General features: G+C 36.7%; 5 protein-coding genes across 6 annotated transcripts; all 5 read left to right on the forward strand.

Annotated features, from left to right (window-relative positions):
* Window positions 1-35,023: 35,023 nt before the first annotated feature.
* Window positions 35,024-39,004, forward strand: LOC130940616 (GDSL esterase/lipase At5g62930-like). The gene is made up of 6 exons (XM_057868818.1): window positions 35,024-35,447; window positions 35,555-35,632; window positions 36,334-36,474; window positions 37,174-37,250; window positions 38,090-38,254; window positions 38,651-39,004. The coding sequence occupies exons 1-6, from the start codon at window positions 35,349-35,351 to the stop codon at window positions 38,817-38,819; spliced, it is 729 nt and encodes a 242-aa protein (XP_057724801.1). The 5' UTR covers window positions 35,024-35,348; the 3' UTR covers window positions 38,820-39,004.
* A 641-nt stretch (window positions 39,005-39,645) lies between these two features.
* Window positions 39,646-44,425, forward strand: LOC130944539 (GDSL esterase/lipase At5g62930-like). The gene is made up of 6 exons (XM_057872894.1): window positions 39,646-39,861; window positions 40,116-40,193; window positions 42,567-42,707; window positions 43,000-43,076; window positions 43,720-43,884; window positions 44,034-44,425. Exons 1-6 carry the CDS (start codon window positions 39,763-39,765, stop codon window positions 44,233-44,235), a joined length of 762 nt encoding a protein of 253 aa, XP_057728877.1. The 5' UTR covers window positions 39,646-39,762; the 3' UTR covers window positions 44,236-44,425.
* Window positions 44,426-47,924: 3,499 nt separating this feature from the next.
* Window positions 47,925-50,019, forward strand: LOC130982881 (uncharacterized). The gene is made up of 2 exons (XM_057907015.1): window positions 47,925-48,107; window positions 48,202-50,019. The coding sequence occupies exons 1-2, from the start codon at window positions 47,925-47,927 to the stop codon at window positions 50,017-50,019; spliced, it is 2,001 nt and encodes a 666-aa protein (XP_057762998.1).
* An 11,073-nt stretch (window positions 50,020-61,092) lies between these two features.
* LOC130973709 (probable inactive poly [ADP-ribose] polymerase SRO5) lies at window positions 61,093-64,160 on the forward strand. Of its 2 annotated transcripts, XR_009084252.1 has the most exons (6): window positions 61,093-61,955; window positions 62,073-62,314; window positions 62,453-62,586; window positions 62,676-62,771; window positions 62,854-63,279; window positions 63,763-64,160. XR_009084252.1 is itself a non-coding variant. In XM_057898347.1 (5 exons), the coding sequence occupies exons 1-5, from the start codon at window positions 61,483-61,485 to the stop codon at window positions 63,901-63,903; spliced, it is 1,086 nt and encodes a 361-aa protein (XP_057754330.1). In that variant the 5' UTR covers window positions 61,096-61,482; the 3' UTR covers window positions 63,904-64,160. The 2 variants fall into 2 exon arrangements, 1 of the variants encoding a protein (XP_057754330.1); XM_057898347.1 differs by lacking the exon at window positions 62,854-63,279 and having other exon boundaries at window positions 61,096-61,955.
* Window positions 64,161-92,966: 28,806 nt separating this feature from the next.
* Window positions 92,967-100,273, forward strand: LOC130982898 (pollen-specific leucine-rich repeat extensin-like protein 1). Its single transcript, XM_057907034.1, has 3 exons — window positions 92,967-93,094; window positions 98,780-99,106; window positions 100,036-100,273. Exons 1-3 carry the CDS (start codon window positions 92,967-92,969, stop codon window positions 100,271-100,273), a joined length of 693 nt encoding a protein of 230 aa, XP_057763017.1.
* Window positions 100,274-114,995: the final 14,722 nt, after the last annotated feature.

A 114,995-nucleotide genomic window follows, 5' to 3' on the forward strand; every position in this document is an offset into this window, starting at 1 on the left:
CCATTCCCAACCCAAAGGAAGAATGCAAGGTCGTGCAACTAAGAAGTGGAAAAATGTTAGTGGATGGTAACCAAGGAGCAACAAAGAAACTTATGGAGAATGACAATGAGCCAACAAAGAATGATGAAACCATCAACAATGACATGACAACCAAGAATGTCCCAGGAGAACTCACAGAAGAAAATAACCAGCCACAGAATCTGAAGAAAGAAAAGCAAATCATGGAAGAATCAAGTCCAAAACGACATCAAGTGGAGAAGAGCTCAACACCACCACTGCCTTATCCACAAAGATTCCACAAAGAAACAAAGGATCAGCACTTCCACAAATTTCTTGAGACTTTCAAGAAGCTGGAAATCAACATACCTTTGGCTGAGGCATTAGAGCAAATGCCTCTGTATGCCAAGTTTCTAAAGGAGCTCATCAACAAGAAGAGAAGTTGGAATGAGAAGGAGACTGTAATGCTTAGTGAAGAATGCAGTGCACTCATCAGAAAGGGACTCCCTCCCAAGCTTGAAGATCCTGGAGGTTTCTTCCTACCCTGCACTATTGGAAACCTATTCATCAACAAAGGGATATGTGACTTAGGAGCAAGCATAAATCTAATCCCATCTTCTTTAGTGAAAAAGCTTGGCATAGAGGAGGTGAAACCAATACAGATGTCCTTGGAGTTGGTAGATCAATCAGTAGTACATCCTAAAGGGCTGATTGAGAACCTTTTAGTTAAGGTTGACAAGTTCATCTATCCAGCAGATTTTGTGATCTTGGATTCTTCAGAAAATGGAAATGACTCCATAATACTTGGTCGACCATTTTTGGCCACTGCTAGAGCCATTGTGGATATAGAACAGGGAGAGCTAACCCTCAGGATGCATGAGGAAAGCATCACCTTGAAAGTCTTTCCAGAATCACAAAGGAATGAAGAACCAAGCAAGACAAGTGGTGACTTCCTTCCAAAGCAAGCAACCGACAAAACAATAGAACAAGAGAGTGAGATTGTACAAGGAGAAAAAGGAATTCAAAAAGAAGCTGGGATAATAAACAAAAAGGAAGGCAACACAACTCAAGTCACTATCAAGGGAAGCATATCAACAAGGAAGAAAAAGAAGAAAAACAAGAAAAGGGCCTACAAAGGGTAGAAGAACAAGAAAATCCCAACAGAAGGATTTGCCAAAGGTGACAAGGTGCAACTAGTGTATCAACAGCTGGGAACAAAGGATTATTACACTATCAACCAAGTACTCTCTCTTGAGCACATTGAAATTGAGCATCAAGGAACACAGAGAAAGCTTACAGTGAGAGGTGACAAGTTGAGACATCACCAACATCAACCACCTTAAAGGGAGTTCAATGTCAAGCTAGTGACAATAAAAGAGCGCTTGTTGGGAGGCAACCCAACCTGAGGTAGTTTTCTTTTCATAGCTTTTTCAATAAAAATGTTGAATAATTGGTATGCATTGCAAGGAGCTAAGTTTGGTGTTGCACACCAAAACAATTTAACGGAGAGTGAAGAATTCTAAGTTTGGTGTTCCACCAAAATTCTCATTTAAAAGCACATTCTCACTTCTTGCACAATACTAGCTCCAAGCAATCAAACAAATTATTCAACTGCTTAACTGTTTTCTAGTTTTTTTATCTTTAGCAAGGATACAGGGTTTCAAATATGGTTTGCATCAGAGGTAGTGGCAATCAATTAAGTTTGGTGTCCCCAACACCTAAATAAATCCAAGAGCCACACTCAATTTATGCATACTAACCATGCACTTAAGGGCTTGAGAAGCAAGCAACTTTGAGAATTATGCAGGACATGAGTCAATAATTGAAGATATGGTGCATCTTAACTCAAAGAAAACACAACAGAAGGAAGAATCAAAGGTCTGCAACTTCAAAGGTTGTATCTAAACTTAATCCTTGCTGCTGTGTATTGTTTTGAACATGGGAACCATTATATATCTTGCTAAAGTGTTTAATTGGTTGCAAGTGGAATTGTTTGATTATGAACGATTTGCATAATGCTTATTATCCATCACTTAGCTTTAAATTTTGTTTTATTTCCCATATGCTTGAATAAAAGAGATTTGGTTTGAATTGAAAAGTGAAATATCCAATGTTGCACAAGTAAGAATGGAAGTTGGTGGTGGTATATGTGTTTGATTAAATGCATAACTCATGAAATAACTGCTGCATAATATCATTCTCATTCAAGTGTGAGTTAGCTTGCTGTTGTAAAGACTCTTATCAATGATGAAAAAGCCCTTGGTAACAAAAACAGAAAGAAAAAGGAAAGAAAAAGCCAAAATGGCAAGAAAAACAAAGAATAAAGGTTGGACACCAATAGCTTGGACCCGAGGACATATGCCTGTGGTGTTCTTGTACTAAGATATGCTTGGATGAGTAAATTCTAAGGGGTATTTTAAAACCCGGTCACTTAGATCAACTGATTTGGGATGGCCAATTGAAAGTCCACAATAAAGAGCAACTTAGATACAGAACATTTAGTTATCCAAAGAGATGCTGGGCATCAATGATCCTAGGAAGAATTAGTGAGCCAAGTGTCTGTGGTGGAAAGATGTTGAGTAAAAGAAAGAAACAAATAAAGCCAAAGGCTACTACTGCAACATTTGACACCAAACCTCCAAAAGAATAATCAGCTTGTTAAGCATTGTAAGCCAAGAAAAGTTAGCAAGGGAGGAATTAAAAAGTGAGTCTTATAACAGCAAGTTTAGCAAGCCTTTGAGAAAAGATGTATATTATGTAACATCAACAATAATTGAGTTATCATTGTCTGCATAAAGACTCCATAAATCAAGTTCTGCTATATGCCTAATAAGGATATGTGTTCTTTTCTTATTCATATCATTTACTCTTAGTTTTGATGCTTGCTTGGGGACAAGCAAGATTTAAGTTTGGTGTTGTGATGACAAGTCATCATATACCCATTTTTCAAGCTAATTTCACTTGTTTTATTAGTCTTTATACACTTTCTTGCATCCTAAGTAAGTGATTTGGAGTGAAAATGCATAACTTCTTTAAATCAAGCAACCACCATGAAATTAATGATTAATCATGAGGTTTAAGATAATTTTAATTGAATTTTAATTGATTTATAAGCCTCTTGAATTTAGTGATACTTTGAGTGGTTGTTTTGGTTTATTGTAGGTGAAGAAAAGAAAAAAAAGGAAAAGCGTGGCCTAAGGAAGTGTGGCCCAAGGAGAAGAAAGTGTGGTCAAAGAGAGAAGAAGTGTGCCACAACATGAGGAAGGGCAAACATTGCCCTCCACAAGGGCACACTGCCCTCTAGAAGGGCAACATAAGGGAACCAAGCATGAAAGGCAACTCTGCCCTGCCCACTACAAGGGCAGAGCACAAATTTGTGCCTTGGAATCAAGAAGAAGAAAATGTTGCCCTGCCCTCCACAAGGGCAGTATCGGGCTCACCAAGGAAGAAAATCAAAGGAAAAATGCCTATGATGCTTGCCACAAGAGTTGAACACGGGACCATGAGGAAGCAAGGAACTAAGGTCCATTACCGTGCCAAGAAACCAAGGAAATTAATTGAGCGTGTGTTTCTGCTCGGATTCGAACGCAGGACTTCATTTTGGAAACACTGCCCTGCCCTCCGCGAGGGCAGGGCAGCATTTTATTGGTGCATGAATTTGGCGCACCAAGGGGCATTTCTGGCGCACCAAATCACTATCCTGGCAGCACCAGCGCGCACCACAGCACGATCCTGGCAGCACCATATTTTTCTGCCCTGCCCTCCGCAAGGGCAGGGCAGCCTCCTGGAAGCAACTTCTCATGGGCCAAAAATTGAATTAAAAATCCAATTTAATTCAATTCTTCACCAAATCAAAAGCCCATCCAAATCCCAAGATCCAAGAATAGAAAGTGTATAAATAGGAGTTAGTTTGATGTAATTAGGACTTCGACTTTTACTTTTACTTTGAGACCTTTACTTTCACTTTTGAACTTTGGATATTTACCTTTTACTTGATTTTTGAATTTCATACTTTCTTTGGAGCTTTGAATTCTGCAAATTCTCTTGGTGACTTTACTGAGATTTCAGAGAATTAGGGAGGAGAATTGATCTCTCTTCTTCCTCATTCTTGCCTGAGCACTTTTATTTTTCTTGTTTTGAGTTTTGGGTGTGAAGAGTTGAGGAAATTCTGTCTCAACCTCCATTCCAAAATCTCTTTAATTCTTTTCTACATAATTAAACTGAATTTCAATTTCCTCTACTGCTTCTTCTTCAATTTCTTGTCAATTGCTTTGTGAACTTGGATCTAGGAAGGTAATTGAGATCTAGGCTCTGTTACCTAGTCTCTTGAGCCCTGAGATCCCAATTTACTTTTGGTTCTTCTGTGAACCTCTGCTGCACCTTAATTTCCATTTCTGTTTGAACTTTAGTGTATTCCAATTCATCTTCTACTTAATTAATTGTTGCAATTTACTTTCTCTTTGTTTAGATTCTGCAATCCCAGTCCTCAAATCCCTTTTACATTCAAGCAATTTACATTTCTTGCCATTTAAGTTACTGCAATTTACATTTCTTGCACTTTAAGTTTCAGTCATTTACTTTCTTGTTCTTTAAGATTCAGCAAGTTTATTTTCCTGTTCTTTGATTTACTGCAAATTCCCCCTCTCCCTTTACATTTACTGTCATTTACTTCCTGTTAAACACAAATCACTCAACCAACACTTGATTCGCTTGACTAAACCAACCACTAAACTAAAATTGCTCAATCCTTCAATCCCTGTGGGATCGACCTCACTCATGTGAGTTATTATTACTTGATGCGACCCGGTACACTTGCCGGTGAGTTTTGTGTCGGATCATTTTCCGCACATCAGTACCATGTTGATGGCGCCATTGATGATCACAATTTCGTGCACCAGACCGCGAGGCTGCTCTCGCGCTAATGGCACAAATCGATCCACGCGACCGCATGGATGACGGGTCCGCGTCATTTCATAGAAGCGCTATCTGCGCAAATGCTTCACTCACGCGTCTGCGTCGCCTGTGCTGCACAACTTATCCAAATCAGCCAAATATCTTATCTTTTCTTCCCAAATCTAAATCTTTTATTTCCCTTCTTATTTCTTCCTTCCTTCCTTTCTTTTTTCTTTCTTTTTTTCCTTTCAATTGGTGTTAGGAATTTATTTGGGTCATTATTTTGCTTGTGGATTGCTAAGAAATTGTTTGACAATTATATAACTTTTTAAAAGATTGCTTGCATGTTCAATTTAATATTTTCAATAACTTATTTACCATGCATGCTATGTGTTTGTAAAAAAGCCCATATGGCATCATGCACTACTTTTATGTTATCCTACTACTTTAATGCCTATTTTTCACAAAACCCTTTCTATATTTTATTATATAATTATAATTGTCAATACAAACGTGATTGTCGGTTTGTTACGAGTAATGATACATTTTTAATCTTTGATGCTTAATCTATGCTACTCATGCCTTTGCTGGCATGCTAATAAACATCTTGCATCCAATACTCACCATGCCTTGCTATATTACCATTGTTGAACTAATCACATGGAATCGCGACCATGTCTTTCATTCACTATTTTCCTTACTTGGCATAATTATCACTCGTACTGCCCTCTTTTTTGCTCTATCCCTTTGACTTCATGTCCCTTTCTCTTCTCCTTTTTTCAGGCTGGCCACCAGGACGGGTAAAGAGAAAGACTCTACAACGAGCACTGGCTGAGGAACCACAACCCCCGCCACCTGCACACCTTTTCATGCACCGAGGACGGTGCAATCTTTAAGTGTGGGGAGGTCGATACCAATCTCCACGGGTTAGTTAGTCCCTTCTCAACACCAATTTTTGTTTTTTATTGTTGCATTTGCATGTTTGATTGCATGTCTGTTTTATTTTGTGCATATTTTACCACTTGATTGAAGTAATATTTTCTTTTTCAAGAAACCTTTTGTAGAATTTCACTAATTTGAATAAAACTTTTTGAAAAACTTGTATGAAGAAATATTATTTTGGAACATGGTTTAGATCTCAAACACACAAAATCGGTGAGATTTTGAGCCTATTTGATTGGTTGCATTTTATCAACCAATATATTTAATTTTTGTGTATTATTCTCTCTAAAATTGTAATCTTTGTCTTGCTTAATTCTATATTTCCACTGTTTGATGTATGCATGCACTTATATGATTGAGGCCTTGTTTCACTAAGCTTACATACCGATATGGCCTTACCCTTTCATTATCCTTTGCAAACCAATTTGAGCCTATTTTACCCATTTGTTCTTTACTTTAGCTCATTACTAACTCTAAGCGGAAAATAATAATGTCCTTAATTTGAATCCTTGATTAGCTTAGACTAGTAAACGTGCTCATGATCTAAGTGTGGGGAAGTTGGATTTGAAAATATTTGGTTTGAGTAATTGGGTATTGTATATTTTAGTGAAAATGTGCAAAATAATAGTTGAGCACATATTATTGCATTCAATACTTTAATCATATACATTGAGAAAAATAAAAAAAAATAAAAAAAGAAGAGAAAAATTAAAAAAAATGAAAAAGAAAAGAAAAAAACAAATAATAAAAGGGGACAAAATGCCCCAAAGTAAGTGTTGGTATCAATGCATGTGTACTGAACTCAAATTTAGGATGCATGAATATGTGGAAAACACAGTTAATGGAAAATTAGATCTTGTATTGTGATTATATGGATTGTCTTAAGTTAGGTGGAAAAAGTTTATGTTAATTAAGGATTCAGATTTTAGTCCACATGGCCAAATACAATCCTACCTTGACCCTAACCCCATTACAACCCTTAAAAGAACTCTTGATTTGTGTATTGGTGCATTAAATTTTTGTTGATTGTTAGATGAAGAGCAAGCTATAGAAAGCAAGATTAGTAGAGAATTGAAAGAATTGACCCTAGACACTTGAGAGTTAGAATGATATACACTACCAGAAAGCGTTCAGTGCTTAATTCTATATTCCCTGCTTTCATGAGCTATCTTTTTCTTGCAAGTTATTTATATTGTATTTTGTGATTTGAATTAGTGAAATCCAGCTCATATTTATTCTTGAAAGATTTATTTACTTTTTTTCACCAAGTAGGTAGAATCATTTTAGCATGTAGTTACATTCACATTCATAGGTTGCATTGCATGAGTCCTGCTTTTCCCTACTCATTTATTTTGTCTCATTGAGCTTAGCATGAGGACATGCTAATGATTAAGTGTGGGGAGGTTTATAAACCACTATTTTATGGTTTATATTGTATTTAATTGAGTGGTTTTATCAAGCTTTTCACCCACTTATTCATATGATTTGCATGTATTTACAATTCCTTCCTAAAAATATCCTATGATTAATAACTTGTTTCCTGAGGACCTTTTAGTTGTATAATTTTATCTTCCTTCGTACCATTCGATGCCATGATCTGTGTGTTAAGTGTTTTAGGCTTCATAGGGCAGGAATGGCGTAAGGAATGAAAAGGAAGCATGCAAAAATGGAAGGAACACAAGGAATTGAGGAGATGACCAGCGAGAAGTTACGCGGTCACATGGCTCACGCGACTGTGCGAAATAGATGAAATCAAAGTGACGTGTTCGCGTGCCTGACGTGACCGCGCAGATTGGAAGCTGCACGAACGACGCGAATGCGTAGACGGCGCGCACGCGTGGTATGAAAAACGCTGAGTGACGCGATCGCGTGGACGACGCGGACGCGTGACGTGCGCGATCTGCAAAATTACAAAAGTCGCTGGCAGAGATTCTGGGCCGTATTTCAATCCAGTTTTCGGCCCAGAAACACAGATTAAAGTCAGGAAATATGCAGAGACTCAAGAGACGACTGACAATTCACTTTTCATAATTTAGATGTAGTTTTTAGAGAGAGAGAGAGGTTCTCTCCTCTCCCTTAGGATTTAGGATTAGGATTCCTCTTAAAAGGATTTAGGATTTCAACTCTTCATCAGGTTCAATATTCCTTTTACTTTATATTTCTCTTTTATTTTCAGATACTTTAATGCTTGTATTACATATGTTGCTTATTTGGCTTATGAGCCATTCATGTTAGGATTTTCTTTATTTAATATAAATTGAGGTATTTCAGACTTATATGTTATGGATGCTTTAGCTTTATCCAATTTATTTTCATTCGAGTAGATTTTCTTCCCTTTTGGCTTTGGTTGATTAATTGGTAACTCTTGAGTTATCAAACTCATTGTTGACTGAAAATTGGAATTCTTCAAGAATTAATTCGAGTTCCAATAACTCTAGCCTTTCCTAAGGAAAGACTAGGACCTGAGGAATCAAAATTAATTCATCCACTTGACTTACCTTCATAGTTAGAAGTTGACTTAGTGGGAGAAGAATCTGATTCTCATCACAATTGATAAGGATAACCGGGATAGGACCTCCAGTTCTCATACCTTGCCAAAAGCTTTATTAGTTATTATTTTAACGACTTGTTATTTTACATTACTTGTTCAACCCTTTTCAAAACCCCAAAATATACTTTTCCATAACCAATAATAAATCATACTCCCCTGCAATTTCTTGAGAAGACGACCCGAGGTTTGAATACTTCGGTTAATTATTTTTTATTGGGTTTGTTACTTGTGACAACCAAAACGTTTGTAAGAAAGGACTCTTGTTGGTTTAGAAGCTATACTTGCAACGGGAATTTATTCTAAATTCTAGACCATGCAAAAGTTCTCTCTTCACATCTTCATACACTTATCTGAAATTCCCACCAATGAATTACATAAGTATCTCTATCTTTATTTTACGTTTTATTTATATTTTAATCATTAAAACTCCATAACCATTTGAATCCAACTGACTGAGATTTAAAAGGTGACCATAGCTTACTTCAAGCCAACAATCTCCATGGGATCAACCCTTACTCACGTAAGGTTTCTTACTTGGACGACCCAGTGCACTTGTTGGTTAGTTGTGCGAAGTTGTGAAAAAGAGTGATATTACAATTGTGCATACCAAGTTGTTGGCGCCATTGAGATCACAATTTCGTGCACCAAGTTTTTGGCGCCGTTGCCGAGGATTGTTCGAGTTTGGACAACTGACGATTCATCTTGTTGCTCAGATTAGGTCATTTTCTTCATGTTTCAACCTTTATTTTATTTTCAAAAAGTTTTCAAAAATCTTTCAAAAATTTTTTCTTTGTTTTCGTTTTTCTAAAAAGAAATTTTTGAAAAATCCAAAAAATTTAATAAAATTATAAAAACCAAAAAAATATTTTGTGTTTCTTGTTTGAGTCTAGTGTCAATTTTTAAGTTTGGTATCAATTGCACATTTTAAAAAATTTGTGCATTTTTCGAAAATTTCATGCATTGCATTCTTCATGATCTTCAAGTTGTTCTTGACAAGTCTTTTGTTTGATCTTCATATTTTCTTGTTTTGTGTCTTTTCTTTTTTTTCATATGCATTTTTAGTTTTAGTGTATAAACATGAAAAATCTCTAAGTTCGGTGTCTTGCATTTTTTTTCTTTCTTGAAAATTTTTCAAAAATAAGTCTTGATGTTCATCTTGATCTTCAAGGTGTTCTTGGTGTTCATCTTGACATTCATAGTGTTCTTGCATGCATCATTGGTTTTGATCCAAAATTTTCATGTTTTGGGTCATATTTGTATTTTTCTTTCTTCTCATTAAAAATTCAAAAAATAAAAAATATACCTTTTCCTTATTTCTCTCATAAATTTTGAAATCTTTGAGCTAACTTAGTCAAAAAATTTTAAAATTAGTTGTTTCTTGTTAGTCAAGTCAAGATTTCAATTTTAAAAATCTTATCTTTTCAAAACTTTTTTTAAAAATCAAATCTTTTTCATTTTTCTTTTATATTTTCGAAATTTTTTTAAAAGTAATTTCAAAATCTTTTTCTTAATTTCATTTCAAAAATTCAAAAACTTTACTAACAATTAATGTGATTGATTCAAAAATATGAAGTTTGTTACTTTCTTGTTAAGAAATGTTCAATCTTTAAATTCTAAAACCATATCTTTTAGTTTCTTGTTAGTCAAGTAATCAATTTTAATTTTAAAAATCAAATCTTTTTAATTTCCTTTTCAAATCTTTTTCAAAATATCTTTTCAATCATATCTTTTTAACCATATCTTTTTCAAATCATATTTTTTTCAAAATCTTTTCTAACTTCTTATCTTTTCAAAATTGATTTCCAAATCTCTTTCAACTAACTAATTGATTTTTTAGTTTGTTTTCTAATTCTTATCTTTTTCAAAACCACCTAACTACTTTTCTCTCTCTAATTTTCGAAATCACCTTCCTCTTTTTCAAAAATCTTTTTATTTAACTAATTGCTTCAATTTTCAAATTTAATTTTATTTCTTCTCTTAATTTTCAAAAATCACTAACCATTTTTCAAAAACAATTTTCAAAATTCTCTCCCTCCCATCTCCTTCTATTTATTTATTTATTCATTTACTAACACTTCTCTTCATCTCAAAATTCGAACACTCTCTTCTCTTCTGTGTTCGAATTTTTCTCTTCTCCTTCTTCTATTATTTTCTTCTTCTACTCACATAAAGGAATCTCTATACTGTGACATAGAAGATTCCTCTTCTTTTCTGTTCTCTTTTTTTTTATATGAGCAGGAGCAAGAACAAGGACATTCTTGTTGAAGCAGATCCAGAACCTGAAAGGACTCTGAAGAAGAAGCTAAGAGAAGCTAAAGCACAGCAATCCAAAGAAAACCTTACAGAGAATCTCGAAAAAGAAAGAGACATAACCGAACCCAATAACAATGGTGGAGGCGCAAGAAAGATGCTTGGTGACTTTACTGCACCAAATTCCAACTTACATGGAAGAAGCATCTCAATCCCTGCCATTGGAGCAAACAATTTTGAGCTAAAGCCTCAATTAGTTTCTCTGATGCAACAGAATTGCAAGTTTTATGGACTTCCATCAGAAGATCCTTTTCAGTTCTTAACTGAATTCTTGCAGATCTGTGATACTGTTAAGACCAATGGGGTTGATCCCGAGGTCTACAGGCTTATGCTTTTCCCTTTTGCTGTAAGAGACAGAGCTAGAGTATGGTTGGACTCTCAACCTAAAGATAGCCTGAACTCTTGGGATAAGCTGGTCACGACTTTCTTAGCCAAGTTCTTTCATCATCAAAAGTTGAGTAAGCTTAGAGTGGATGTTCAAACCTTCAGATAGAAAGAAGGTGAATCCCTCTATGAAACTTGGGAGAGATACAAGTAACTGACCAAAAAGTGTCATTCTGACATGCTTTTAAAATGGACCATCCTGGATATATTCTATGATGGTCTGTCTGAATTGTCTAAAATGTGATTGGACCATTCTGCAGGTGGATCTATTCACCTAAAGAAAATGCCTGCAAAAGCTCAGGAACTCATTGACATGGTTGTAAACAACCAGTTCATGTACACTTTTGAAAGGAATCATGTGAATAATGGGACGCCTCAGAGGAAGGGAGTTCTTGAAATTGATGCTCTGAATGCCATATTGGCTCAGAACAAAATATTGACTCAGCAAGTCAATATAATTTCGCAGAGTCTGAATGGATTGCAAAATGCATCAACAGTACTAAAGAGGCATTTCTGAAGAAGAAGCCTATGATCCTGAGAACCCTGCAATGGCAGAGGTGAATTACATGGGTGAAGCCTATGAAAACACCTATAATCCATCATGGATAAATCATCCAAATTTCTCATGGAAGGATCAACAAAAGCCTTAACAAGGCTTTAATAATGGTGGAAGAAGCATATTTAGCAATAGCAAGCCTTTTCCATCATCTTCTCAGCAACAGACAGAGAATTCTTAGCAGAGCCCCTCTAGCTTAGCAAACATAGTCTCTGATCTATCTAAGGCCACTCTAAGTTTCATGAATAAAACAAGATCCTCCATTAGGAATTTAGAGGCACAAGTGGGCTAGCTGAGTAAAAGAGTCACTGAAACTCCTCCTGGTACTCTCCCAAGCAATACAGAAGAGAATCCAAAAAGAGAGTGCAAGGCCATATCCTTGCTTGGTGTGGCCGAACCTAGAGAGGAGGAGGAGGATGTGAATCCCAATGAGGAAAACCTCTTGGGACATCATAAGGACAAAAAGGAGTTCTCAATTGAGGAACCTAAGGAATCTGAGGCTCATCTAGAGACCATAGAGATTCCATTGAACCTCTTTTTACCATTCATGAGCTCTGATAACTATTCATCTTTTGAAGAAGATGAAGACATTGTTGAAGGGCAAGTTGCCCAGTATTTAGAAGCAATCATAAAGTTGAATGTCAAGCTATTTGGTAATGAGACTTGGGAGGATAAGCCTCCATTTCTCATTAATGAACTGAATACCTGGGTTCAGCACACTTTACCTCAAAAGAAACAGGATCCTGGTAAATTCCTAATTCCCTGTACCATAGGCACCATGACCTTTGAGAAGGCTCTGTGTGACCTGGGGTTAGGTATAAACTTAATGCCACTCTCTTTAATAGAGAAACTGGGAATCTTTGAGGTACATGCTGCCACATTCTCATTAGAGATGACAGACAAATCCATGAAAAAGGCTTATGGACAGGTAGAGGACGTGCTAGTAAAGGTCAAAGGCCTTTACATACCTGCTGATTTTATAATCCTAGACACTGGGAAGGATGAGGATGAATCCATCATCCTTGGAAGACCCTTCCTAGCCACAGCAAATGCTGTGATTGATGTGGACAGAGGAGAGTTAATCCTTCAACTGAATGAGGACTACCTTGTGTTTAAAACTCAAGGATCTCCCTCTATAACCATGGAGAGGAAGCGAGAAAAGCTTCTCTCACTGCAGACTCAACCAAAGCCCCCACAATCAAACTCTAAGTTTGGTGTTAGGAGGCCACAACCAAACTCTAAGTTTGGTGTTGAACCCCCACATTCAAACTCTAGGTTTGGTGTTGGGAGGTCCCAACAATGCTCTGAACATCTGTGAGGCTCCATGAGAGCTTACTGTCAAGCTATTGACATTAAAGAAGCACTTATTGGGAGGCAACCCAATTTTATTTATCTATGTATTTTCTTTTTTTAGGTTGATGATCATGTGGAGTCACAAAAATAATTGCAAAAATTCAAGAAAAATCGAAAATAGCATTAAACATAGCACACCCTAGAGGAGGAACTTACTGGTGTTTAAACGCCAGTTAGGGTAGCAAAATGGGCATTTAACGCACAGTCTGGCACCATTCTGGGTGTTAAACGCTAGAAACAAGCACCAGACTGGCGTTAAACACCAGAAAGAAGCTACAATCTGGTGTTAAACGCCAGAAACAGGTTGTATCCTGGCATTTAACGCCAGAAAAGGAATAAAAGCTGGTGTTTAACGCCAGAAATAAGTAGTAATCTGGCATTAAATGCCAGGATTGCACAACAATGGCGTTTTTCACGCCTAAAAGGAGCAGGGATGCAATCCTTGACCCCTCATGATCTATGGACCCCACATGATCCCCACCTACCCTACCCCTCTCTCTCTCTCACTCACCAATCAAATCATATCCTCTTCCCTATATTCTCTTCACCAATCACTTGCATGCCTCTTCCCCAAAAACCCCACCTACCCCACTTTCAAATTCAAACACTTTTCCCTCCCAAACCCAACCCTAATGACCAAATCCTAACCCTGCCCTCACCCCTATATAAACCCCTCACTACTCCTTCATATTCACACAACACAAACACATTTCCCCCCTCTTGGCCGAACCACGTATCTCCCTTCATCTCCTCCATTTTCTTCTTCTTCCCCTTCTTTCTTTCTTCTTTTGCTCGAGGACGAGCAAACCTTTTAAGTTTAGTGTGGTAAAAGCATTGCTTTTTATTTTTCCATAACCATTTATGGCACCTAAGGCCGGAGAAACCTCTAGAAAGAGGAAAGGGAAGACAAAAGCTTCCACCTCCGAGTCATGGGAGATGGAGAGATTCATCTCAAAGGTCCATCAAGACCACTTCTATGAAGTTGTGGCCAAGAAGAAGGTGATCCCTGAGGTCCCTTTCATGCTCAAGAAAAATGAGTATCCGGAGATCCAACATGAGATCCAAAGAAGAGGTTGGGAAGTTCTTACCAATCCCATTCAACACGTCAGAATCTTAATGGTTCAAGAGTTCTATGCCAATGCATGGATCACTAGGAACCATGATCAAAGTATGAACCCGAATCCAAAGAATTGGCTTACAATGGTTCGGGGGAAATACTTAGATTTCAGTCCGGAAAATGTAAGGTTGGCATTCCACTTGCCAATAATGCAAGACAACGCACGCCCCTACACTAGAAGGGTCAACTTTGGTCAAAGGTTGGACCAAGTCCTAATGGACATATGTGTAAAAGGAGCTCAATGGAAAAGAGAGCTCACTCATGGACCTCAATAAGAGCATGAGGAGGATCCTCATCAAGAAATTCCTGAGATGCCCCAAGGGATGCAATTTCCTCCACACAACTATTGGGAACAACTTAACACCTCCTTGGAAGGCTTGAGTTACAACATGGACCAACTAAGGGTAGAGCACCAAGAGTACTCCATCATAGAGGAGCAACAAAGGCAAGGAAGAGACATAGAGGAGCTTAGGCGTTCCATTGGTTCTTCAAGAGAAAGATGCCACCCTCACTAAGGTGGACTCGTTCCTTAATCTTCTTGTCTATTTATTTTCAATTTTCGGTTTTTATGCTTATTGTGTCATTTATGTTTGTGTCTTCATTACATAATCATTAGTATCTAGTGCCTATGTCTTAAAGCTATGAATAATTCCATGAATCCTTCACCTCTCTTAAATGAAAAATATGCTTAATTACAAAAGAACAAGAAGTACTTGGATTTCAAATTTTATCTTGAAATTAGTTTAATTATTTTGATGTGGTGGCAATACTTTTTGTTTTCTGAATGAATGCTTGAACAATGCATATTTTTTATAGTGTAGTTTATGAATGTTAAAATTGTTGGCTCTTGAAAGAATGATGAACAAAGAGAAATGTTATTGATAATATGAAAAATCATGAAATTGATTCTTGAAGCAAGAAAAAGCAGTGAAAAAAAAAGAAAGATAAAGAAAAAGCAAGCAGAAAAAACCAATAGCCCTTAAAACCAAAAGCCAAGGGTAAAAAGGATCCAAGGCTTTGAGCATTAAAGGATGGGAGGGCCCAAGGAAATAAAATCCAGGCCTAAGTGGCTAAATTAAGCTATCCCTAACCATGTGCTTGTGTCATGAAGGTCCAAGTGAAAAGCTTGAGACTGAGTGGTTAAAGTCGTGATCCAAAGCAAAAAGAGTGTGTTTAAGAACTTTGCACACCTCTAACTGGTTACTTTAGCAAAGCTGAGTCACAATCTGAAAAGGTTCTCCCAGTTATGTGTCTGTGGCATTTATGTATCTGGTGGTAATACTGGAAAACAAAGTGCTTAGGGCAACGGCCAAGACTCATAAAGTAGTTGTGTTCAAGAATCAACATACTAAACTAGGAGAATCAATAACACTATCTGAAATTCTGAGTTCCTATAAATGCCAATCATTCTTAATTTCAAAGAAAAAAGTGAGATGCCAAAACTGTTCAGAAGCAAAAAACTACTAGCCCCGCTCATCTAATTGGGACTAAGTTTCATTGATATTGTGGGATTCATTGTATATTCTCTTCTTTTTATCCTATTTTATTTTCAGTTGCTTGGGGACAAGCAACAATTTAAGTTTGGTGTTGTGATGAGCGGATAATTTATATGCTTTTTGGCATTATTTTTACATAGTTTTTAGTATATTTTTATTCGTTTTTAAGAAAAATTCACATTTCTAGACTTTACTATGAGTTTGTATGTTTTTCTGTGATTTCAGGTATTTTCTGGCTGAAATTGAGCGACCTGAGCAAAAATCTGATTCAGAGGCTGACAAATGACTGCTGATATATAATAGTCAATACTTTGCTCGAGTTTAGACGATGCAAACTGGCATTTAACGCCAGCTTTCTGCCCTATTCTGGCGTTAAACGCCAGAAACAAGTTGCAAAGCAGAGTTAAACGCTAGAAACAAGTTACAAACTGGCGTTCAACTCCAACGAAAGCTTCAATGCTCAGCCCAAGCACACACCAAGTGGGCCCGGAAGTGAATTTCTGCATCATTTACTCATCTCTGTACCCCTAGTGACTAGTCTAATATAAATAGGACTTTTTACTATTGTATTTTCATCTTTGGATTATCTTTTGATCCTTTGATCATGTTTTGGGGGCTGGCCTCACGGCCATGCCTGGACCTTGTTCTTATTATTTTCAATGGTGGAGTTTCTACACACCATAGATTAAGGGTTTGGAGCTCTCTTGTTTCTCGAGTATTAATGCAATTACTACTGTTTTCTATTCAATTCATGCTTATTCTTATTCTAAGATATTCACTCGTACTTCAACCTGATGAATGTGATGATCCATGAAACTCATCACTATTCTCACTTATGAACGCGTGCCTGACAAACACTTCCGTTCTACCTGCAAAAGCTAGAGTGTGTATCTCTTGGATTCCTGGTCCACGACGCATGGTTGCCTCTCCTGACAACAGAGCCTTCCATTCTGTGAGATCAGAGTCTTCATCATATAAGCTAGAATCCATTGGCAGCATTCTTGAGATCCGAAAAGTCTAAACCTTGTCTGTAGTATTCCGAGTAGGATCTGGGATGAGATGATTGTGACGAGCTTCAAACTCGCGACTGTAGGGCGTGGTGACAGACGCAAAAGGATAGTAAATCCTATTCCTACATGATCGAGAACCAACAGCTGATTAGCCATGCGGGAAACTGTAGAGGACCTTTTTCACTGAGAGGATGGGAAGTAGCCATTGACAACGGTGACGCCCTACATACAGCTTGCTATAGAAAGGAGTATGAAGGATTGGATGAAGGCAGTAGGAAAGCAGAGATTCAAGAGGGATGAAGCATCTCCATACACTTGTCTGAAATTCCCACCAATGAATTACATAAGTATCTCTATCTTTATTTTACGTTTTATTTATCTTTTAATCATTAAAACTCCATAACCATTTGAATCCTCCTAACTGAGATTTACAAGGTGACCATAGCTTGCTTCAAGCCGACAATCTCCGTGGGATCGACCCTTACTCACGTAAGGTTTATTACTTGGATGACCCAGTGCACTTGCTGGTTAGTTGTGCGAAGTTGTGAAAAAGAGTGATATTACAATTGTGCGTACCAAGTTGTTGGCGACATTGAGATCACAATTTTGTGCACCAGAGTCCTTGACGATGGTGGCTACTTCTCCTCTCTCGCGCACACTCTTCTCCGTTTCCACACCTCCAGTTCGCGCGACGATGGTGGCGGCGACAGGCAGGCAGGGCGCAGTGATGGCCCCCTCTTCTCCCTCTCCTTCCCTTCTTCTTCCCTGATTCCCCTTTCTCTTTTTTCCTTTTCTTTCTTTTCCCCTTTCCTTCTGTTTTTTTTTTTTTTGTAAGTGTGTTTAGGGATTCAGGTAACAAATTTAGGATTTTTATGAAATTAGGGTTTTATTTGGTAATTTTAAAATTAGGGTAAAATATATACTAGTAATATATTAATTTTTCAAAATATTTAAGATAAAATAATAATTTAGAATTCAAATTTAATATGGTAAAGATTATTTTCAAAACACATAAAATTTTATGCTAAAATAATTATTTTTAATTTAAATTATAAATTAAATATATATAATCACATTTTATAAAATACTATTTTAAATCTAAAAATATTAATTATTCAAATTAAATAATATAACTTTTCACCATTTTTTATCGCTAGAACTTTAATTTCAAATTATATGAAATAACCAATTAATAAAAATTACACAAGAATATTAATTAATTTAACTCCAATAGTTAGTAAAATTAATTTAATTATTCTTAATAAATTAGTTTATAAAATAAGGAGTTCAAATTAATAATAAGTCATAACTTTTTTATAATAAAAGTTACTTAAATTAAATTGTACAATTCTTTCTTATTTTTCAATTTCTAAAATTATACAAAATATTTCATTATAATAAAATTACTTAAGAATATTAATTGCTTCAAAATAAATTTATCTTTAAATCTCTTTAATTATTTTCTAATAGAATAATTGCTAAAATTATAAAATTTAAATTTAATAAGATAAAATCACAACTTATCTATATTTAGATTTTAAAAAATGTGAGACGTTACGTTATATATTTATAACAAAAATATATAATATTTATTATAAATTTATTTTAACTTTATTTTTTCTAAAAATAATATGTGTTACATATTTATAACAATAGTTTTTGAGTATTTTATAAATTTAGTATTTATAGAATAAATTGTTTAAATTTGTGTGATTATTTATAATTATTTTTATATGTATCTTTTTATTTGTATAATTATTTAAATAATATTAGAAAATTGTTGTTTGATAAACAACTGTTGTAATGGTTATAAAACCGTTATTTAAAATAGTCAAAGAAAACGGTTTTATTTTGTTGCTATAATGTAATAAAAAATTGAACTTCATCAGCAACATTGTAAAAATCGTTGTCTAAAACCATCAAATAGAACGGTTTTAAAGTGTAGCATTTTGGCAACGGTTTTTGTGCGTTTCTTTTGTACAATTATTTAAACAACAATAAAAAACCATTTATTAAAAACAAATCATAGTAACGATTATAAAACTGTTCTTTAAAATAGTCAAAGAGAACGGTTTTAATTTGTTGCTATAAAATAATGAAAAATTGAATTCAACAGTAACACTGTAAAAAACCGTTGTCTAAAACTATCTTAGAGAACGGTTTTAAGGCGTTGCAAAATTTGGCGTTGCTAAAACCCATATTTTTTGTAGTGTGCATATATAACCAAATTCAATCACAATCCTAATATATATATTTATATATAAATATACCAAACTTCTTATATAAGTAATTTACAAATATTACAAGCATACATATCATTATAACTCTTATCTCTCTTACAAAAATATAATAATAAAGGCGAGGGGAATCTATAATATATGTATACAAACAGAAGTTTCATAGCTAAGAACTTAGCAAAAACTTCTTAAGCTTCCTCATCCGTCCTGAAAAGAGAAGTCTGTATGGAGTGAGAACATCATCCTCATAGGTTCTTAATAGAGGGTTTAAGAATTATTAAAGAAATTAATTTCAACTACAGTGATTATTGTTCGTCTTATGAATTTATTAAAAACATTAATGATTAATTATCCCATAACAATATATGTACAAAACTCACTTTTCCCTGGTAATAATTTCAAAACTCAATTAATATCCTATAATATAAATAAGTACGGCTCCCGACCCATTACCAAATCAAGTCACGGCCTCTGGCCCAAAACATATAAAAAAATCTTAGCCTCCGATCACATCTTTCGATAGAGGGTCAATAATTACCAACCTGGAACAAGCAGGACAAAACCACCATCCTTGCCTCTACCTGGGAAGCTCAAATTTCAACCAGGAGCAATCAGGACAAAACTACCACCCTTGCATCTACCCTGGAAGCTCAAATACCATTCAGAAACAAGCGGGACAAAACTACAATCCTTGTGTCTACCTTGAAAGCTCAAATATCAAAATATCCTTTTAAAAATAAGTTGAATCCATTTTCACTTTCATAAAACTCAGTTCCACCAAAATCCAAAAGTCTCAATCAACTTCAATAATCAATTTTTCTTTAAAAACTCAATTCTCACTTAATCAAAATTTTCCAAACTACCTCAAATTATTTCAAGTTCAAACATCTTTCAAAAGACAAAAGAAAATCATTTATTAGTCAAACCCTCGGCAAGGCCTCTAAACCTTAGGGAAGTGACATATCCTCAAAAAGCATTTATCCTCTTATTTCCTGATTGAAAATCCCAAAAAGAATTTATCCTCAAATCCATTATTTTAATCATTCTAAAATCTTTAAAAGTACTCAAGACATATCTCTTCTGACAAAATTAATCGAACCAAACTCATTTTCCTTTAAATTCATTAAAACTCTTTAATCATAACTCTTTTCTTTAGCTAAATCAAAATCAAATAAAACAATTCTTCAATCAAATTAACCAAAATAAAACTTCCAAAATTCTCATAAAAATTTTAGGAGCGCCTCCCTTAAAACTTAAACTTTGCCACCCTTTTCGGATCCTAACCAAACCATTTCTCAAACTCTGTTCAAATCAATTAAAAAATGAGACCAATTCCAATATCTCAAATTGTTTCTGATTCTCAAAATCATTTCCGATGAATCAAACAAAACCAATTCTATCATAATCCAGAAACCAATTTCAAGAAATCAGTCTAACAATGATCAACTCAACAAACTAAATCAACAAATCAGAATAACCAACATTTTCAATAATTCAATAAATCAATCAGATAAATATTCACATCCATCCAAAATAGTGTAGTTTAATAATCCATAAGACTAACATAATCATAAAAATATATTTTTCATATTAATGTCGATTTGTAACAATTCTTGAAAGTAAACTGAGTTTAAGAAAATGCCCTTACCTCGGATATTCGAAACCCGAAAGTTATAAAACGCGTCAAAAGCTCTTTCTTCTTTTGGCATGCAACAGTAGTAGCCGAAACCACAGCTCCACACCACTTCTGCAATAACAACCGCAACTCCAAACGCGACATGCAATAACAAAAAATCAACCCTCAGATATAAACGCCGCGTAATACTCAACAACATATAAAGAATAGCAATTAAAAGGGTTTTCAAAGCAAAACGACTTACTGTACCAAGAAGAAACCAAGAACAGAGCAACTGTAGTTCTAACGGCTGACTCTAGCAGGGTTTCCTGGCGACCACAACGCCATTTTCCAGTGATAGAGGTGCTTCAACTCGGTCTTATCCTTCCTCGGCAAGTTCTTCCCTCCGTTTGCATTCTGCCCATTCTCACCCTTCAAGCAGCGACGACAGCCACCACTATGATTTTGGACAGCAGCGACAACAAGTCCAAGCGCGGCGGTGGATCATCGGCGATGGCAGTGAATGGCTCCTCCCTCCTCTGCCGCATCGTGTCTCTCTCTTTCTCCTTAGATTCACACTTGCTCCCTCTCTATCCAATGATAGTGACTGCTCAACTCTCTTCCACAGCGACGTTGAAGCTCATCAATGATGGCAGCGCAGCCTCCAACAGCTCAACATCGTCCATCTCTCTTGCACATTTGGTTTCTCTGGCTCGCTTTCTGGTGTCGTCAACAGCGGGCTCTTCCTTTCTCTGATTCGGTGGCTACTTGGCAGCAGTGGAGCTCCAGTAGTGAGGTGTGGCGGCAACGGCTCCTCCTCTCTTCTTCCCTTTCCTACCCTATTTTCCTCTCTTTTCTTTCTTCATTTCTTTCTTTCCTTCTCTGACCGTTGTGGGTGTGTGTGTAAAGAAAGGGGGTGGCGGCTGGAACAAGGGGATGAGTTGAGTGTGAGTGTGAGTTGTATTAGGGTTAGGGTTTTAATTTGAAAAAAAAAGTAAGGGTAGGTTGGTAATTTCATAAAAATAGGAATAATATAGTAATTGAAATCTAATTTTAATCCAACAATAATTATATATAAAAATACTATTTATTCATCAATTTACAAATTATTTTCAAATAAATACTCTATCCAAGAATTAGAGATAATCAAATTAATTTTCTTTTCTTGATAAAATAAGGTTAAAAATATAAATATTCAAATTAAAACATATAAAATTTTTATTATTTTTCACTTACTAAAACTTTAAATTATAATAAAGAAATTGCTCAGTTTAATATAAAAATCTCTAAAAATATAATTCTGAATAAATATAATAAATTATAAATAATTTGTTATTTAATTTTTTTAAGAATCTGGAGTCTTACAATCAATGTGTTACGGTGGAGATTTAATTAGATAATATGATTTGGAGGTGTAGTAGTATTTATGGTAGTCCTCATTTTACTACCAGAGTTCTACTATGGGATTATCTTGTGACTCAGTTCTCGTCTTTTTGTAGGCCATGGATCATTCTTGGTGATTTTAATGAAGTTCTCTTCTCTCATGAATCTAAGCTAAGGGTTGTCTTTTTTCGAGTCGATGCGCAGATCGGTTTGCTACCTCATTAGGGGACAGCGATCTGTTTGACTTAAGACTATTAGAAAATGATTTTTTGGTACAGAAGGTTGAAAATTTATGTTAGGTGGTGAAAAAAGCTTAATTGGATTTGTATCAATAGTGGATGGTTATCTCTATTTTCTGAGGTTTATGTAGAAATACTAAATAGACTTCAGCCTGATTATTGTCCCATCCTAGTTTGTTGTAAAAGGCGGCCCCAGCCAAAAAGAAATAAACCTTTCCGCTTTATTGCGGCTTGGGCTACCCATCCAGGGTATAGAGAAATTGTAACCCAATCATGGCAGTCTGGCTATAGACAGGTGCATGGCAAGCTTTCGAAAGTGCAAAAGAACTCTCTAGAATTTAATTTCTAAAGTGTTTGGCAACATTTTCGTTAAGAAAAGTGAGTTGAAGTGCCAAACTAATTTTCTACAGAAACGGATAGAAGTGATGGAAGATTCGTCTATGTGACAAAAGAGCAACATTGAGAATTACAATAACACTCTTGTGTAAGAGAAACTTTTATGATTTCAGAAATCCAGAGAGTAGTGTGTAAAACCCTAAACAATTCACTAATAAAATTAATTATGAGCTCAAGCAATTAGAAAATTAAATTTTATACTCTAAAGAAGTAAAAATATTTAGAATGCACATTAGAACACTAACTTTAAAGATTTTGTCCTGAAGTTAGGCCAACGGGTCGAACTGGTTGAACCGGATCCGTATTGGGCCCAAGACCTAACATAAAATACTAAAATCAGCTCTTTTACACCTTCATTCCATGAAACACGCTGAAGGAAAGAGAATCACACCAAGAACCTAATCATTCCACTTCCAATTTCAAATCCTTGTAACTTTCAATTCGGAGCTCCGATCGCAGTACCGTTTGTGGCCACGCGACCATCTCACAAGCTCTTCAAATTCATCTAAAAAACTCATAAAAAATTTGAGATTTCTCACACATCCCATATCTGGACATGAAAAAGTTGGCATCCTATCCATTTATAAGTCTTCATTTATAAAGTTTTTTAACACAATTTTTCGTTAGGTGCCAATTAAACTAAAAAATTGTTCTCTTTAGCCAAACTTAGACATTTGCCCCTATTTATTATGCGGATCATTGGTGGATCTGGATGGCCAATGTTAAAAACAAAAAATTTCATGTCCTTGACCCATATAACAAATAGTGTCCCTTGAAAAAAAGAACGAAACTTAATAAATTTGTTGTAAGCTGCTTTTGTGTTCTCTATAAATTCTTTGCTTTCTGTCTGTTGTTAAAAATATGAAAATTTAGTGTAGTTCTGTTTGAAATAAGGTAAACTGTTGGATCATTTCAGTGTAATCTAGTTTTAAACGTTGTCTTTCTTAAATTTTGCTTTTTTGGTTTTTAGGGCTACGTGATTTCGAGGATGAGGATATTTGTTGAAGGAGAACCTCTGAGAAAAAAAGGATGATAAAATTGAAACACCATATATTAATATTGCCGGCCAACAAACTAAGTATAAATTCTCTTTGAGAAATTTTGTGTTTTCTCTTACTATCTTATTTTATTTTGCTGATTTATTTTTGTTTTTATCTACGATTGTGCCATTTATATAATGAAATAGCTCGAGATAATTGAACCATAAAACATCATCAAGGGTAAATATGAATGGGACAATTGGGACACAGGTAACTATGTTTAAAAATAGATAACTCTATATTACTTTAATAAATTAATGGAGTTTAATAAAAGAATTTTTTTAAATTGTAGGCGGAAGTGGATCATTTCAGAGTTCAATATGCTTCACTGATTCTATTTGATGAAATGAATCCACTCAGAGATAGAGCCATTCAAGAAAGTAAAGCCATCAGATTGTCCAAGCCATCTGCAGCATTATTGAGTCCTTATTGTCAATTGGATTCATAAGATATTGACAGTGAATAGTTTGAATGTTGTAGACTTTAAACATTATTTACTAAATTGTATAGTTTGAACACATATTTTCTACAAATTGTATATTTTTGGATATTTAATCCAAACTTTTTATAAATTTTCTTTGCAAAAATAAAATTCTATAAAGCTGTCTATGCTGTGTTCAAATGTTGTTAATTACAAGTTCAAAAAATCCAGGAAAACAAGATTAAATAGACTAATATGTAGAATTCCTTTTATGAAACACCGAAAAATAACCGAAATACACCATAAATGCGTGCATACATATTTTCTCTAAAACTTAACCTGGAGTTGTGAGCATTCAGCAATTTGAATTGTTACCCTCCTTAAGTATTGAATTGTATATGTATTGTATATTTAAAACAAACAAATTCTTTCAAATAATTCAAAACACTAATTTTCAAACGAAAATAGCAACATCTCAAAATATAAAAAAAAAAAAGAAAATATCAATAAGAAGAGCATGCAGAATACACCAAAAAATGTTTATTGGTACACCGAAATAGTGTCACGCTACACCCAAAAACTATCCTATGCTACTGAATCTCTGAACTGATAATTCATAACATGTCCATAATATTGGCTGGAATTTGATTGCACTACTGAACCACCCAAAAAAAAGGTTCAACTACAAAAAATAAAATCACATATTAGCAAAACTATTAACAAAAACAAACTCAATTACCCTCTATTTAAAGAACATCACTTTTACCTCACTTAGAGCTTTCGTTTTTTTTTTAAGCATTTGTAATCTATTTTTCCATCTTTGAACCTAATTTATTTTTTGGATATCCTCTTGTTCTCACGTGTGGATAGCTTTGGAGCTCGTTAATATCTTCGAAGGAAGCATCTTCGTGAGATAATGAATATTTCTCCTTTCTTTTGGCTTTGTATTCTTGCATCTCAACCATAGCATTATCGTAAACCAGCTCCTCGGATTCTGATACAAATTCACGTATATTTTGTGACTAAAATACCAAATCGTCAAATCTCTTGCTTCTTGGTCCAACAGAGGCTCGTCGTGGCTGCTTTTCATATGTGTGTGCCTCGTCTTTACGTTCTTGCTCCATCGTTCCAATATATATCTCGGTGACACTTTATTTACTCGCCCAAAGCTTAACGCGCTCAGAGAGTGACGACACTATATCCCTCTTGATTCGAATAATAAGCATTGACATTTAACTTCAACTGATACCCTGTCATATGTAATCACAAACTTGTTGAATATTGAGTTAGAAACTTATTTTACAACTTCATATACCGTATAGCCTAGAGCATAATGCATTGATCTTGTGATGCAATTCACTTTTCCTCTGAATTGCGCTTGGACTTTCCTGAACTTCTCGTGAGTATACACCTGTTGAAACTAAGCTTCTATTGAGAATTTTGTTGCATACGGTATCATGGTATGAAAATTTGCAACATCCGATTCTCTCTCTCTCTCTCTCTCTCTCTCTCTCTCTCTCTCTCTCTGCTCTCTACTTCCTAGACAATTATCGTACTATATGACGAGTTGGATAAGTGAGCAGTTCCGCATAATGAACTTGTTAAAAAAATCATGCATGCTCTCGCTTCTTTATGTGCTTCTCATCCTGGCCAAAAAGTAGTGATCGAGATAAACTAAAATACATAAATGACAATCTTCGAAAAGCTCTGCAAAAATACCTAAATCAGAACTAGCATACACCAAAATACATGCAATTTACACCTCTGCTGCACAGGCAAAAACACATAACGAAATTAACATAACTTAATCCTAATATAAAGAAATATTACCTGAAAGCCACTTGTTATCAAATAATTCTTTTGTAAGAGAATTCCAAACAACATGACTCATCTCATGTTCGATTTCTTTGTGTCACTTGTAACCATTTAATTTACTTGGAATCTTTTTCATGATATACCAAATACACCAGCGGTGAATTGTTCTGGGCATATAAGCCTCAATAGCCCTTTGCATTGATGCACATTGATCGGTAAGAATGTCTTTTTGAGTATTTTCTCCCATGCAATGAAGCCAACATTCAAATAACCATTTGAATGATTGAATATCCTCGTTTTTTATCAAAGCACATCCCAGAAGTCTTGACTAATGGTGGTGATTTACCTCGATAAAAGAACCAAAAACCAGATTATATCTAAATACCACGCACAGAAATAACATCGTTAATCCATCGAAATAGTATCTCTTTACATCGAAAATGGTACCAAATACACATAAACCAGAACAACGTATTACCTGTTTGTATTGTAAATGGTATCAAATAAAATAACATCTCCAAAATACTCACAGGCAGCCCTGCTTCTTACGTCGGTCCAAAAAGCAATCTTAATCGACTGATCAACCTCAAGTTCAAGCTCGAAGAAGAAATTCTGATTCTTCTCTTTTATTCTTAATAAGTATTTGCCAAATTCTTTTGCATCCTCTAGTTTAGAAATATTCTACACTTCTCTCGTGATGTAATTTTTCACATCTTTTTCAATAAAAATTAACTCATGATGACCCCCTGCTGCTGTGACAAATGATTGGTATATTTTGATTAGTCTGATTCTGGCTTTCTCGTTATTCTCTATTGTACGTCGTACATACATGCTTAGTTTCCTATGCTGTTTAAGCATCTCTGCTTGATTTGCACAACAAGGATGTGAATGATGCAACACAACTTTTGAAATCATCCAAACACCATTGTCCTTCAATATGTGTATATAAATTCTTGCAGGACAATTTAATCCAACTGAGGGATTTGTCTTCTCAGTTGGAGATATTTTCAATTTCCATTTCCCCTCTCTACTACATGCAATCAATTGGTTCTTAATTTTATTTTCTTTCTTGTTTGTACTCTGAATTCTTATAGAAAAACCTACAACTTTTAAATAATCTTTGTAGAATTTTGCAGCATCTTCAAGCATGTTAAAAGTCATTCTAACCTTTTGGAATAAACTGCTCATCGATATCGCACAAACTGCAAAAAATACCGAAAAATAGTCCACAATACACCATATTAAAAGTTAGCATACACAGAAGCTTATCATAAAATATAATAAAAGTTAGATTCAGAAGTCCTCCTCAAACAGAACCTAAATGATTCAACTATAGAATCATAAACTACTAACAAACTACATTATCTAGATTCAAACCACACCTCACTACTTGATTCGATTCAAAACAATAATGCAATAACCCTCGTTCAATTGAAAAGTCTGAAGTTGTAAATAGTTCTGATATACACCAAAATAGTATTGATATACACCAAAACTAGAAATACAACAGATTTATCATAACTCCTACATTACATTCAACTCAACCCATCAATGATGAACAATAATTTTCACAAATAAAAATAACATTATTCACATACAGAATCATAAATTACTAACGGAAACATTAACTAGAATCGATCCACACCTCAACCGTTTCATTAGATTCAAAACAATAACCCACTTCGATCTAGTTGAATAGACAATCTGAATTGAAGCATTCATTATCTTTGACAATGAGAAATTGCGATTTCAAAAATTGATTTCAGAGCTTGATTCTAAAAACGTAGAGAGTGCACGAAATCGTGAAAAAGGAAGAAAGAGAACATAGAGAACGAAGGAAGAAAAATGCAGAGATGGAATATCGAAAATGCTGAAAATAGAATCGTGAAAAAGGAAGAAAGAGAACGTAGAGAACCAATAAAGAAATATGCAGAGATGGAAGATCGAAAACGGTAAAAAATTTCAAAAAAGGAAAGGAAATTCATTCGAAAAAGGCAATTATATATTCGCATGTTGATTGAAAAATTGATTAAATTAGTTGGCTCGTGAGGTGAATTAGATTTAAACACTTATAAGGATTTGTATAAAAAAATAAATTATACATAGAAAATAATTAAAAATTAAAATAGTACTTTACCTTTAACATAATCTTGTGAGTAGAGTTTTATTGGTGTAATCCAAGTTATATGTTAGTTAAAGGAGTTTCAAATTTAAAAATTCAAACATTATATAAATTACAAAGATTGATTTTTAAGTAATCAAAGAATTTTGCTGACTAATATACTTTAGCAAGTGTTTTATTTATTTTATTTTTGTTTTGTAACACCTTTTTAAACTGCTAAGTATTGTTATTTAATTTTTAATTTAATTATTCTTGATTTACGTTCAATTGATATTTTGATTTCAATTTGATGTATTATTATTTATAATGAAAAATCTTTTGATGTATTATTATTTATAATAAAAGACTAATGGCTAAATAATCTTCATTCAATTAATGTAGATTCGTTTAATTTTTTAAATAAAATTTGGCAAAAAAAAAATTATTCTTTCCTTTTTTTTCCACTATAAAACAAGCAATAAATTATGGTATAATAATAACCTAAATTTGAATTGGATAACCAATATGACAAAACTGTAATACTATCAAAATATTTTATTTTGTAATTTATTATTTTAATTTTTAAAAATTTGAATTTTACATTTAACATCTTGAAACAAAATTTATTCTTAGTTACAAAAATTTTTTGAATTTTTTGTGACGATTACAAAAATATTACATTTTATCACAAATTAATTTTTTGTAACAAAATATTTAGAGCTTTTAAAATAAATAGGTATTTTTTTAAAAATATTTTAAACTTTTAAAACAATATAATCTTTTGTTATAAAATATTATAACATTTTACAATAAAACAATAATTTGATACAAAAGTCAATACAATTTGTAACAAAAAAAATCACGTTATTATAAAATATTAAAATATTTTGTAACAAATTTTTTTGTTAGAAAATATTTTTATTCTTTAACAATAACTAATTATTGTTACCAAAAAAAACTATAATTTATAATAATTTTAAATTTGTTACAAATTTTTTGTTACAAATGTTCTATTTTCTTGTAGTGTCATTGTTGGAAATATAATTTCATCATGTAAAATATTTTGTATCAAAATTCTCTAAAGTAAGAAAGTTGGAAAAGTAGTAAAATGGGGAGTTAATCTCTCTTAAATTAAGATAGTGGGATACACATTTTATAAAAGTTATAAAATCAATGATAATTAACTCCTCATTTTACCACTTTACTAACTTCCTCACTTAAGAGATCTAAATTCAAACATTTTTAATTCAAGAGTCCACCACTTCACCCATTATAAATATCTATTCACTTTTAATTTCTGTATTATAGATTGGTCTTGTTAACACCTTATTATCACTGTTGTCTATCTTTGTGTCATACCTTCCAAGACCTCTCTAGGATCAATAGGTATGGATGTAGTAAATAAGGTCTTAAAAAACTCCACAACCACTTTTTTAATACCCTCCACTTTAAAGTAAAGTTGTCCATTTTCATCTCTAAGCTATTCAATCTTATTGTGTTTTCTATTAACCCATACTTGACCCTGGAGGATGATGGTTTCACAATTAAGTTCTTCTAGTTCTATTGGGATATCATCAAGCAGGATGTAAATGCGACTGTTAGGAGTTTCTATTCAGAGAAAAAAATGCTAAGATTCCTAAATCATACCCAGATTTGTTTGATTCCTAAGATTCAAGGAAAAGATTCAATGAGTCAAATTAGACCGAGCAATTTAAACACGATTTTTCACAAAATCATCTCAAAAATTTTGGTCAACAGGATGTAAAGAGTAATGGATAGAATCATCAGTGGGAACTAGAATGCTTTTATTAAGGGTTGTCTAATCAGTGATAATATCCTTATAACTCACGAATTTATGCACTACTTGAAAAATAAGAAAAATGGAGACTATGACTTTGCACTCAAGTTAGACATGAGTAAAACCTATGTCGGAGTAGAATGGAGTTTTGTGTGGGAAGTTTTGAAGAGATTGGATTTTTGTGATAAATTAATAGATTGCTTGAAGGAGTGGTAACTACAGCATCATATTCTATTACTATGGAAGGTCATTCACATGGTTTTTTTAAACCATCAAGGGGACTCCGAAAAGGAGATCTTCTTTCCCCTATCTATTCCTTGCCTGCGTAGAGGGATTATCCCATCTGCTCTACAGAGGAGAATAGACAGGGACGGACTTAGTAATGACAATGAGGGGCATTTGCCCCTATTGTGTTTTTAGTTTTTTTTTTTATATAATGTAACCCCACTTCAAATTTTAAATGACCCCACTACAAATAACTAAATTTAATTAGCTAAAGTTTTAAATTTAATTTTTTTTATTTCTCTATCATTTTGACTATTATTTAACCTAATCAAATTTAGTTCTTATGCCATCATTCTTTTATTCCATTAAATCTTCTTCTTATTTTTATATTTTCAACCTTCTTTTTCTATTTCTTGTCTAGTGGTTATCTTATTTTCATCAAAAGGTAAATTTTAAATTCATTTTTTTATATAGTTCTCCATGACACTATATATCTTCCAATTTCATTGGTTCTCTTTTTGATATTTTCAATTACAAATTTTAATTCAAACAATTATAATTTAAGTATTAATCTAATATTTTATTTTCTTCATGACTTTATATATTTTATTTTATTCTCGATTTGTTCATCTTTATTACTTGTTTTTTATCTTTTGTTCTATTATATGTACCTATGTTGTATATAAAATTTTAAAATAAATTGGTTACAAATAAAAAATATTTTAATTACAATACATAATTAAACAGATACATAAAATCTTCATCTAACATTATATCAAAATTAAATTAAAAAATATATAACAAATTTAATTATTTAAAAAAAAGAAAGAAAAAAATTATAAATTATGTTTCTATTATTTTATATAAATATATTTTTTATATTAATTTTTCAAGTATTTATATATAATTTTAGTTTTAAATTATAAATATTAGTGTATCATTAGGCGCTAATGTGCCAATTGATTTAGTTTTTTATTATTAAATGTGTATAAAAAATTAGTTAGGATAATAAATTATCTATAATTTAATTAAAATATTTTAAGTTCAAATTTTAAAAATAAAAAAATATTTTTATAGTATTTTAAAAATAAAAGTGTTCACTAACTCTTTTTAATTTTTATATTTTTATATAACTAATAATGTTTAACAAAATTTATTTTAATATACATATTTTTGCCTTCACTCCTAAAATTTTTTAGGTCCGTCACTGAGAATAGAAATAGCAGTATAGTGATTTATGATTAGATACAAGATGCCATACGATCAATCATTTATTCTTCACAGATGACTCTATCTTATTCAGCAAAGCAAACACACAAACATGCCAAACCCTACTTCAAATTCTACAAGAATATAGTAAGTAAGTGGTTAATCTGACTAAATTCTACAAGAACACTCCTCAGCACCTCAGTGTTGAACTTGCCCAGCTGTTCCAGATTCCACACGTTGATTCTCAGGATAAATACTTGGGTCTCCTGCAATTGCCACTGGATCAAAGCAGGAAACATTCAGATATATCGAAGACAAGACTATCAAAAAGCTAAACTTGTGGAAAAGATCCTTACTTTAAGCAAGTGATCGAGAAGTACTTATTAAAACAGTTAGCACAACAGTTCTAATTTATATACTGAGTTGCTTTAAACTTCCAAAGAGACTGATTGAAAGTATTAAGAAAAAGATGATATTATTTTGAGGGAGACAAAAGGGTAATGAAAGAAAGATGTAATAGATTAAATGGGACACATTATGCAGAGACAAAGACTAAGGAGGACTTGGTTTTAAACACCTGAAAGCATTGAATTTGGCTATTCCTAAAAGACAAGATTGGCAACTAATCTCCAAAAGTAATTCACTGCTATACAAGGTGATGATGAAGAGCAAATACTTCTATTTCTCCAATTTTATGAAGGCACAGCTTCATAACAACCCTTCATTGGGCTAGACAAGTATATTAGAAGGATAAAAAATGCTGGAAATATGGTACCTATTTTTGAAAAGTTATAGGACGCTAATAAGGAGGTGATTTACAGACATAAGATGCTCAATGAGGTTAACAATCTTCACTATGTCAACCAACTCCTACTACCTAATGGTAACGGAAATTCTCAATTAATCAATGATACTTTTTTCACGAACACAGCTCAGAGAATAGTGCAGACTCAAAGAACGCAGAATCAACATATGATCATTTGGGAAAAAAATAAAGGAACATACACAATAAACTCTGGTTACAGAGTTGCTTTTCATTCTTTTCATTCTCCATATGAGTTCTAGCCGAAAGTGTTCAAGCAGAAGGAAGTGTGGAGATCAATTGAGTTGCTTCGTGCTCCGATAAATTAAAGGTGTTTATTTGGAAGATGATGCATGAAGGTTTCTCTATCAAATTGAAGCTCTAAGCTCGAATTCTTAATGTTGACCTTCAGTTTTCTAGGTGTGGAAAAGAAGCCGAATCAGTATTCCATTGTTTAATCCAATGCCCTCAATCAGTTCAAGTATGGAAGGAAATTAATATTATGGACATTAAGAACGGATCCACCTATATAAGGGTGGGGGGCAATTACCCCATTGAATTTGAAAAAAAAAATAAATAATAAATATACATGTGTATTTGCAATGTTCCCATTATAATAATATATTTGTCCCCACATTTAAAATTTTTTACTTTTAGTCTGAAAAAAAATTATACTATTAAATATTAATACAACGATAAAAATTACTGTATTATATAAATTTAAAAAAAGTATAAAAAATAATTTTTTAATTAGTTAATATTAATCTATTTTAATGCTTAGATTTATAATTTATAATTTAGAATTAAAAATTAATAATTTTAAATTTAGATTTTAAGATAAATAAAATAATTTTTAAAAATTGACCGATGTTGACTACAAAAATTATTTAATTCCGTAAAAAAATTTTATAACATAAATATTATAGTGTTAACTCAGTAATTAAATAATAAAAAATATTTGAATAATGATTTGATAAAAAAAAAAAGAGAAATTGTCTATAACTATATATAAAAGAATTATGATTTGTTTGATTTTTTAATTTTTATATTTTACACAATTTTTATTGTTCTCTCACACAATTGTATTGAAAAGTCGAAGTTAGTCTATTTAAGTTAGGCTCTTTATAGAGTTTTTTCAAATATTAAGGTATAAATTTTTTATTATATAAAAAATAATCAATAAAAATAATTTTTTATGGGTATAAAATGTTTAACAAGATGCTAGTATTAAATACTATGTGATATATTAGAAAATTGATTAATATATTTTAAATTTTAAATATATAAATACATTATTAATTTTGCCCCACTACTAAAATTTTATAGATTTGTCACTCATGAACATAGTTAAAATAAACTCTGTTCTTTAGAAATAGGAAAAGGAAGTAGTGTGCAAGCATGGAGGTGACACCCACAATAATAAGCGTCGTGGAAGCCTCATTGCCACGACTGGTGTTTGAGTAAAAGCTTACGAATAGCCTTGAAATCATTGCCGCTCCAAGAAAGTTCTCGGAGGAATTTTATCACCAAAGAAGGACTATGCACTTTTATTGAGATTAGCTTTTTCCTTAGTTTCTACTTTAATTGGTCATGGGTCAATAGATTGTTTTATTACAAATCAATAAAGTAACTATCTTTGCTAAAAAAAAAACAGGTATGCTATACATACAAATTTTTTTGGCTTATAAATCTTATAAGTTGGCACAAGCCCAACAAAACACATGTGCATTACACTCTCACATTTAAGAGTAAATACACGCACGTTACTCAACCATTTTCTATTTTCAAAGCGTGCTACTCACCATTATGAATGACTCTTTTTCTTCTTCGATGAAAACCACAACTGTCATTTTTCTTCGCGTTTCTCCTCTTCCTCCTCTTCTTCCTTCTTCTTCTCCGCCTTCTTTGTGTTTATCCTCCTTTTTTCTTCGCGTGTTTCATCTTTATCGTCGTGTTTCTCCTCATTCTTCTTTTGATTTTACAACATTATGTATTTTTTTCTTCTTTGTTTGATTTTTTCCTCCCAAAAAAAATTATGAGAATATGAAATAAGAAGATGAAGAAGAAGAAGCAGAAGAAGATGAGGAGGAGAAAGATGAAGAGTTCTAAATTATGCAAAACTCATCAGAATAAAAATACACCTAAATATCTTCGTTTTACACCCAAATATCTTCGTATTACACCCAAATATCTTCGTTTTTACACCCAAATTTGTTGCAGATACAGAAATGAGTTATGTTATGTGTACACTAAAATCAGCCACCAAAGTCAGCAAGGACTGCAAAATACACCCAAAATACACCATATTAAAACAAGCATAAACCATAGAATGCAAATACAACTATAAAACCATCATAACAAATAACAAAAACTAGATTCATGAATCATAACTAAACAAAAACTAAAACAATTCAACTAAAAGAATAAGACAATTCACTCTCCGTAAGATGAAAAGTCATAAACTGTAAATACACCCAAACTTTTACAAAAATACACCCAAATATTCCTAATCTACACCCGAACGTCTGATATAAAAATGGACAAGATTATATTAATTCTAATCAGAACTAGTACATTAGATTCAATTCAAACAAGGAAGAATTAACAGCAAATTTCACAGGCAAGGTTCATGCACTGGTTCATCTGACAATCTGAAGTTGAATTATTCATTATCTTCAAAAACGATTTCAGTGCTTGATGTTAAAAAATAATGGAAATCGAGAATAACGAAGAAAGAGAACAGAGAGAGAAAAGTACGTAAATGAAGAAGGAGAAAGAGAAGGCAAGAAATTCGAAAAAGAAAACGAAATCCTTTCAAAAATTAAAAATCTGTTAGAGGCGCGTGAAAGTGCATAACAAGCGCGTTTGAGCGTAATATCAATTAGAGGATATGTAAGACTTATATAGCAAATCCCTTGTATGTAGCGATTAATCAAAATAAAAAAATTTATTCACTTGTTCATACTTCCATTAAAATACCCAATGTCCAAACTTTACTTTCATACTGGAGAAGCCGATGGGCTCACTCAATTCATACTTCATACGGGACCTAACAACTAAATCCAGCTCGAGACCGGTTCAAGCAGGCTTAGTTTAGATAATAATTCATATGCCTCTTAATACATTGCATTCAGATTTAAACCTGAGTGAATTCACCAAATATTAAAAAGGAACCATTCAGTATTAATTAAGTGAGTGGTAATTTAAGTGTGTTGTGATATTTAGGATTGTCCGATCTACTTGAAAAAAAAAAAAAAAACAGGTTCAAGGGCTCCCACTACTCTTTTTACAAGCCAGCCATAACATACTACTGTAACAAGCTCTGAAAACGTCTGCGACGCTGCTTCCCACCCTTGGAATATCTGTAACTCTGTATGGCCAGACCTCTGTATGGTATAATTCACCTTTAACCATTCATCATTTCAGCGTTATATTAACGGGGAATCGTGGAAGGAAGAATGAGGGGGCAAGTAGTCCTGTTTGGTGATTCCATAACGGAACAATCCTTCCGACAAGGTGGTTGGGGCGCTGCTCTTGCCAATGCCTATGCTCGCAAGGTCACACTCTACTCTCAACTAACTTTCTGTTAGAGTTAGTTTGTTAGTTAGTTAATTAGTTAGCTGGTTTCATGTAACTGTTTCTTGATCTATATTCTCCTCTTCAGGCCGATGTAGTTCTTCGCGGTTATGGCGGTTACAACACTAAGTGGGCTTTGTTCTTGCTCCATCACATTTTCCCTCCGGTACGCTACCATTCTTTGCTTAATTCGGCTCATCATGTTCTCAATTTTTCAATGTATAGATCCGGGAATCAATTCTACAGGGCCAAATATAATTAATTACTTAAGTATAAATGTAGTTTAAAGTAATGTTAATTGTGCCTTTCTTCACTAATCTTATCTTCTTCGGGTGAATCCACAAAGTGCCATAAGTATCTTCTACTTTTTCATTTTAATTCACGCATCTTAGATGGCTGATCTCGTTTGTTTATTTTTCTCGTTTAGTTAGTCATCTGTCTAAGTTTCAGGATTTTCAAGTAATCACATTCATTTGAGGTTGTTCAAAAGCCTCACAAGTTTCTTAATATAGTGTTGCTTCTGATCTACAATAACTGTTTTCGAAGTCCTTAAATCTAGATCCAAAATTGTTCAGAAGCTTATTCTACTTAACATACTATATGCACACTTTTTGTCTCTGTCAACCAGGTGTTGCCATAAAATAGAAGGATGTTAGAGATTTTCATATGCATTTACTCAGAAAATTTTGAATATGTAGAGCTTACAGTAAGCTTTGTCTATGTCAAATAAGAGTGACGTGGTCAAAGAAGCCTGAGGAAACCAAATGTGATTAAACTAAAAATGTTGTGACTTACATTAAAGTTTAGCAGTAATTCAGAGCCTCTGTTACATTCAAGTGTTTATTTTTTTGCTGGTTTCCTTTTCAGGACTCAGGTAGACCTCCAATTGCTACAACAATTTTCTTTGGTGCTAATGATGCAGCCTTGTCAGGAAGAACCAGTGAAAGGCAGCATGTATCTATTGAAGACTACAAGCAAAATCTTAGAAAAATTGTTCTACATTTAAAGGTATAGTTTTCCTCCTGAAATTTGATCCCCTTTTAAATACTTGTTCAAACTTTAATTTAAGCTAGGAAGGAGAGCCTTGGAGCAATGGCTCCATGTGATTCCAAGGTTACGGGTTCAAATCTTGGAATCAGCCACTGATGTAATTATCAGGTTAGGCTTCCTGCATTAATGCAAGATGCTTGTGCACCTGCCTACCCTTTTATCTGCTGCTACTGGATTGAGTCCTGTCGGATGTGTCTGCATTTGAAAATTTTCTCATCTACCCATCCCATATATCCTTTTAGATTCCGAGCTAATGGCTAGCTGAGATACTTAATAAAAGTGAAGATTGAGAGTATTAATTTCAGTTCACTAGCTCTGCAATTTTTTTTATAAGTAATTTCATTATTGTATCTATAATGTAACTCTAGAAACTTGTCTCCTTTTATAAGTAATTTGAATGCTTTGTGCTATTACTTTTCTATGAATCTGATGATTTTATATCATGTTCCATGCGCTGTCAAAGGCATGCTTTCTTTGGACCGTTGCTGTTTTATGCTGTTTCTTCTATGTAGCTACTGTATTGAGTTATAAATAGCCCATTGTTGTTTTTTGATGCCTGTGTTGATAAAAAATACCTGGGCATTGCAAGAATAAACCTTTATGCCATAAAGTACCAGTTATACTATCTGTTATTAATTTGTCAGAATTTGGTTCCAGGAATGTTCTCCAACCATGCAAATTGTGCTTATTACTCCACCTCCAGTATGTGAGGAAGGGCGCCATGCATATGCAAAGTACAGTAAATCCTTTTGTATCCTATTGTTACAATCAACATTTATAATGTGCATTCATTTTTCACTTGGTCTCCATTAAGCATTTGGCTAAATCTAATGAACAATATCAAATGAACCGCTCATTGTTGTCTGACTTGTTATGTACTCTTATTTTTTACTCAACTATTGCTACATATGGTACAACCATTATGATTACAATTATTACCCCCACTGTACTATCCATCTTTTCCAAACCTCTATTTAACTATTTCTCCTTCAATTATGTCCATCTATAAGTCTATCTTGTACTCGTGTTAGTCGTTACACTTCTTGCCATCATGGTGATCTATTGTTTGTTCACTTAGTTGTTACTGAGAATATCTACAAGAACAATTTGGCCCTGTCCCACTATGTGGATTGGATAGATCAGACAGCACTATATTGTCGTGTCATGTACCTGTAAGTATATATACTCAAGAAAAAATATTCTGCAGATAATCCTCTATTGATGTGTGATCATTACCAAGTTATTAAAAAAATCTGCTGTATTTAGACCTCAAAAAGATCTCATCCCACTCCAAATTGTTACTGTATTCTCTGGTTTAGGGCTGCTCACTTAGAGTCCATTAAGAACTATGTTTTGCGAGTTTTATTTTGGTGGGAAAGAGAAGGAAGGGAATGATTTGAACTGTAAAGTGGACTGAGGTTCACACTTGAGTCCCTTTGTTTCCCTGCCTTTCTGGCCAAAATAAAAGTCCGCACACACACTCTTTAAGTTTCATGATCTGGCATAGAAAGAATGTTTGCTTCCATTAGCTTCCAATAACTCAGCCATTGTTAATTTCATGCTGATCCTGCAGATCCTTGTATGGTGAAAATGCAATGAAATTGCCAGAAAGAACAAATGAAGTAACTGGTCAATATGCGAGTGCTTGTGTTGAAACAGCCAAGGAAATGGGTGTGTTTTCTGTTGATCTGTGGTCCAAGATGCAAGAAACAGATGGCTGGCAAAAGAAATTTTTGAGGTTCGTTACAACCTGGACTTTGTAGTTATATACTATTAGTGGATGCCTACTAATCCACCTTTTCTCTAAAATTGAATGTATGAATTAGTAACAAATATAAGATAGTCAAGATGGTAAGTAAACCTTTTATTAAGAGTTCTTGTGTTTTAATGAATATATAAAAAGAGTATTTTAGGAAAGAAAAAACTTGATACCAAATAACCAAATTCCTATCAATTCCCTTTATATACGGTAGATGATATAGTTCTATTGGTAAAACCGTCATGCTTATGTGTTTGTAGGTTTATTATGCATTGGTTTAGTGTATAGTAAAATAAGAACTATTGTCTTTTCTGAAATATATGGCCACCTATTTAAGAGTTATATTATGCTAACATTGATGTGTTACTATTACAGTGATGGGTTGCACCTGACACCGGATGGGAATGCAATAGTGTACCAAGAAGTGATAAAGATTTTCAATAAAGCAGGGCTTTCTGCTGATAATATGCCACTTGATTTTCCTCATCACTCAGAAATTGATGCCAAAAATCCCGAGGGAGCTTTTCAGCAGAAATGTTTTTGATGTTACGTATAGTTTTGGTTTGGTAAAACTTTTTACTTTTCAAAAATAGCTTATGAAAGTTGTCTTTTAAAAGTCAGCTTTTTAAAAGCTCTCGTATCTATATTTGATAAAATCAAACTAAAAATGACTTTCGATAAGCACAAGCATCATAATTGTGTTTGGTAAAATAGCTTTTAAAATTTAAAATGACCATTTTATATATATATATATATATATATATATATATATATATATATATATATATAAATAAAGAAGTTACTCTTTTTGTACTAATAATTAATAAGAATAATTTTGGATATTTATTATTGTATAGAATTATATTAGACTTTTTAATTTTGATAAGTACAAGTCAACTTTGAAAAGCTTCCTTTTAAGTATTTTTAAAAGCATTCTTAATTTTTAAAAGCTACAAGCATATGCTTTTAATTTACTAAACATAAAACGAGGTGCTTATACTTTTGAAAAACATAAATTCTTTTTCAAAAAACTTTACCAAACCAAATTAAGTTTATTCATATTTGGTGACTATTATTTTTCTCCTCAACTCTGAAATAGATGTATAAGATCATGTATGACAAGATAAATAAATTCTTTATACTTTTGCATTATTTTTCCTTCATTGTCTTTTGCCATCGCTGGTATTATTATTCAGTGTACACTTACTAAAAAATAAATTATAATTTAATAAATTAACTATAAAAAGGAGAATAATAGATATTTTGAAACGAACTAAAAAAGTCAATGATATAACGGGCAACTAAGTAAAATTTAAGAAATTGGATTTTTCTCAATCTCGTTAATAAATGCTATCGTAATTTTGGTTCGAATCACATTAATGCTGAATTAAATTTCATTTCCTTTCAGTCTATTTATCCCGTTAATAATCATCTATCAACTGAAAAAACATCCACGTTATTCTTTTGAAAGAATCGTGGGGAAAAAAATGAGGGGGCAAATCATGCTCTTTGGTGATTCCATAACTGAGCAATCCTTCCGGCAAGGTGGTTGGGGCGCTGCTCTTGCCAACGCCTATTGTCGCCAGGTCACACTTTATTTTCAATTAACTTTCAGTTACACTTGTTTTCTGTACTCTCAGATAGTCAGATATGTATCTATGTTAATTGTTAAAAGAAATTTCACAAATAAGTGTCTATTAAGTAAATGTGCTTTCATTAGAAAAATAAAGTATTATACTCCTAACTTGATGAATAAGAGAAAATAAATTAGTAATTAATTTTATATCACTCTTTCTTTCTTTCTTTTTTCTCAAACCAACTGAAAATCTATATTGTTCAGGCGGATGTAGTCCTTCGTGGTTATGCGGGTTACAACACTAAGTGGGCTTTGTTCTTGCTCAATCGCATCTTCCCGCTGGTACGCTACTATGCACTACTCAATGCAACTCATCATGTTCTTAATTCCCAAATTTGTAGATCCGGGGAACAATCATTACAGGGGCAAATAAAATTAATTAATTAAGTAAAATATAAATAATATTAAAGTGAATTATACTTCAATTCTCTCTTACATGTCTGTATTTTATTGAGTAATAAGGTAGAATATAGTTATTTATTGGAGATTGTTTTTGAAGATGCATGGTTATTCCCTCACAATGAGGAGTTACCCCATGTTTAAGTTGATTTCTCCCTAATAGTCATAATAGAAGTAATAGGGGTGTGCATGGGCAGGGTGAAATCGGGTTTGATATGATCTAGACCTAGACTCGAAATATATTGGATCTATTTATTAGATCCGATGAAATTTATACACTTTCAGGCCACGATTATACCGGATAAAAACTGGATGAAAACCGGGTGAAAATCGGGCCGTTAACATTACATTACCTTGATACCTTCTTATAAGCGTGAAAATATCTAAATTTCCAAGACTCCAACATTATTTGACAAGGTAAAATTCACTTAGAAAAATATAACAAGAACCAACTCTTCTCTAAAATTAAAGCACAACCATAATCAATACTAATATTGTTTAATAACACCAAATATTTAAATCAATACAAATAATACAATATTATGCATTAATTAGTCTAAAATCTTATGCATTTTAAATATGAAACATTAACTTATAGTCTTATAATAACTAATAACACAAAATATTAATGTTTACAATAGTTAAATTCTACATAAGAATAGCTATTATCCATCACTAATAACACAAAATATTAATTGTGTATGATGACCGGGCCACCGGGCCGATTTCGGGTGACCCGAGCCATGGTTCGGATCCGACCCGAGATAATGATCGAGTTTATTTTTGAGATCCTTACCCGATTCTAAACCCGATAAAATCACATCAAATTAGTCCTTAAAGTGTTTGGGACCAAGTCGAGTCTTCGAATCGGACTGGACCATGCGCATCCCTAAGAAGTAATAGAAAAAATATCTACCTTACTCCTGAAGTCAAGTTGGATATGGATTTTAAAAGCATCTAAGTCAGTCCGACTCATGTGGGTGAAGCCACATGGGTTGGTTTCGTTATTGTTGTGCCAGTTTTGGTAGCCTAATTTCAAAAGTAGCTTATCTGCTAACGAGGAGGTGGGCTGGGCTTTATGATTAGTTGGCCCAGGTATGAACATTAAGAAAAAAAAATAGAGATGATTCTTTTATTTTATGTTGAATGTTTTAAACAACCTTATCAAGTAGGAACATTTCCTTAATTTGTCGATTTTATAAATGATATTCATTGACACACTCATTTGACACACGTATCTTTTGTGTTCAACCGTATTTTAATAAAATACTAAATTTTTTTAAAATACGTTTAGACATACCTAAATACTATTATATATATATCAACTATATTCTTAACATGTATTCTTAAAATGAATTTAAAAATAGTATATATTATTAAATATTAAAATAAAATATATTTTAAATATTTTATATAATTAAAAAAGATATTAAAAATAATTAAAAAAATAATTTATATTTTAATATTAATAAAATATTAAAATATTATTATAATTTATTTAAAAATTACTTTATATTTTATATATATGTAATGTTCTGTGTCTTATAAGAATTTTAAGAATTTTAACGAGATCTTATTAAATTAAAATTCCTTTTAAATAAAAAACTTGTTATATATATGTAATGTTCTGTGTCTTATAAGAATTTTAAGAATTTTAACGAGATCTTATTAAATTAAAATTCCTTTTAAATAAAAAACTTGTTATATTTTCTAGACACAATTAATATCTAATAAAAATATTTTAATAAGTAAAGTAAAAGATAACACAAAACGCACAATGTTCTTCTCCATGATAGTTATCTTTTAAGTTTTAATCTATCGTCTCAGGATTTTCAAGCATTCACACCCGTTTGAGGTGCATTAAAATCCTCAGAAGACAAGTTTCTTGATGGTGTTGCTTCCGATCTACAAAAACTGTTTGCTAAGTCCTTAAATCTAGGTCCTTAATTTTGTTTGTGTCAACCTGGTGTTGTCAACTTGCGATAAAATAGAATGATAGGAAGAGAAAACTGGTATGGATAGGAATTTGAAATGTATTTAGTCGGAAAATTTTGAATATGAAGCTTATATACTTTTGTGATTAAACTAAAATATTTTGACACTCTTACATCATAGTTTACCAACAGCTCCGAGCCTCTGTTACCCCCATCTTTTCTTCATTAACTAAATAGAGGTTCTTTACTTAATTTTGGTAAATTGCTTAGTTAATGTTGAGCTCCAAGTGTGTTTATTTGTGTGGCTGGTTTCCATTTTCAGGACTCATCTAAACCTCGAATTGCTACCACAATTTTCTTTGGTGCTAATGATGCAGCCTTGTCAGGAAGAACCAATGAAAGGTTCCATGTACCCATTGAAGACTACAAACAAAATCTCAGAAAAATTGTTCTGCACTTAAAGGTTAAATCTTTTTTTCTCCTTAAATTTAAGGGTGCACTTTCATTCTCGTAACTACAATGTAACTCTAGAGACACTATATTTTTCTGTATGACATTGTCTTGATTTTCTGGAATGTTAAAAAGTTTTTAAAGTCACACGGTTTTTCTTTGAACCTTTGCTGTCTCTTCTATGTAGCTGCTGCATTGAATTAATTAGCAGTACTTGGGCATGGCAACAAGCCAAGAACAAACCCTTATGCCATTAAGTACCAGTTACATTCTGTTTATTAACTATAGGTTATGTTTGGTTCCAGGAATGTTCTCCAACCATGCTTATTGTGCTCATTACTCCACCTCCATTTTATGAGGAACGGCGCCATGAATATCTAAAGTACGATAATAAATCCTTTCCTTCCCTATTTTTACCGTCAACATTCATAATGTGCATTCCTTCAACTATTGCTACATTTGGTACAACCATTATAATTTCAGTTATTATCACCACTATATCCATCTTTTCCAAACCTCAATTTGACTGTTCTCCTCCAGTCATGTCCATCTACAAGTCTATCTTGTTCTCTCTTGCTAGTTGCTACACTTCATGCCATCATATTGAGTTGTTGTTAGTTCACTTAGTAGTTACTGCATCTGCAAGTATCTACAACAACAATTAGGCCTTGTCCCACTGTGTGGATTCAGATAGATCAGACAACACACCGTACGTCTTTTCATGTTATTGTAAGTATATAGTCAAAGACAAAATGTTCTGCGGATAATCCTCTATTGATGTGTGATTATTACCAGTGATTAAATCAGCACTTCAGAATTATTTAAACCTTGTCCCACTCCACATTATATGGTATAACATCATTGCTACTGTATTCTCTGGTTGTTTTTAGAGTTCTAACTTTGAGTCCATTGAGACAACGTTTTGCAAGTTTTGAACCTTCAAACCCTTCATTTCGCTTCCTTCCATTTCAAGCAAAACAGTTGTTATTTCATGTTTTGAGATATTATTTTGTTGGATTCTGCAGATCTTTACTTGGTGAGAATGCACCGAAATTGTCAGAAAGAACAAACGAAGTTACTGGTCAATATGCAAGGGCTTGTATTGAGACAGCCAAGGAAATGGGCGTGATGTCTGTTGATCTATGGTCCAAGATGCAAGAAACAGATGACTGGCAAAACAAATTTTTGATGTTTGTTACAGCCTGAACCTCGTAGTTATACACCACATTATACTATTATAGGCATCACTGACACTATTCGATTATGCATGAGTTTCTGAAATTTATGGCTACCTATTAATAATCATGTTTTATCTAACATTGATGTTTTACTTTTACAGTGATGGGTTGCACCTGACAACGGAAGGGAACGCTATAGTGTACCAAGAAGTGATAAAGGTTTTCAATGAAGCAGGGCTTTCTGCTGATAACATGCCATTCGACTTCCCTAATCACTCGGACATTGATGCCAAGAATCCTGAGGAAGCTTTTCAGCAAAAATGCTTTTTGATGTCACATTGTGGTTTTATTAGGGATCTTTGAGCCAAATCTATTCTATTTGGTGACTTATGATTTTTCTCCTGAACGATGTCATAATCTCTAAGCTTAAATAAAACTGCGTTGAGTCAATGAGTAAATTTGTTGGAAGGGGTTTCAGTAATATGTATAAGAATCATGGATTTGTCAAAAACCGGACCTTTAAGAAGCAAGCTCTGAGATTTCATGTTAGTGGTGGAGAAAGACGCCATATCATTATTTATAGTATTTGAAAGTTGAATTTGGATCTTCAAAATTTTGAATTTTTATTTTAAAAGGTAAAGTGTGATCTCTTATCTTTAATAGTTTTTTTTTCTCATATTTTCTCTTAGTCTCATCTATGAAATAAATTGTGAGAGATCACATTTTACCTTCTAAAGTGAAATTCAAAATTTAGAAGAATCCTTAAAATTTTTTTCCAAGAAGTATGGTGAATTGGAAATATTCAGTCTCCATATATTTGAAAGTTTAATATTGTTTTGATAAATATTTTGTAATAATTATTAATAACAAAGTAATCATCATTATATTATTATACAACAGAAAGCAATTTAACGCCAAAGATATTAACACGGCACATTTTGGTATTAGTATATATACTTCTGTTTTCTCAACCTTTTTTAAAAAAGTATCTTTTTTTATAATTATATATAAAAATGAGCATTTAATGCATGATTAATTAATTAGAGTTAAGTACGATTTCGGTTCTTAAGGTAGGTGTTGAAAATTTTTTTCGTCTCTGACCTTTTTGTGTCTACAAAATAGTCCCTAAAGTTTAACTTACTTTTCAAACCGTCTTTCGAACAAAAATACCTTCCCCTTCTTCTCCAAAATCAACAGAAGTAGAACCAGAAGCTGAAGCAAACCCAGAAGTTGAAGCAAAAGCAGAAACAGAAAAAACACCAATGAACCAGCAACAACCAGAAGCACAACAACAACAATAATGGATAATGAAATAAGAAGAAGATTAACAACAACAACAAAAGTAACTAAAAGTAAAAAAACAACAACAATAATGAATAATGAAAATATTAAAAAGAAACATCAGAAAATCATTATCATCATCGTCAAGAACTCAGATGCAGAACTCAAAACTCAAAACTCAAATTTAGCACACGACCACCACCACCTCCTCTTCGATGACGACGAACACGAGGGCGCAGACACTGACAAGGGCGAGGGCCAGACGAGGGCACGACGCTGCGAGGTTGAGGTGCGACGAGACGAGGGCGACGGTAAGGCGAGAGCAAGGAGGAGGAGTAGAAATAGCGAATGACAAAGAGCAAGAACGACGGCGGCGAGGAGCAGCGGCGGCAAAGAGCAGCGGTGGTGGCCCTTCCCCTTCCCCCTTCCCCCTTCCCTTTCCTTCCCTCTTTTCTTTCCCAAACCAAACACCCCCGTGATACCCTTCCTCCTTCCCCGTTTAAAACATTTTCTTTTTTTTTTGTTTTTTAATTAGGGGTATTTTCGGAATAAAAATTAAAAATTTGGTGAAAAGGACGATTTTAAAACTAAATTAAACTTTTGGGATTATTTTGTAGCAAAAAAAAGGTCAGGGACAAAAAAAATTTTCAACCCATACCTTAAAGACCAAAATCGTACTTAACCCAACTAATTATCAATTATTAATATTTTCAATTATTCTAATTATATTAATTATCAATCATTCTAAGTGTCAAACGTCAATCATCTACTTAATATACTAAAACTGGATTTTTTTCCCAACTAATGGAAGTGAGGTTTCGATTCCTCATGAATCCATTTTTCCGTCAAAATGAATGCACTATTTTTTCTTCTAAGTTTATTTTATAAAAATATCTTTATTATAATTATACTATAATTAGCATTTAAGTAATAATGCATAATTATACTAATTTAGAAAAATATCTTTATTATAGTTATATAAAACTAATATTTAATGCATTATTAAACTACTTATCAATTATCAATCGAAAATATTTTTAATCATTTTAATAATAATAATAATAATAATAATAATAATAATAATAATAATAATAATAATAATAAATAATAATAATAATAATAATATGATAATTATATGATAATAGCACCGGTTATTAATAACCAATTTATATTTCTCTAAATAAATTTATTTTAAAAAATATTTTATTATAATTATATTACAATATTATAGTTAATATTTAATAAATAATACATAATTATACTAATTTAAGAAAATATATTTATTATCTATCTATTCTATTTATTCTATTATATAAAAATTGAATTTTTGCACTTAATGATGGAACTGATGTGGTATGCTCTTGAGGTGTTTCCTGATTTATTTCATTTAATTCGTTAAAAGCAAATCAATTATAATTAATTAATTATATCAATTAATTAATTTGATTAGACATTCAAATCTCACCATTTATTATAATTTATATGAATTGATTAATTATATCAATTAATTAATTTAGTTAATTATATTAATTATTTGATTTGATTGGAGTAAATATCAAATTATTTAATAATTAATTTAATTAGTTTATTTTTCTCAATACCTTTTATTTATATAAGATCAAATATTTTTTACCCAATCGCTCTCTTTTCTCTCTCTTTCTCTCCCTCCTTCCCTCCCTCCCTTCCCCTCTTTCTCTCTCTCGTGTTTAAGGTACTAATTTCTTTAATTTTTATTTCTTTTATCTTTATTTATATATTTTATTTTTTTAAAAATTTTTTGTTTATTTTAATTCTTTATTATTGGGCGCATACTTTTTTCTTTTTTAGCTTCTGATTAACAAAAAAGATGTGTCATCTTTACGTTATTTTTAAATAATCTTATTATAATTTTATTTTATAATATTTTATTTTGTCATGTGTGCTTTAATTCATATATATATATATATATATATATATATATATATATTGTCTTTTTTTTTGTGATTCACAATTAATATATACATTGTTTGTGTATGTGGTATATATATATATATATATATATATATATATATATATATATATATATATATATATATATATATATATAGTGTCTTTTTTTTTGTGATTCACAATTAATATATACATTATTCGTGTATATAGTTTATATGTTAATGCTTTTATTGATTCTATTTATTATTTTATTATGTGTCTCTTTGTTGCTTTTTATTTTAGTTATATTCATTGATTTCTCTGTCTTGATGCTCTTTTTATTTGAAATATCGTGACAATTTAGAGTGTATATTGTGACCCATGTGATATTCGTTAATTTGGTGTATCTTTTTAGATGATTTATGTTATAATGTGTTTAAGGAGTTGACTTAAAATTATAATATGATATATAAATTTATAATATGATTTATAGGGCAAAACACATAAGTAAACCATAGCTAGGTCAATATTACATGAATCAACTAAATCAAAAATTGGTTCATCAATCAACCAAAGGAGATTTCTATATAATTCGAACCAATTTGGTTCAAACTCAATCTCCATGTAATTCGAACCAATTAGGTTCGAATTACACCTTGTAAAGGTTTGCCAAATAATTCGAACCAATTAGGTTCGAACTTCTACATATAATTCGAACCAATTAGGTTTGAATTACACATTTGCCAAGTAATTCGAACCAATTTGGTTCGATTTACAGCTACTATGGTGGTTCGAATTAGTGAGGACCAGAGCTGTATTTATATGGTTTGAACGTGAGTTGGTATCATTAGATAGGAGCTAAGATGGCTAGTGAGGACAGTTTCGTAGTGTTGGTTCACCACAAAGGATCCATTAAGAGAAAAACTCGTTCCGGTGTGAAGTTCACTGATAAGGATCCTCTCTGTGTTATAGTAAGGCCTACGACGAGGTATGAGGACCTTGTTAGCTCTGTACTGCTGAAACTTGGTCTAGAAGGTGTGAAACGGGTTAAGAAGTTTTTTTTATCGAATTCCAATCACGGTGCTCCAGAAAACCATAACGTACGATTGTTTCACAATCGGGAGTGATGATGCCTTGCAGGTCATGTTTCATTGTTGCCGGCAGTTTCCAGAGGTGAGGACACCAGAACTGTTGGCAAAGTTGGTTGACGTCGTGTCCAACTCGGGGGGTTCGAACCGAAATACCACCACTTTAGCCACGGTAGCCGGTTCTAACTCAAGACCAGCCGTGGCATCTTCCTCCGTCCCTGCGTACGAGCCGCCCCTCCAACCTGTCGCCTCCCCTTCGTTCACTGTTGATCTCAACAGGAGTGTAGGCGACGAGGTCGGAGAAGGGGAATATCTGCGGACCTCTTTACAGTGTCTTGTACCAGCTGAGGTTGTAGATGGATTCTTGGATGATCCAGAGGACGATGATGTCGAGCCGGATATGATTGCTGATGACAGTGGCGATGATGCTGGAGCAAGTGAGCTTGCTGGGGCGGGCGGTGGTTCTAGCTCTGGCACGCAGCAGTACCCTCCACGTTTTTTCTCTTTGGACTTGGATGCCATGAGGCAGGAGGGGGTACCTGGGCAGCCGGCTGGATTTGGCGCTAGAGATGATGAAGGGTCTGCAGGTCTGACAGAGTTTCAGGTTGGTCAGCAATTTCCGGATAAAGAAGAGGCCCTCTTAAGTGTCAAGACTTACAGCATCCGTCGAGGGGTACAGTACAAGGTCGTGGAGTCTGACTATCGCCGGTATGTGGGCAAGTATTCTGAGTTCGGCAATGGGTGCAGATGGTTGATTCGGCTTAGTCTCCGACAGCGAAAGGGAGTTTGGGAGGTCAAACGTTACAACGGACCGCATACTTGTCTCGCCACCTCGATTTCCAGCGACCACAGGAAATTGGATTACCATGTGATATCGGCATTCATTATGCCAATGGTTAGGGCTGACGCATCCGTCAGCATCAAGGTGCTCCTAAATGCCACCGCAACACACTTCGGGTTTAGGCCGACTTACAGGAGGGTCTGGTTGGCGAAGCAGAAGGCAGTTGCCCTCATCTATGGTGACTGGGATGAGTCGTATAATGAGCTCCCAAGGTGGGTGTTAGGAGTCCAGTTGACGATGGCTAGTACTGTTGCAGTCCTAAAGACGAGCCCTGTTCGTGTCGGTGGACAGTTGGACGAGTCTCGAGCTTATTTTCACAGACTATTCTGGACGTTTCCACCGTGTATTGAGGCATTTCGTCATTGCAAGCCCCTAATTAGTATTGACGGCACCCATCTGTCTGGCAAGTATGGGGGAATGTTGCTTGTCGCGATTGCACAGGACGGGAACTCCAACATACTCCCTGTTGCATTCGCATTAGTCGAGGGTGAGAACGCTGAGTCGTGGTCCTTCTTTCTCTCCCACCTGCGTCAGCATGTGACACTGCAGCCGGGTCTGCTAGTTATCTCGGACAGGCATAACGGCATCAAGGCCGCGCTTGAGGCTCCTGACAGAGGCTGGTTACCTCCGTCTGCATACCGGGAATTCTGCATTCAACATGTTGTGGCAAATTTCGCCCTCACCTTCAAGGGCAAAGACGCAAGGAGGCTACTTGTGAATGCGGCGTACACTAAGACCAAGGTCGAGTTCCATTACTGGTTTGATATTCTTAGGTTCGAAGACCCAGCGATGTGTGACTGGGCGAACCGGATTGAGTATTCGTTGTGGACACAGCATTGTGATGAGGGGCGTAGATTCGGACACATGACGATGAATATATCTGAGTGTGTGAACTCGATCCTCAAGGGTGTACGAAACCTACCTGTGTGCTCGCTAGTGAAGGCAACATACGGAAGGTTGGCGGAATTATTTGTTCGCAAAGGGAGAGAGGCTAAGGCGCAGATGGGAATTGGACAACAATTTAGTTAGCACTTGGTGAAGTGTATAGAGGCCAACTTGAAGACGGCTAGGTGCTTCACCGTTACTGTGTACGACAGAGATAACTCTGAGTTCACCATCGCAGAGACAACTCCGACTGGTTCTTTCTCACTAGGTAGCTACAAAGTCTCGCTTGCATCTCAGACATGTGACTGTGGATACTTCCAGGCTCTTCATTTCCCGTGTCCCCACGCACTGGCATGCTGTGCCTACTCACGGCTTACATGGGAGCCTTACGTCCACCACGTGTATCGTCTTAGTTCGGTCTTCAGTGTGTATCGGATGGGTTTCACACCTCCCATTCTGGAGGGTTTCTGGCCACCATATGATGGGCCGACTGTCATCCCTGACCCCAATAAGAGGCGTGCGATAGAGGGTCGGCCGAGGTCCACTAGGATACAGACCAATATGGACGAGGCAGAACCGAACCGGCCAAAGAGGTGTGGGCTTTGTCGGCAGCCGGGCCACACACGTCGGAGTTGCCCACAGCTCGGAGGAGCAGAGCACACACGGGGGCATGATTAGGTGTTTTGGTGGATTTGGTACTTTCGTTGTTTCAATTTCGCGTTTAGATTCCACTATTATCGATTTTCTTACTTGTAGTTGCTGACTTTTTTGAATTTGTTAACGTCAGTGTGATGTACTTTGAATGGGAATTTAGTTAATGAATATGTTCTTTCTCCGTAGTTTTAAACGAAATGTATGTCTAATGCATACCGGAATAAATAACTGCGAGTTTTATTAAACCATGATGCAGAAACTATGTTCGTAACTTAAATTGCTGTGCGGAACGACTTCTTAGTAATTCGAACCATCTTAGTTCGAATTACTTGCTGGCTAATTCTTCACACTAATTCGAACCTAATTGGTTCGAATTATATGTAGAAGTTTGAACCTAATTGGTTCGAATTATTTGGCAAACCTTTACAAGGTGTAATTCGAACCTAATTGGTTCGAATTACATGGAGATTGAGTTCTAACCAAACTGGTTCGAATTATATAGAAATCTCCTTTGGTTGATTGATGAACCAATTTTTGATTTGGCTGATTCATGTAATATTGACCTAGTTATGGTTTACTTGTGTTTTGCCCTGATTTATAGTATGCTAAAATATTAGGATATTATCATATAGATATTTTTTTATTTGTCTATTAGATTCAACTATATAGGATCTTGAAAATTATGCAATTATGTAATTAGTTATTTTTTCATATAATTATTGTATTGATCATTTACATTAGTGAGATTATTTTCATTATTAATATTTATAAATTGTATTGAAAGAATATAGTTTATGATATTTAATTTTTTACTATTTATTAAAAAAGCATAATTACTTAATGATATTTATTTTTTAAACTCACTATGTATGCAATTTTTTTCCTTTTTTCTGACAAAATTTTACTCATGATGGTAATTCTTCTAATGGTGTAAATGCGAAAAATTATATTTTTATTTTTTGATATAATCGATATATTATTAATAATAAATAGTAATTAACCCTTCATATTTTTAATCAAAGCATTTTGACAATAATTTCTATTTATAGATATTAATGGATGATTGTTTCTTTAAAAATAAATTGCATTATGATTTTAGGTTATTTAATAATTGACAATAATATTTGATTATTTCTTTAAAAATAAATTGCATTATGATTTTAGGTTATTTCACAATGAAATTAATGTTCATAACATTAAATTACTCTAAATTTTTTATTTTCTATTGTTAGTAGTTAATCCCAAATTAAAAAGATTATGTTGAATTGTTGAATAATCCAAGTATAATCGCAGTTAATTTAGTTTATTTGTTTATTAATATAATTGATTGAAAGCATAAATGATAAATAAGACAAGCAAATAATTAGAAAAATAGAATGTTAGTAATTACTTAAAATAGATAACAAAATAAGTTATAGGGTATTACTTTATTTAAATTATTAATAATCTACTTAATATGGCAACATCTCCTTATTCAGAAACTTGTTTCAATCGACACCGAGCGGGGAGAATATGAAAAGCAACTTGAGAAAATCCAAGCTGACAAGTTCAAGCAGATTGAAGTGCTTTCAATTCTGGAAAACAAAATGACAAAGTTGCGCTCCGATTTGGTAAAACTATTGGCATCTTGAACTCCTTTTTTATTTCTAATTTTATTTTTGTAATAACTTCCATCTTTTCTGAACTTTAATATATGTTGAACTTCTAAGTTTGCCAACAATAGAAAAGTTTCAAGTATTTCCCATTAATCGAATTAATCACTTTTCCTGATTCGATATCTTTAATGTGATAGGCATTTCCAGAATATATCCTTGTTACTTGAAAAGGACCTTCCCAACTATGGGACCATTTACCTAGAAATCTTGATTTCTTTTCCATCGGTAAAATGACTTTTAAAACTAACTCGCTTATCCTGAAAGACTTTTTCTTAATTCGACGATTATAACTTCGAGCAACACTTTCTTTTTGTCGAATTACATTATCAAGTGCCAGGATTCGCTTTGAATCTAACTCGTCTAACTCATCAAACATTGCATTTCAATAATCATCGACTGGCAACTCATTCTATTTCGATACTCTTAAAGTATTCAAATTAATTTCCAAGGGTAATACTGCATCATGGTCATACACCAATTTATAAGGTGAGGTTCCTGTTGAACCTCTTGGTGAATTTCGATAAGCCCATAATACTTGACTTAAAGTCTCATGCCATGTTCGAGGCTTATTCCCGATATGCTTTTTAATCAAGCCTATCAATATCTTATTTACTGCCTCTACTTGCCCATTAGCCTGTGCATAATAGGGAGTTGAAGTAACCATATTAATGTTTTTTGAAGCCACAAAATTTTTAATTCACTGGCCAGTAAACATAGTTCCTTGGTCAGTACTTAACGTCTGAGGAATTCCAAATTGATGGATAATATTTTCCTCGACAAAGTCAATTATCTCACTTTGACCAACCTCTACTAAAGGAACTGCTTCAACCCATTTCGTGAAATAATCAATAGCCACTAAAATAAATTTGTACTGTTTTGATGAAGGAGGGTGAATTAACCCAATTAAATCCAAAGCCCAACCTCTAAATGGCCATGGCTTTATTATCGAATGTAATTCAGCCGCTGAAATCTGCTGTATGAAGCCATGTTTCTGACATTCTTGACATGCCTTTGTATAATTGATAGAATCTTTTATCATAGATGGCCAATATACATGATTGCGGTATAACACCCATCTCATTTTCTTTCCTGCCTAATGAGCAGCACATATTCCATTATGAACTTCACCCAAAGCAACATTATGATCTTCTCGACTTAAGCATCTTGATAAACTTCCATCGATCCCTTTTTGTACAACTCATCGGCCAATAACTATAAGACAAAGTTTATTGCTCGTAACTTTACCTTCCTATCAATTGTAATACTGGGATCTCTCAAATAATGAGCAATAGGTTTTCTTTAATCAGAATGCTCCCATTCATCCACACACAAAACTTCTCTTTCATTTGCTGGCACTAAAATTTAATGGATACTAGATAATTTCTTAAAAGTTTCCGGACCAATTCGGTACCTCGAAGTAATCTGGGCTAATTCATTAGCAATCTCATTATGAATTCTAGGGATATGCACTAAAGAAAGTTTTTGAAAAAGTGTTAATAACTCCCAAGCAGTTACTAAATATTTTTGTAACATCTCATTATTACACTTAAACTCCTTCGACAACTGCTTTAAAACTAATTGTGAATCCCCTAAAATTTGAACCTCTAAAGCTCCTTTGCCGATTAAAATTTCAAGACCCAAAATCAGAGCCTCATATTCGGCTACATTATTAGAACAAGGATACTTTAATTCAAACAAGAACACTGATGGGATACCCTTTGGTGAGATAATGAGGATTCCAACTCCTGTACCATCTTTATGCTTGGATCCATCGAAATACAATTTTCAATAGTTGACTTCTACATCAATTATATTTTCCTCCTGGTCATGCAGATCTTTCGAATTGTCTACAAGAAAATCTGTAATGACCTGTCCTTTAACAGCCTTTGCTAGGACATACTGTAAATCAAATTCTATTAATACTAACATCCATTTTTCCAAACGTCCCCTTAACATAGGAAAACTTAACATATATTTAATAAGATCAGTTTGTGATATAACTTTCACCGATTTAGCCACCATATAACACTTTAACTTCATACAAGCATGATATAGTAACAAACATAATTTTTCGATCGGGGAAAACCTTGTCTCGATATCAGTTAAAACTCGACTAAGATAATAAACTGCCCGTTCATTCCCGTTTTCATCATCTTGTGCCAACATACACCGTATAGAATTTTCAGATGCTGCAATGTATAATTTTAAAGGTTCAGATGGACTAATATTCGCCATAATCGGAGCTTTAGACAAATAAGCTTTAATCGAATCGAACGCCAATTGATGTTCTGTGGTCCATTCAAATTTTGAACCATTTTTCAATTTCACTAAAGGCGCAAATACCCTAGTTCGATCCGAAAAATTTGAAATGAATCTTCGAAGATAATTTACTTTTCCCAAAAACGATTGTACTTCCTTTTTCCATTTAGGTGCAAACAATGCTAATATTGCATCCGCTTTATTTTTATCGATAGCTATCCCTTTTTTATGAATAACAAAACCTAAGAAATTTCTAGCTGATACCCCAAAAGCACATTTCAAAGGATTCATCTTTAATCCTTTCTTCCTCAAAGTAAGGAACGCCTTTCTTAAATGGCCATTATGTTGATCTACAGAAATTGATTTGACCATTACGTCATCGATATATACTTCCATGAATTTCCCAATAAATTCATAGAAAATAGCATTCATTGCTCGCTGATATGCTGCTCCAATATTCTTTAAACCAAAAGGCATAACTACCCACTCAAATGTACCTAGTGCCCCAAGACAATGAAAAGCAGTTTTGGCCACATCATCTTCCGCAACGAAAATTTGGTTATGTCTAGAATAACTATCCATGAAACTAAGAATTTCATTTCCCGCTACAGAATCAATCAACATATCGGCAATTGGCATGAAATATTCATCTTTTGGGGTAGCATTATTTAAATCGCGAAAATCGATACATACTCTTAACTTCCCATTTTTCTTCATCACTGGGACAATATTCGATACCTACTCCACATATCGAGCAGTTTGAATAAATTTTGCCTTGATCAAGCGTTCTATTTCTTCCTTAATCTTTATATTAATTTAAGGAGCAAAACGTCTTGGAGTTTGCTTCATTGGTTGAGCATTGGGTTTCAATGCTAATCGATGTTCTACTAATGAACGATCGAGACCAGGCATCTCATGATAATCCCATGCAAAACAATATTTAAACTCATGTAACAGATTGAAGAGTTCAATTCGAAAAGGATCAACAAGATCTCTATAAATATATGTAATTCGAACATCATCAGGAGTCCCCAAATTAATTTTCTCTAAAGGATCCTGATATTCGAACCCTTTATAATGATAATCCTCTTTGATTGAATATCTTTCAAATCCCAAAGGTTCTAAATCATAGATACAATCAAAGGTAAAATCAATTGAATCATAGGAAATAGAAGAAACTTGATTTTTGATTAAAGCACTACTACTTTTATTTTCTACACAATGAGCCTCTGCTATTAAATCGGTAGTCCGGCTCGCATCATTAGTTTCATTACAAAGAAAAGGGAAATCATAACTAAATTCGACTGGCAGCGTCGAATTGAACACATTACAATTAGTAAATGTACTAACCCTATCTAATTCAACTTTATTAGGAGAATCATCTTTATTTTCTAAGAACTGAAAATTACTTAAATAATTATGCAAAGTTACCAGGTAGTTGGAAACTTCCTCCATCTGGTCCATAGTGTAGTCTGTGAGATCTTCACGAAAGACAGTCCCAACCAGTTGGCTCGAAACCCAAGTTACGGTAACGCAACTTCACCGAAAGGCCTTTCGAAGTCAGATAGCACCCTTCACAATTGTAAGAATTCAGAGATCGATTAACATTTAAAGGCTTTAATTTACGGTTATATATCCTAAAATCGACATACATTTGTTCGACGTATAGACTCGAATCTGCTTTGATAATTTCAGGTTTGTCCTCCTTAGTCCATAGAAGCACGCTCTGATGCATTGTAGAAGGTACCGCACCTACACCTTGGATCCAATCTCTCCCCAACAAGGCATTATAAATGGCTTTCGATGGCACCACTACAAACATAGAATGCCTCTCTGATGACCGCACCTGTACAGTCAAAATGACCAGCCCTATCGCTGGTGTAGAAGACCCACTAAAGTCGGTCACAGCAATGTTTGTAGGAACCAAATCATGAGGATGCTTTCCTATTCTCCTTAACATCCTTTCAGGTAGAAGACTAATCGCTGCCCCACCATCAATTAACACCTTGTTTATTTTAAATCCATTCAGTATGGCGATGATATGAAGAGGGCGTAAATGAGACATTTGCCTCTCAGTAGGCCGAGAAAAATATCATGGCTTATCTTCAATGCGAATGAAGGAGAAAGCTACCTCATCTTCCTGATCATAATCCTCATCTGTATTACTTTCACATTCTCCGAGATATTCAGTTGGAATGATTGAGATCGTCCCCACCATGTCATCATCCCCTTCATCGAAATACCCTTCATCAACGTCAACATCCTTATTTTTGTCGACTCCAGAAGACTGAGCAACAGCTTTGCCTTTTTCCATCTTTATAGGTGATGGAATCTCTTTAGGATAAGTCTCTCTATCAAAAGAAAAGACAATTCGTGAATGCACAGAGGGCGTTACCCCCTTGCTTGCTTCCTTACCTGTCTTTATTTGAAGTTTTTTACTTTGATTGAAACTCTTTCTTCTACCTCTTCCTCTTGGGTAACCCCTGACTCGTCCTCGATAGAAGGCATATTGATTTCGAGACGCTACTCGATACCCCCACTGAGGATTGCGTCGATACAGATGATCACGCCTTTGGAATTCTTGACAATTTCTAATCCACTGAACACCTATAGCCTGAGATTGACTCAAAGGTGAAATCACATCATGCTAAGAGATCTTTGAACTAGAACCCTCAATATGTCGAATTGGCTGCCTTTGGCGCGCTTGCTCTTCCCTATGAGCCAATTCTTTCTTCATCCTTTCTTTTTCAAAGATTGCCGCCACCTCAGCATCAAAGACAACATTACACCGAGGACACAGAAATACATCCTGGTCTTTGATCTTTTGCTAAACCAAGAAATCTAGCAAGCCATCTCCCGTTCTAGGATAGACAGATCTCACATGTGACTCAAAATCATCAAGAGCCACATTGAAATCATAAGACATGCCAACTATGTTCACCCCCAAGCAAGGTTCAACATAACTAGCATCGACTTCGAAGGGATCAACATCAACCTTCATTTCCTTCTTGCCATCATCAAATTTCAATCGTCCTTCCATGATTGCTTCTTGAATCAAATCCCTGAAACGGACACAACTGTTAGTCGAATGACTTGTTGCTTAATGAAATTTACAGTAAGGCTTTCCTTTTAAATCTTTTACGGAAAGTAAAGTTTTCCCCTCAGGCAAAACTAATTGTTTATCTTTAAGCAACACATCGAAAATCTTATCAGATTTCGAGATATCAAAACTATATTTCTTCCCACTTTTAAGTTTTGAATCATTCAACTTTTCACTACTAGGAAATTTTTTCAGTAAAGAGCAAACATATGGAGGACCTTTCTTAAGTTCAGCCAAATCGACTTCTGTTTCAAAATCAAATTCCTCCTCTGAGGATTCCATGGTTACATAGGCAACCTTTTCTTTTCGAGTAAATGGTTTACTCTTCGACCTTTGTTCATTTCTATATTTTTCTTTCTCCTTTTTCATAATCTCGGTCTGCCGAACCTTTTTAGCCAAATGAGTCAGATCAGGAATATGCACATTAAGCAATTTCTAGCGCATAAAGAATCCTAACCCCATGGTTGCTATTTTCACTATCTCACTCTCAGGTAATGTCACGTGGCATCTACTTCTAGCATTTTTGAAACGTATTAAATAATCGTTGATGGTCTCACTATATTCACGTTTCAAAGCCACTAGGTCAGTAACTGCTACGTTCATTTTCCCTCGATAAAATTGAGTGTGAAAAGCAGTTTCTAACTGATTCCATGTTGTGATCGAATTTGGTCTAAGATTCGAAAACCAAGTAAATGCATTCTTCATCAATGACGAAGGAAAAAATTTTCATTTTCAAATTTTTATGATTAACTAGATTCCCGATCTCGACCAAATAACGAGCAACATGTTCAGTAGTTGATTCTCCAACTTCTCCAGCAAATTTTGTGGTTATTTTTGGATTTTTCACCCCCTTGGTACTTCAGCCATTTGAACTACTTGGGAAAAAGCAGACACAAAATGTGGTTGATTCATAAAACCAACATTCAGCCAACCCGATTTAAAACCTCTTCTACAATTCTAGTGACCTGATAGCGATCACCACGCAATCCGGCTACAAAATCATCAGCATTTTGACCTCGGAGAACCACGCGAGGATTTTCTCGATTTGGAATATCGTTTTCATTTTGAAAAATATTTTTCATCCCCTCGTTATTTCCCCGGGCATTATGCCTCTCACCTTCATCATAATCGACGATTCGAGCAATCCGCTCGACTTGTCTAGCAAGACGCTCGAATCTCGATTCATGATCAGCCATCATGCGATTCATAATTGTAGTCATTTGCTGAGTTAATAAATTGACCAAGTCATGGTGACTTTTCTCCACTTGTTGTCGATATACTGCCATCGAATTCGCAGCATTCGAAGTGGAGCCCACATGATAATCACGAGAATACTCGGAGTGTTGTTGTGGGTTTTGAACATTATTCACTCCATTTACATTTCCAAAACTGACAGGCGGTATAAAACCCCCCACCGGTGGGGTATAACCAAGAGGAAGACCATAAGGGGGCCAACCAGCGGTTAATGGAGGTTGATATGGTGGCACAGGACCACGTGGACGAGTATTACGTCCAACATTCCCAGTTTGAATAGTCGTAACGATTATACTTTTAGTTCCAATTGCACCTTCCGAATGTGAAGATACGTCGGCTTGTTGCATGGATACTGGTATGCTATCATTGGTGGACGAACCACCATTCACATTTGATAATTCATCAGCTATGTGAATGATTTTTTCATTTCGTAATCGCATACACTAAAAATTACTGGAAAAATATTTATTTCACACACTTCGATTTAAAAACTATTCCACTGGGCGTGCCAATTTGTTTTGTCGATTTTTAGCAACTCGATTGTGGTTCGATATCTAGTGGTCTGGGAGCGAAACCTACTCCTCCGTGCGAGTACCAGTTTTTTAGAAGTGCATCAAAGCGTCTTCGATTAGACAAATGTTGAAAATAAAAATAAAAAAATTTGTAAATTGATAAATAAAACTTAGAAATTAAAGTTTTCGAAAACTAAATACATGGTAAATTAAAAGGTTTGCATCATAATTAAAAGAAAACAATAAAAATGCCTTTAATTAAATCAAAGGACTCTTAACATGAGCGATAAAATGCAGAAGGATAAATTAAACATAGAAAGTAAAGAACACTTAGTAAATAAGATTAATTGAAATGTTAAATTTATAGAAAAATAAATTGAAAGAAAGAAGAAGGTGGAAGGAACCCTATAGAAAATGTAACTCGAATGCAAATTCAGGAATTTCCTAGGATATGAGAGTGCTAGAGTATTTTTTTCTGAGTAAAAGTTTCAACAACCCTTATTCCCTAACACTTCCTAGTATTTATAGGCTATCTTACATAACGGTCAATTAAATCACAATTAATTACAATTAAATAAAATTACAAATTTTGAAATGCAATCCCTCTTGGTAACCGTTCCTGCTGCGTGATTATAGATATTTCTCATGTTTTCCTCGTGTGATAGAAACCACTAACCTTCTCGCTTCCACAACTATTCGACCAGTTCTTCAAAAGCCTTACTTGTTTTTTCGAATCGAGTCTCCTACTCGATTTAGCTTACTCGATTAACAAAACAATCGAAACCCAAATCCACGCTAATTACTTTCAATCTTCATATTCGTACGCGTTTCTTCTCGAAAAATCACACTTGACTTATTTCGATTCAACTTAATCTTATCGAAAATATTTTCGATCAACACTTATAATAATAGTGTGTAATGTAGTATAAGAGATTTTTCAATTACTATATCAACAATACTATAGGATTATTATAATCTATTATCTTTGATTAATAATTAATTATTAATATTTAAAAATATAAATAAAAAGTATAATACTAAATTATTAGACTATTAACTAAAAATATTAGCTAAAATAAATTAAAATTACTAGTCGCACACCTTTGATACCTCTTAATTTTTTTTTTCCCGATGCTTCTTTAATAGATATTTTGATAAATAATATCATCTTTTCATATAAGCTTATTCCTAAGCCTTCAACAAATACACGTACTTAGCACTTAAGTAACCCTAAAAAGATATCGATATGCCGACCTATCTCAAAAGAATCCTATACCTACTAAATTGAAACACTGGCAGAAGATCATATCTTCTTCTTCAAGTGTTTCTATTATATATATATATATATATATATATATATATATATATATATAATAGAAACACTTGAAGAAGAAGATGCTACTAACACGGAACACACAAATAATTCCTCCCAAAACAAAATAGACATACACATAGTTTCACAATGTTCAATATTGACCTATCGAGATAGTTACAGAAAGCATATGGTGCTACGTCCACACGATAGACATGCCATGTAATAAATTAAATTTCACAAAATTGAGCACAAAAAAAAAGTTTACATAATTAAAGCATAGCCCCCACGATGCCACAATTATTTAGAAATTAAAATAGAACAAGTGCAGCACAAGTTATAAAGTCCATCTAAACTTTGACCTTTGCCTTATTGCCCAAGTATGCAAACGAACTAACCCGTTAAGAAAGGGCAAAATCGTAAATTGAATATGAAAGACGGTTTTGAAAATAATGAAAGACCTCTCCATGTGAGACCCAATCTGCATCACGAAAACAGTTAGCGCCCGCAAAAGTCAGCAAAAATAAAAACACCGCCTCATTACCAAAAAAAAAAAAAAAAGTTCCCTTCTTATGGCGGTTTTCCCTTGTTGCTTTAAAACACTTGACATCTCTGATTCTTTCTTCTCTGCTGACTCTGCAAACAAATTCGTGTTTGTCACTGAAGCCGTTACCGTTTTGATTTTCCTCGCTTTTTCTTTCCTCCCAAGTTTTTCATCAAACATGAACTTATACTAATTCTTCAATACACAAACACAATTACTTAACGTTCTTTGCTATTAGTTTTCTTTTTCTCTCATCTTATATATACAAATAATTGTATACAATTCTTTTGTTCTCTTTCTTTCTAATTCATTGCATAATGGAGAGACGGACTTACGATGACTCCGCGAATTTGGCGTCGGAGATCTCAATTTCAGATTACGCCAGCGGCGACGAAGACTCCTCGGTTTCAGATTGCGAGAGCAGCGTCTCCGGTGATGCACGCAACGTGTTCGATGAAAGGTTCGTGAGACTCTCCGAAGGAGACAAGGCTCGCGACCTCGTTCAGAGCAGATTAGTTAAGGGACTAGCATCGTGCGGGTTGAAATCCAACGTCGTTTCGGTTCACAGAAATGCGTGGCGTTCTGTAATGGCGCAGGCGCGTGGTCAGTGCTTCCAGATCTTCGCGCGTGCCGTTGCGAAATTGCGTGGCGGCGATCCCAACGTGAAGTATGCATGGTATGGTGCTTCGAGCAAGGAAGAGGTTGAAGACATTATTGAGCACGGTTTCGGTGGGAAGATGCCTCTCCGTGACGGACTTCGTCTTTCGCCGGATGATTCTCCTCTCAAAAGGCACGCGCAAAATTCTTGATCCTTTTCAGTTATTATTATTATTATTATTATTATTATTATTATTATTAGTTGCTGATCTTGATTTTTGTGAATAATTGAATTTGATTGGATAAACAGTGTGAAAAGCTGTGGCGTTGACAAAGATGGTGTGAGGCATGTGATTCTGTGCCGTGTTATCTTGGGGAGAGTGGAGATGGTGCCACGTGGCTCCGATCCATGCGGTTCAAGTTCGGAAGATTATGATTCCGGTATGGACGGCAGCTTCTCATCTCCCGAGGGGTACGTCATTTGGAGTCAACGGGTCAACACGCATGTCTTGCCTGAATTCGTTATAAGCTTTAAACTTCATCCCTCAAAAGGTTGGTGCATTCTGTTTGCATTAATATTGTTACTGTTTTATTCGCTAATTCAGTTATTTTGCTATGAACTAGAAGTAATAGTAATATACTCTAGTAATAATGTTGCATGTGCTTGATCTTTTCGTGATTTTGTTGTAGGTCATGTGAGGATTGAAGAGCCTTTGAAACCTTCTTCCCCTTGGATGCCATTCCCCGCTCTGATTTCTGTGCTTTCTAAGATTTTGCCTTCCTCTGATATTGCCTTGATTTCCAAGTTTCACAAAGATTATAAAGTGAGTGCTTCATAACTTGTGTCCAGAGTTTCGACATTGATATTCTTTTTTTAACTTGGACCGGGTCTGCGTTTCCTATGTCTTAACAGGAAAAGAAAATTTCACGGCATCAATTGATACAGAAAGTAAGAGTAATAGCAGGAGACAAACTGCTCGTTGCGGCCATCAAATCTTTTAGGGAGAAGGTACATTTAATATTTTTCTGGTGATTTTGATTTTAAATTTAGTCTAATGATGTGTTCCTTGCACTTGGGATTTTCTGTAAAGTTACAAGCACAACACTCTAGTACTGCAGTTCAAGTCGATAAGACTATATCATGGTTCACAGACGATGCTATGCTATATTGAATTAGGCAAAGATTGCTTTGCACTGTATGAATTTGAATGGCATTTGAGCATTGGTGAATGTTTAGCATTACCCGACATTCTGAAGTATTAAGAACTAGTGGCATGTAAATTGGGGAAATGAAATCACCTACCCTCAAGTTAAAGATATTGGGGTCTTAAATTGCTGGAGCAGCAAAACTGGCTGAAGACACAGTAATATGTGTTTCCTGCTCAGCATAGAATCTCTTCCCCCTCCCCCTTCTCTCCCAAGTGCTTCTGTTGAAGTCGATATTATTTATGGTCATGACTGAAATGAAGAGGGTATCCAGTTTTTACCTGGTATTGTATTTGGAAATAAAGAAAAAGGTAACATAAAATTCATTGAATTTTGAACTCTTACCCACATGGGTACATCTCAGCTGTGGATGTTAGTCAACGCTCTTCCTGTGTCTGGATAAATGGAATTGTAAAGGCCGGAAGTGAATTACCTTCAAAGTGAAACAAATTAAAGTGGTGTTCAAATTAGTTTAACTTAATTTGTTACACAAGGAGAAAGCACATCTTTGACTATGCTCATTGACTTGTTTTTCTACTAAATTTCTCTGTTGCCTTAGGTTTGAGTCTTTCGTCCTCTTGAAAGAAATAAGTAGTTGAATCCAATATTGAAACTGTTGTAGATTTAGAGTATGATTATGGTCCCACTGATTTTTCTTTTCTCCTTTGTGTAGATTATGCATTTTTGGGTATCAGCCTTTTTTTTCATGTGTTTCCGTTCTTCCATTGCCACTTTATATTATTTTGGCTTGTAGAAGTGATCTTCTAACCCGGTATATTTAATATTTTTTCCAGAAAATACCTGCAAGCTTTAAACATGCAAGGTCATGGCAACCGGAAAACCATCTTGGTGGACAGAATATGGTGTCTTTTATGAACTGTGTTAGTGGATTGAAGGGAGGGAGGAATACAGAACGTGATATAAGGCCTTACTAACTTGGTAGCCAAACTTACTTTGAGGTTGGAAGAAGTTGTTTAGAAGCAGAGTCGCATTTGGAACTTCTATTCTTTCCTTTGTGATACATATTTTCTATTGTTGTTGAATGTAGTTTAGGACAAGGTCTTCGTTATTCTAGTTACAATTTACAAAATGAAATGATGTAATCAATGATTAATAAGACACACATTGAATAGACTCCTCAGTTACAAATGCAACATCTATCAGATATATGTTGTTTGCACTTGTTTAGCAATCGGCCGACTCTCCCCCCCTCCCCTTCCCCCTTTTTTTTTCTCTTTTTTATTCCCCTGATGACTGATAATGATCGCTTAAGAAAAAACAAATAAAAGACGATGTATCCAGGTGAAAACAGAAATCCCACTTGTTACTTGGTTATGGTGATTTGGTCAAAGAAAATGAGAGGTGAATAAAAATCCCCAAATATTTGCCAAGCTCTCCGGAACTCAGTAGCTCCATATATAACATACTCTCTAGGTCTCTATTAGATTTGAACCACCACTAAACCACGAGTCTTGTGATCTAGACTCTAGAAATAAGTAGCATGAAAGAAGGACTGCCATTTAAAATCACACTTAGCATAAATATCAAGCCAACTTAAAATCACACTTAGGTATATACAAAAGTTCTTTGGTGGCATGTCAAAAACTAATCCCATGCCCTAGATGGTTTTTCAGGCATTTTTTTCCCTAAAAGAAGTTCAATTACAGTTAATATCGTTTTATTGTTAAACATCAGTATTCAATCACAAAGGGGATCTCATGGACAAAATACATACCAAAAGTTGTTTAAAGAACAAAATTTCCTCCCCCTACTAGATGAGTGTATCATATTTGATGATCATGGCTCAACCCATACCCACATAAACTTTCTTCGAGATCCATATAACGACAATATAAAACTCATATCCTATTCCCTCAAAGGTGTAATAATGTTGAATCACATAGGTAATGCATTTGCTCTTTAGTGTTTTTTCCTTCATAATTTTAATTGATTTGTTAAGAATTCCTGTTAAATAAGTAATAATTCTAAAGTTAAAATAAACATTATTTTGATTAGTTGAGTTTCATTGAATACAAAAAATTTTCGGAAGGAAAACAAGAAGAAACAGAAAAGAAAAGCAGATAGAAAACAAGAAGTAGGAGACTCTCAATAACAAGCAGAATGCTTTTTGTGATGAACAAAAAACTCTTTGAAAAGAGAAAATATAGAGGTGTGCAACGTGGGAAAGACCATGTATCATGTTATGGAAGAAAAAGGATCTATGCATACGCATAAATATGTGTGTAAGCACAACTGCAGGTAATTCACCTACCATGCATATGTATGCAAGCGTGCGTACACATGACTGTACCTTTTTATGTGGGATGTAAGAAATTTCACGTAGGACGCAGCAATTATGCGTACCCATGTATGCATGTGTATGCGCGACAAAAAGATTTTTGCCCATCATGCATATGCATGTGTGAATGCATATGCACGACCCTTAGTTCACGTGGTACGTGGAGTTCACCATGTACATGGTGACGAGCAGAAATCAAAGGAAAAATGAAGCACGTACAACGTAGCCTTGGTTCATGTGGTACGTGAGCTAAACAAAAAGCATTCCAAACCGAAAATGGGCTTTACGTGGTACGCGAGAGTCTTCATGTGGGACGTGAGAGTTAAGTCCTACCTCCCAAGGCTTCAATCAAGGCCAACCTATCTCCAAGTTCTTAAACCTTTGGGATGATCAATCAAGAGCCCACTAATGATGGCATTAATTATTGCAAGCAATTAAGGAGAAGATCTTTATGGAAGAGAAAACAATTAGGAAAGAAATTTGGTTTTACTTTAGTTTTGATTCTGTTTCAAATTTGAATTTGAATTTTACTTTCTAGGGTTAGTGTAGAAGGGAAGAGGGCACAAACCTCTTCTCTTCTTCGACAGTTTTGACTTTTGATAATTAAGGATTTCTTTGAAGAACATGAGTAACTAATTCTCTTTAGTTAAGGTTAGGAGCTCTGTTAATTTCATTGTTTAATATAATAACTTTTCTACCTCTAATTCATGCATTGATTCCTTCTTAAGAAAAATTTTTCGTTTTTCATCTTAAAAGGTTTGAATGTGTTAGAAAATAATTCTTCTCTGATTTGAATTCTCTTAACCTCTTAGAAAAGTTGATTAATTGAATTTAGCTTGAAAATTAATTCTCATAACTCTTAAGTTTTGAAACTAGACTTGATAAGTGACATCAAACCAACTAGGAGAGATTGTTATGATTTATGTGGCTTCATAAATCAGTGAACATGTGTAACTCTTTTCTTAAATAATTGACTAAGGGATTAGCGATTAATTAGACTAAAGAGAAATTAAATCACCAAGGGATTGGGGCTTGATTACTAATAATTTGCCATAAAAGTATCTTTGCATGATTAAGGTGGAAAGTGAAAAGTATTAACCCGGAAGTTTTAACATCTCTGAAACCTTAGCTTTCTTAATCATATTAACTTTTCAGTACCCTGATGAGCGGATAATTTATACGCTTTTTGGCATTGTTTTTAGGTAGTTTTTAATATGTTTTATTCACTTTTTATTATATTTTTATTAGTTTTTATTCAAAATTCACATTTCTGGACTTTACTATGAGTTTGTGTATTTTTTTGTGATTTCAAATATTTTCTAGCTGAAATTGAGGGACCTAAGCAAAAATCTGATTCAGAGGCTGAAAAAGGACTACAGATGCTGTTGGATTCTGACCTCCCTGCACTCGAAATGGATTTTCTAGGGCTATAGAAGTCCAATTGGTGCGCTCTCAATTGCGTTGGAATGTAGACATCCAGGGCTTTCCAACAATATATAATAGCCCATACTTTGCCCGAGTTTTGAAAACACAAACTAGCGTTTAACGCCAACTTTCTACCCTATTCTGGCGTTAAACGCTAGAAACAAGATACAAGCTGGAGTTAAATGCCCAAACTGGCACAAAAGCTGGAGTTAAACGCCAGGAATAGCCTCTACACGTGAAAGCTTCATTGCTCAGCCAAAACACACACCAAGTGGGCCCCGGAAGTGGATTTCTGCACTATCTATCTTAGCTTACTCATTTTCTGTAAACCTAGGTTACTAGTTGTTCATACCTTGGGTCGAGCTGTCCGACCCGGGATATTGTACAGATAAAGCGACTGACCTCTTCAGGTCAGGACAAACCGACCTCCTCTCAAAGAGCTCGGCCAAATCACAGGAAAGCCCAATAAAGGGCCCAAATAGAGGAACACGACCCCAATCCAAAGGCAGCCCAAGCATATAGAGATAAGGGCGGTTCCCATGAAAGATAAAGATAAAGATAAAAGATAAGATAACTAACTTATCTTATCTACAAAGGTCACTCTACACTATTATAAATACACTGGAGCACCCAGGTATACCTCATACTCTGATTCTACTCAATACCTGCTTAATACCCTTGCTAACTTAAGCATCGGAGTCCCTTGCAGGTACCCCCCACCCTCCGGGGATGAAGGATCAGCATCACCACCCAGTCCATCTGATCGGACTCCACAGCTCCGACCAGCATAGAAGATCTCGTCCGAGATCGACCTACAGTTTCAGGTAACCCTCGGAACATTGGTGCCGTTGTTGGGGAACCCTGAAGTCATCCCATCACCATGGCGGACGACCATGACAACGACCACACCTCAGATCTGGAGGAAAGAACGCCGCATAAAAATGCAGACACCACACCGAAAGATACTTCCCAAAACAACAACAAGAAGAACTCCCCGAACGAGGGAGCCATGGATGCATTTCAAGACCGGTTAAAACAACTTGAGGAAGAAGCCCTACACCAACGAGAGGCCGAGAAGGACCTACAAAGGGAAATAAGGCGACGCCGGGAATTGGAGAACAAACTCCTAAAACTTGAGGCCGATGTCAAGACGAAAGCCAGCCGATACATTCCTGAAGATAGCAACCGCAAGGAGCAAGATCCATTCACCAAGGAGATCATGAAGACAAAAATCCCAAAGGACTTTAAACTCCCAGACATGACCTTATACGACGGCACTACAGATCCCAGCCATCATCTCAGCAACTTCAGAAGTAGAATGTATCTCACCGACGCCTCAGATGTAGTTCGTTGCAAAGCCTTTCCAACTACTTTAACAAAAATAACAATTAGATGGTTCGACAACCTCCCTCCTAGGTCTATCTCAAGTTTCAACGACATGGCTAAGAAATTCCTGGCCAGATTCTCCATCCAAAAGGACAAAGCTAAACATGCTCCAAGCTTACTGGGAATCAGACAAGGAGAACGGGAAACCCTACGCAACTACATGGAGAGATTCAACAAGACATGCATGAATATACAGAACCTACCAACAGAAGCCGCTATTATGCGCCTCATTAATGGCTTTCGAGAAGGGCCCTTTAGTCAATCTATATCAAAGAAGTACCTCACATCTCTGAACGAGGTACAGGAACGAGCGGAAAAGTACATCAACATGGAGGAAAACTCCCGATTAGGAGAGACCTCGAAGGCCGGGTTCACCCCCCAGGATAAAGACAAAGATTCCAGAAAAAAGGAAGATCGACATGGAGAGAAAATAAAAAAATACCACAATTACACCCCTCTTCGGGTGTCTCTTGTGGATGTATACAGAGAGGTTTGCAACACGGAAAAAATACCACCAGCTTGACCACTCAAAGGCAAAAATGGAGGAGGAAAATGGGCTGAATATTGTGAATACCATCGAATCCGCGGGCACTCCACCAATGAGTGTTTCGACTTAAAAAATGTCATAGAAAAGCTCATACAAGAAGGAAAGCTAGATCGATATCTGGCCACCCATGATGATGAACAAAGAAAAAGAAGAAGAGCAGAAGATGTCGGACCAACCGCGTGATCATCTCGAACGCCAGAAAGACATGTCCACATGACACACGGCGGATTTGCCGGGGGAGAAATCTCCAAATCATCTCGCAAAAGACATCTCAAAGACGTATATCACGTCGCACGAAAGGAGGAAGCACCTGACATCCCGGCGATCACTTTTACCAAGAAAGACGCATCCGGCGTCGCATCAGGGCATGACGATCCCATGGTCATCACTATTATACTGGCAAACGCAAATCTTCACTGCACGTTGATAGATCAGGGGAGCTCCGTTGATATCTTATTCAAAGCTGCTTTAGACAAACTCGGCTTGGAAGAAAAAGAACTCAGAGCATATTCGGACAGCCTGTTCGAGCTAGGAGATACCCCAGTACAACCGATGGGATACATCTCGCTCCACACAACTTTCGAAAAAGAAAGTCAATCAAGAACACTCAAAATAGATTACATCGTAGTCGACGTAAGTTCCATTTACAATGCCCTAATAGGTCGGACAACGTTAAATCAGCTCGACGCAATAGTCTCGACTCCGCATCTGTGCATGAAGTTCCCAACTACAGGAGGAATAGCCACAATAAAGGCAGATCAGAAGATGGCGCGCCGCTGTTACAATGAAAGTCTAAACCTCAGAGGCAGAGGAGAAGAATTCCACACAATTGAGCTCGGTGGAGTTCAGAGGCGGGAAGAGCTCCGCCCACAACCTGAAGGAGAAATAGAGAAAATCCAGATCGGGGATACCCTGGACCAAACAACCAATATCGGCACACTCCTAAAAGGAGACCTAAAAGAATCACTCATACAGTTTCTACGAGACAACGCCGACCTCTTTGCGTGGAAGGCCGCAGACATGCCAGGCATAGATCCTAAACTAATGTGCCACAAGCTTGCAGTCTATCCAGGATCTCGTCTGGTACAACAAAGGCATAGAAAGCTAGGACCATAACGCTCTCAAGCTGTGGAAGAACAGGTACGAGCTCTACTGGAGGCAGGATTCATAAGAGAAGTCAAATACCCGCTATGGCTTGCTAATGTCGTATTGGTAAAAAAGTCAAACGGGAAGTGGAGAATGTGCACCGACTATACCGATCTCAACAAAGCATGCCCGAAAGATCCCTACCCACTCCCGAACATCGACGCTCTGGTGGATGCCTCCTCCGGATATAAATACCTATCCTTCATGGATGCATACTCAGGATATAACCAAATCCCAATGTACCCACCCGACCAAGAAAAAACCTCATTCCTAACCCCAAAGGCAAATTACTGCTACATTGTTATGCCCTTCGGTCTTAAAAACGCGGGAGCCACTTACCAAAGATTAATGAACAAAGTTTTTCGGATCACATCGGAAAGATCATGGAAGTCTACTTAGACAACATGTTAGTGAAGACGCAAAACGAAGAGATGTTATTATCCAACCTAACGCAAGTATTCAACACCATAAGACGACACGGCATGCGACTCAATCCCGCAAAATGTACCTTCGTAGTAGAAGCTGGTAAATTCTTGGGTTTTATGATCACACAGAGAGGAATCGAGGCAAACCCGGACAAGTGCAGGGCCGTACTCGACATGAAAAGTCTGACTTGTGTCAAAGAGGTACAACAACTCAACAAAAAGTTGGCAGCCTTGTCTAGATTCCTGGCCGGATCAGCAATAAGATCTCTCCCCTTCTACGCCACTCTAAGGAAGGGAAAGGAGTTTGAATGGACAGCAAAATGCGAGCAAGCCTTCCAAAACTTCAAAAGATTCCTGGGATGGCCACCTATACTAAGTCGGCCACAGGAAGGAGAACCACTCATATTGTACCTCGCGGTGGAAAATCGGGCAATAGCCTCAGCATTGGTCCAAGAAGACAACAGCGGGCAACTAACAACCTATATACTTTATCAGCAAAGCATTACAAGGATCCAAGCTGAACTACCAGAAAATAGAAAAGTTCGCTTACGCTCTCATAATAACATCTCGACGACTTCGCCCATATTTCCAATCTCACACCATTAAAGTTCAGACCAACCAGCCCATAAAAGGGATTTTATAGAAAACAGACTTGGTAGGCAGAATCTTGCAATGGGCAGTCGAACTGTCCGAATTCGACTTTCAATACAAAGCTCGCACGGCCATCAAATCTCAATATCTGGCCAACTTCATTGCGGAATTCACGGACACACCGAAAATCCCCACAGAATGGAATCTATTCGTGGATGGTTCCTCAAATAAAACAAAAAGTGGCGCGGTCGTAATAATTGAAAGCGACCAGGGAACCCAAATCGAACTCTCCCTCAAATTCGGGTTCCCTGCCTCAAACAATCAAGCGGAATATGAGGCAGTACTAGCTGGTTTGAAGCTGGCTAGGGAGGTTGGAACTCAAAAACTTATCGTCTTCAGCGACTCACAGGTAGTCATTTCACAAATAACAGGAAGCTACCAAGCCAAAGATCCCACTATGAAAAATTACTTGGACAAAACCAGGGAACAGCTCGGACAACTCGGAGAGTATGAGATTCGTCACATACCCCGAGAACAGAATGCCCGGGCCGATGCACTCTCAAAACTAGCCAGCACCAAACCAGGAGGCAACAATAGAAGCCTAATCCAAGAAATTCTACAGAATCCATCAATCTCAGAAGAAGAAAAAATCTTAGCCATAACAGGTCGCGATCAGGGATGGATGACTCCCATAATTAATTACCTCAAAACAGAAGCCCTCCCTACAGATGGGAAAGAGGCAAAGAGGTTAAAACAGAAAGCACAATACTACACCATTATAAATAATACTTTATACAAAAGAGGGATTTCAATACCATTGCTAAAATGCGTGCCGACTTCCAACACAAAAGATGTCTTAGAGGAAGTACACAGTGGCATTTGTGGCAATCACCTCAGAGCGCAGGCACTCACCAAAAAAGTACTTCGGGCAGGATTTTATTAGCCAACTCTACAAAAAGAAGCCACAGAATTTGTAAGGACATGTTCACCATGTCAGAAACATGCCAACTTTCACACCGCTCCACCAGAGGAACTCATCAGCGTAACCTCACCTTGGCCATTCGCAAAATGGGGACTCGATCTCCTTGGACCTTTTCCTCAAGGATCAGGACAAGTCAAATTCCTCATAGTAGGAATAGACTACTTCATAAAATGGATCGAGGCAGAACCCCTAGCCAATACCATAGCTCAAAGAAGTCAGAAATTCCTATATAGAAACATCGTCACAAGGTTCGGAGTTCCATACTCCATCACCACAGACAATGGTACCCAATTCACAGACGCAGTCTTCAGAAAACTAGCAGCCGACTTGAATATAAAACAATGATTACCTCTGTTGAGCACCGCCAAGTAAATGGACAAGCTGAAGCTGCTAAAAAGTTATATTAGCAGGGTTAAAATAGAGATTACAGGATGCAAAGGGAGCCTGGGCTGAGGAGCTCCCACAAGTCCTATGAGCATACCGAACGACTCCACATTCCACGACAAAGGAGTCATCCTTCCGATTAGCTTACGGAATGGAGGCAATGATCCCAGTAGAGGTCGAAGAAGGATCACCTAGAGTAATCCATTTTAGCGAAAAAGCCAATTCCCAACTTCAAAAGGAAGAGCTCGACTTACTTCCAGAAATCCGAGAAAGAGCTCGGATAAGGGAAGAGGTGTTGAAACGACGAATGGCCTCCAGATACAACCGAAAAATAATACAGCGGGCCTTTGCTAAAGACGACCTGATCCTAATTCGAAACGACATAGGAACAACTCGACCTGGAGAAGGAAAGCTGGCAGCAAACTGGAAAGGACCCTTCTGAGTCATAGAAGTACTGGGAAAGGGCTAATACAAGCTTTCCGAACTCGACGGGCGAGAGCTTCCTAGATCATGGCACGCCTGCAACCTAAGAAGGTACTATAGCTAGGGATGATAAAAGATCTTGGACAAGGCGCACTCTTTTTCCTGAAAAAGGTTTTTTAACGAGGCACCCCGCCAAGACCTACAAATCACCCGACTTAGGAAATTAACTCCTCATGTATATTTGCATTCTCTTTTAATAAAATTTGTTCAGATTCTCTACAAATGCTCAAGTCGTATTATTCTGAAAATATTCATTGCCCGATTGTAAAGCTACAGATCGACAGAAAGTGAAAACCGAATTCACTGCGCTATCACGATAAAAACGAGGGCTAAAACCCAAATTCTACAAAATCGGCAAAGATAAAAACAGAATAATGCAAGAAGTTATAGAAAGTGATCCATAGAAAGGACCTGACGAGGTCCTAATAAAATGGATTGCTATAAAATAACTTAAAGACTGGCTGGCACAAAAAGTCGGACCAGCCATAACAACTCAAGTTATAAGTAAAGCCCTGGAAAGAGGTCTGGCCAACCCTATAAAAGAGGATTACTATAACTTCGAAGTGCCCGACATGAGGAAGTCGGACTCCTACAGATAAGTTACAAAATATAATCCCTGAAAGAGACCTAAACAAGGTCCAAAAAAGAGGATTATCAAGTAACTCGACAGGGCCCAACGTAACAAAGTCGGCCCAGAAAGATAAGTTACAAAAGATAATCCCTGAAAGAGACCTAAACAAGGTCCAAAAAAGAGGATTATCAAGTAACTCGATAGGGCCCGACGTGGCAAAGTCGGCCCAGAAAGATAAGTTACGAAAGATAATCCCTGAAAGAGACCTAAAACAAGGTCCAAAAAAGAGGATTATCAAGTAACTCGACAGGGCCCGACGTGACAAAGTCAGCCTAGAAAGATAAGTTACAAAAGATAATCCCTGAAAGAGACCTAAAATAAGGTCCAAAAAAGAGGATTATCAAGTAACTCGACAGGGCTCGACGTGACAAAGTCGGCCCATAAAGACAAGTTACAAAAGATAATCCCTGAAAGAGACCTAAACAAGGTAAAAGAAAGAGGATTATCAAGTAACTCGATAGGGCCCGACATGACAAATTCGGCCCAGAAAGATATAAAGCTACAAAAGGTAAATCCCCAAAAGAGATCTGAACAAGATCCAAGAAAAAGGATTACCTAGTAACTCGACAAGACCCGACATGATGAAAGGCTCAGGACATAAATTACAAATAATAGTCCCCCAAAGAGACTTAAATGAGGCCCAAAAAGGAGGATTATAAACAAAACCAAGCCAAAAGGGTCAAGCTGATCATGTCCCAGCCTACGAAGGTACCAAGACGAGTGCAAGCAGACATGATATAAAAACCACTAAGTTATGATAATAGCAAGCTTCAGAGGCCACCAAAATCAGCCCTGGAAGCTCGGAAACTACTTTATTTTTCAAAATAAAAGTTGTTAAACAAGCAACCCAAAAAGTATCAACAGTCAACAAAACACCATTTACAAAAATAAAGAGTTCAAAAGCCCACAGGCCGGGCTATCAACATTAAACAAGAAGAAAACTCAGTCGACATTAGAAGACTTCTCAGCAGCATCAACTTGGGGTGAAGGAGGACGAGTCTGAAGAGGCACCGCATCTACCGTCCCATCATCTTGGTTCAAGATTTGGCAATCCGGTTCCCCTTCTGGACGACTGATCCCGACAGTAGATGTCGGAGAGGTCGGCACGGTAGTAGTCTTGGTAGCAGGTAGTGAGGGCGATCATCATCATCATCATCGGGATCATCAAGGACAATCTTACCATCCCTAACAATATTGTCCAAACTAATAAGGGAACGGTCAAGATCTGGCGCGAGAACTCGGAATTGCTCTTTCAGATTCTCGTAAGCCGCAGTAACACTACCTACGAGATGACCTTGAAGTTTAGAATAATCGGCTTGAACAGATTCCAACCTACTCCAGAGCTCCATCACCTCTCTATAAGTAGTAGCATAGCTATCCTTATGTTTTTGAGCCGTATCCTCTGCCAGTTGCACAGCAGCCGCCAGACCAACAGCCCGGGCCTTCTCCCCCTTCAGCTCTTTTTTTAGCTCGGCCACTTCCACCTCGAGCTCCTCCTTCAAACCCTTAATTCGGTGAAATTCTGATTTTGCCTCCTCCATAAAAGCCTTGGTAGCATGAATAGGAAGATCTTGAGCAGTTCGGTATAAAGCCGCCCCCATGTGTGCCAGAGTAATACCACTCCGAGTAATAAATTCTAAATAACGAAGAATGGATACATCGTCGGTAGGCATGATACCATAGGGAGCAATTTGTTGGTCCACAAACCCAACGACATCAAAATCAGGAGCACCAAGATTAAACGGCTTGACAGTCCGAGGTCTTTTTGGAGGAGGAGCAACTGGAGTAGCAAAGGTACCCACTGAAGTCTGAGGTAGGTCGACCAAACGAACCCGGGGAGTAGGGATCATCCTCCTCGGCCCAGGAGAGCTCGGGACGGGCGGTTTCGACAAAACTTGGGAGGACCCTTCCCTGACCACCTTGGCCGGGACGTTCTGAGCCGCGGTAGCCTTCCTTGCCTTCTTAAAGGCCTTCAATGAGTCATTATTCTTCGACATCTCTGAAAAATAAGAAAAGTACAACGACTTATGAATACCCAGAAAAGAAAGCAAAGAACAAAGGACATAGGAACACAGTTTATAAAATACCCAGCACAGCACAAATCAAGGACAGATCCCCCAGAAATTTCTTGGTCTCAAGATGAGGAGGCTCCCTCCAAATATCCTCTAAAGCAGCAACGAAGGCCTGCTCGACCTCGTCTAACATCTCCCAGGTATACCTAGACACAACTACATTCCTCTGCCACTCTAAAGGAAAATGAGGCTCGCTATTCTCATCCAGGAAGAAAGGACGAGCTCCTTCAACAGCTCGGACCTACATGGAAAAGACTTTATGTCCCTGGGCTGACCTAAAAGAAATCCAAGAAGCTTTCTTTTTGGTAGTCCCAGGCTTGGTCAACACAAAGAGATACAGGTCGGTTTAAAGAGGGTTTAACACCAAACTCATGACAAACCATCTGAAAAATCTTAATAAAACCCCAAGAATTCGGATGAAGCTGAGATGGGGCCACGTTGCAAGACCATAACAGGTCGGTCTCAAAGGAAGTAAAAGGAAGGGTAATATCCATCTGGCTAAAGAAGAAATCGTATGCATAAAAGAAAGGACGCTCTCCCCGGGTCGAAGTAGGAAAACAGACCCTGTCATCAGAATCGGGTGCCACCAACTCATAGTTGCGTTCTTGATTCTCACTAATACATATTCGATGGTGTTTCCTAAGCTCCGTGCAGAATTTCACATTAGCTAGGGATACACACAGCAACACAAGGGAGTCCAACCAGTCGGACATCCCCTCAGGAACCTTAGAGGACGCCTCGACAATATTTTTGCGAGACGACATGGCCAACTAATCCTACAATGAAAAGGAAACGGGTTACTAACCCCAAAAAAGCAAGTTCGGACAAAATGAAGGCAACTCGGACAAATGCGACCTTAAGCACACAAAACAGTAAAAGAAAAACCCCAAGACGCACACCAAGGTCCAGGGGCATCCTTTGGAGGCAATGACAGAGTGAAGTCCTAGAAAAAGCTAAAAAGGTAAAACCCTCTTTCAAACAAAACAGCGACCCGAAAGACGAAAGTCAAAAGAAAGTCATCAAAAACCATTGTCCCTATCGAAGAAAAGTCATCAATAAAAACAAAATCATCAATGGAGCAAGCAAGTTATCAAAGGAGCAACCTTTTTCCAAAAACGGTAGTACGGAAATCAACGACAACACACGAAGCCCTAAAAAGAAGCCAGAACCAGGAAAATCACCCAAAGCATACATAAGGACGAAAAAAAAGAATCAAAAATAAAGTAGCAGAAATAAATGGTGAAGAGAAAGCAAAACCAACCTGGAAGAAGGAGGAAAGATTTGAAGGAAAAAGCTGAAAAGCAGAACAGAGCAGCAAGGATCAACCGCGAAGCAGAAGCACCAGCGAATGCAAAAATGTCACAGAGAGAAAATGAGAAATGCAGGATAGGAAACGGCGAAAAAGAAGGGAAGTTACAGGAAAAAGAAAACCGTCTCTTGGATACAAAATTTGAAAAAAGGAAACCAAGAGAAAATAGGGGCATTAAAAACCAATTAATGAGGGCATTAAAACCCTCGCACATTCCCAAGGCTAGGACGCTAACACAAAAGCGCGCGCTCTCAGAGGAAGCGAAACGTTCTGCATTCAAAAAGGAACTCTACAAAGATGAAGTCAACAAAATGCTCGAGTTCGGCTCCACCCGAGAAGGTTCAAAAAACTAAGACTCTACCTCCAAAGGAGGACCGAGCTCGAGCAGGGGCACTGTTCATACTCTGGGTCGAGCTGTCCGACCCGGGACGTTGTACAAACAAAGCGACCGACCTCTTCAGGTAAGGACAAACAGACCTCCTCTCAAAGAGCTCGGCCAAATCACAGGAAAGCCTAATAAAGGGCCCAAATAGAGGAACATGACCCCAATCCAAAGGCAGCCCAAGCCTATAGAGATAAGGGCGGTTCCCATGAAAGATAAAGATAAGAGTAATTACCCAAATCAATCCCCGAGGATTTTAAAAATGGACATTTTAGTCCCTAAAGAAAATTAATACACAGATTAATCCTTTAAGATTTGTTCCGGCAGACAAATTTGTCCTCAGTTTAGTTTCCAGCGTGACTCATCAAGGGAGACTGCTGAGTTGGCACGTTTAGACGCACACGTGGCACTTAACATGCATAGGTGTCTGTCATGGACAAATTGGTCCCCAGTGTAAAAGGCAAAGTGACGTCGTTTTAGGGTTGGAAAAATGTAATGTTGCAAGGTGATAATGAAAGTCACGTTTCTTCTCCTCCCTTTCAACCCTTTTCATTGCAAAAAGACCCTAATCCTATTCTTTCTTATCAGTTTTTACTTTTTACAGAGAGCCCTCTCCACGTTGCTTCATCACGACCCACCTCATCTCCCACCTCATCTCCCAACATTAGGATCGTGACGGTTGTTGTTCAATTTCATCTTTGTATTCCGTTACCCTTCGCGAGGCGTCTCTCCTGGATGCATCAGTACCAATTCGCAAGGAAGAGGCACTGAAGTGGATGTGATCACCATTGAAGATTCACACTGAAGAAGGTGAGACTCTGTTTGATTATGTTTTTCGTAGTTAGAATTGATATATTATTTTGAAGTGTATCTTGCAGTATAGAGCACAATGCTATGTGTACAAAGTGTCTGATTTTGCATGCATGTTCCTTGACAATTACTAAATTTGCTGAACAATTTTTTGGTTTGTTTCTTTTAAGAAAATTGTGACAATAGAGCTAATGTTCTATGAACATTTTTTTGGTTTGTTTCTTTTATTCATACAGGTAGATGGAGGAATTTGCAATTCCTATTTTTCACCATGGTGGACATTTTGTGAGGGATAACAAGGGAGTTCTTGTATATATTGAGGGAAAAGTTGAAAAATTTCCTAAGATGGATATTGATCTGATATGCTTCTTTGACCTGCAAACTCTGTTCAAATGTTTGGGTTATTTGGATTATAAGGCTATGTACTGGTTTGATCCTACTGTACCTGACTTAGAGAATGGATTGCACCTTATAAATGGAGACCCTGAGATTAATCAGCTGCGTGAGAATATACAAAAGAACAAGGACACAGAAGAGTTTTATTTGTATTTTGATCACCCAATAATGGTTACTCCTGTTGAGGATGTTGAGATGGACATTGATATTGATGCAGATGTTGAAGAGGATTCCAGTGATGATGGGTATGAAACGATAGAAGATGAACCATACAAACCACCTCCCCAAGGATTTGAAGAGGATAGAAGTGACTCAGACTGTGTGATTGTAAAGAAACAGAGTAGGAAAGTTGGCAAAAAAACAGAGAGTGTGGTGGAAAAGAAGAGCTTAAAGATGGTTAGTTTAAAAAAGAAGGCTTCAACAGTTGATAATAGATGTACTGATGGGCCCAGTTCTAGGCCAACTGTGGGTACCAAAAAATCTGCCAAGGCAAAGTATAATAGACCAATGGTGGTAGAGCCTGACTCAGACTGTGTGATTGTAAAGAAACAGAGTAGGAAAGTTGGCAAAAAACAGAGAGTGTGGTGGAAAAGAAGAGCTTAAAGATGGTTAGTTTAAAAAAGAAGGCTTCAACAGTTGATAATAGATGTACTGATGGGCCCAGTTCTAGGCCAACTGTGGGTACCAAAAAATCTGCCAAGGCAAAGTATAATAGACCAATGGTGGTAGAGCCCCAAAATCTCCTGGGCCTATTAGTGATGGAGGCCCAAAATTCTCTAGGCTTGTTGGTGCTAAGGCCAATTTCAAGATCCAAAAAAATACTGCACAAAAAGGTGCTGCCTCAACCTCCTTTGGGACAAATTTTGGTGGAAGAGGTGCTGCTATTCCAAGATCAGAGGAATCAAATTCTGGTGAAGATGATGAAAAAAGTGCAGAAAATGTGGATGAAGAAGATCCAATCTTTGAGTATGAATCAGAGTCATTGCTGACACCAAATAGTTCTGAAAATGAAAAAAGAGAGGTATGAATTTCTTCAATTTAATGATGCTGCTGGATTTGGAGAGGTGTATTTTGAGTTGGGGATGGAATTTGCCACAATTGAATCTTTCAAGACTGCTCTGAAGGATCATGTAATTTATGAGGGAAGGAAGATTAGGTATATAAAAAATGATCAAAGGAGAGTTAGATGTGATTGTGAGCATGGGTTAGAGAGAATAAAAAAGCCAAGAAAGGCAAAGGGGGCCAATGAGGCATCTACTAACAACAATGCAGAATCGAAAAGTAATGATGCAAACAATGTTCAGAGAGGTGATGGCAATGATGTGGGAACTATGGATGGTGGAGCTGTGAATGAAAAGGCTCCAAATGTGACCGTTGAAACTAATTCTGTGAAAGTTGTTACTGCTGAGGCTGCTGGTGCTGTCAAACTTAATCCTTGTCCATGGCTAATTTATTGTGCATGGAACAATCAGGTGAAGAGTTACCAAATCAAGACCTATATATCTCAACACACCTGTGCCAGAGAATTCGGAAGTAATATGGCTGATCAGAAGTGGGTAGCCAATAAGTTGGAGAAGAGGCTACGAACTCAGCCTCACATTACTCTAAGTGAGGCTTATGAGCACATCAAAGTCGACTACAATGTTGTCATTAATGGAAAGATGGTGTATAGGGACCTCAAAGAAGCAAGAGAGCGGGTGATCGGTAATGAGAGAGCACAGTATAGTAAGTTGAGGGATTATTTGTGTGAGATCCATAGGAGTAACCCAGGGAGCTCAGCCATACTAGATGTGACACCGATGCCTTACTCCCTTCCACTGTTCAACAAGCTATATATTTCTCTAGACGCTTGTAAAAGGGGGTTCAAGGCCGGGTGTAAAAAACTAATCGGACTTGATGGTTGCTTCTTAAAGGGTTACTTTGGGGGACAACTTCTATCTGCTATAGGTCAGGATGTGAATAATCACTTCTATGTGATTGCGTTTGCTGTTGTTGATAGCGAAACTAAAGAAAGCTGGAAATGGTTCCTCACATTGTTGCAAGAAATCTTGGGGATCAATATATTCATGGATGGAATTTTATTTTGGATCAACAAAAGGTAATTTTACTGTGCTGATATTTTAGTTGCTTTTGCCTTAGTAAGTTAACGGTTAGTTTTATATAGTTAATTGCTGGTTAGTTTTATTGTGTAGTTATTAGTTAGTTACCAAGTTATTAGAGCTGTTAGTTATTTTCTTGTAACTTTTAATATTGTTAGTATAATTTGACACGTTAGTAAATTTCTGGTTCCTGCTGATTTCTTAGTTAGTTGATGGTTAGTTTTTTTAACTCTTTTATATAGTAAATTGTTGGTTAGTTGATTAAGCTGCTGATTTCTTAGTTGATTAAATTTTTGGTTAGTTGATTTCTTAGTTTTATGCAGTTAAATTGCTGGTTAGTTGATTTCTTAGTTGATTAAACTACTGATTTCTTAGTTTTATATAGTTAAATTGCTGATTAGTTGATTTCTTAGTTTTATGCAGTTAAATTGCTGGTTAGTTGATTTCTTAGTTGATTAAACTGCTGATTTCTTAGTTTTATATAGTTAAATTGCTGGTTAGTTGATTTCTTAGTTTTATGTAGTTAAATTGCTGGTTAGTTGATTTCTTAGTTGATTCAACTGCTGATTTCTTAGTTGATTCAACTGCTGATTTCATAGTCTTGGAAGTATGCTTTCTTGCTGCAATAGTTTCCTTGGCTCTCTGCATCCATTATTAAAGAAAATATTATTTATAACGAATCTTCATTGTGCCAAAACTCTTGTACATCAAGTACTTGGACAATTTTCTCCTAGCATGAAATGAGGTCTTGTGCCAATACTCAAGTGTTAAGTAACACATGCACTTGATGCATACTTTTATTTCTTTCTGGGCACACATTTTGGAATATAACATGAAGCAGGCAATCATTCATTAATATTTAATATTGAGAGAAGGTATATTTTGTGACACCAAATTTTAATGAAATACAAATCCTTGTATTGCTAACCTTAATAGCAGCCACTCTTTGCGCCTGAAGCTTGGGATCCTGGTGGATAATCTTCATTCGGTTGCTAAATAGACCAGTTTTGCTAAATAGTTAAATTGCTGGTTAATTAGTTGATTTCTTAGTTGATTTATAGTTAAATTGCTGGTTAGTTGATTTCTTAGTTTTATGTAGTTAAATTGTTGTGAAGTTGATTTCTTAGTTGATTAAACTGCTGATTTCTTAGTTAATTTATAGTTAAATTGCTGGTTAGTTGATTTTACTGCTGATTTGTTAGTTAGTTGATGATTAGTTTTTTTTCCTTGAAGAAGAAAATTTTACACCATGTTGACAAGAGTTTCAACCATAAAAACTAAATCGGTATTAATAATACTTAGGATATCAATCTTGAGCGGCATTAATCAAAGCCAAAATTGATTAGTAATGCATAATCCATGCCCATGATTTAGGCAGAAGAAGAATGGTCATAGTGAGTGCTACCTCAGAAAGAAGTTGCCATGCTGATTTATGTTACCATCACTTTTAATTTTTCTTTATCATAATACTTCACATTAACTTCCTTGGACCCCTTTAATTACTCCCCGCTTTCCATTTTTGAGAACCATTATATTTTTGCTTTCCAAGTGTCATTTTCAATTCTAACCAGTTTAGGAATTCTTTTTATTTTCAACAATGCGATCATGTATATCATCAATTTGTTATCCTCCTCTCCTGATGGTGACCCACTTAATTGATTCCCTTATTTTTACATCAGTATAAATTTAATATTTAAAATCAAATGGTGCACAAATTTATGTAAATTCTACTTTATTTAGTGTAATAACTCATGCATCTGTTTTACATAAAAAGTACATTGTTTGGTAACTAACTCTTTTGGACTAATTGGACTGTCAGAAATAGTAAGCAAGTAGTATAGTTTTAATATAGTTTTAATAGTTTATCTGAGTTACCGTTAATTGTGTTTTTTTTCCTTTGATGGTCTAAGATAGGGTCTATTGCCTGCGTTAAAGGAGGTGATGCCTCACGCACATCATCGGAACTGTGTCAGGCATATATGGAAAAATTTCACAAATCGATACAAGGACAAGAGAGTTAAGAATGTTGTGTGGGAATGTTCTAAATGCACCACTGATGCCGAGTTCCAAGCAAGTATGACAAAATTGAAAAGGATTAATGAAGATGCATGGAGCTACCTTGCAAAGTTTGACCCAGCTTGTTGGACCAAAGCTCACTTCAGTCACAGGCCTAAGTGTGACAACCTCACCAACAATATGTGCGAGGTTTGGAATGCAAAAATAGTTAACTATCGATCCAAACCCATTTTGACTATGTGTGAGGAGCTTCGGTGCTATATTATGAGGAGAATGACGAAATACAAACAAGTTTTGGAGACCTACGTGGGCACCGAAGTGGCTCCTACTCAACAAAAAAGGCTTGACGACATTATGAAGGATGTTAGATATTGGCAGCCAGTTTGGATTGGTGACGATGAGAGGAGAATATTTGAGATCCAACAGGGATCTAAGAAGCTGTCTGTTAATCTATCTTTGAACAAATGTACCTGTAATGCCTGGCAATTAACTGGTACTATATTGTCAATTTATTTTCATTTACGAAATTGTTGTGTTTTAGTTGCTAAAAGTTTGTCCTTTGTAGGTCTTCCGTGCGTTCATGCACTTGCTGCCATAGCTAGAAGGGGTGATAGACCTGAAACATATGTACATCCACTTCTGAAGATTGGAGCAGCTTTAGCGACATACCAACACTGCATCTAGCCTATTAACTCTGAGGAGTATTGGGAAAAAACAAATTACCTGAATCCAATTCCTCCAAAGCTAAAGAGGCCAGTAGGTCGACCAGTAAAGAGGAGGAGAAAAGATCAATCTGAAAAAGAAGCTAGTAGAACCGATAACAATAAGGTTACGAAAATATTTCGAGTTACGTGTAGCAAGTGCGAAGAGACTGGTCACAATTTCAAGACTTGCAAAGGTCCTCCAGCAGCAACAATTAAAAAACCAACTAATCCAAACAAAAGAACAACAAAAGTTGGAACAAATTTTGGAACCCCAACCCAACCAGCAGAAGAGATCCATATCTCTCAGTCAGCACCCCAAGTGCAGGTAGTAACCACAACCAAGCATATTGTTGCATATCTCTTGAAGGGACTAAATAGGATTTAGTAATACTCAATAAGGACTACACTGGGTATTTTAAAAATCTATGGGGACTATATTGTGAATTTTTAAAATAGCTGAAGGACTATTTTATGTATGTATTTTTTTCCTGTTTTAAACTGTGGTTGAGCATTCCCTACCGACTCAGGCAGCAACAAATTCACCTGATTTCGTGACTAATGTTGTGAGTGAAAGGATTACTAAGTATTCACATTATGCTGCTAGTCCGATAGTTATGCTAACATTACTTTGTTTAATCCTTGCAGAGCACTGTCTCAAATACATTGTGTCAAGTTGCAGGTAACTATGGAACATCTAATCTACCAAGTACAAGGGCCAAGCAACCTATCATTAGGCCTCATCATCCTGCAACAATCCATTCTAGCACACCCCTCCTATTCCACCACTTAGAACCACTCGTGGAGTCTCAGCAGAAACTGTTGCAGCTGCAAGTGAGGGGATTGCATCGAGGATGTTCCAGTTTATCCCAAATCCTGGTTTCAAGCATCCGAGAAAGAAGTGATGAAAAAATGCAAACTAAGGACAAATGATTTGGATATTTTGATGTCTTAGTTTAATCATTTTTTGGTTATGAAGAAAACTTGAAATACTGTTAATGCTCTATTAGATGAGAGATTGTTTCGGACAAAACTTTCTTTTGTCTTTGAATCATGTTTAGACTGGTGTATGCATGAATGTTGTCTTTGCTGGTTTAAGTAGCTATTATGTTTTAAAGTTGTTAGAGCAACATATTTGGTATTGCAAGTATTGTTGCTGTTTTATTGTTAATTTCTCTTCATAGTATCTTCAGAGTTTGATATATCACATCAATTATGTATATGAATTTATAAACTAAATCCAGGGAACAAATCTATGAAAACACCACTTATGTTATTTACTAATTGCTTTGGTATTATGTTTTTTATTTGCCAAATAACATACCACCCCACTTTTGTGATTATGCTAGTATAAGAAACTATTAAATACTCTGAGAAAGATGATTGTGATGTGTTGGCAGGGGAGCTTTTACCAAAAAGCATAACAAAGTTAAATAAGTCTTGTTTGTGAACCAAAGAAGGGAATTGATAGAGTGCTAAAAATTAGTTTTCAGCTTCTACAAAGGACATATTTGTTCAAGCAATTATGTTTGAATAATATTTTAGATACTTATGATTTTGTAATGATTTTATAATGGTCATCCTTTTAATTTTTTGTTAGACCTATAAACACTAATATGTTGCAAATATTTTGTTTCATCTAACTTTGATTCAATTCACAAAGAAAATAGAATGCAAATGTGATTCACACTTTGAACTGAATCAATGCTTATATACCAGTTACAAAGAAGCAATTCCAACTCCCATGACCAAAACCAACAATGCACACACGATAATAATAAACACTACATTAAAACATCTCATCTTCCACTCATTTTCTGGGACCACATTTTGATGAATTTCTAACATGTCAACTCTACTTTGCAATTCCATCACTTTATGCTCCAAACCAGCAATGTTAGCAGCAAACATATGTGAAACATGACCAGCAGTCTCAACCATCCATTGCAACATCCTCCAAACAATCATAATCCAAATTGATGTCAAATAATTGATCAACCCATGCAAAGAACTTGCAATGCAGTAGTTTTTCCTATTTATCACACAACGACATTATTCATTACCATTCATAGTACAAGATAAATTAGTAGAATCCCTAAAATTGATTACTTTATATAGTGGGCATCCAAAAAAAGTCTACCCGAATTCTCTAGAGTCCTTGAAATGGAGATTATTGCATACAAATCACACAGGCATTTTGGGTGTTGCCCTTTCGAAAACTCAACTTTTTCTACTTTGCTGTTTTCAGCGTGTTTGAGACCATTACCATTAGATCCACCATGTCTTCCTCCTCGGCGGCTCCATGAAGAAGTGCTTCCTTTGCTTGTTACCATTGCAGCTGAAATAGGGTTTACAATGGAGCTTATGATTACACACTTTCAGCAATGAAGAATTTCAAATTTATTTGCAATGAGAGGTTTGGGAGAGAACATCAAAACGACGTCATTCTTCACCAAGGTGCAGGGACTATTTTGTCCTTTTTGCACACGTGGACACTTAAGTGCCACGTGGGCGTCTGAACGTGCCAACTCAGCAGTCTCCCTTGATGAGTCACGCTGAAAACTGGACTGAGGACTAATTTGTCCGCCGGAACAAATCTTAAAGGATTAATCTGTGTATTAATTTTCTTTGGGGACTAAAATGTCCGTTTTTAAAATCTTCGGGGACTGATTTGGGTAATTACTCTAAAGATAAAGATAAAAGATAAGATAACTAACTTATCTTATCTACAAAGGTCACTCTACACCATTATAAATACACTGGAGCACCCAGGTAAAACTCATACTCTGATTCTACTCAATACATGCTTAATACCCGTGCTAACATAAGCATTGGAGTCCCTTGCAAGTACTCTCCACCCTCCGGGGACGAAGGATCAGCATCACCACCCAGTCCATCTGATCGGACTCTACATCTCTGACCAGCACAGACGATCTCGTCCGAGATCGACCTACAGTTCCAGGTAATCCTCGGAACACTAGTTGAGTATAAAAACTACTTTTAGAGATTCATTTAGTACCTCATGACATTTTTTACATCTGAATTTGTATCTTCTACGGCATGAGTCTCTAAACCCCATGGTTGGCGGTGAGGAGTTTTGCTGTGTCTCGATGGATTAATGCAATTACTTCTGTTTTCTATTCAATCATGCTTGATTCTATTCTAAGATATTCACTCGCACTTAAACATGATGAATGTGATGATCCGTGACACTCATCACCATTCTCAACCTATGAACGCGTGCCTGACAACCACTTCCGTTCTACCTTTGATTGAGTGTTTATCTCTTGGGTTCCTGGTCCATGAGTTTGACTGCCTCTCCTTATAACAGAGCATTCAATCCATGAATCCAGAGCCTTCGTGGTATAAGCTAGAATTAATTGGTAGTATTCTTGAGATCCGGAAAGTCGAAACCTTGTCTGTGGTATTCCAAGTAGGATCTGGGATGGGATGACTGTGAAGAGCTTCAAACTCACGAATGTTGGGCGTAGTGACAGACGCAAAAGGGTCACTGGATCCTATTCCAACACAAGTGAGAACCGACAGATGATTAGCCATGTACATGGACCATTTTCACTGAGAGGACGGATGATAGCCATTGACAACGGTGATCCACCAACATACAGTCTGCCATGGAAGAAGCCTTGCGTGCGTGAAGAAAAAGACATTAGGAAAGCAGAGATTCAGAAGACAGAGTATCTCCAAAACTCTAACCCATTCTCCATTACTGCACAATAAGTATTATTTAATTCATGCTCTTTTACTCTTCGCAATAAAAACTAAGAACCACTATTGATATCCTGACTAAGAATAATAAGATAACCATAGCTTGCTTCAAGCCGGCAATCTCCGTGGGATCGACTCTTACTCACGTAAGGTATTACTTGGACGACCCAATGCACTTGCTGGTTAGTTGTGCGGAATTACAAAGTGTGGTTGTAATTTTCGTGCGGCAAGTTTTTGGTGCCGTTGCCGGGGATTGTTCGAGTTTGAACAACTGACAGTTTATTTTGTTACTTAGATTAGGAAAAAATTTGTCTTTTTGGTTTAGAGTCTTTTACTTTCTTTTCAAAAAATTTTCTTCAAAAAATATTATTTTTCTTTATTAATTATTAGTTTCTCATTGAGTCTAGTTGCATGTTTTAAGTTTGGTGTCCTTTGTGTTTTTGTCATCTAAAAAAATAGTTTTTCTCTGTTCAATCCTTGCATTTGTTGAACGTGTCTATGTTCTTGGGAATAGTTGCTCCCTTGAGTCTTCCTTTCTAAAATCTTTTTAAAAATAATTTTTCTTTGATTAAATCTTGTGCCAAATTTTAAGTTTGGTATTCTCTTGTTAATTTTTCTTTAGTTTTCAAAAATTTTATTTTGGTTTCCAAAAAATTTTAAGTTTGGTGTTCTTTCTTTTTGTTCTTGTTGTTCTTGTGAGTCTTCAAAGTGTTCTTAAGTCTTCTTTGTGTTTTGATCTTAAAATTTTTAAGTTTGGTGTGCCTTCGTGTTTTTCCTCCAAAATTTTCGAAAACAATGAGCATTGGATCTAAAAATTTTAAGTCTTTTGTCTTTTATGTGTTTTTCTCTTTTATAATAAAATTCAAAAAATAAAAAAATATATTTTCCTTTAATTGCTCATAATTTTCGTATTCATTAGGTTGACTTGGTCAAATTTTTTAAAATCATATCTTTTTCAAAAACTCCTAACCACTTCCTCTCCCCTCATTCTTCTTAAAAAATCCTCATAAAATATTTTAAAATTTATTTTATTTTATTTTATTATTTTAATATCCATTTTCTTATTTTTATTATTTCGAAAAAATATTAATAAATATAATAAAGTAAATAAAATAAATCCACATCATCTCCCTTTCTCTATCATGGACCTAAGTGGAAATGAACAGTCTAGAAGGACTCTGGGGTCCTATGCTAACCCTACTACTGCTTCATATAGGAGTAGTATCTGTATACCCTCCATCGGAGTCAGTAGTTTTGAGTTGAATCCTTAGCTCATTATCAGGGTGCAGCAAAATTGCTAGTATTTTGGTCTTCCACAGGAAGAACCTTCTGAGTTTCTAGCACAGTTCTTACAAATTGCTGACACAGTACATGATAAGGAAGTAGATCAGGATGTCTACAGATTATTACTATTTCCATTTGCTGTAAAAGACCAATCTAAGAGGTGGTTAAATAACCAACCTAAAGCTAGCATTAGAACATGGAAACAGTTGTCAGACAAATTCCTGAATCAATATTTCCCTCCTAAGAGGATGACACAGCTAAGGCTGGACATCCAAGGCTTTAAACAAGAGGATAATGAATCCTTTTACAATGCCTGGGAGAGGTACAGAGAGATGCTAAGGAAATGCCCCTCTGAAATATTTTCAGAATCGGTGTAGTTAGACATCTTCTACTACGGGCTTACAGCAAAAGCTCAGATATCTCTAGACCACTCAGATGGTGGATCAATACACATGAGAAAAACAATTGAAGAGGCTCAAGAGCTCATTGATACAGTTGCTAGAAATCAGCATCTGTACTTAAGTAGTGAGTCCTCCATAAAAGAAGAGGCTAAGGCAGTATCCACTGAACTTAGTCCTCTAGAACAAGTTGCTGAAATCAATCAGCAATTATGTTATCTGACAAAACAGTTGGCAGAATTTAAAGAGATGTTACAAGACACTAAGAATGCTAACAGGAACATAGAAGCACAACTTGACCAGACAAGATAGCAGTTATCAAAATAGATAATAGAAGAGTGCCAAGCAGTTCAATTAAGGAGTGGAAAAACATTGAATACCTCAACTCAAAGTAGCAGAAAGCCAAGAAAAGAACAAATAATAGAGGATTAGCAGACTGCTACCCAAAATCCTTTTGAGGACAGTAAGAGCCCAGGGAGGAATGATTCTGGTGTTCAAACACCAGAAAAGGGTAAAAACTGGCGTTGAATGCCCAGTGGACGCCCAGTTTTGGTGTTCAAACGCCAGAAAAGGGAGAAAAATTGGCGTTAAACACCCAACCCATGTTCAGTTCTGGCGTTTAAACGCCTGAAAGGGGAGGGAAATATGGCGTTTAATGCCAATCCAGCCCTCAATCCTGGCGTTTAAATGCATATGAGCAAGTGCTGATAATAGCTCCCTCAAGAAGGCTTCTCAACCTACCTCTGTAGGAAATGAACTTGCATCAACCAAGGTTGAAGAATACAAAGCCAAAATAACTTATCTCAGAAACTTCACCAAGCGGACCAGGATAAATAATATGCCGCTTTGCAGACTATCTCAGGTCTCTTGAAATTAAGATTCCGTTTGTAGATGCACTTGAGCAAATACCCTCTTATGCTAAGTTCATGAAAGAGATCTTAAGTCATAAGAAGGATTGGAGAGAAACTGAAAAAGTTTTTCTCACTGAAGAATGCAGTGTAATCATTTTAAAGAGCTTACCAGAGAAGCTTAAGGATCTTGGAAGCTTTATGATACCATGCACATTAGAGGGTACCTGTACCAAGACAGATTTATGTGATCTTGGGGAAAGTATCAACCTAATCCTTGCATCCACTATCAGAAAGCTTGGCTTGACAGAAAAGGTCAAACCAACCAGGATATGTCTTCAACTTGCTGATGGCTCCATGAAATACCCATCAGGCGTGATTGAAAACATGATTGTCACAGTTGGGCCCTTCGCCTTTCCTACTGACTTTGTAGTGCTGGAAATAGAGGAGCACAAGAGTGCAACTCTCATTCTAGGAAGACCTTTCCTAGCAACTAGACGAACCCTCATTGACGTCCAAAAAGGGGAAATAACCCTGAGAGTCAATGAGGATGAGTTTAGGCTGAATGTTATTGAAGCAATGAAGCACCCAGACACATCAAAAGACTGTATGCATGTTGATATTATTGACTCCCTGGTACAGGAGATCTGTATGGTTGAGAGTCTCGAATCAGAGCTAGAGGATATCTTTAAAGTTGTTCAACCTGATCTGGAAGAACCAGAGAAAATAAAAGAATCTCTAAAAATTCGTCAGGAAGAGAAGAAACCTCCTAAACCCGAGCTCAAACCACTACCACCATCTCTAAATTATGCATTTCTGGGAGAAGGTGAAACTTTTCCTGTAATCATAAGCTATGCCTTAGAGCCACAGGAAGAGAAAGCACTAATTCAGGTGCTGAGGACACACAAGACAGCTCTTGGGTGGTCCATTAGTGATCTCAAGGGCATTAGCCCAGCCAGATGCATGCACAAGATCCTATTGGAAGATAATTCTAAACCAGTGGTTCAACCACAAAGGCGGCTGAATTCAGCCTTGAAGGAGGTGGCGCAGAAAGAGGTCACTAAATTACTAGAGGTTGGGATTATTTATCCCATTTTCGATAGTCCCTGGGTGAGCCCTGTCCAAGTTGTACCCAAAAAGGGAGGCATGACAGTGGTTCATAATGAAAAAAATAACTAGTTCCTACAAGAATAGTTACAAGGTGGTGTATGTGTATTGACAACAGAAGACTCAATACAGCCACCAGAAAGGATAATTTTCCTTTACCATTCATAGACAAAATGCTAGAAAGACTAGCAGGTCATGACTATTACTGCTTTCTGGATGGCTACTCAGGCTACAACCAAATTGTAGTAGATTCCCAGGATCAAGAGAAAATAGCATTTACATTTCCATCTGGAGTATTTGCCTACAGAAGGATGCCATTTGGTCTGTGCAATGCACCGGCAACCTTTTAGAGATGCATGCTCTCTATTTTCTCTGATATGGTGGAAAAATTTATGGAAGTCTTCATGGACGACTTCTCAGTATTTGGAGATTCATTCAGCTCCTGTCTTGACCATCTAGCACTTGTTCTGAAAAGGTGCCAAGAGACCAACCTGGTTTTAAACTGAGAGAAATGTCATTTTATGGTGACTGAAGGAATTGTCCTTGGACACAAAATTTCGAACAAGGGGATAGAGGTGGATCAAGCCAAGGTAGAGGTAATTGAAAAATTACCACATCCTACCAATGTTAAGGCAATCAGAAGCTTTTTGGGACATGCAGGATTCTATAGGAGGTTTATAAAGGATTTTTCAAAAATTGCAAAACCCCTAAGAAACCTGCTAGCTGCTGACACGCCATTTATCTTTTGACACAGAGTGTCTGAAAGCTTTTGAGACTTTGAAAGCTAAGTTGATCACAGCACCTGTCATATCTTCACCAGACTGGACATTACCATTTGAATTAATGTGTGATGCCAGTGACCATGCTATTAGTGCAGTATTAGGACATAGGCATAATAAGCTTCTGAACGTCATTTACCATGCTAGCCGTGTTCTAAAGATATTCAATCACACTTGATTAATCCAATTACTTCTGTTTTCTATTCAATCACACTTGATTCTATTCTAAGATATTCATTCGCACTTAAACATGATGAATGTGATGATTTGTGACACTCATCACCATTCTCAACCTATGAACGCGTGCCTGACAACCACTTCCGTTCTACCTTCGATTGAGTGTTTATCTCTTGGGTTCTTGGTCCACGAGTTTGACTGCATCTCCTGACAATAGAGCGTTCAATCCGTGAATCCAGAGCTTTCGTGGTATAAGCTAGAATGAATTGGCAGTATTCTTGAGATCCGGAAAGTCTAAACCTTGTCTGTGGTATTCCGAGTAGGATCTGGAATAGGATGACTGTGAAGAGATTCAAACTCACGAATGTTGGGCATAGTGACAGACGCAAAAGGGTCACTGGATCCTATTCCAACACAAGTGAGAACCGACAGATGATTAGCCATGTACATGGACCATTTTCATTGAGAGGACGGATGGTAGCCATTGACAATGGTGATCCACCAACATACAGCCTGCCATGGAAGAAGCCTTGCGTGCATGAAGAAGAAGACAGTAGGAAAGCAGAGATTCAGAAGACAGAGCATCTCCAAAATTCCAACCCATTCTCCATTACTGCACAACAAGTATTATTTAATTCATGCTCTTTTACTCTTCGCAACAAAAACTAAGAACCACTTTTGATATCCTGACTAAGAATAATAAGATAACCATAGCTTGCTTCAAGCCGGCAATCCCCGTGGGATCGACCCTTACTCACGTAAGGTATTACATGGATGACCTAGTGCACTTGCTGGTTAGTTGTGCGGAATTACAAAGTGTGATTGTAATTTCGTGCACCAAGGTTTTGGCGCCGTTGCCGGGGATTGTTCAAATTTGAACAACTGACGGTTTATTTTGTTACTTAGATTAGGAAAAATTTGTCTTTTTGGTTTAGAGTCTTTTACTTTCTTTTCAAAAAAATTTTCTTCAAAAAATATTATTTTTCTTTATTAATTATTAGTTTCTCATTGAGTCTAGTTGCATGTTTTAAGTTTGGTGTCCTTTGTGTTTTTGTCATCTAAAAAAAATAGTTTTTCTCTGTTCAATCCTGACATTTGTTGAATGTGTCTATGTTCTTGGGAATAGTTGCTCCCTTGAGTCTTCCTTTCTAAAATCTTTTTAAAAATAATTTTTCTTTGATTAAATCTTGTGCCAAATTTTAAGTTTGGTGTTCTCTTGTTAATTTTTCTTTAGTTTTCAAAAATTTTATTTTGGTTTCCAAAAAATTTTAAGTTTGGTGTTCTTTCTTTTTGTTCTTGTTGTTCTTGTGAGTCTTCAAAGTGTTCTTGAGTCTTCTTTGTGTTTTGATCTTAAAATTTTTAAGTTTGGTGTGCCTTGGTGTTTTCCCTCCAAAATTTTTGAAAACAAGGAGCATTGGATCTAAAAATTTTAAGTCTTTTGTCTTTTATGTGTTTTTCTCTTTCATAATAAAATTCAAAAAAACTCCGCCTATGTTACACTTGCGGTACATAGCCGGTCCCAAGCCCTGATAAAGGAGGAGGGTTGTGTTAGGTCTTCGGCAACCAACATAAAAATATAGCCGAACCCCCATGACATGAATCAAAGACATTATTGCGCTAAAGTTAGGTCGTTGCCCGGAAGCAACGCGCCGTATGGCTTGAGTACGGTGTCAAAGCAAGAGCCGCTGCATCGGTTCCCGGATGTAGTGTTAAATGAGCAAGGGTTCTCGCATTTTCGTGAACGGACGAGGGTAAATAAGCTAGTTGATAAACCCATATTTCATGAGTTCTTTTGTGCTTAATTTGAGTGATTTATATAATCCTTCACCTACTTACTCACATTAATTGCATGGTTTTACTTTCCCTTCCTTATTATGTCGTATTGTGAAAAACATGTTTCCTAAGCTTTAAAAATTAATTATTTTAATTACCTTTATTTCCATTCGATGCCGTGATTAGTATGTTGAGTAGTTTCAGATTTTCTAAGGCAGAATGACTTAGAGGATGGAAAAGGAAACATACAAAAATGGAAGAAAAAGCAAAACGGAGCTTTAAGGAAACTGGTATTCACGCGATCGCATGGACGACGCGATCGCGTGCCAGAAGCGAAGATTCAGCGACGCGGCCGCATGACTGACGCGACCGCGCGCCTTAAGCAGAACGCACATGACGCGGTCGCATGACTGACGCGACCGCGTGGCAAGGAAAAGCTCCGAATGACGCGACCGCGTGACCCACGCGGACGCGTGACAGAGGCCACGCACCAGAAAATTACAGAACACACCCCAGCGAGTTCTAAGGCCCTTTTTGGCCCAAATCCAAGTCCAGAAAGCATAGACCAGAGGTTATGAAGTGAGGAAAAGCATCCATTCAGGGAGAGCTCACCAATTTTTACTTTTCCATGATTTAGATCTAGTTTGGAGAGAGGTTCTCTCTCTCTCTTTAGGATTTAGGTAGTGTTTTTAGAAATTAGGATTTAGGACTTCTCTTAGCTTTCAAGAGTAACTCTGGATCCAGGTTTAAATGTTCTTTTATTTTAGTTCTATAATTATTTATTCCAACATTTGAATTGATTATTGTAATTTGATTTATGAATTATTCCATGTCACAGATTGTTATTTGAATTAATGATAATTGAGGTATTTTCAGTCTATGATTGTTCTCTTTGATTTAAGTTGCCATTACTTCTCATCTAAGGATATTTTTATTATTTCAGCAAATTTACTTTTTCCCTTTTGGTTCTGGTTAAGAATTCAGTAACTCAACAGTTATTAAACTCAACATAATTGATAATCATTATCTTGCTAATTGAGCTGAACTTAAATAATCCCAACCTTTTCTTAAGAAATAATTAGGATTCAAAGGTCAATTTAATTAGTCCCTTGACTTTCCTTTGCCCTGGTAAAGGTTGACCAAGTGGAATTAAGATACAACTTTCATTATTGTTGAGAGGGATAACTAAGTTGGACTTCTATTTTCCCTTATCTTGCCAAAAGTTGTTTTACAGTTATTTATTTATTTTTAATTGCCATTTAATTCACTCGACATTTAAATCACTTGCTTCTCATATTCTAAACCCCGATTACAACCTTTATAGCCAATAATAAGAACACACTTCCTCGCAGTTCCTTGAGAAGACGACCCGAGGTTTAATACTCGGTTATCAATTTTAAAGGGGTTTGTTACTTGTGACAACCTAACACGTTTGCATGAAAGGACTTTTGAAGGTTTAGAAACTATACTTGCAACGAGGATTTATCCGCAAATTTCTAGACCACGCAAAAGTTCTCTCGTCAAAATGGCGCCGTTGCCGGGAAACTGCTAACGTGTGCCTTATTATTGGCTATTGTAAATATTTTTTTCTTTTGCTTGTTTATTTATTTTCGTTTTTCCTTTTTTTTCTTTATTTGCTGCTATGAACTCTCACCCCTCTCGCTTTGAGTTTGGTTCTAATATTGTTAAAGGAAATAGAAGTTACAGCAGGAATATGCATCAAGGTCAGACCAATCAAGGATGGATGGAACCAAGAGGATCTAATCAACCCTTTTGGCAGCAACACCCTCCGAGATATCCTGGACAAAGACCATTCTACCGTGCATACCCAGCTGAAAGACATGGTGGACAACCTTGTAACTACCAACAAGCCCCACCCCGTGCATATGAACCATCCCTTCAACATAACCTCGAACCACCACACTCACAAGCTTTTCTTCACCATTCGCCATCATATGATCCTTTCTTACCCCAATACCAATCCAATCGTTGCCAATCATCACCACTTCCCTATGTATCATGTCTAAGTCCAGCAAACCGCGAAACAAAGGATCGCCTAAAAGAAACAGTAATTAAATTTCAAACAACCATTCAGCAACTGGAGCACGCACTAATCCAATGGGCCACTAAGCGCTCAAATATACAAGGATCAACCACAGCTCCATGTGGACAACCCGATAAAGAGCGTAGCATGAAAGAAATTCTAGAGACTCCAGTGGACAAGGCAGAGAATGAATTCGTACTAGAACAAGTGGAAGAAGTTGTCATTGTTCAAGAAGAAGAGTTGGTTGAAGATCTAGGCGATGCTGAACCTCCATGGGAATCCAGAATTGAGGAAAACTCCGTCCAGGATGCTACAGTTGATGCTAAGGAAGATACTGTACAATCTCCAAGGCAAGTCATTTATGAGGAATCAGACGGAATAATCCAAGAAGCGAATTCCCTTGATGATGATATTCACAAGTCTAGCTCTCTTGGTGATGAACTTGCGTCCGCAAGTGAATTCTCTGAGATCGAAGAAGTGACTGGATATGGGAGTATTCACGGAGGCCATGGTTTTGGGGTGATCAATGCCGAGGGTAAAACTATTTTGGACTTTTCCTCAGCCTTTGATCTTCTCAACGCAAATACATGTTTTAAAAAGAGAGATGAACATCTTATAACCTATAAGAGTGGCATGACAAGCTCTCAAATCGACTTCTTCTTGTTGAGGAGAGTCGATCGGAAATTTTGCATTAACTGTAAAATTATCCCGGGAGAAGGTTTGACAACACAACATAGGGTGCTCGTCATGGATTTTCGCGTTGAGCAAAAGTTGAGGAAAAGACATCATACGAAGAAACCAAGGATGAGGTGGTGGTGGATGAAAGGTGAGGAACAAAGAAGCTTCCTAAGACGGGTTGGAGAAGAGGCAAAGTGGGATGGGATTGGAAGCGCGGAAGAGATGTGGAGGAAGATGGCAAAAGTTATTAGAAGAACAGCAAAAGAAAGTTTTGGTGAATCTAAAGGAATAGGACCAAGAGACAAGGAGTCCTGGTGGTGGAATGCGAGTATACAAGAAAAGATAAAGATAAAAAGGGAATGCTTTAAAGAGTGGTCTTTATGCCGCAATGCAGATAACTGGGAAAAATATAAAGCGGCTAAGAAAGAGACAAAAGTGGCTGTAGGTGAAGCAAGAACAAGAGCATATGAGGGTCTCTACCAGTCTTTGGGCACAAAAAAAGGAGAAAAATGTATATATAGAATCGCAAATAGCCGAGAAAGAAGAACAAGAGATTTGGATCAGGTTAAGTGCATAAAGGATAAGGATGGAGAGGTGTTGGCTCAAGAGGAGAAGATTAATGAAAGGTGAAAGAGCTACTTCTACGAGTTATTTAATGAGGGACAGAAGACTCTTCCGAGCCTTGGTCGATTATGCACAAGGGAAGAAGATCAAAACTTTGACTACTATCGAAGGATTCGAGACTTCGAGGTAAAAGAGGCTCTAAAGCAGATGAAAAATGGCAGGGCAGTAGGACCTGATAATATTTCGATTGAGGTTTGGAAGGGTCTTTGAGAAAAAAGGCATCAACTTGTTAACCAAGCTTTTTAATGAGATTTTAAGGTCAAAGAAGATGCCTGATGAGTGGAGAAAGAGCACCTTGGTACCTATCTATAAGAACAAGGGGATATACAAAGTTGCGAAAATTATAGAGGGATTAAGCTTATGAGTCATACTATGAAGTTAGGGGAAAGGGTGATAGAACGGAGGTTGAGAAAAGAGACACAAGTAACAGAGAATCAATTTGGATTTATGCCAGGCAGATCTACCACTGAAGCGATATACCTATTAAGAAGGATGATGGAGAGGTATCGTAGTAATAAAAGGGATCTACATATGGTGTTTATTGATTTGGAAAAAGCGTATGATAGGGTACCAAGGGAGGTCTTATGGAAGGTTTTAGAAAGAGGAGAGTAAGGATCGCATATATTCGGGCAATTAAAGACATGTATGTTGGGGCCACAACTAGTGTGAAGACTCAAGGTGGTGTGATAGAGGAATTTCCTATTGGTATAGGATTGCACCAGGGATCATCCTTAAGTTCATACCTTTTCACATTAGTCTTGGAAGTACTCACAGAGCACATCCAGAAGCCTGGGCCATGGCGCATGCTTTTTGCCGATGATATCGTCCTTATGGGAGAGTCAAGGGAAGACCTAAATAAGAAGTTGGAGTTATGGAGAGAAGCTTTAGAAGTGTATGGTCTGCGCATAAGCCGTAGCAAGATGGAATATATGGAATGTAAGTTCAGTCTGAGAAGGGAAAACCCCAATATAAAGGTGAAGATTGGAGAAAACATCCTACGAAAAGTTAAAAGTTTTAAGTATCTTGGGTGCATCATACAGGATAATGGAGAGATTGAACAGGATGTAAATCATAGGATCCAAGCAGGTTGGTCAAAATGGCGGAGTGCATCTGGTTTTATATGCGACAAAAAAGTGCCTTTAAAACTTAAAGGTAAATTCTATCGCACCGCTATAAGACCGGCTATGCTGTATGGTACGGAGTGTTGGGCGGCTAAAGAGGATTGGTATCATGCTCAATTGCATGGATCACGGAGAACGTTTGGTCACCACGGTGAGATTCTACTTTTTAAACCGCCCGGATGGAGACATGTAGATCAAGACGGAGGCGGATTTAAAAGCAAGGCTTCGAATCCTGGAGTTTATTTTGACGTTTGTCGTCCCGGGAGCCTAACGATATATTTAAAGCTGCTCAGAAGCTTCACATGCCTAGTTTGGGACCCCGGAGGCTAATGGCATTCCAAGCACTGGTGGAGATTTTTGGACGAATTTAAAGATAAACCACCATAACAGGATACTCCTCCAATGTCCAACATAAGGACTTTAACTAAAAGTGCTAAGTGGGAGACAACCCACCATGGTATAGTCGCTTCTTCTTCAATTTATTTCTTGTTGATTGCTTTCATTTTTCCTTTTTCATTTTAATTTATTAAACCTAGAATCATGCATAACATTCATGTTAATCATTGCATTCTGCATTTTTCATGCATATATATAAAAAAAAGGGTGCACGACGCGATCGCATGCCCCATGCGATCGCGTCATATTGCGAAAACACCACCCGCGCGACCGCGTAACTCACGCGGCCGCGTGATTTATATATCGGCGTAAGGATCCAACGAACAGAAAGTTAGGCTGGAATCGTGCGGCCCTTGGGCGTTTCGTGCAAATTGGCCCACGCGATCGCATGCCCCATGCGATCGCGTCACTTGCACAATACCAATCCTACGCGACCGCGTAAGCGACGCGATCGCGTCGCATGGATTGCACATCACCCCAAAAGGAGACAGAGAGTTGCACTGAAACAGTGCTGGAGTCGTGCATTTAGCACAAATTCCAGCGACGCGATCGCGCGACCCACGCGATCTCGTCAACCTTCTTTCCCCCCTCTCATGCGATCGCGCGCCCCACGCGATCGCGTCACTCCCATTTTCGCCCCAACCACGCGACCGCGTGCCCCACGCGGCCTCGTGGATTCGAATGTATAACCCCCCAACCACGCGAACCCTATCAGTCGCGTAGCCCCCCCACCCCCAACCCTCTTCTCCCTCTATACTCCTTCTTCCTCCAGCGCCACCCAACGCCACCGCACCACCACCCAAACGCCGCCTCCACGCCGGACGCCGCCGCCGCAACCCCCTCCCCTCCCTTCTTCTCCCTTCTTCCTCTATCCTCCCCTCTCCACCACTGTCCTCCGCGACCACCGCCCCCCACCGCCGGCCACCCAGCCGCGCCCCCCTCTCCGCCACCCACCCGCAGCCCCCCTTCTTCTATCACTAACCCTAAACCCTCTCCGCCACTGCCCCCCTTCAGCCGCCACCGCGACGCCGTGCCCTGCCACCGCGCCGAACGCCGCCGCAGCCACCTTCTTCCCTGTTTTACCCCTCCCGCCTACCAGGTTCCACAAAACGTAAATCCTTTTTATCCGTTCGTCGTTTTTCTGTAATTTTTTCCGTTTCTGTTCATAGTTAGGATAGATAGGTATGCATGTTGTAGTGGAATTTTTAGGTTGTTAGGTAGCTTAGGCTGTGGTTGGTGGATCTAGGTCTGTTTACTTGCACTGTTCTTGTTTCTGTTTTATCCTAACTGCAATTCTGTTGTTCCTGTGACCTCGTTCATATGCTGTGATTTCTTGCATTTGCTGCTTGATACTCTAAATTTTCCTGTTTCTATTCATTACTGGTAACTGCAGCCAGTTTTTAATTCATATGAACTGCTATGATTGCTGTTTATTTTTCGGGACAATCCAATTTTAGCCGGAATGCTGCCCAAATTTTTTGAAAATTATTTTCATTCATGTTTTGGTTTGGCATTTCTGAACTCTGTTTTACTCTGCTTTACCCAGACCATTTCATGAATGCTATGGTAGACTTTCTTATCCTCTTTGATTTCCTGGTTCCTAAACTGCATTTGTGATTCACTGATTCCAATTTTTGTTTTTTTTTTATTTCTATTCGAATCAGCATCACCCTGTTTCTCTTGTTCGATTATGAGTACTTCTATTCTTTCTTGTGAATCACTGTTATATGGAATTTTTCTATGCCACTTACTTTAACCCGCACTTTACTAACTCACTAATTTTAATTTACTAATTTCTTTTTCAAAATTCTAACCATACTAACCCTTTTGATCTCTTTTCTGATTATTTTCACTTTCCTCTAACTTTCTAACCATGGCATATTGATTTTTTCTCCATTTAACATAAATTCCATCACATTTTATTTTCTCATTTTCCTTATTCTCCCTTGATGCTTTGAGTTTCCTTTGTTTACTTGCCTATTTGCTTTCCTATTTTTTTTATCCATATCCTGGTTTTCTGTTTTTCAGGATGTCTGCCTCACAAAGGAAAGGTAAAGGCAAGGCTACTGGCAAGCGCAAGCGAGGCGTTTCCTCCCAGTCCATCATTGCTCTAATGCACGATTCTTCATGGCGGGAGAAGAACTTCACACAGCAGGAGAAAGCTGACCAGCTGCTTCCTGCAAATGATCCATTAAAATTTGCGAACCGGTACTGTGAACTGAAGTACCCAACTTTTGCAAACTCCAGAAATCTATACCTGGAATGAACTCTGAAAATTCCAGAAGCCCTCCAGCAGTACACCACTGAGCAAATCAAGCAAAGGGGCTGGTTCTTTCTGGAAAGAACACTGATAGAGGTCAACACATCTTGGGTCCGGGAATTCTATTGCAACTACTACCTCACCACCTTAGATGCCGTAAACCTGAGAGGAAAACAAATTCTGGTCACTGAAGAGGCCTTAGAGGACATCCTCCAGCTCCCAACCAAATCCGATCAGCCTGATGGTTTTTCAAAGGCTGAGGAGGACATGAGTCAGATGTAGTTTGATTGGGATGCCGTGAAGGCACAGATAGCTCTCGACCCGACGGTTCCTTGGGAGATGGGTCAGGACACTACCATGCCTAGAGGGATCAAGAGAGTGTACTTGAATGATGAGGCTCGACTATGGCATCAGATCTTGAGCAACTATGTGATGCCGAGTACTCATGAGACTGAGATCCCGGTTGCCATGATTACCCTCCTCTGGTGTGTGCTGGAGGGTAAGGACCCGTACTTGCCTCGTTTTATCTGGCACTATATGGCCAGGGTCCACGTCCGAGGCACCCTCCCTTTTCCGTATCTAGTTACACAGCTTGGCCGTCGGGCTGACGTGCCATGGGAGGATGCCGATGAGAGACCACCAGCGGCGGATTGCAGGAAAATCATTTCTCACAGCAGGAACTTCCTAGCTTTGGGCTACAGACCACCACCCTTCACTGCTACTGATGAGACAGCCCCACCATCTGCTGGACCCTCTTCATCTACAGCTGCCCCTGCTGCCACCACTGCACCTCCACCTGCCTCTGAGCCAGTTTATCGCCTCGTGCACCGTCTATTCCGCCAGCTTGATCAGATGGAGCGCCGTAACAGGCGCCGGTATGAGAGATTAGAGCGCCGCAGCAAACAACGCTATTCCCATCTGAAGCTGATGATCAGACAGGGCGCCGACATCCCTTCCGAGCCCGACACGCCATCAGAGCCATCAGGGAAGGAGGAGGATGAGCACGAGGAGGAGCCTCATTCCCAGGCAGGGACTCATTTCCAGGAGGAGACCCATCAACCGGCCGCCACAGAGCAGGCTGCCCCGCATCAGGAGGTTATGCCCCAGATAGAGGCTGCAGATCCAGAGATCCCGATACAGTCAACCCTACCTCTACAGCAGCCAGACTCCCAGCCCACCACCACTGAGACTCCAGTTGCCATCCCTACCAGTGATGACACCCCTTCACACCCGGCTTGATTGTTCATCGGGGACGATGCTTCCTTTTAAGTGTGGGGAGGTCGCCATCTCTAGCGTTTATTTTGGTGAACTACTACATACGTTTTCTTTTATTTTGGATATTTTTCTGTATTTTTCTTTTTACTGTTATTCTCTGAGTACTTATACATTGCTTTTATGTATTTTTACTTTATTTTCTGCATTTTGCATCTTTAGTTCATATTTTAGCCATTTAGTTTATTTTAGTTATTTAGTTTAGTTTGCAATTCTGATTTATTAGTGGATTAATTAGTATAGTTTACCCTTTTTAGCATAAGATAGTATAGTTTAAATAAGAAAAAAATATAAAAAGGAAGTAAGCTAGGAAATTGAACATATCAGATTTAAATCCATAAACCTTGTATATAGCATTACATGATGTAGTTAAGCTGACAACATTTCATCAAGGAGGAACATTAAAACTTTAAAAGCTACCCTAAATAATTTTTTTTATGAGAATAATGGGAATTTTTAACTAAACCTGCATACAATAGATAAATGATATATGATGCTTGAGTTAGAGAACACACAGCCTGTGAGTCTTGAGCTTAATTGTATGGTTGCATTCAAACCATAATTTTATTTCTGTATGTTACATTTTTTTTATTCTGATGTTCTTTCCTTTGCTTTAATCTATATGTCCAATTATAGAATATAGAATAGATACATACCAAGAGAATGATTGAGGCCATCATTTGATTTTAGCTCACTTACCCCAAATTAGCCTACCTTTTACATCACCCTTGTTAGCCCCCTTGAGCCTTTTAAAACCCCTTTATTCTATTTAGCCAAATTACTAGCCTTAAGCAGAAAAATAAAAAAAAACCCCAAGTGAATCCTTGGTTAGCTTAAGATAGAAAATCATGAATAGAGTTAAATGTGGGAAACCTTGTGGGAACATGAGTGATAGAAACAAAGGGTTAGGAAGATTAAAAAGAAATAAAAATAAATTTGGGAAGCATGCTCATGAGAAAATCAAAGTGATTCAATTACCATGTGCATTAAAAAAAAAAAATTTCAGCATCTAAATAAAAGGGGATACAAAAAGAAATTCCCCAATGAAAACAATGCACATGGGATAAAAATAAAAAGTGAAACATGAGCATGTAAACAATAAGTGGGATAATATGGAAAATAGGTAAAGAAGTTTTATCTTGCTGAATATGTATGTTAGGTGAGATCATAGTCTAATTAAGGATTCACTTATTAGCTCACTTGACCCTATACATAAATCCTTACCTTTACCTTGGCCCCATTACAACCTCAATTAAGACCTCATGACTTTTTGGTATGACTATATTCTATAATTGTTGATTGGTTAGATGAAGAACAAAGCTATAGAAAGTAAGAATAAAAAGAAAAATAGAGTGAATAAACCCAATAAACACTGAGTAACAAGAGAGTAAACATAAAATCCATTGAGGGTTCAATAACTCATCAACATATATCTGTGCTCAAATTTACTAATTGTTTTGCAAGTTTATACAATGTTTTCTTTCCCATCTCATTTGCTAAATTGCTTTATTATTTAAGGGTTGGCTATATATATATATACATAACTCCTTGAGAATGTGAATTAACTTAGCTACATGTAAGCTTTATATATGAGTGAATAAATTAGAGTTGCATGATGCATCATTCATTTAGGTAGTTGCATTAAATTTAGGTTGCATTGCATTCCATCACTTTAACCTTAATCATTTACCTTGGATTTAGCATGAGGACATGCTAGTGTTTAAGTGTGGGGAGGTTGATAAACCCATATTTCATGAGTTCTTTTGTGCTTAATTTGAGTGATTTATATAATCCTTCACCTACTTACTCACATTAATTGCATGGTTTTACTCTCCCTTCCTTATTATGTCGTATTGTGAAAAACATGTTTCCTAAGCTTTAAAAATTAATTATTTTAATTACCTTTATTTCCATTCGATGCCGTGATTAGTATGTTAAGTAGTTTCAGATTTTCTAAGGCAGAATGACTTAGAGGATGGAAAAGAAAACATACAAAAATGGAAGGAAAAAGCAAAACGGAGCTTTAAGGAAACTGGTATTCACGCGATCGCATGGACGACGCGATCGCGTGCCAGAAGCGAAGATTCAGTGACGCGGCCGCATGACTGACGCGACCGCGCGCCTTAAGCAGAATGCACATGACGCGGTCGCATGACTGACGTGACCGCGTGGCAAGGAAAAGCTCTGAATGGCGCGACCGCGAGACCCACGCGGACGCGTGACAGAGGCCACGCACCAGAAAATTACAGAACACGCCCCAGCGAGTTCTAAAGCCCTTTTTGGCCCAAATCCAAGTCCAGAAAGCATAGACCAGAGGTTATGAAGTGAGGAAAAGCATCCATTCAGGGAGAGCTCGCCAATTTTACTTTTCCATGATTTAGATCTAGTTTGGAGAGAGGTTCTCTCTCTCTCTTTAGGATTTAGGTAGTGTTTTTAGAAATTAGGATTTAGGACTTCTCTTAGCTTTCAAGAGTAACTCTGGATCCAGGTTTAAATGTTCTTTTATTTTAGTTCTACAATTATTTATTCCAACATTTGAATTGATTATTATAATTTGATTTATGAATTATTCCATGTCACAGATTGTTATTTGAATTAATGATAATTGAGGTATTTTCAGTCTATGATTGTTCTCTTTGATTTAAGTTGCCATTGCTTCTCATCTAAGGATATTTTTATTATTTCAGCAAATTTACTTTTTCCCTTTTGGTTCTGGTTAAGAATTCAGTAACTCAACAGTTATTAAACTCAACATAATTGATAATCGTTATCTTGCTAATTGAGCTGAACTTAAATAATCCCAACCTTTTCTTAAGAAATAATTAGGATTCAAAGGTCAATTTAATTAGTCCCTTGACTTTCCTTTGCCCTGGTAAAGGTTGACCAAGTGGAATTAAGATACAACTTTCATTACTGTTGAGAGGGATAACTAAGTTGGACTTCTATTTTCCCTTATCTTGCCAAAAGTTGTTTTACCTTTATTTATTTATTTTTAATTGCCATTTAATTCACTCGTCATTTAAATCACTTGCTTCTCATATTCTAAACCCTGATTACAACCTTTATAGCCAATAATAAGAACACACTTCCTCGCAGTTCCTTGAGAAGACGACCCGAGGTTTAATACTCGGTTATCAATTTTAAAGGGGTTTGTTACTTGTGACAACCTAAAATGTTTGTATGAAAGGACTTTTGAAGGTTTATAAACTATACTTCCAACGAGGATTTATCCGCAAATTTCTAGACCACGCAAAAGTTCTCTCATCAAAATGGCGCCGTTGCCGGGGAACTGCTAACGTGTGCCTTATTATTGGCTATTCTAAATATTTTTTTCTTTTGCTTGTTTATTTATTTTCGTTTTTCCTTTTTTTTCTTTATTTGCTGCTATGAACTCTCACCCCTCTCGCTTTGAGTTTGGTTCTAATATTGTTAAAGGAAATAGAAGTTACAGCAGGAATATGCATCAAGGTCAGACCAATCAAGGATGGATGGAACCAAGAGGATCTAATCAACCCTTTTGGCAGCAACACCCTCCGAGATATCCTGGACAAAGACTATTCTACCGCGCTTACCCAGCTGAAAGACATGGTGGACAACCTTGTAACTACCAACAAGCCCCACCCCGTGCATATGAACCATCCCTTCAACATAACCTCGAACCACCACACTCACAAGCTTCTCTTCACCATTTGCCATCATATGATCCTTCCTTACCCCAATACCAATCCAATCGTTCCCAGTCATCACCACTTCCCTATGTATCATGTCTAAGTTCAGCAAACCGCGAAGCAGAGGATCGCCTAAAAAAAACAGTAATTAAATTTCAAACAACCATTCAGCAACTGGAGCACGCACTAATCTGATGGGCCACTAAGAGCTCAAATATACAAGGATCAACCACAGCTCCATATGGACAACCCGATGAAGAGCGTAGCATGAAAGAAATACTAGAGACTCCAATGGACAAGGCAGAGAATGAATTCGTACTAGAACAAGTGGAAGAAGTTGTCATTGTTCAAGAAGAAGAGTTGGTTGAAGATCTAGGCGATGCTGAACCTCCATGGGAATCCAAAATTGAGGAAAACTCCATCCAGGATGCTACAGTTGATGCTAAGGAAGATACTGTACAATCTCCAAGGCAAGTCGTTTATGAGGAATCAGACGGAATAATCCAAGAAGCAAATTCCCTTGATGATGATATTCACAAGTCTAGCTCTCTTGGTGATGAACTTGCGTCCGCAAGTGAATTCTCTGAGATCGAAGAAGTGACTGGATATGGGAGTATTCACGGAGGCCATGGTTTCGGGGTGATCAATGCCGAGGGTAAAACTATTTTGGACTTTTCCTCAACCTTTGATCTTCTCATCGCAAATACATGTTTTAAAAAGAGAGACGAACATCTTATAACCTATAAGAGTGGCATGACAAGCTCTCAAATCGACTTCTTCTTGTTGAGGAGAGTCGATCGGAAATTTTGCATTAACTGTAAAATTATCCCGGGAGAAAGTTTGACAACACAACATAGGGTGCTCGTCATGGATTTTTGCGTTGAGCAAAAGTTGAGGAAAAGGCATCATACGAAAAAACCAAGGATGAGGTGGTGGTGGATGAAAGGTGAGTAACAAAGAAGCTTCCTAAGACGGGTTGGAGAAGAGGCAAAGTGGGATGGGATTGGAAGCGCGGAAGAGATGTGGAGGAAGATGGCAAAAGTTATTAGAAGAACAGCAAAAGAAAGTTTTGGTGAATCTAAAGGAATAGGACCAAGAGACAAGGAGTCCTGGTGGTGGAATGCGAGTATACAAGAAAAGATAAAGATAAAAAGGGAATGCTTTAAAGAGTGGTCTTTATGCCGCAATGCAGATAACTGGGAAAAATATAAAGCGGCTAAGAAAGAGACAAAAGTGGCTGTAAGTGAAGCAAGAACAAGAGCATATGAGGGTCTCTACCAGTCTTTGGGCACAAAAGAAGGAGAAAAAGGTATATATAGAATTGCAAAGAGCCGAGAAAGAAGAACAAAAGATTTAGACCAGGTTAAGTGCATAAAGGATAAGGATGGAGAGGTGTTGGCTCAAGAGGAGAAGATTAATGAAAGGTGAAAGAGCTACTTCTACGAGTTATTTAATGAGGGACAGAAGACTCTTCCGAGCCTTGGTCGATTATGCACAAGGGAAGAAGATCAAAACTTTGACTACTATCGAAGGATTCGAGACTTCGAGGTAAAAGAGGCTCTAAAGCAGATGAAAAATTGCAGGGCAGTAGGACCTGATAATATTTCGATTGAGGTTTGGAAGGGTCTTTGAGAAAAAAGGCATCAACTGGTTAACCAAGCTTTTTAATGAGATTTTAAGGTCAAAGAAGATGCCTGATGAGTGGAGAAAGAGCACCTTGGTACCTATCTATAAGAATAAGGGGGATATACAAAGTTGCGAAAATTATAGAGGGATTAAGCTTATGAGTCATACTATGAAGTTATGGGAAAGGGTGATAGAACGGAGGTTGAGAAAAGAGACACAAGTAACAGAGAACCAATTTGGATTTATGCCAGGCAGATCTACCACTGAAGCGATATACCTATTAAGAAGGATGATGGAGAGGTATCGTAGTAATAAAAGGGATCTACATATGGTGTTTATTGATTTGGAAAAAGCGTATGATAGGGTACCAAGGGAGGTCTTATGGAAGGTTTTAGAAAGAGGAGAGTAAGGATCGCATATATTCGGGCAATTAAAGACATGTATGTTGGGGCCACAACTAGTGTGAAGACTCAAGGTGGTGTGATAGAGGAATTTCCTATTGGTATAGGATTGCACCAGGGATCATCCTTAAGTTCATACCTTTTCACATTAGTCTTGGAAGTACTCACAGAGCACATCCAAGAGCCTGGGCCATGGCGCATGCTTTTTGCCGATGATATCGTCCTTATGGGAGAGTCAAGGGAAGACCTAAATAAGAATTTGGAGTTATGGAGAGAAGCTTTAGAAGTGTATGGTCTGCGCATAAGCCGTAGCAAGACGGAATATATGGAATGTAAGTTCAGTCTGAGAAGGGAAAACCCCAATATAGAGGTGAAGATTGGAGAAAACATCCTACAAAAAGTTAAAAGTTTTAAGTATCTTGGGTGCATCATACAGGATAATGGAGAGATTGAACAGGATGTAAATCATAGGATCCAAGCAGGTTGGTCAAAATGGCGGAGTGCATTTGGTTTTATATGCGACAAAAAAGTGCCTCTAAAACTTAAAGGTAAATTCTATCGCACCGCTATAAGACCGGCTATGCTGTATGGTACGGAGTGTTGGGCCGCTAAAGAGGAGCACGAACATAAGCTGAGTGTGGCAGAGATGAAGATGTTGAGATGGATGAGTGGTTATACATGATTGGATAAAATAAGGAATGAAGATATAATGGAGAGAGTTGGAGTAGCACCCATTGTGGAAAAGATGGTTGAATCGCGTCTCTGGTGGTTTGGACATGTGAGAAGAAGACCGATAGAACATCCAGTCAGGAGGGCGGATGAGATGGAAGATGGTCAAAGGGCGAAAGGCAGAGGAAGACCTAAGAAGACCATCCATGAGGTGGTCAAATGAGATCTACATGTAAACGGTCTCTCTGTAGACATGATACATGACAGAGCACAATGGCGTCGTTTGATTCATGTAGCCGACCTCACTTAGTGGGACAAGGCTTTGTTGTTGTATAATAAAATTCAAAAAATCAAAAAATATTTTTTCCTTTAATTGCTCATAATTTTTGTATTCATTAGGTTGACTTGGTCAAATTTTTTAAAAATCATATCTTTTTCAAAAATTGCTAGTATTCCGGTCTTTCACAGGAAGAACCTACTGAGTTTCTGGCACAGTTCTTACAAATTGCTAACACAGTACATGATAAGAAAGTAGATCAGGATGTTTACAGATTTATACTGTTTCTATTTGCTCTAAAAGACCAATCTAAAAGGTGGTTAAATAGCCAACCTAAAGCTAGCATTAGAACATGGAAATAGTTGTCAGACAAATTCCTGAATCAATATTTCCCTCATAAGAGGATGACACAGCTAAGGCTGGACATCCAAGGCATTAAACAAGAGGATAATGAATCCCTTTACAACGCTTGGGAGAGGTACAGAGAGATGCTAAGGAAATGCCCCTCTGAAATATTTTCAGAATGGGTGTAGTTAGACATCTTCTACTACGAGCTTACAGCAAAAGCTTAGATATCTCTAGACCACTCAGCTGGTGGATCTATACACATGAGAAAAACAATTGAAGAGGCTCAAGAGCTCATTGATATAGTTGCTAGAAATCAGCATCTGTACTTAAGTAGTGAGTCCTCCATAAAAGAAGAGGCTAAGGTAGTATCCACTGAACTTAGTCCTCTAGAACAAGTTGCTGAAATCAATCAGTAATTATGTTATCTGACAGAACAGTTGGCAGAATTTAAAGAGATGTTACAAGACACTAAGGATGCTAAAAGGAACATGAAAGCACAACTTGACCAGAAAAGACAGCAGTTATCAAAAGAGATAGCAGAAGAGTGCCAAGCAGTTTAATTAAGGAGTGGAAAAACATTGAATACCTCAACTCAAAGCAGCAGAAAGCCAAGAAAAGAACAAATAATAGAGGATGAGCAGACTGCTACCCAAAATCATTCTAAGGACAGTAAGAGCCCAAGGAGGAATGATTCTGGCGTTCAAACACCAGAAAAGGGTGAAAAACTGGCATTGAACGCCTAGTAGATGCCCGGTTCTGGCGTTCAAACGCCAAAAAGGGAGAAAAATTGGCGTTAAATGCCCAACCCATGTTCAGTTCTGGCGTTCAAACGCCAGAAAAGGGAGGAATCTGGCGTTAAACGCCAATCCATCCCCCAATCTTGGCGTTCAAACGCCTATGAAGGGTCAGACACTTGCAAGTGCTGATTATAGCTCCCTCAAGAAGGCTTCTCAACCTACCTCTGTAGGAAATGAACCTGCAGCAACCAAGGTTGAAGAATACAAAGCCAAAATACCTTATCCTCAAAAACTCCGCCAACAGTACTGGTGCACGAATTTGTGATCCGCACAACTTACCAGCAAGTGCACTGGGTCGTCCAAGTAATACCTTACGTGAGTAAGGGTCGATCCCACGGAGATTATTGGTTTGAAGCAAGCTATATTTATTTTATTAATCTTAGTCAGGAGGCCAATACGATTATTTGGATTTAATTGTAAGAAGTCAAAGTGTTTAAAATTATTAGAAAAATAAAAGAGAATCCAATCGTTACTTGTTGTGCAGTAATGAGAAATATGTTGGAGTTTTGGAGATGCTTTGTCCTTTGAATTTCTACTTTTCCTTGAAATCCTCTTCCCACACGCAAGGTTGCTTCCATGGCAAGCTCTATGCAGGGTGTCAGCGTTGTCAATGGCTACCTCCCATCCTCTCAGTGAAAACGTTCCTATGCTCTGTCACAGCACGGCTAATCATCTGTCGGTTCTCAATCAGGTTGGAATAGAATCCATTGATTCTTTTGCATCTGTCACTAACGCCCAGCCTTTAGGAGTTTGAAGCTCGTCACAGTCATTCAATCCCAGAATCCTACTCGGAATACCACAGACAAGGTTTAGACTTTCCGGATTCTCATGAATGCCGCCATCAATCCGGCTTATACCACGAAGATTCTGATTAAGGAATCTAAGAGATACTCATTCAATCTGATGTAGAACGGAGGTGGTTGTCAGGCACACGTTCATGGATTGAGGAAGGTGATGAGTGTCACGGATCATCACCTTCTTCATAATTAAGCGCGAATGAACATCTTAGATAAGAACAAGCGTGTTTGAATGGAAAACAAAGTAATTGTATTAATTCATCGAGACGCTGCAGAGCTCCTCACCCCCAACAATGGAGTTTAGAGACTCATGCCGTCAAAAAGTATGTAATTCAGATCTGAAAATGTCATGAGATGCAAAATAATTCTCTAAAAGTTGTTTAAATAGTAAACTAGTAACCTAGGTTTACAAAATATGAGTAACTAAGATAATTGGTGCAGAAATCCACTTCTGGGGCCCACTTGGTGTGTGCTAGGGCTGAGACTAAAGCTATCCACGAGTAGAGGCTTTTCATGGAGTTGAACTCCAAGTTATGACGTGTTTTGGGCGTTCAACTCCGGATCATGACGTTTTTCTGGCGTTTAACTCTAGACAGCAGCGTGTACTTGGCGTTCAACGCCAAGTTACGTCGTCTATCTTCGCGCAAAGTATGGACTATTATATATTGCTGGAAAGCCCTGGATGTCTACTTTCCAACGCCGTTGAGAGAGCGCCAATTGGGCTCCTGTAGCTCCAAAAAATCCATTTCGAGTGCAGGGAGGTCAGGATCCAACAGCATCAGCAGTCCTTTTTCAGCCTATGTCAGATTTTTGCTCAGCTCCCTCAATTTCAGCCAGAAAATACCTGAAATCACAGAAAAATACACACACTCATAGTAAAGTCTAGAAATATGATTTTTGCCTAAAAACTAATAATATTTAACTAAAAACTAATTAAAACATGCTAAAATCTACATGAAATTACTCCCAAAAAGCGTATAAAATATCCGCTCATCACAACACCAAACTTAAACTGTTGCTTGTCCCCAAGCAACTAGATAAATAAAATAGGATGAAAGAATTTAAGAAGTAATAATATCTAAGAGTTTTAAATGGAGCTCAGATTCTTATTCAGATGAGCGGGGCTTGTAGCTTTTTGTTTCTGAACAGTTTTGGCATCTCCCTTTATCCTTTGAAATTCAGAATGATTGGCATCCATAAAAACTCAGAATTCAGATAGTATTATTGATTCTCCTAGTGTAGTATGTTGATTCTTGAACACAGTTATTTTATGAGTCTTGGCCGTGGCCCTAAGCACTTTGTTTTCCAGTATTACCACCAGATACATAAATGCCACAGACACATGACTAGGTGAACCTTTTCAGATTGTGACTTAGCTTTGCTAGAGTCCCCAGTCAGAGGTGTCCAGAGCTCTTGAGCACACTCTATTTGCTTTGGATCACGACTTTAACCACTCAGTCTCAAGTTTGTAACTTGAACCTGCATGCCACAAGCACATGGTTAGGGACAGCTTGGTTTAGCCGCTTAGGCCTGGAACTATTTCCTTAGGCCCTCCTATCCATTGATGCTCAAAGCCTTGGATCCTTTTTTACCCTTGCCTTTTGGTTTTAAGGGCTACTGGCTTTTTCTACTGCTCCTTCTTTTTTTTTTGACTGCTTTTTCTTGCTTCAAGAATCAATTTCATGATTTTTCAGATCATCAATAATATTTTTCGTGTTCCTCATTCTTTTAGGAGCCAATATTCATAAAATTCAAGATAAAAATTATGCACTGTTCAAGCATTCATTCAGAAAACAAAAAGTATTTCCACCACATGTAATTAATTATAATTTTTATTATTAAGAACTCGAAAAATATAGATTACTTCTTTATTCTAAAAAATCTACTACTTTATTCATGCCTGATGATGATGAGAAAAATAAATTATAGCTTAATTGGGAATAAAATCAAAATAGATATACTAATTACTACTACTATATATCTCCTAAGGTAAATTTCTATAATAATACTATCACTAAGTTAAAGCAGAAAAATTGGAACTCAACAACCTGTTGTTTTGAGGAGTATATGTTCCTCTAATCTGTGGGGTGCTTTTCAAGGATTAATTTTTGGCGCTTCAGCTCCCTTAGATCACGCCCTTGCTCTTCCTGTTCCTTAAGTAGTTTGCAAAGCATGCTACTTTGATTGTTCTGTTCTTCCTTTATTTGGTCCATAGCTTCTTGCAATTTGGAAATAGAAGCCTCAAGATGTTCCCAATATTCGAATTGAGGCAGTTCTGGGAGGACTTCCTGTGCTCTCCTCTTGGTTGAATCATCTTGTTGCTGTTGTCTGACCATTGATATTCCAGTGATTGGCCTCTCAACTGGGATATACTCTGTTATTCCCATCTTCACTCCGGCATCTTTGCAGAGCATAGAAATTAAGCTTGGATAGGCCAATCTGGCGTTCTTGGAATTCCTGTTTGCTATTTTGTATAGCTCACATGAGATCAGTTGATGGACTTCTACTTCTTTTCCCAACATGATGCAGTGAATCATTACTGCTCTTTTAATAGTAACTTCAGAACGGTTGCTGGTGGGCAATATAGAACGCCCAATGAAATCCAGCCAGCCTCTGGCTACTGGTTTTAGATCTTCTCTTTTGAGTTGAATTGGGGTGCCAGTGGTGCTGGTGGTCCACCTGACTTCAGGGATGCATATATCCTCTAGAATCTTGTCCAGACCTTTATTTACCCTCATCATTCTCCTATTAAAGGAGTCTGGGTCATCTTTCAGTTGAGGGAGCTTAAATATCTCCCTGATCTTGTCAGGATGGGTATGAACAATCTTTTCTCTGACTAAGGTCCGATGATCATAGAGAGCAGCTCCAATTATTCTTTGCCTGTCTGTCTGCCATAGATTAGCATAGAACTCCTGAACCATGTTCCTTCCCACTTTTGTTTCAGGATTGGCTAGAATTTCCCAGTTCCTGTTTCAAATTTGCTCTTGGATCTCTGGATATTCATCTTCTTTCAGATCAAATTTGACTTCCGGGATCACTGATCTGTGACTCATTATTTTGTAGTAATGGTCTGAATGTTCTTTAGTTAAGAACTTCCCTTGATTCCAAAGTGGCTTTGGAGTATTCTCTTTCTTGCCTCTTGGGGTGCGTTGTTTTCCTTTAGGAGCCATGATCTTAATGAGTATGTTTTTGTGATCACGGATAAACACACCAAACTTAGAGTTTTGCTTGTCCTCAAGCAAAAGAGAAGAAAGAAGAGGGATAGGAGGAGAGCAAGTGTGGCATGGTGATGATGAGAGGGGCGCCGAATTCAATATATAGGGAGGGGGTGGGAATTTTTGAAAATAAGAAAAAGATAAGATAGAGGATATGATTTATAAAAGATAGATATGATAAGAAAAAGATATAGTTTAAAAAGAGAAAGATATGAATAATAATTAAAAAGATAGATTTGAATTTTTAATTTTGAAAAAGATTTTAAAAAGATAATTGAGTTTTAAAAACAAACTTTAAAAGAGTTGGATTAGATTGAAAAATAATTTGTCTTTATGGATTAAGATATATTTGAAATTTTTGAAAAAGGGATTTTAGAAATTAGGGTTCTTAGAAAACCAATTTGATTTGAAGGATGACATTTTGAAACATGTTGATGCAAGAAATTATGATTTGAAACATAAAAATTTAGAAAATTTGTAAAGAAAGATTAATTTTTACCTCCTCCCCACCATCCTGGCGTTAAACGCCCAAATGCTGCATGTTTTGGGCGTTTAACGCCCAAATGTTGCTTCTCCTGGGCGTTCAATGCCCAGCTGATGCATCTTTCTGGCGTTGAACGCCAGGAAGTCCTTTGTCACTGGGCGTTTTTCTGAACGCCCAGGATGCTGTCAATCTGGCGTTAAACGCCCAGAAGGTGCTTCTTTCTGGCGTTTAACGCCCAGAAGATGCTCCTTTCTGGCTTTTAACGCCCGGATGGCTACCCTTACTGGCGTTGAACGCCCAGTGGGTGCTTCTTTTGGGCGTTCAACGCCCAAAATGTTTCTTACTGGCCTTTTTTCGCCAGTGAACTTCCAAATTCCCCTTTAACTCTGTGAATCCAATCAATTGCTTTTTTACCTTGAAGATATTTTGACCTATACCTGTAAAAATCAACAGAAACAAATAAAATTAAATTTTGTGATTGGCTGGGTTGCCTCCCAGCAAGCGCTTCTTTAATGTCATTAGCTGGACTATTACTGAGCTTTAATTAAGTCTCAGTTTTGAGCATTCTTGCTCGAAATTACCTTCAAGATAATGTTTAACTCTTTGTCCATTAATAATGAACTTTTTGTTAGAGTCATTATCCTGAAGCTCTATGTATCCATATAGTGATACGTTTGTAATGACATATGGACCTCTCCACCGGGATTTTAATTTCCCAGGGAATAATTTGAGCCTAGAATTAAATAGCAGAACTTTCTGCCCCGGCTCAAAGACTCTGGATGACAATTTCTTATCATGCCATCTTTTCGCTTTCTCTTTGTAAATCTTTGCATTCTCGAAAGCATTGAGTCTAAATTCCTCTAGCTCATTTAACTGGAGCAATCATTTTTCTCCAGCTAACTTGGCATCAAGGTTTAGGAATCTGGTTGCCCAATAGGCCTTGTGTTCCAGTTCCACTGGCAAGTGACATGCCTTTCCATACACAAGCTGGTATAGAGAGGTCCCTATAGGGGTCTTGAATGCTATTCTGTATGCCCACAGAGCATCATCCAAGCTTCTTGCCCAATTCCTTCTACGGTTAATTACAGTCCGTTCCAGGATTCTTTTGAGTTCTCTATTTGAGACTTCAGCTTGCCCATTAGTTTGTGGGTAATATGGAGTAGGTACCCTGTGT

The sequence above is a fragment of the Arachis stenosperma genome, chromosome 1 (assembly GCF_014773155.1).
Source record: "Arachis stenosperma cultivar V10309 chromosome 1, arast.V10309.gnm1.PFL2, whole genome shotgun sequence".
In the NCBI taxonomy this organism is placed as follows: Eukaryota; Viridiplantae; Streptophyta; class Magnoliopsida; order Fabales; family Fabaceae; genus Arachis; species Arachis stenosperma.

Coding starts and splice junctions, on each gene's coding strand:
- LOC130940616 (XM_057868818.1), top strand. CDS start 35,349: ATGAGGGGGCAAGTAGTCCTGTTTGGTGATTCCATAACGGAACAATCC. Junction 35,448..35,554: donor CCAATGCCTATGCTCGCAAG/GTCACACTCTAC, acceptor TCTCCTCTTCAG/GCCGATGTAGTTCTTCGCGG. Junction 37,251..38,089: donor GGGCGCCATGCATATGCAAA/GTACAGTAAATC, acceptor CTGATCCTGCAG/ATCCTTGTATGGTGAAAATG.
- LOC130944539 (XM_057872894.1), top strand. CDS start 39,763: ATGAGGGGGCAAATCATGCTCTTTGGTGATTCCATAACTGAGCAATCC. Junction 40,194..42,566: donor TCAATCGCATCTTCCCGCTG/GTACGCTACTAT, acceptor TTCCATTTTCAG/GACTCATCTAAACCTCGAAT. Junction 43,077..43,719: donor CGGCGCCATGAATATCTAAA/GTACGATAATAA, acceptor TGGATTCTGCAG/ATCTTTACTTGGTGAGAATG.
- LOC130982881 (XM_057907015.1), top strand. CDS start 47,925: ATGGCTAGTGAGGACAGTTTCGTAGTGTTGGTTCACCACAAAGGATCC. Junction 48,108..48,201: donor GTCTAGAAGGTGTGAAACGG/GTTAAGAAGTTT, acceptor GATGCCTTGCAG/GTCATGTTTCATTGTTGCCG.
- LOC130973709 (XM_057898347.1), top strand. CDS start 61,483: ATGGAGAGACGGACTTACGATGACTCCGCGAATTTGGCGTCGGAGATC. Junction 61,956..62,072: donor GATGATTCTCCTCTCAAAAG/GCACGCGCAAAA, acceptor TTGGATAAACAG/TGTGAAAAGCTGTGGCGTTG. Junction 62,315..62,452: donor TAAACTTCATCCCTCAAAAG/GTTGGTGCATTC, acceptor ATTTTGTTGTAG/GTCATGTGAGGATTGAAGAG.
- LOC130982898 (XM_057907034.1), top strand. CDS start 92,967: ATGAATCAAAGACATTATTGCGCTAAAGTTAGGTCGTTGCCCGGAAGC. Junction 93,095..98,779: donor GTAGTGTTAAATGAGCAAGG/GTTCTCGCATTT, acceptor TTCTTCCTCCAG/CGCCACCCAACGCCACCGCA. Junction 99,107..100,035: donor TTACCCCTCCCGCCTACCAG/GTTCCACAAAAC, acceptor TCTGTTTTTCAG/GATGTCTGCCTCACAAAGGA.